At 47.9% G+C, this 137949-nt stretch overlaps 7 protein-coding genes and 1 long non-coding RNA gene across 18 annotated transcripts in view; 5 read left to right on the plus strand and 3 right to left on the minus strand.

The window, feature by feature from the left end:
- Positions 1-231: 231 nt before the first annotated feature.
- Positions 232-34296, minus strand: LOC103528285 (excitatory amino acid transporter 4-like). Of its 8 annotated transcripts, XM_030466445.1 has the most exons (15): positions 34193-34296; positions 29029-29120; positions 25255-25437; positions 18914-19023; positions 15995-16243; positions 15049-15186; positions 14139-14343; positions 13286-13328; positions 12393-12721; positions 9930-10163; positions 8747-8941; positions 8264-8398; positions 4850-4953; positions 2509-2536; positions 238-1883 (listed from the first exon to the last, which is right to left on the minus strand). In XM_030466445.1, exons 5-14 carry the CDS (start codon positions 16206-16208, stop codon positions 2532-2534), a joined length of 1602 nt encoding a protein of 533 aa, XP_030322305.1. In that variant the 5' UTR covers positions 16209-16243; positions 18914-19023; positions 25255-25437; positions 29029-29120; positions 34193-34296; the 3' UTR covers positions 238-1883; positions 2509-2531. The 8 variants fall into 8 exon arrangements, with proteins under 8 accessions (XP_030322304.1, XP_030322305.1, XP_030322299.1 ...); XM_030466444.1 differs by lacking the exon at positions 2509-2536 and having other exon boundaries at positions 232-1883; XM_030466439.1 differs by lacking the exons at positions 238-1883; positions 2509-2536 and adding an exon at positions 20375-20470 and having other exon boundaries at positions 4519-4953; positions 25255-25370.
- Positions 24321-27594, plus strand: LOC115599833. Its single transcript, XR_003988635.1, has 3 exons — positions 24321-24503; positions 26296-26411; positions 27434-27594. It is a non-coding gene; the product is annotated as an uncharacterized LOC115599833 (long non-coding RNA).
- Positions 34297-44642: 10346 nt separating the features above from the next.
- Positions 44643-87726, plus strand: RANBP3 (RAN binding protein 3). Of its 3 annotated transcripts, none has more exons than XM_030466358.1 (17): positions 44643-44726; positions 56613-56668; positions 66240-66276; positions 66361-66447; positions 69908-69979; positions 71103-71168; positions 72541-72633; positions 73614-73723; positions 76325-76444; positions 77078-77181; positions 78230-78308; positions 79117-79219; positions 79891-80015; positions 80660-80780; positions 81333-81475; positions 83372-83555; positions 84405-87726. In XM_030466358.1, the coding sequence occupies exons 1-17, from the start codon at positions 44705-44707 to the stop codon at positions 84446-84448; spliced, it is 1566 nt and encodes a 521-aa protein (XP_030322218.1). In that variant the 5' UTR covers positions 44643-44704; the 3' UTR covers positions 84449-87726. The 3 variants fall into 3 exon arrangements, with proteins under 3 accessions (XP_030322218.1, XP_030322221.1, XP_030322219.1); XM_030466361.1 differs by having other exon boundaries at positions 44664-44726; positions 79906-80015; XM_030466359.1 differs by having other exon boundaries at positions 44664-44726; positions 73614-73715; positions 76323-76444.
- Positions 87727-91210: 3484 nt separating this feature from the next.
- On the plus strand, positions 91211-94850 carry NDUFA11 (NADH:ubiquinone oxidoreductase subunit A11). Its single transcript, XM_030466365.1, has 4 exons — positions 91211-91386; positions 91478-91570; positions 93652-93774; positions 94638-94850. Exons 1-4 carry the CDS (start codon positions 91236-91238, stop codon positions 94748-94750), a joined length of 480 nt encoding a protein of 159 aa, XP_030322225.1. The 5' UTR covers positions 91211-91235; the 3' UTR covers positions 94751-94850.
- A 1809-nt stretch (positions 94851-96659) lies between these two features.
- KLHL33 (kelch like family member 33) lies at positions 96660-101886 on the plus strand. Of its 2 annotated transcripts, XM_030466356.1 has the most exons (6): positions 96660-96758; positions 96863-96980; positions 97494-98021; positions 98204-99137; positions 100300-100470; positions 101018-101886. In XM_030466356.1, exons 2-6 carry the CDS (start codon positions 96926-96928, stop codon positions 101592-101594), a joined length of 2265 nt encoding a protein of 754 aa, XP_030322216.1. In that variant the 5' UTR covers positions 96660-96758; positions 96863-96925; the 3' UTR covers positions 101595-101886. The 2 variants fall into 2 exon arrangements, with proteins under 2 accessions (XP_030322216.1, XP_008491806.2); XM_008493584.2 differs by lacking the exon at positions 96660-96758 and having other exon boundaries at positions 96960-97041.
- Positions 101887-104710: 2824 nt separating this feature from the next.
- GP1BA (glycoprotein Ib platelet subunit alpha) lies at positions 104711-108287 on the minus strand. The gene is made up of 2 exons (XM_008493558.2): positions 108158-108287; positions 104711-107227 (listed from the first exon to the last, which is right to left on the minus strand). The coding sequence occupies exon 2, from the start codon at positions 107222-107224 to the stop codon at positions 105068-105070; it is 2157 nt and encodes a 718-aa protein (XP_008491780.2). The 5' UTR covers positions 107225-107227; positions 108158-108287; the 3' UTR covers positions 104711-105067.
- Positions 108288-109189: 902 nt separating this feature from the next.
- LOC115599828 (thaicobrin-like) lies at positions 109190-113671 on the plus strand. The gene is made up of 3 exons (XM_030466363.1): positions 109190-109427; positions 109534-109632; positions 110421-113671. The coding sequence occupies exons 2-3, from the start codon at positions 109575-109577 to the stop codon at positions 110939-110941; spliced, it is 579 nt and encodes a 192-aa protein (XP_030322223.1). The 5' UTR covers positions 109190-109427; positions 109534-109574; the 3' UTR covers positions 110942-113671.
- A 276-nt stretch (positions 113672-113947) lies between these two features.
- MARCHF2 (membrane associated ring-CH-type finger 2) overlaps positions 113948-137949 on the minus strand; it is a 28582-nt gene continuing 4580 nt past the window's right edge. The window contains exons 2-5 of the mRNA XM_030466362.1: positions 133107-133311; positions 128813-129008; positions 117761-117970; positions 113948-114789 (exon numbers count right to left, since the gene is read on the minus strand). Coding sequence (XP_030322222.1) covers positions 114631-114789; positions 117761-117970; positions 128813-129008; positions 133107-133282 — 741 coding nt within the window. The 5' untranslated portion in view covers positions 133283-133311 and the 3' untranslated portion in view covers positions 113948-114630. The remainder of the gene's footprint in view (positions 114790-117760; positions 117971-128812; positions 129009-133106; positions 133312-137949) is intronic.

Below are 137949 nucleotides of genomic sequence, written 5' to 3' on the forward strand. Positions count from 1 at the left end.
GGAAGTAATCCTCCTGCAGCTTTGTCAGTTTATGGACCTGCAAAAGACAGCATTAAAGAAAAAAAAAAAAGCTTTAGGGAAAGGACTTGTAAAAATCTTGAGTAACATTTGGCTCCTGACATAGGCACGTGGAGAGAAGGAAGTGTGATGCTGGAAGTAATGGCCATAACTTTGTAAGGTCATGGTCCTGAGGAGGAATCCTAGAGAAAAAACATCATGGAAAAGCATCGTGGAAAAAATTCCCTTTATTTTTCAAATATGCAAACTATCTTTATTAACACTGAAACTCACAACATGAAGAAAAAGCCCTCAGGAATTAACAGAGTCAGAATGCTCTAAACACACTGTACAGCATGGTTCCCACGTCCCTCTTTCTTCCTCAGGCAGAGCAAAAGGAGGACACACACTTTCAGGGCAGTTTTTGCAGAGCTAGCTCCTTAAACAATGTACATGTATCACATACACATGGCCTGTCATCTGAAAGTTCAAATTCTTCAGGGATTTTCTCAAAATGAATTTTGAATGTCCTAATCCATGTATGCATGAATTGATATAGCTCTGTTTCATCCCAAGTGTTGCCCATCTAATCATTAGGAATAAATCTGTTTGCAAAGAGAAGAAACTCAGGAAGTTTCTGCAAGTAGAAGCAGCAGTACTGCAGTAAAAGATTGCACAAACTCTCAGTAACATTAATTGATATTTCAGTTAACCCAGTCTGAGAGGCTGAGTTAGTACAAGGTCAGCATTGGGTTTGGAAGGAGTACAAACACTTTGGTATCCTTGGCTGAGCTCTTAAATCCTACTTCTTTGCCAAATTGGATGCTGTGGGGATGTGGATCCTTGAGATATGTGCAAGAAAGTGAAAGATAAAGTGGAGAATTTTCTGTATGCATGGAGAAGCTCCTGTTTTGTCACTGGTAGGGACCAAACAAAACCAGCATGCACTGAGCTCCCTCCTGCTCCACCTTGCTTTGGAAGACTCATTGCTGGAATGAAGTAAAAAAGCCTCTATTTTTTAAAGGATGGGATTATCTGGGCATCAAAATGAAGTATGCAGCTATACAGAGAGTTTAGTATTGCCTTTAGGAACAAAAAAACCCCAGCTCTGGATATATTTGTGTTTGTGGGCATGTGCCCCTTTCATAATGAGGTGCAGAGGTGTGTGTATATATGTAAATATATGCAAATCAATGTCAATTCTTTACTCTTCAGGTCCTGTAAACAGATAGATAATCCCAATCATTAACTGGTTCACCATGTGGGCAAACACCAGAGCTAAAACCTATCAGCTGAATTCTGAAATTTCCCAGGGGAGGCTGGTTTGCAGGATTTGAAAACGAGGCCTCTGCTTGTTTGTGCTCCATTAATCCTGTCTTGAAAGCAGAAAAATCACAAATGGCAATGCTTGGAGGGCATGACTGTGTGGGAACATGGGAGGGTTGGGTTAGATGATCCCTTCCAACCCCAAACTTTCTCTGATTCTGTGATTCTATGATGGCAATGGAGTGTGGAGAGCCCCTCTCGTGGTATTTTTACATGTCTGCTAACAGCAACTGCAAACAGGTTACACTCCTGCTGAATTTTATGGAAGTACCATCAGGATCCTTCCAGATAGCTTTAAAAATGATTGGGTTGGAAGGTCCCTTTGCAGTATCTCTAAACCAGGAAGCACGTGCATATATTATAAAGCCAGAAGGGACCCTTTTTATCATCAAGTTTGACTCTCTGTACAACCCAGGCCATGGGACTTCCCCAAATTGATTCCCATTTGAGTCCAGTCCAACATCATTTTCTTCCAGTTCATCCATCAGTTTGCCCTTTATGTACAGGAAGTCTCTTCAGGATTTAAACTCAATGCTTTCTTGAGAAGTTGGACAAATAGTCTGAAAAAAAACAAACAAAGAAAAAGAAGATACAGTTATACAGTTCAGTGAGACAAATAATACAATTTCTCTACTTAGGTAGCAATAACCAAGTGAACAAACACAGGGCAGGCTGCAGTTCTGCTTAAAATGCTGTGGGAATTACCAGGTATTATCACTGGAGTCAATGCTATCATGCTGTTGTGAAAAAATAAAGCACTTTATTAGATCTCATAAGCAGCTCTGTTCTTTATGAAGGTTCAGCCTCATGGCAGCTGAGCTGGGTTCATGACAAGCTGGTGCTGTTCTAGCCCACCCCAGATACAAGCTAATGCAGTGGATCTTCAAACTCTTGGATTAAGATCCAGCCTTTAGATACAGACATCTTATCAAAGTAAGAGTCTGACCCCACTAAGATTTAAGATAAGCTGAACAGATTTATGTTTGTGTATCAGGGACAGTTCTCCTGATCAGCTGGTGCACAGCATGCAGTTAAAGGATGGTAACTTGAGTCTAAGGTCAAAATCTTAATGTAGATGAAATATTCTTTAGTTGTATTGTGTCCAATTTTAGTTACTCCACTCTTAAGGAAGATGTGGAACAGGGAGGAGAAAGTCCAGAGGAGAGGAAGGTGAATGGTTATTACCTGTGAGGTTATACTGGGTCTGTTTAGTCTAGAAAGGAGAAGAGCAGACATTATAATAATATGCATACAAGATTAAAAAAAAAAACAACTGCTGCAAAGAGGAGGATGGTCATTTGTTATCCTGCTCACTTGCCCTCTGCTAGAGCATCTCTCTTGTCAGAATAAGTAAAATCTGCCTCCTAATGTCAGGAAGCAGCCTGGGGCCAACTACTGCTAACTGGAGCTACAATACACTTCTGTTCACCTTGCTGTGTTAGCCACTTCCATGTGAAAGAGATGCATTTATCCATTTATCTCAGATTCCCAACAATCATGCAGCCCATAAGAGTAGAATCCTCTGCCTACAGGATGTGGAATGTGGCAGCACCAATATATAATCCTGCAATTCCTTGAAGGACCTAAAAGAGCCTCAGGACCTGGCTTTGGACATCTCAAGCAATGTCTTTTTGGCAGCTTTCTGAGTCTTGGGGAGCTGCCCATGAGCAGCTTGTGGTTGTGGTTGGCAAAGCTGACTCCAGGCAATGCCTTGGAGTTCTTCCTTCCAGAGATCCACTTAGGAGCACCTCTGAATGCATGGATGGGGCTTCTGAAGGAAAAGGATCAATGTGGACAGGCAGGGCAGAGGGGTTCAAGTGATCTCCTGGCTTTGGAGTACTGAGCAGACCTCAAGTTGAAGCTGCCCAGTTGAAAGAGTTCAGCTGTACAAGAGGAGGCAGTGTCTGAGCTTCACCATTTCTAAAGCAGGACAGCTACACCACAGTGGCCTCAAAACTGTGTCCTTCCCATCTTCTTGGTTGTAGCTACACATCCATTTTCTAGATGTTCACAGCCCTGGATATTATGGAGCAAGCCCTGCTGGTCCTGTTCACTGGAGTGGGAGAGAAGGGCTCTGTTCCTGGCCATGCCAGGGAAGGGGGGGAGACCATCAAGGAAGCAGATCCCTGCTTCTTGGTTGAGCCTCTGGGAGCTTTTGGATGTTGTGTGGGCTTCTGCCCAAGTGTGTTAAACAGAAGCTGAGCTCCAGTTGGTAGGAACTGAGACATTAATCCTTTATTTCTAAGTTTCAGGTCTGACCAGCTTGTACAAGAGCTGGGAAGTGATTGGGTGCTGCCTAGAAAAGATAAGGAGCTGTAGGAAGACAGAGATTTTGAATGTCATTTATTTAATGACATTCTGGAGCAATGGGACTGAAGGGAAGTAACTTCTGAAAACAGAAAAAGATGAGCAAAGGTACAGTTTTCTTTGGAATCTTAAGTTAAGGGTGAAACTCTTTTCTGAGCAAATCTGGGGTAGAAGGGAGTCATTGCTGGCATGGAGGGGGCACCCAAGCTGCTCAGGTAGGCAAGCTGGTTGTAGACTTTGTATTTCCCCTCTGATTTCCCAACCAGGAGACAGCTTGTTGGTGAGAAATGCAGTTAACTGGGTTTTGGCAGAGCTTGGCTGAGGGAAGAGCTGTCTCAGAGGCTGCAGGATGGATATAATCAATCCTTTGTTTGCTGTTTTCCCAATCCTTTAGCAGCTTTCACTAACCAAAAGCCTATTGAACACTTCCTGTGCTACCAGCCAGCACACCCTGCTCTCTGGGGGTCCCAAATTCCTGCTTTCCTCCAGTATCCATAGGCAGAAGGGCTGCCAGAGGAGGTATGAACAGAGATTCATCACCTGCAGATCTGGGCAAACACCAGGACTCAGAGCAAGGAGCACACTTTGCTTTCCAGAAACACTCTTGCCAGAGAAAAGCTGACCAGGAGTGCTGGAGCTTTCCAGAGATCTCCAGCTGGCCAAAGATAAAAGCTGCACATGGTTGGGGAAGCTTCCATACTTCACTGACCAAGGGAAAGCTTTGCAGCTGGATCCTGGAGGAGGCATCATGGCAACATCTGGGGGCCAGTCCAGTGGTGGTGGTGATGTCCTCAGCCTGCTTTGCCACTTAACTGGGATTATACTCGAGCTTAGAAAGGAAGGAGCTCGTTCATAAAGTCTTCCCTACTCAGGTCTAACTCTTGGACCCCGTAAGAATGACTAAATCAGGCTTTTTGTGGAATAAAACTTGCTTTGCAGTTTAATTTTCTCCTCTTTAATGCCAGTCAGAAAGAGACGGGGCAGAAAAGGATCAGGGAAAAATGGACGTGGCAAAGGGGGAGAAAAGTGTGGATCTTGGAGAGTGGGTCTTTCTGTGTCCTCCACTATGGACTCTTTCAAGTCTTGGGTTTTGACAGCATTAATCTGCACTCTGCTGCCCAAGTTCACAGTGCTGTCTCTCTCCTGGGCTGCCTGTGGGTCTCGTTCTGTGGGCAAACCGGGTGGGAGAGCTGCTCTTTCTCCTCTATCCCAGAATTACCAAGTTCGCAGTCCTGTGCATCCAGCTCGTGCCTGGAGAGGTGCTCCACAATTCCAGCCCCCAGGGAATCTCCCAGGACATTGGTGGTCGTTCTGAGGCGGTCCCTGAAAGGCAGAGAAAAAAAAATGAAATGCAGCTTCTTAGTAAGAGCTAAGGGTGTGGGGACTGTTTCAAGAAACATCTTCATATATTTCGTGTCACTGGAATAAATGACTCTTAACACTGACAAGAAAATTATTCCCACTGAGGTTTCCCTGACTGGAAGCCCTGAGTGTGTCTTCACATTCATCCCTGGTCCACTGCATTCTGTTTCTCACTGAAAAGTTTTGGACTTGCCACAAAACGAGGGAAACATTATTGTGGTTTCCTTTCCAGAGGGCTGCTAAGGTCTCAGCTGAGCCTCCCCACCTCTGTTACTCTTGAGTTGCATTTTGTTTTACAAAAAGTGCTGAAATTCTGATGCAAGCCTATGTCTCAGTGCTGCTGTGGGGATGGGTTTCCTCAGCTCAGAGAGTGTGCAGTAAAACAAAGCACCAGATTGTGCAAAATGGCAAATCCAAACCACCCTTTGCAATGAGATGTTCTCCACAATGACAACTCCAAGAGCTGAAACTATCACCATCCCAGCATCCCATCATATCCCTCAGTGATAACAACAAGTAAGACTTTTGGTCCCTGATTGAAACCAGGAGCAGTGGAGGTGTTGGGCAAGACTCAGCTGGCAGCATGGCTGTGAGCAGCCTTGGACTGCTTGGGCTACAAACCAGCAATACAAGGTATAGAAGAACAGAGGAAACACTGAGCATGCATCCCTGAGCCAGGAGTTTGTTGTCTTTGAGAAGACTGGGAGAGCAAGGACTGTGCACAAATGTGTTCTTCTTAAGAACTCAAGTTCTTAAGAGCACTGCTGGGAATTCACTTGTCCCAAGGTTTAAAAGGCAAAACCCAACGTAGCTGACTTGCTGCCCTCACCTGAAAACTCCTCAACCTTGCCCAGCCCAACCTCACCCCTCTGGCTGTGTTTGGTAGAGCAGAACCATCACTCTGCAGCATGAATTCATTCATTATGGCACAACCTCCCCATCCCCTGCTGCTCTGGGGAGAGTTTCTGAGTGACCTTTAAGATAAAGCAAATTATGGACATTCTGCTTAGTGCTCAGGCTGAGCTGCAAATCACCTCTGATGGGCACTGAAGTGCATGGGCAGAGAGGGCAGTGAGGAAGAAGAGCTCCCAGCACCCACCAAGATGGATACTGGTATGGAGGAATGCCACAGCCTTGCACTGGCATCAGGAGCATCTCTGACTATGGATGTGTGAGATGGGAGGAGGTTGATGTGCAGCCTGGTGACCCAGCTCCAAGATGAAGTGATGGAGCCAGTGAGGTTAAGAAACACCAGGGAGAATGAGAGGGAAATTGATTACTGTCACCAAATGGTCTCTCCAAAACCAGAACAGGAGGGATCTCTCAAGGGATCTCTCAGGGGATTCTCTCATAAGCAAGCCCCCAGCCCTCCCATAGTAGCCCACAGGAGGAGGGGCAATAGGAACAGCTCACTGCTCCCCTCCCCAAAAAAAAACAGAGCAAGAGTGTTCCTCTAAGAAGTGCAGCACCTGCAGTGCCCTTGCAGAACAGGGCTGGGGTTCTGCAGGAGGATCTGGTTGCGAGCAAGATCCAGGGCTCACAAAAGCCAAAAGCATCACCAAGGCCAACTCTCCTGAGGACAGCCACCAAAACTGACACTGAAAAGACAACTCAAAGGGTTGCTGTAGGAGGTGAGTGCCTGCAGAGGGGAGTGGGGGTGATGCAGGAAGATATGGAGACCAAACCCAGCAAACAGAGAGCTCTGCTCTCACCCTGGTGCCCAGCTAAAGGGTATTGGGGGCAAACTGTCCACCCTTGGGAGTCCTTCAGACTGCTACCCACTCCTGGTCCTTCAGGTGGGTAGTGAGGACATAAGGACGAGAGGTGCACAATCAATTAAGAGACCTCAGGGCCTTAGGGCAAGTGGTGAAGGGATCAGGAGCTCAAGTTGTGTTCTCCTCCATCCTTCTGACATCAGTGATGGATGAAGGAACACACAGGGAGAGCCAAAAGGTCAATTCCTGGCTCAAAGATTGGTGCTGTGGACAGGGCTTTGGGTTCTAGGATCAAGGCTTGGTGTGAGAGGCACCAGAGCCACGAGCAAATAATGGGATTTGTCTTAGAGGGGCAAATGGATTCTGGGGCAGGAATTGGCAGGGCTCCCTGATAGGGCTTTAAACTTGATTTGAAGGGGGAAGGGGTGAATAATCTGGTGCTTGCCTGTAACAAAAAGTGGGGCAGTACAGCAGGGGCAGAGGGATGGAGTGCTACAGAAAGGGCTCTCTATTTGTTGCCCACAGGCAAGCCAGGGAGGATGCACTGAGACACCCCAAAGGAATGAGGGGGGAGTCACCTAGAAGGTGACACAGCCACCCCAGCTGAAGTGGCTCTGGGCAAATGCACACAGCTTGGGCAACAAAGAGGATGAATTAAGGGCCACTGTGCTGCTGGAAAGCTATGGCAGAGTGGCTGTTACTGAAACTTGGTGGGATGATTCCTGTGACTGGAATGTAGGGATAGAGGGGTTCAAGCTCTTTAGGACAGGCAGGGGAGGAGGGGAGGAGGTGTTGCTCTCTACATCAGTGACCAACTGATGGAGCTGCACCTGGGGAAGGAGGATGAACTGATTGAGTGATAGAGGTTAAGATTAAAGAGAAGAAGGGAGACTGATTTACACCAGGGGTCTGCTACAGCCCCTGACCAGCAGAGCCAAGCAGATAGAAGAGGCTCTGTGTTCACAGGCCCTGGTCCTTGGGGGTGATTTCAACCACCCTGACATCTGCTAGAGGAACACACATCAAGGCATCAGCAATCCAGGATGTTCCTGTAACCCATGGATAACTTCCTCCTCCAAATGGTAGAGGAATCAACAAGAAAAGGTGCTATGCTGGACCTTGTTCTCTCCAACAGGGAAGGGCTGGTGACCAACGTGGGGCTCAGGGACAACCTTGCCTTCAGTGATCACAAAGCACTTGAATTTAAGATCCTCAGGGCATCCAGGAAGATTTATTCCAAGCTTACAACCCTGGATTTTAGGCATGCAGACTTTAATTGCTTCAGGGATCTGCTGACCAAAGTACTGTGGGACAAAGTCCCAGAGGGAAGAGGGGCCCAGGACAGCTGCTCAGTATTCAAGGATCACCTTTCCTGTGTCCAGGAGCAAAGTATATTGACAAAGAGGAAGGCAGGACAGGATGCTGGGAGAGCTGCCTGTGTGTTTTAAGCATCATTATACAGGTTCCCAGGGACTGCTTGGAGCTGAGATGTTGGGAGAACAGACAAACTAAGCAGGGAGCAGGGAGCATTGCATGCTGCCATGCAGAGGACTTACAGAAACCAGTCCACAGCAATGATCAGGGTGATGTCTTCAGTTGGCAGCCCCACAGATGTCAGCACTATGACCATGGTCACCAGCCCTGCCTGGGGGATCCCTGCAGCTCCAATGCTGGCTGCCGTGGCAGTGATGCTGGAGGGAAGAGGGAAGCAGAGCTGTGAGCAAAGGGAAGGAAGAGGCAGACACGTTTACAAAAATGTCAGGAAACAGCTCAAATTCATGGTCTATAAAACAGCTTGGCAGGCAGCAGGATGGTGACACACGAGACATCAACACATCCCAACCAGCCTGCAGCTCCAGCTAAGGGACAGCCCAGACCTGGAGCTGTAAAGATGTGGTACCCAAATCATATGTGCTCCTACACCTGGAGGTGTGGCACACCCTTCTCTTCCATACTTCCTTTTCCTCATTGTATCTTCTGAGCACCTCAGAAAAGCCAACAAACCCCAAGCCCTTCCTGTAACTCTTTGCAAAAATCACCTTATTGTGATGATCTGCCCGAAGTCGAGTTCGTAGTTGTTGACCTGTGCAATGAAGATGGCTGCCAGGGCCTCATAGAGGGCAGTGCCATCCATGTTAATTGTAGCTCCCACGGGCAGAACAAACCTCGTGATACGTCTGTCCACACCATTGTTTTCTTCCAGGCACCTGAAGGTGATGGGCAGAGTTGCTGAGCTGAAAGAGATGTACAAAACAACGTGAATTGGGTACATGCTGACTTGAGAAGAGAGACTAAACCTCTGCCTGCTTTATGACCTTACCCACCTGCTTTTTCACCCTGCCATGTGAGCCAGAGGCCAGAAGCTGCTAGGAGAAAGGACAGTCTAAGCAAGGCTTCCTCTGATAGGGTGCACGTTGCAGCTGCACGTTCAGACAGGGCTTTCCTCAGGGGGCTGGGACAGGGGCTGTGTAGCCCTGAGGCTGATGATGCTGGTGTAACATCAAGAGAAGGTGATGCTGGAGGATTCAGGCTACACAGGACAAAGCCTGAAGACCAAAACTCCTTTTCCAGCTACTAAAAAAACCCTTTCTCACCCCCTCAGTGGACAAGACAAGAACAACTGACCCCTGGGTGAGAATCTATCTTGCAGTGAAAGCAGAGACTTGCTTCTCAAAGAGAACATGAGCAGGAAAAATGCAACGTGTTTAAGTGTGGGAATGCACATGGGAGAGACTGACGTGCTTGCCTGGAAATGAACACAGCAGGAAACATGGCACTGAGTGAAACAACAGCTAAACCTACAATCCCTTGCTGTGTCACTGACCAGGGGGTGTCCCTGCCTTGGCCCAGTCCTCCTCTGAGTTGGATGCCAGCCTGGGACATGGAAATGTGCAAATGTGTGTGAGTGCACGTGTGTGCCATGGATGTCCTGGGAAATAATGCCATTCAGAGGAAATTCTGATATTTGTCCTCAGCTCAGCTCCAAGGAGAGTCACCCCCACGTTTGGTAAGGGAGATGATGGGTTGTGCACTGCTGATTAGAGGTGGCCACATGATTAGGGACTGGGATTCCCCACACAGGAGTGGGAATCATTCTGCTCTTAAATGAGCTCAGCTGGACCCGTGCTGGTGCCAGAACTTGGGAGATCACAGTGCTGCACTGAGAAGCAGCCCCAGAATTGCCACACCAGCCCCAACCCTGCCCCTCTGCAGCCATCATACCTTGAGGAGGTGCCCAGGGCTGTGATGAGTGCCTGCAGCAGCCCTGCAATGAACACCCAGGGGTTTCTGTGGGTGACGATGAAGTAGAGCAGTGGCAGGATGCAGAGAGCATGGATGAGGAGTCCAACAATGACAGTGAGTGTGTACATCCCCAGCTGGCCTCCCATGACTGCCAGGTCATCCATCTCCAGGATTTTGCCAGCAATTAAAAACATGATCCCAACGGGAGCGTACCTGTGGCAGAAACACAAGGCCGATGCTCAGAACTCACACCCAGATTTTCACCCATGCCTTAATGCAAATCCCCAGTCAGGCAGCACAGCAGAAGTGCTCCCTGAGCCTAATCATTGGATGCTGCTGCTGCTTTCTCTCCTGGAAACCTGGAAAGAGCTGGGACTCCTTCACCATCTGGTCAAACCCCATCACTTCCTGGCACTGCCAGGGACCCCCTCACTGTTGTGTGCACAGCTTGGGCACTGCTGGAGGTTTCCTTCTCCTTCTGGGTTCTCTACATGTTCCCACAACACTCCTTGTAGAAGTGAGAGGGGAGGTTGTGTAGAGGGGTGTTCAGAGTCCCTTTCCTAACAGACCTTGGGCTGATCCATTTTTTTTACTGACAGGCACAGGGAAGAGAAGCAGGGAATTGGGGACTAAAAGCAGCAGTCTCCTCCAGAACCCAAGGCTCTGGGTTCTCAGCCTTGCTGTCTTCAGATGTTCATATTTCAGGAATAGGAACATACAGGGAATGGGTGTCTGGTGTAGCAAGGACTTGGCACACCAAGCCCTGTGAAAGCAGCCATGGCTTTCATAAAAACCTATTTTGGGGGTACTCTTCTTTCCATTTCTTTTTTTTATTTTTTTTCCCCTCCGTCACAACGCATCCCATGAGCAGCAGTGAGGCTCCACAGAAAGGAAGCCAGAACACAGACAAGGAGAACATCATGGGCACCAAACTCAACATGGACAAATAACTAGACCAAAGAAACTCCCAGCTCCATTGCCACACCTCTTAGGGTTTGGCTTCTCCAGCTCAAGAGCTCACATGCAATCCATGCACAAGGCTCACAGGTCCACATGCCAAATTCCAACCTGGCCTGGGAGGTTTGGAAAAGTTTCAGGAAAGGATTTCACAAATATTTCATTTCCTCTGTCCTCCCTCTTAGAAGACAACTCTTGGCTGCAGCCACTGTCCTTATCTCCCCAGGAAAAACAAGCTCCTGGGAGATGCTCTGCAACCTGTGGCTTCAGGAAGGAGAGTTGGGCTGCAGCTGACAGCCCTGCCTCCTTTTCCAGGATTTTGTAAGCCAGGAACCTGGCAGTTTGCTGAGTGTAACCCATGCTGCACATCTCCACCTGCCTGCCTTTGCTGTAAGGGGACCTGGAGAAGGGATGCTGAAGGCTCCTTGGAATTGTCTGTGGGAGCAGTGTGCAGGTCTGCTGGTTCCACTGTCCTTGTCCTCTCCTTTCTGTGCCCTTGGGAAACTCCTCTCTTTTTTGGAAGGCCCAAAGTTTTGGTTTATCCATGGGGGGTGATATCCAGAGGGGCTGGGGCTCCCCTGTGCTATGCTAGGAGCTCAGGGTAGTTTTTTCCCTTTGTGTCTTTCTTTGGGAGGCTTCTCCCCCTGCAACCAGGATGTTGCTCTGAGATAAAAGACTGTGACTAGAAGACCAGGAAATGGGAGCTGGAGTGATCTAAAATGGGTGTCTGGCTGACAAATCCTCTTCTTGTCAGACATTTTCATATATTCTGCCAGATTCACATCTCTCCTGCCTTGCAGTACCTACCACAAACTTCTGTTTAGAACTAGAGCCTTCAGACCTTTACCTAGATGGGTAAAGAGCTTAAAATAACAAGATTGGGTAAAATCTTGGTTTTTTTTACAAGGGCTGCCTTGCAGAGAAGACTTGTCCCAGCAATGCCTTGCTTATTGGGCAGCCCTACCCAGCAAGCAGCTGAGCTCGAGAGGAGTCAGGATCTGGGAGACCTCAGATTGAAGGGTGGTAACTTTGGAGTTGCCCAACTCAGGACTCAGAGCTAATGCACACAGGTGCCACCCTGAGAAGCAGGGAAGGAGCAACAGCTCAGTGTGGTTTGTGGCCAAGTCAGACTTGGCTGAACACAGCTGGAAGGAAAGCTTTTGGTGGGAAAGCCTCACACCCTACCCCTCTTGGTAAGGCTAAGAGATCTTCCACTCCAGCTCTCTGGTCTTCCAAGGATGTTTCCAGCAGCCTCAAGGAAAGCAAGTCCTGGTGTACCTGATATTTCTAAGGTAAAAAAAACAAAAAACAAAAAAACAGGAAATGAAATGTGAACACACATCCCGACTTTTCCCTCCAGCCTGACGGAGAGCTGTGCCCAGCTGCTTTCCCTGTGCGTGTCATCCTCAAAGCTACCCCACTCCTCATCAGGTCAGTGGAAACTGCACCTGGAGACCTCCTGCTCCAAATGGCCGTGCTCCTCACCAGATGATAATGGCCACCAGCCTCATGATGGCTTCGTTGAGGCAGTTAAAGAACTCCCGCAGGGCCCGTCCCTTCTTCTTCATGCCGCCGATCACCAAACCGAAGCACATGGAGAACACTACCAGCCCCAGAGCGTTCACCCCACTGGCTGAGCCCGGGATGGGAATGACTTCTTCAAAGGTCAGCACCTCGGAGATGGTCCCCAGGGCCTGGGTGACGTTCTCCAGGATGCCCGTGGAGTTCTCAGGCAGGGGGATCTGAGTGGCTGTCACGTTGCTGCTGTGGGTGACGGTTCTGGTGAAGACCCTGGTGCCGTACTGGGTCTTGTACTGGAAAGAGAGAGATGCTCAGATGGACTCCCTGGCTCAGGGACTCAGGACAACGTGCTAGGCTCTCACATCCCTTCCCAAGGAAAGGAGAGTACTGCGAGGTACCACGCTGACCTGCATGGGAAGCTTGCTTTGCCTGCTCTCCTTAGCTTGGTCCTTTTATCAAAAAGTTCACGGAGTGGAAGGTCACAAGAGACCATCTCACATCCCAGGACTGAAGTACTCTGTGCTCTGCTAACACATGGTGCTGCTTTCAAGGGCACTAATACTGCAGATGAGAAAAATCCTTGCAGCAGCTTCTGCTCTCCCTTCCCTGCCAGTCAAAGGCTGCTGAGATCACACAAACCCTGACTCTCAGGGTGGGATGGGACAGAGACCATTAGACCTTAAAAAGCTTGTCTGGGGGCTGCTGTAACACAGACTGATATCTGCAGTGCCTCCTGGAGCACTCAGACTTGGGGAAGGATAAAGCAATCATTGTGCCATCCCTCAGAGAATCGGGTGGGACCAGGGTCTAAGGGGGCAAAGGGAGCTGAGAGGCTGGGGGGGATTTGGATTTCCTACCTGTTTGAAGCAGGCTTCTACCAGGTTGGGTGGGAACATATTCCTGCAGTAGATAAAACAAGGAAAGAGTTATTTGTTTGCAGAAGCCTGGGCTTCCTGGCCAGCCCCTCTGTCCTGGAGCAGTGTCTCAGGTCACAGCAGCTCAGGCTACAGAGCAGACAGGCCCCATCTGAATGACAGGAGAGGGGAGCGTGCAGAGCTGGAGCCAGACACCTTCCTGCCTCTTTTCAGAATCCTGCTGGATCTTTCCAGCCTCCAGAAGGTTATTTTTTCAGATATGTGGAAAAAGACTACATGCACAGGGATGTGGGTCCATTGTAAAAGCATAATGAGATCCAACTGAACTTTAGAACAATACCATTTTACAAGCTGGAATACACTCTTTTGCCACAGCCTCATCTCTCAGCTGTCATTTAAGCTCTCTGTTCTCTTGTCCCTCAGAACCATAGCTTCATATCCCATGAGCTGCTAGAGCTTTGCAATTCCCTGTGTCAGGTGACAGCAAGGAAGGGAGAGCCCAGTACCTTGGGAACCACTTTGCCAGTTTCCTTGGGTAGGTAAAGATGGATATTTGATGTAGCCTTCTCTGGGGGGATTTCTGAAGGACGTGCTGTCATTTTTAGGTTTTATTATTTGTTCTGGTGAGCACTCCTTGGCTCCTTGCATTAATACCTCCAACATAACTCAATCTCAGAGTGGCAAAGCCAATTAGACTCTAAGTAGTCAGCTGGGCAAGACTCAGCCCTAAAACTCTTTCCCTAAAAGTGTCTGCCTACAGCTATGACACTTCAGAAAGACATTTTGTGGAGGAATAACCTCACTGATATGATGTGTAACCACCTTGCTCACCTACCTCACCAGGTCCATGAAAGCATCTGTGGTCTGCACCTGCTCAATTCTGCCTTCTCGGTGAAGTTTGTCCTTGGATCCTTTTCCTGGGTGGATGATGATCACCATGAGGATGCCAATGAAGACTGCTATGATGGTGGTCACTGTGTAGTAGATGACAGCCCTCATCCCCATCTTCCCTGAGGCTCTGCCATCCAGTGAGGCCATTCCTGGGGAGTCATACAGACAAGGTGAGAAGGTCAATTGCCTTAGAGGGAAGGGGGCACATGCATGAACTGGGCAGGGATCTGGAGTCTCCATGAAGCAAAGCATACAAGGGGCAAACTTGGAGCTCTGAGGTGATGCTGATATGGGAGAATGTGGCTTGTGGTTATAAAGTACCAGGGGGTTTAGGCTGCTTTTGGGAATATAGCAATTTTCTCCTAAAGCTCTCAGAAAGGAAATAATCCCCTCCTGGTACATCCCTAGTGGTGGGATGCTTCAACAAGCAGAAAGCTTTGCAGTCCTTTCTGCTGCCTGAAAGCTTGGTTGTCTTCTACCAGGACCTGGATCACCACCTCTCCAGCTGGTGATCAACTCCACCTCATTGAGCTGACAGAAATTAACCTTCCCTAGGCTGGAGCAAACCTTAAGCTGACTCGGGTGACAAACTCGTGGACATTTGAGGTTAGATGGGATAGTGCTGAAGTGCTGGGCATTGGAAACCCTCCCTTGTATCTTACCTCATTCTCAGAAAGCACAAAGCCTTCTGCTGCTCTTCCCAGTGCTGAGCCAGCAGGGCTATGGGTGTGCATCACTACCTTCAGCCAAGCTCAGCCAAGCACCTCCAGCTTGGTCACAGGGGGAACTCCAACACCAGCTAAGGTCTTAGCTGGTTATTGCCTTGGCTGAAAGCAGCAGAAAGCACTTCTCACCTGTAATCAGGGAGGAGACAATGAGAGGAAGGACCAACATCTGGAGCATACGCATGAGGAGCTCCCCAGGGAAGGAGAAGTACTTGATCTGGCGATAGGTCAGCTGGTAGGGCCGGAGGGAAAAGGCCAGGATGATCCCTGTGGATCAGCAAGAGATGAGAATGGAAATGGGACAGTGCAATCCAGTGGTGTGTCCCTCAGTTCTGCACCATGGCTTTTCTCTCTCTCATCTCCTTTCAGCTCCTCCTCTCCCCAGAGGAGCAAATGCTCTTTCTTTTCTAAAAGGCTGTGATCCAGTTTTTACTGCAGGCTCTTTCTCCCTCTGACATATTTATATGCACAGCACCTCGTGCTTAATCCTCAGGTCTCCTTCTTGCTCTGTCTGCTGCTCCTCTGGGGTCTGTTCCCAGGAAGTTCATGAGCACAAAAATTCTGTGACCAGAGATATCATCTCCCAGCTTAACAGAGCTGTGACTACACAGTCCCCAGACTTTGCCCACCCACCTCCTAAGGTTGAGTTCAGCCAGTGAATGCGAGATCAAAAGCTAGGGACACTCTAGGACAGCCCTTTGCATCAGTTCTCCCTTCTGGTACTGTCAGAACAAAACCACAGCATAAATTGTGCACCTGTAGCTGCAAAAGCCTCTCAACAAACCTGGATGATTTTATAGGTTTGGAAGAGCTGGATCATCAAACCCTTTCTGTTATAGTCTGTCCCTAAGCTGCAGCCAGAAAAGATTGGCAAGGATTCCCTCCCACACTCCCTCTGCAGGGTCTGTTGTCCTTACACACAAAGGAACTTTTCCTCCAGGTAACATTTTACTCCCAGCCCATCAGTTTTCTCTCCCCGGCGACCGCCGCAAATCGCTGCCAGAAAAGAAAATCTTTGTAGAACAAACAAACTTCACCCCAGCTTTATAAACGGTGCCCGGCGTTGCCACCATACCTAGCAAGACTGCAGAGATGGTGAAGAGGACAAAAGCATTTCTCCTGAAGAAGCTCTTGGTGCCAGCAGCAGTGATGCTGTGCATCCTCTTCTTGGCTCGTGCCGCCCGTCTCTGCAGGGATTGCCGCAGGCGCTGGACACGGCCCTCGCCGTGGAGCCTCTTGGCTGCATCCTCGTTCAGGAAGAGGCTGTTGACATGGCTCTGCTCCCCCATGGCTGTTCAGTCCCCAGGGCACAGCTCTGCCAAAGCTGGGGGAGCACGGGAGGAAAGCGTAAGCTGCGGCATCCATCTCCTTCCCTTCGTTTTTAGGTCGTTTCCCTGGGGCCCTGGGCAGGTTGGTTTGGAGGCAACTAATCAGCTCCTCTGCAAGGAGCAGATCCTGGGTAAAGGCACCTAAAGGGCTGCCAGGGTCATCAGGACCACTCAAGTGTGTCTGGAGAAGCTCTGTAGCACGGAACCTGCACTGAAGAGTGGCTTGTGGTGGCCTGGGCAGCCAGAAAGGGCTCCACAGCAGCCCAGTCTTGTCTTGGAAGTTCTGTCAGTTTGGGCAGGTAAGAGGTTTTATCACCTGGCAATAAAACCAATTAATGTCCACAAACTGTTCACAGAATCACAGAATGTTGAGAATGGAAGAGATTTCCAAGCTCAAACAGTCCAACCTGTCACCAACACCATAACCAGCTACTAACCCATGGCCCTAAGGACCCGGTCCAAACACCTTTTGAATGCCTCCAGGGATGGTGACTCCACCACTGTCCTGGGCCATTCCAATGCCTGACAACCCCCTCAGTGACAAAACATTTCCTGACATCAGCCTAACCCTCCCCTGGCACAGCTTCCATCCCTTCCCTCAGCCCCTAAACAAGGACCAGAGCTAATGTTCCAAAATGTTCCAAACCAGACCAAGCAGCACTGGCTGCTTCTGCAGAAAGGCACAGAACCCCTTTGCCTTCTGGGGAGCCTGAGGATAATGTTTTACTGCTTTTCCTCTGAAGCCCAACAGGACTTTCAAGTCATCTCTCTTGTCAAATTCCACTTGGTGAGGTTAACCTGCTCTCCTGTCTTTACAAATACTGAGATCAAACCTATTCCAAAGAGGTAAATCTAGGACCAGTTCTGCTCCATTACCTACTGGCTAGAAAGCCTGGAGCAGTCTCTTGTTCTCTAGCTGGTTTTTTTCCCCTCTTATTCCCAGATTACCCATCACAACTGGGATTACATTGCCTATGAACTCACACTGGGTGTCTGCCACATGGATAAATGACTGTGATGAACTGAAGGCATTGCCCTGGAGAGGAACTGCTTTGTGACACAAGATTGCAAAGCTGTTTCCAACAGACAGATGGAGCAAAACCCACATTCTGCTGGAAGATTTGTTTGCACAGATGCCTTCCTGAGGTTCAGAGTAGTGGAGACACCTGAGGTGGCCCAGCCAAGTCCTGCTGAGCCCTCCCAACCTTTGGCTGCAGGAACCTTGTAGTGCTCCTGCTGTCACCCAAGCTTTTGGGTTAGCAGACAGCATCCTGTGGGTTTTGATTCACTGATTCCAGCTTGATCACACATTCACCTCCTTATTACACCACCCTGCTTTTATCTCTTTCTGGAGTCAATGCACATCAGGCTGGGTGAAAACTTTGCCTGTCTGCTTCCTTTCCACTCTCAGAACTCCTACTGTTCACAGCTACGCATGAGAGAAAAAAGATGTGAACTACATATCCCTTCAGATCGTTGAGTTTGTGCTTCCTGAATTCCTCCACAAGTTAAGGAACTCTGAATTCAATCCCCTGAAAAACAGACCTGAAAATAGTGCCTGAAAACAGACCTCTATCATTTATTTAGCAGTCTCCTAGACAGAACTGGACAAACAAAACTATTGATTGCCAGGTTCCAATGAGCCAGGAATTTCACATATAATGTATCCTCCTGTCTTGCCAGCTAATGGCATCACTGGCCCTAGAAGGAAGAGGACACCTCTTAGGCCTCATCCTTCTTCACCACAGACTCACTGAGTAATCCCTTTTGTGGTCCATCTTCTTTTGTCTGCAGGATTTCCAGAAGTCTGTCCTAGAGCCTACTGCTCTTCTGGTAAGAAAAGTGATTGTGTCCACTGCTAGTGGCTGGAGGGATAGAGTAGGATAGGATAGAATAGAATAGAATAGAATAGAATAGAATAGGACTTGCAGTTGGAGAGGCCCTACAGTGCTCATCTAGTCCAGCTGCCTGACCACTTCTAGACACTCTCCAGGAGCATTGTGTCCTTTTGATGTTGGGGACTCCAGAACTGGACACAGGACTCCAGGTGGGGTCTGACAAGAGCAGAGCAGAGGGGGGGAATCCCCTCCCTCAACTCCTGTCTGTGCTGCTGCTGATGCAGCCCAGGACCTGGGTGGATTTCTGGGCTGCAAACACACACTGAGGGCTCATGTTGAGCTCCTGCTCCCCCATCACCCCTTCTTCTCAGGGCTGCCCTCCATCCTTTCTCCTCCCAAGCTGTATCCATGCATGGGATTGCCTCTGTTTGGATGCAGAACCTTGCACTTGGGAAGGGAAGGCTGTGGGAATCCTCCCTGAGGAGGAAGGAATGGCAGAAAGGAGCAGAGGTGGACTGACCCTAAACCCCCACTGCCCATCCCCCTGTGCCACTGGGAGAGGGGATGAAGGTCTCAGGAACAAAGGAATTTGGGTTGGGTTGTTAAGCTCTGGGTTTTTTCTATTTTCTCTTTGCCCCATTTTGATTTAACAAGTGATAACTTGATTTTTTCCCCAAGGACAGTCTATTTTGCTCATGCCCAGAAGTACTGAGTGAAACCCTAAGTCCTTTCTTGACTCAGCAGGTTTTAGGTGGATTTCCTCCTCCTCACCATCCCGAGGAGAGAGAGGAGGGAGCTTTATTCCCAGCTAAACTAGGAGATACTCACAGCTCTGTGGGTCCCTGGATCTTCCTTTGTGCCCTTTTTGTAGACTGGGATAACTCTGTCTCACCTCCTCCCAGCAGGGATGCAGAGCAGGGACCAACCAGAGCAACCACCTAGAAAAGCAGAACCATCAAGGAAAGGTTCATCTCCCCAAAACTCTGTTTATTCCTCCCCAAACACTGACTCCTTATCAACCAACCCAGCACACCTTGGCCAGGTGAGGAGCTTCCTTACACCTCAGCAGCACCTCAGTGAGGTGAAAACAGTCACAGAGGTGGCTTTGAGATCCCCCATCATGGCCAGACCATGGTGACCTGAGGAGATCTGTGTTCAAACCACAGAATCCTGGAATGATTTGTGCTTGGAAAAGACCTTTAGGACTGTCAAGTCCAAGTGCTAACCCAGCACTACCAAGTTCCCCACCACCCCATGCACCTCATCTCCCTCAGCACCATCCCCACAGCTTTTAAATCCTTCCAGGGGTGGGGATCCCACCACTGCCCTGGGCAGCCTGGGCCAGGGCCTGACAAACCCTTTCAGGGAAGAAATTTTTCCTAAAATCCAATTGAAACCTCCCCTGGCACAACTTCAAGCCATTTCCTCTTGTTCTATGACTTGGGAGAAGAGGTCAACACCCCCTTTGCTCCAACCTTTTTTTTTGGTAGTTGAGAGGAAGAAGGTGAAGGTCTCCCCTCAGCCTCCACTGCTCCAGACCAAACACCCCCAATTCCCTCTGTCCCTCCTTGTGCTCCAGACCCTTTCCCAGCTCTGGGTCAGTGACCTTCCCTGGACAGACAGAATCACAGGATGTTTAGGATGGAAGAGACCTCCAAGCTCATCCAGTCCAACCTTTGACCAACACCATAATCAGCTACTCAAATTCCAGCATCCAAGCCAGGATCACAGAAACATGGACTCACCTGTCCTCTGAATTTGCCTTTCTTGGAGTTGGACCACACAGCAACAGCACCAGTTCCCAGTCAGGGAGGTGGGAGCAGAACCCACGTGTAGAAAGGGACTCACCTGCTTTTTTTTGGGTTTTTTTTTCCTCCAGATGTCTCCCCAACCACGTGCACCACAAAATGTACTTTTGTGCACACCAAAGGAAAGTTATCTTTTGATAAGGGAAAGTTCAGGATTTGTCACTGGATCCCATGTTCCATCAGATGCTTGGGAGCCTCCTCCTTAGCACACAGAAGGAACTGAGCAGAACTTGCTCCCGTGGTGTCCCCACCCTCTTGCTGACTTGCTCCCTTTCTCCATCTGCATATTTTGCAACACAGCATCCCCCTCCACAGCACATTCCCTCTGCATCACTGGCCTGAAATCGTGTAAATATTCTGTATTGCATCAGCTGGAAGTTCTCAGAGTGCTGTGGCAAATCATCAAAAACCTCTTGCAGATGAACAGCCTGGCTCTGGCTTTGCTTTCCCTTCCTGTGAGGAAGAAGGTGGCTTTGCTCACCTCCTTGTGAAGGTTCTATTCAGGACTGTTTCTCCAGGATCCACTCTGCCAGAAGCACTGATATATGAGACAGCATTTTTGGAGGTAACTTCAGGGCTAGAACCAGGAAACACAGGGTATTTTGCAATAAATTTTAGTGTTGCAAAACTAATGCCTAGTTCCTGGCAATGAGGTTTCTCATAAACAGTGGAATTTTGACTGGTTTAGAGACACCAGACAGATGATGGTGAAAGTAAAAAAACTGGCTTTTGCACTATATTTTTTTGTCCTGCTCTTTGCAGATTTTTTGTGGTTATTTTCCCTTCTACACAAGGAGATTTCCAGTATGGGGCTTGGAGGGTGATGGTGCTTAAGAACCTCCAAAGATTTAGAAACCAGGAAAGGTCTGAATCAAGTCAGACACTTCTGTTTCAACTTGTGAACCCCTCCTCTTTATGCCTTGTCTCTGCTAAAGCAACCAACATCAGGAAGGCTGAAACCACCCAGCGTGCAGCACCTTCCCCTGAGCATGTTTTAAAGACAGAAAGTAAGAAAATCCTAGCAGAAGGGAAAGAGGAGGGAGCCCCTTCCTCCTCAGCAGGAGGGAGTTGGGCTCAGGGTGGCAGCACCAGGGCACATTTCCATCCCCTTGTCACAGATTTCCTCTTTTTAGCCCCCATGTGCACCCTTGAATTCCACTTGGTCACACAAAGGATGTGGGCAATGTCAGGATGTGTCCTTCCATTTTCTCAGGTTTATGACACAGGGATGCAAATATGCACATTTATATATATATATAAGTATATATACATAAATATATAGAAATATATATGCCCACAACCTACTGACTGGTTTTTTTCCAAGTTTATCCAACAGGGTCCTTCCTGTCCCTCTGTATTGGTGATGAGATGAGCAGAGGGGCTGAGCTCTGCTCTGGGTCCATCCTCCTGGATCTCATTCCCTGAACCATGGAAAACTCAGCAGCTCCAAGCTTAGAAACTGAGAGTAAAATACTACACACAGCAGAGAAACTTCTTGAAATACCATCTTGGATCTATCTTTTGACTCCAGACTCCTAAGAGACTCACAGCCCCAGGCAGCCCTGGACCTCTCCCAGAAAAAAGGTCAAAGTGTTAAAATGGGGAAAGAGAGAGCAGTGAAGAAAATCTTCAAATCTGTCTGATTGAAGAAAAAAAAAACCCCACATCAACAGAACTTCAGTGTCAGATCAAACAGATTTTTAAAAAATCTTTTGGCCAGGATCCTGTAGGAAAGGTTTTTCCAGGCAGGATGAACTGGAAGATCCCTTTATGATCACTTATGGGAACACAAAACCCAAGTGAATAGAATTTCATGGCTATTTTTGTAAATAAATTTCAGTTGTGAGGCTCAGCTTCAGGGTGCAGAATTATTCATCTGCTCACGAGTGACCTGGGAGGTGAACTGCTGAGTGAAAAAGTGAAAAGCAGGAAAGGCAGGAAGAGTTTCTCCTCATTGCACACTCTAGTGACTCAAAAAGATATTGGAAATGTCACGTGGAAGTACAGGCTGGCAAAAAAAACCAAACAGTGGCAGCAATTATTATGGAAGAAATGAGGAGACAGGAAAGGAAAAGGTTTTATAATGACCTAAAAACATGGAGCAAATTCCCATCTCAGAGGATGAGTGGCAGCCCCAGGCCTGGGGACTACCTGGCTACAGCCTTGCTGGCCTTGGCTCCTATTCCCTCTGGGAGCTGGGAGCCCAAACTGCTCCCTGCAGAAGATTTTGGGTTGGTTTTGTCCAGGTGATGGTCAAGCTCAGACTGAGCTGAGTGAAGAGGAAATGCACAGGGCTGCTCTGGATGGGTGAGCTGAAACTCAGCTCCTGCAGAGCACTGACAGCACTGCTGCACCCAGGACATCACCCCTGAGACCCCAGAACTCTCAGCTGGGACCAGAACTGGGGTCCAGGAGCTGTCAGTGCCAGTGTGGAGGAGGGAAGGGACCTTTCAGCTCTGGTGATGCCACACCTGGGGTGCTCTGCCCAGTGCTGGGCTCCTGAGTACAGGAGAGATGTGGACACAGTAAAAAGAGTCTAAAAAAGGGCTACAAAAATGATGAAGGGCCTGAAGTTTCTCTGGTGAAGGGACTGAAGCATCTCCCATGAGGAAAGGCTGAGGGAGCTGGGATTATTCAGCCTGGAGAGAAGGTTCAGGTGGATCTTATCCATGTACACCTGGAGGAAAGGTGTAAAGAAGACAGCACCAGGTCCTTCTAGGGATGCCCAGGCCCAGATGAGAGGTGGTGGCCACAAAATGAAGTATCAGGAAATTCCTTTCAAGCATCAGGAAAGGCTTTTGAACTGTCAGGCAGAGCAAACATTGGAGCAGGGTGCAGCTTTGAGCCATTCCCAGGCATCCTGTCCCTGGATCCCAGCTCCAGGGTGCCCCGAGAGATTGTGGGGTCACCATCCTTGGAGATATTAAAAAACAGCTGAGTGGACATGGTCCTGAGCAGCCATTTCTGGCTGACTCTGCTTTGAGAAGGGGGGGAGGGTTGGACCCACTACAGGTCCCTGCCAACATCAACCATGCTGTGATCCATCCCTCTGCCTCCCCCTGATGTGCTGTGGGATGAAGCTTCCCAGGGCAGCACTGACACCATCCCTGGCAGTGTCCTGGAGCTGATTTACATGGATAATTAGTACAGACCCATGGTCTGGTTTCCCACTTTTCCCTCACCCTCTAATCCCTGCCCAGGAGTCTTGCAGCACACTGAAAGATAACCCAGAAAATGCAACTCCATGGAAATGGCCAAGTGCTGTTACTGGACAGACTGGACACCAGGGAAGCCTCTGCCAGGCCAGTGGATCCACTGGGAGATTTTCCTCTGGGACATGGAAGGTCCTGACCATTGGCATGGTGGGGGGGGGTTGAGGAAAGTCAACAAAAAGTTCAATTGAAGACTTTATCTGCTTTCTTGCCCTGCTTTCTTTGTTCTCCCATGAGGCAGAGCATCTTTGTGCCCTCCTCCCTCTGCCTAGGGACTGCACAGTGCCAGGGCTGATGTGTCCAAGAGATGTCAGCCAACTGTCCCATAACCAACCCTAAGGAAGGCAAAAAAAGAAGAAAAAAAAAAAAAAAGGGTGGGGTGGCCAACCCAGCAGAGGGTTCAGCTGGGACAAAGCCAGGGGTGACCACTCAGACTGAAGGGATGGGGGACAGGGACTGAAAGGCTTGTCCCACTATTGCTAAAGTCTGCAGAGGAGAGGACACAAGGGGTTAATCTAATTAGTCAGGTTTGCTCCTGGGACTGCCTGAAATCAGCCAAATTAGAAATGCCCAGCAGTCTCTCCCAGCTTAACCAACCCCAAGGGACTGGGAGAGGAGTGGCCCTGCTGTCCCCAGGCACCCATCTCAGTACAGTGTGTACTGTCACAGCCCAGGGACAAGGGAAAAGGGTGTCAGAGTCAGGCATCCCCTCCTCTTCCCTCTGCTCATGCAACTCTGTCTGAAAGCCAGCCAAAGGCTGTGAAATAATCAGCCCTTTGGAGCCCACTGCTCCTCTTGTCTCCAAGGAAACTCTGCTGGAATGTTCAACATCAAACCCAGCAAGATTTCCAAAGGGGGGAAATCTCCACAGGTAGCAAGGGGGAGAAGAGGGAGGAATCTACAGGAGGAGAGAGGCTGAGGAGAGCTTTGCACAAACCACACAGAGATGGGGGGGAAGGCAAAGGGTGACAGAAAGCTGGGCTGGGCTCCTAAGGTGCACGGACACCTGGGGAGGAGACAGAACTGAAACTGCTCTTCCTTGCACAGGGAGAAGGCTCAGTGCTTGCAAGGAAGGGATGTGCAGGGCTGTCAGGACTGTGCTGCCTTCTGGGCTCTGCTCAGTGGCCCCACAATTGGAGCTGGCAGCCCCACTTCTGAGCACAGCAGCAGCACTGGAGCTACAGCCCCTCTACTCTAGAGCTACAGACCCCCAACTCTGGAGCTACAACCCCTCTACTCTGGAGCTACAGCCCCACTTCTGAGCAGATCAGCAACACTCTGCAGCTACAGCCCCCCAACTCTGCAGCTACAGCCCCTCCACTCTGGAACTACAGCCCCACCACTCAGCAGCTCAGTGCCTGTGCTCAGGAACACTGATCCCAGATGCTGCACTGCTTGGTGAGTTTTTTCAGTCCCCAGGACCAGGAGAGGGAGGGTTCACAGCCCCCCTGGCTGGAGGCATCCTCACCCCTCATGCTGTTGGATCCTTCCCAGCCTGACCCATTACTTGCCCTTGGGAAGGGCACCACAAGCTGGAAGCAATGCAGCCAGGGTGCCTGTGCTGAAAATTTCCATGCAGAAGCCCAACTGGGGAGAACTCAGCCATATTTGTGTTGCTATAGCAGCCCCTGGCAGGGCTTTCTGCTCACTGAAGGGCTATGGCAGCTCCATTTCCCATTTGCTGTCTGGCACCCAGCTCCCCCCCACCCAAATCCTCCCTCCGACACCAGACCCTGGAGGAGAGAGGATGTGCCCAGGGTCCCAGCACTGCCCCATCTCACTAAAGGGAGAGCATTCTGCAGCAGGCAGGAATTTCATCCCAGCCGAGCTCTACGATGCCAAAAGTGAAGCTATCTGGGGCCTAAGTCCAACTCTGGGAGGAAAAGTGTGACTGTCCTTGTTGCTCCCAATCTGTGTGAAGGTCCCTGTGCTAAGGCTGCCCCTCTCTTAGCTGCCCCCCAGGTATTCCACAGCATCCAGTCCCACTTTTCAAGCACTCCCCTCTGGGCAGTCCTACAGCTCCTTAGGAGAAATCCCTGCTGCTCCCTCATGCATCACCCAAGGAGCCCTCCTGCCACCCATCCTCCTGTCCCTTGGACCTCCCATCTCCCTCACCCATGCATCCAGATTTGCTGACAAAACCACTCACCTGGGAGAAGTTCTGGTTGTCAAGCAGGAAGAGCTGTGGGGTTTGGTTTCTTTTTTTTTTTTTTTTCTTCTTCTTGGGGGATTATTCGGAGTTGTTGGGTTCTTGAATTCTTTCAGCTGGAAGGCAGGATGCAGGGGTTTCTCCTTAGGTAGAGAGTTAGCAGAGAGCTCTGAGCAGAACCTCCTGAGAGAGGGAAGGAAGGCTGAGATATGCTCAGGATACATGGCAGCAGGGGGTGGGGGAGTGGCACGGAGGAGGAGACTGAAAACATTTTTGAGGACTGCAGGAGAGCAGAGGACAGAAAGCACCTGGCCCCCCCGTGCTGTCTGTGTGGATTTAACACCACCACTGGTTTCACACTTTCTTCTGCCTCCTCACACAAACTGCAAAAGGAGGTAGCAGCACCAGAGAGCATAGCAAGCTGCTAAAGGGGAGCAGATACCATCCTCATCCTCACCTCACCCTTCAGCCTCTTCCTTCCCTGCATCCAAGCATCCATCCAGGATCCATCCAGGACACTGAGCGGCTCCTTCCCCGCTCCACCTGCCCAAGCAGGACCTTAGAGATCCAACCACACTGCTGAGCTTCAGCCAGCCCAGCCCCAGGGAATGGCCCTGTCCATGCCTCACCCCAATTCCTGTCATTTCCCACTGGTGGATGAGGGAATTCTCAAGGAATCAGGAATCAACTCATTGAGTATGTGAAGGAAATTCCTTAGCAATACAGTCTGTCAGGGAGCCAGACTCTGCTTTCAAGGCAGTGGGCAAAACTTCCACTGTCTTTACTCACTGATTTCTTAAATACTGATTCCTGCTGTAATTTCTTTGATGGAATTCTCACATTTCCCAATTTCCATCCATGCCCAGCCCCAGGTTGGGGCTCTGAGCACCACACAACCAGTCCTGGCCTTGAAATGCTGCAGAGTGAAGAACCATGGCCAAAACCCAAGCCCCAGCAGCAAGGTTACAACAGGACTTGTGTTCCCATTCCTCCCAGACACACGGATCACAGGAATAATCCCTGGAATAATCTTCTCCCCAGTTCAGGTGGCACCAGGGCAGGAGCTTTGCTGCATTCTCCAGCTTCAGCATCCCAGCAGAGATGAGTTGTGGCTACAGCTAAAACTTCCCACTGAGTTTGAACTCATCCAGCAAGAGGTAAATCAAAAAGTGTCAGGGACAGAGTCCTAGAAATGAAATCCTCCCAAGCCCTGCGTCCCCAGCAGGCTCTGGCTGAGCAGAGCCAGGAGCAGCTCCCAACACCAAATGGTTTTTGTGGGCATTAATCACAGAATCATGGTTGATTTCCTTGAGGTTGGAAAAGACCTCTCATATCATCAGCTCCAACCATAAATCAGGGCTGGGATCAGAGGGAGCTTTGCTGGACAGGCCATGTGGAGCCCAGACTTTGATTAACTCTGTCATTCTACAGCTTAAAACTTGCTCTGTCTGCCAAAACCAGCCTGGACGATCACCTAACCCCAACCCTAACCCCAACCCTAACCCCAACCCTAACCCTAACCCCTTGCTGCATCCTAACAAATTTTTGGTCTACAAATGCCTCGTTTGCTCCCATGTAAATACAGGAAATAGCAATTATCTTCCTATTGAAGGAACTCCAATCAGGTGCAAGGTCCTGCAAGTGGAAGCTGGGGACTGGAAACCCAAACCCTGCAGCCCTGTACCCTGCAAAGCTTCAGCCAGCAAAGCACATATGGGAGTGGGATTCACAAGGAGATGATTTTATTTGAAAATTAATGTCTCTGGTTATGGAGAACAGACTCCAGTGCTCTGCCTGCACCATGCACCCAAACCACTCCTGAGAAATGGTGCTGAGAGCCCCTGCAGGCACAGAGGGAGCAGGAGATGGGCAGTGACATCCTCACCAGGGCTGAGCTCTGCTCCTGCTGCTGCTTCCCAGTCCCAGGGAAGGCAACTCTGGCTCCTGTGCCTTAGCCAGCAGCTTTTCCTACAGAAGGGTCTGGGCTTCCCTGTTCCCTGCTGGAGGCTCAGGTGTCCTGCAGCTCTCTTGGCCTTGGACAGGAGCATTTCTGACCCCACCAGGGAGGGGCAGAGCTCAGCCACCCCTCCAGCACTGAGCCATCCTCCCCGCATCTCTCTCAGGGGGGAATGATTGCTAACAGTGAATAATTGTGTTTTTCTGCTTCCTCTGCCCACAGTTCAGCTTTGCTCCTAGAATCTGGACTCAGCCCTCCTCAGTTTTTCAATCCCCAGGTGAATTCTTCACCTTTTTTTTAGCCATGAAAGCAGAGTGACCAACGCCTCGAACACTCCTCCTGCAGCTTTGCCCATGTTTGGTTTTGAGTTGAACCTCTGGCAATTTCCAGACACCTTTGAGCTCTTAAATATTAAATGGAGGAGGTGAAGAGCTCTGCTCCCTCCGAAAGGAGGTGCCTGATGCCCTGCAGGGTGGAGGAATCCTTGGGGACCAAACCCAAACTCTTCTTCTGTCCAGGAGAGCCACATTGCACAGAGACCATGGGATGCTGTAACTTACCAACAATGGGTAAAAGGGACACTCACAATGTCACTCTTGTGAGAGGCAATGTGACAACTGTGCCTCCTGTCACTCAGTCACCTTACCAAGAGTCTTCTTGCACAGCCATTTGAAGATAAAGGATTGTTGGAAACCAGCCTGGAACAGCTTTCCCAAGTCAGCTCCCTGGTTGAGTTTTCTCTCCAAAGTATAAAATAATTTATACCAATCTCACAAGTAGACTTAAAATGTTAAATAGGGAGAGGGCAGTTTGTTTTGCACTCAATCCCCCTGTTAAAAATGCCCTCTGCCCAGCTTGGAAAGACAGAGACAAGTGAAGTTCTGGCCCAGATTTTCACAGGGAGGTCTGCAGGTCCAGCAGGCTTTTCTTTTTTAAGAAAGACATTGGTTATCTATTAGAGCTTTTTAAAAAGCAAAACTCATAATGTTGATTCACAATGTAATGATAAAGAAAAAAGCCACATGGGAACCTCTGCTAGCAAATTCAGTTTGCTACACCCAACCCGGACGAGGCATTGAGGCTGTAGAAACACCCAAACAGATGACTGTGTCCACCATCCCAGGGTGTCACTGTCTTTCCATCCACACTTGGTGCATTTAGCTTTTCTCAAAAGATAAAAGAGGGCTCAGTTTGAAGCGAGAAAAATCCTTCCCCTAAAGTTTTGAGCATGTTTGGAGGGTGCTCAGCCCCATCCCCTGGAGATGAGGATGGTTGGGAGGATGCATGTGAACCATCCTTACCTGGACCTGTCACAGGACCATGGATGTTTCCTGGGCAAAAAGCCACTGGGATATTCCCAGTTGCTAATTGTTGTGGGGAAAGAGGTGATTTTCTGTGGTGTTAAGCAATCCTTCCAGCCTTTCTTCCCTGGATTGTGCAATATTTGTGGTCTTGTTCTCCTTGTTACAGTAACCTTAATTTGAGGGGTTGGATTCATTTTCTATCCTGCACTGTTCACTTGGCCCAGGGAGCAGAGTCCAATTACCCAGATGTGACTTTCATTCCAAGTTAGTGGAGTTTCTGCAAATGAACCTCCTTGTGTTTCACAGAGCTGCTCAAATCATGGAATTTCCTTCCTATGGGAAATGCCAATATTTGAGCATTTTTTTTGCCCTATTTTGGAACAAGAAGTCAACATCTCAACATCTCAAATTCAGGAAAATTCAGAAATGGAGGAGAGAAATGTTTTGGTTCCTGCTCCCACCTGAGCTGGGACAGGGATTCATGTGAGTGCCTCTCATCATCATTTTTTTTACCTCCTTGGATAGACTGCAGCTCCCTGGTGCTCTGCAGAGTCCTCCTGTAGCTGAGCTGCCAAGAAATGCCAAGGAGAAGAGGGCCAGGAGGGCTACAAGAGAAAGAAAATGTCATGAGTTCCCCCTGACAGCACCTGCCAGGACATCTTGCTTGGAGTTTCTGATGGGACAATGGAACAGAGAAAGTGATTAAAAAAATGGTACAACTGATAACAAAAATTATTCCCCTGATTTTTTGACTGGGTAATTTCAACTGATGAGTGAGGCAAAGCTTGGTGAGCTCCTGAAGTTTCTGGTGTTCACAAGTGCCCTTCTTTTCTCCTTGGTTCTGCTGAGAGTGTCTGTGATTGACACGTTTCAGCTATTTTGAATCCCAGCTCCTGCTCCCTCCTGCTCCCAGGTGCACAGGGAAGTTGAGCTGCACACTTCTAGAGGGAGTTCTGCTTTGGGAAGCTGGGTGATTTTTTTGTACCTTATTTTATTATTATACCTTACTTCATTTATTTATTATTATTATACCTTACTTTATTATTCTTTTTTTTTTTTTCTAGAAATCTCCATACATCTCTAGATAGGCCCAGCCCTTGCAAACTGCAGATGCCCAAGGTGGTTGCTCTGGTGATGCTCAAGGACTTAAAAACTCCATCTGCCAAACTGCTCAACAAACCTCTTTGACACCTTCACTGGAGAATGAATCCCCTGCTCCCTCCCTGAATGGTTGCCTGGTGGAAACTCAGATGTGTGGAGCCACCCAGCTTTTCCTCCCTGCCCTCATCCAGCTCTGGACTCGTCCTTCCAGCCCCATGCTGGCACTGCATACAAACTCCCTAGCAGTTGTTCTGCCTCAGGTATTTGAAAAAGCTTTGGTTTAGTTTTCACACCATCAACAAATTCCTCCTGAAGACCTTTTCCAGGCCTGTGTTACTGTATTGGTACATTTAACTCTGCTTATTTTATATCTTCCCATGCTTGGGAATGCAGCTTTGCCCCATGGTTTGTGCCCCATGCTTTGTGCCCCATGGGGCACTGCTTTTTTAATTTATTTTCTTCCACTGCCTCTCTTGCTGCACATCCCAAGCAGTTTCCCTGCTCCTCGTGTTCCCAGGTTTCCCAGCCTTCTCCCTGCTCACAGTCACAGTTTTTCTGTCCACAGTTTCAGCTAAAAGCCACCAGCTGCCTGGTTGTATATTTGTCTGTGCCCTTTGTTAAGCTGGCTGGAGAGCCATCCCCCTGCTCCTGCAGCTCATTAGTCAGAAAAAGCAAAATACCAGAACTGTCTCCTCTGTGCTCTGCTGGCATTTAAGCTGATGGCCAAGTCTTTCCACATGCTGGGAGCTGCAGTTCTGTCCCACTCACTCAGAAGTTCTGGCAGCTGAATTCCAGATGTGCTGCACTACAACCTCACAGGTAATTCACAGCAGGTAGAAGCCTTTCTCAGAGCCCCTCTTCTTCTACCAGCTGTAGCTCTAGGAAATGCATCCTGCCAGCAGGAGGGAGGGCACACTGCCAGGGATTGCCCTTACAAATAGATTTTTTCTTATTGAAACTCTCACACCCAAACTCATTCCATGAGAATCTTTCACAAGACAGATGTGCTCTGCCACTGCTGCCTTGGGGAGTGGGAGAAGCCAGGGTAGGTGCAATGGTTGGACCCTTCCCTCTCCTTTTCTCCACACTTTTATTTCTGCAAACCTCTCTATGCCAAGGAAGAGACAATTCAGCCTGGCAGGTTTGCTGGGAGCCTGCAACAGGATGAAGTGAATGGGATCAGTTCTTATCCCTCCATCTCCTGCCTTGCTGGATCTCACTCCATTCCTTCTGAGTGATGCTTTCCAAACAGTGAGGGTCAGATTGGAGCTGTTTTCTTCTATGGTCCTTTGCCTTTGCTGAGGATGTCCACCTTTACAGAGTTGTTCTCTCTTTCCTGATGCTCTTCCCCAGCTCTCAGCTGCCAGAGGGTGCTGGGGAGGGGGGGAACCCACCTAATAAGGGGTGAGGACTCAGGAAACACAGGTTATTGGGTTGGAAGTCATCTCTGGCTTAAGTGAGGTTAGGAGGGGGAAATTTATATTCTTCAGCATCAGGGTGGAGGCATTTCACAGGAGAGCCATGGCAGCAAGATGGCCAAAGCTGAAAGAGCAGCTGGTGGGGTAAATGCAGGGTACACTGTGTTGTTTAATAGCAATTTTTATGTGGCCAAGCAATACATAACTAATAAACAAGATTTCTTGGCAGCAGCAACAGCCCTCTGGACACTGGTGGACACAGTTACCGTTTGTTCTGAACACACTTTGTGTGGATGAGCCACAGAACCTTCATGTACACCCTGATCCAAATTAATAACCTGGAATGTCTGAACTGGCAATTAATTACTTCAGAGAAAGGGTTTGGGTGGCTTTCCAGCAGCAGAATGCAGCTTTCTTTTTGGCATCCTGCTGCAGTGCATTGTGCAAACTGGAGAAAGTCAAGAAGCCTCAGTGCTGGTTCCAGCAGCTCAGTCTGGTACCAGTGTGGGCTGAGTCTGCCTTCTCTGAGCTGGGAAAACAGGATGGAGATGCTTTACTTTGCTGCTCTGATGGTATATTTGTCCAAATTTAACTTGGCCCATTTGCTTTGGCATTCTCTGCATGGTATTGCTGCTGGGTTTGTGCTCTTCTCCACCAGCTCCTAACACTGTATCTGTGTATATGTATTACAAGGACAAAAGGGACCAGCTGTGATCATCTAGTCTGACCTCCTTTTCCAGGACAGGAATAGCCCTGTGTTAATTAATTTTCTTTTAAGTAGAATATACTATTTAGAAAAAAAAAAAAAAAATCTGAACCTGCATTACTCTCTTCTGGTGGGGATGAATTCACCACAATTCCAGGCAAATTATATAAGCCTGGCTCTACCTGACCCTGGAAATTATGCTTGATATTTAGCAAGAAGCAGTCAGGTGCTGTTCTAGAGGAGCCAAACTGAACTTATTGATGCTCATGGTAAACACTGCAACACCAGAGGCTGCAGCTGAACCAATGTGGAAATGCAGCCATGCAGCCAGAACCCGCAGAGCCAGAGGATAAAGTGCAAATGAGAGCTGGAAAAGCTTAATCAAGGTGGATGATACTGGTGCAGTCACTGGGACAGCAGCAGCACCTCCAAGTTTCTTCCAGATGGCCCCTGGAATCACTGCTGCCCTCAGTGCAGATTCATGGGGTTCCTCCTCTTCTCCCAAGTGAGGTCTTGGACCACAGAGTTGTGCTGACTTCTGGGGTCTGATTTTGCAATTTGCTTTCCATTGGGAGTCTATCTGGTTATTCACTGGCTTTCTGGAATGAGAAGAATTCCAAACTACAGGACTTCAGAGGAGGCACAGTTCTAGAGGAAATCAACACCAACCCTTGGCTTTCCCTCAGTGAATTCCAGAATCCCCTAAAACCATCTGCTCTCAGCCACTCCTCGTGAACTCTGTCTTTCATTCTTTCAACTTCTCTCTCAGAAAAGGATGCTCTACCTCTCCTCTTGAGAGAATTTATTTCACTCTTTTTATAAAACCTTTTTGTTATGTTTCTTAATTTTGACAAAACCTATGTTTCACCTTGGGGTACAGCCTTGCCATAAGATCCTCAAATGAAGTACTCAAAGATCCTGTCCCAGGAGGAATCTTCACACAATGGGAAGCATCTCCTGGAAGCTGTATCAGAAAGACACAAAAAGCACCTTCTCTGAAGGAGATAATCACTCTGCAGGTGACAATAAATCCATCTCTTTGCCTTTCTAGGCAGAGCTTGTCCAGTCTGGTGACTCTTTTATAGGTGTGAGGAGATGAATGCAGTGTTAAATCAATAAACCATCTTAGAGCTGAATGAGCTGCAGCAGCTTTTCTCCTCCTGTTGTATCTTTGATCACTTTGAAGCATTTCCAATACTTCTCCAGAGCTGCTGTCTCAGTGATAATTTGGTCTCATTTGGGTCTGCTGGGCACTCTTCACCCATCCAAACTCCACAGATTTGATGCCTGGGTCTCCCTGGCCCAGCCAGGCAGGGGATGAGCCCAGTTCTGATCTGGGTGAACCCAGTTCTGAGCTGTGATTCAGGACAGGGCTGAGCTGGGTGTCCCCTGCCACCCCCCAGCATCGCCAGGCACCCCCCAGCACCCTTCTGCCTCTAACCCAGCATCCTTGCCAAGCCCCCAGGCTGGGATTTTTCCCTCCATCCTCTCTCATGGATCAACCCGAGGGGTGAAGCTGTGGCCCCGTGTGCCCCTGGGTGTCAGGCTGAGCTTGGGCAAGCACCAGGGGCCAAGATCTTGCCCCGAGGAGCCCGAAGTGGTGCTGGGCTCGCAGGCTGTCAACAGAGGCAACAAAAAAACCTCTCTCTCAGCTCATTACAGAAACTGAGCCAAAGGGCAGGCACGTTCCCAGCTTATCAGGCCACCTCCTCTGTGAGCTCTCTGATCTACTTTTCCAGCGATTGTTCCTGACCTAGGAGAAGCCCCTGAGAAATCTCCGAGTTGAGTGCCTGCAGCTCCGCGGGCATCCGCGGGCAGGGAGCCGGCAGCGAGGCACATGCGGGCTGAGAAACCAGCTGGAAAATTCCACTCCTTTTGCTCGCACCACTCCATGCTGAAGTGCCTGGGAAGAAAACCTTGCCAGCGGGGTGTTTATCAGCTCCCCGGGCTCCTGCTGCTCTTTTTTGCTCCCATGATCTGTGCCACGTTTGCCAGGATACCTGCGGTATCTGCTGTGCTAAGAACTCTGGAATCGTGTTCTTGCTCCTTTGCTCTGCTTTGGAATATTTTGGTTTAGCAGTGGCACAAAGGGTGAGGCTGCAGAATGGGGATCCCAACAGAACTGACCAAGCACAAGAAACCGATTCCCCTGATGCTTTCCCAGCTTGTGCTCAGCTCTGCCCAGCCCCAGCTCAGCTCAGCACCTCCTAACTTGTGGAAAAGTCCAACAACTTCCAGCAGTTTCTTCCTCCTTAAAGACTGGATCAAAGTGTGAATGATCAAGTCACGCTAAGAAATCCCACCCTGTCACCACCGCAGGAATCCCGGCAGCCTGAGGATCTCCAAGGTTTTCCGTGCTCCCAGCTCTGGGTCTGCCTCATTTCCACACACACTTTCCCCCCCCCCCCCTTCCCCTTTCTTTCCACTTTCCCACCCTCCCACCCGCTCTTACCTTCTGAATTTGCAGCTGTGCTCACTGCAGGTTTGTTTAATCCCTGCTGGGAGGTGGGAAAAGCCTGCGAGTGGCAGGGCAGAAAGCCTGGTGGCACAATGTCACTCAGGTCACCAGCTAACCCGACACTAACCAATGGGGAAAAATCCCGAGGGAATTTAGGCAGCTGGAAATCCTGGAAACTCGGCTTCACACCCCATGGACTCCCTGCTGGTTTCCTTACGGGAGCGTGCAATTAAATCATACGGAAACCGCTGGATTTAAGCAGCAAATCAAGAAATTAACACGATTTAGGTTTTTTTTTTTCCTGCCGCGGTCTCGCTTGCTCATGGCCACAAGGGACCCGGCTGCCTCCGATGGTGGGAGGCACAGGGAAAGGGAGAGGAAGCACCGAGGGATCCGAGGCACCAAACGTCCCCCCTGGAGCAATAAAGTACCCAGGACACTGGGAAGAAAGGGAGCGAGGAGCAGGCAAGAGGATTCCAATGAGGAATTTCATAACAAGGTTATTTAAAAAGGCTTCAGGTCCGTGCTAGGCTGCCCCTCAGACACGGCTTTAGGTCCATGTAGCAGTTGGAGCCACGGGTTTAAAACATTGCCTAAAAAAAAAAAAAAAGGATGGGGGAGGTCTGGCAGCACTTCCCAGGTCAGCTAATATGAAATCCAGTAGCGGAAGAGGGACTGAAATCTAATTTTGCCCAGTCTAACCAACTTTTCCTGGGATCTAGCAGAACCATGGCTTCTTGGGTCCTGGTTTAAATGCCTGTCTTGCACAGAGTGGTAGAAAAACTGAATGAGTGACACAGTGAGTATCCTGCCTCTGCTTCCATGAAGCCCAAGAGCAAAGCTGCTTCTCAAAGGTCAGAACTCTATGAGGTTGTGTTCACAAAACCCAGATGTGTGTAAGCTTTGTGAGAACAAATGATCCTAGAGATATCCCATACCCTCAGCACCTATTCCTGTGACAACGAGAAATGACACAAAACCTCTGAAAACCCAGAAATAACAAAGCCTATTTCCTGGTCTCTGCAAATCCCTCAGCACATTTAATGCTTCCCTGGATCAGAAGTCCTGCCCACAACTGGGATCTCCTCTATGAATAACCATGCAAAATTGAGTAGCTCTCTGAGCATTACCTTCCCAGGCTTCTCACCTTCAAGCTTTAGACCTGGAGTAAAGGCTGTGGAGGGCTTGGGATGCAGGGTGAGCCCAGGGCTGCTCAGGAACCATCCTGTTTGAACACCAGGATCTGCAAAGCCCCAGCTGCAGAGTGAAGCCAGGCCCCCAGCTCTTGAAGATGGAAAAGAAATCCTTTGGAGAGGAGCAGGCAGCCACCAGCATCACATCCACAACTTGTGCCTCACTTTTTGTGCCTGTGACTTCTTGAGGCTCCTCTGCCAGGGGCTGGGCTGGGAGCCAGGGCTGTGACAAGCTGTGGGGCTCTCTCTTATCTCCTGGCAGGGCTCAGCCCCACTCTCCCTGCTGGGAGATGCTGGGGAATGGTGGCTGATGACTGGAGCAGAAAGGAGCCAGCAGGTCTGAAGTCAGGACTTGGAATGGTGAGAGCTGAGAGAGGGACTGAGCCTGGCCTGGGCTAAAACTGAGAGCAAGTGATAATAATGCTGTCTGCTATGAATAAGGAAACATTTGCAAAGTCAAAACACAGGAGGCCCTTCTCAGTTGACACAATCATGCACTGGGGGCCCTGGGAAAGATTTGTCCTGAGCCCTGAACACTCCTAGAGTTGTGACTTGCAGCAGTGGGACAGTGGTGGTGCTGTGCTTCCCCCCAGGCTGCCTGCCAGAAGCACAGTGCCCTGCTCAGAATGGCCAAGGGACCAAATCCTTACCCTGAGCTGGAGGCAGAGCTGACCACAGAGTCCATCCTGGAGAGGTCCCCAGCCATGTGCCTTTCCCTGTGAGCCTCATCCTCTGCTTGCTGCAGAATTTTCTCTGACAACTCAAGTCTAGGAAGGTGCCTCTTAGAATAAAAACCTGGAAATCACATAATCAGTGGTTTTCCAAGGAAGCATTCTCACTGCCCAGTCACAAAATCATCGTGGCAAAAGTCATGGTGGCTGATGAACCCAAGAAGTGGCATCCTTAGGGACAGACACTGATTGTGAGATTCATCAGCACCAGAATCCAAAGCTGTCGTTTCCTCCTTAATATTCCTAAAGTTTTGAATGTCTTTATTTCTAATTTCCCCAATTATTTTTTATTATCTTTTTTTCAGTGCTTGGTTTTGAAGCCAAGTCAGGCCTCAGCTGCTCTTGTTACAGGAAAAATGTTCCAGACTGTGAGAGAATCTTTAAAACCATCAGAGTTAAAGAAGACTGAAGAGACCAAAGGCATTGACTGTATTGCAGGTGCATCTGCAAACTCCCTGGAAGAGCCACACTCCTGCTCTGCAGCCTTTGCAGACCTGAGCCCATGCAATCTACACCTCCAGAATTACAGCTTTTCCTCTCTGGGCTTGTGCAACACTTCTGGACTTAGTTGGGCTGAAACCCAACAGCACAGGGTACCAGAGCAGGATCCATGTGGGGATGCTAAACAGAGAGGCAAGATCACAGTTAATTGTATGAGAATAGTTAGACCCAAAGAAGTAAAAAATTTCAGTAAGAAACTGTGAAAAGCCAAGTGCTTGCTTCCCCATCTAGTGGTTATGTTCAGCAGGAAGAATCCTTCAATAAAAAGCAGCTCCTGGGTTCTGGTGTCTGGGATCCAACCCCCCAAATTTGCTCTTACAGTTTTTTACATCTTGACCCTTTTCATCTGGACAGGCAGTCAAGTCACAGCTGCCCACATCCTCTTCTCCTGGCACAGCTCATTTCAGGCAGTCGTTCAAGAATGAAAGAGATGAAATAGATCACAGAATCATAGGAAGCTAGAGGTAGGGCAGGACAATCTGTACTTCAGCTTGCTGCTTGACTCAAACCTGGCTCCCAAGTCATGTCAGGCTACTCAGACTAATTTGATCCAAATGTGAAACCACCCAACTAGTCCATATGCCAGTACTGCCCCCCCACTTTGGGCAAGAACTCCAAGAAAAAATAGTTCTAGGGAAAAAATGCACTTCAGTCCTGTCAGAGAAGGGGTGTAAAACTCCTTTTTTTCTTGTATACTGTTCTGGCTGCAGAGGAAATGCTGGTTGCTCTTAGGCTGTGCCAAACACAGGCCCTAAATGCCAGGGTCTCCCAGCAAGGCAGGAAGGTGAAGGAATTTCTAAGCCTTTTAGCTTAGCCCCTGAATAGCTGGAATTACTGAAAGCCTTGCTCACACTTTCAGGCTCCAGTATCCTGGGGATCCCACACAGAGCCCTGGGGACCACCCCAGCATTGAGGCAGGGTTGGAGTGAGCCTGGAGTGTCAAAGCTCAGCAGCAGAATTCATGGTTCAAGTGAGTTGGAGATGTGCCCTGCAGACTATGGACCCTTCTAAGGCATTTATTTATTTACAGCTGTGAGGGGGCTTTGCAGCATTTTGCTGGAAGTGAGCCACAACTTGGAGTGCCCCAGCTTGCTTCCTCTGAGACAAAACAACAGCTTCACTCTGGGAAGGGTCTTCCAAGGTCCCCACTGTGGCATTTTTAGGAAAGTGCCAACAGGTCCTGTGTTTGAGCAAGCAACACCTGGCCCTCTGCTCTCAGGGCTGAGGAAGCCTTTTTATCCCAGAGCATCACCTGGTGGGTGCTGGTGATTGCACCCAGCCACAGCCAACCCCTAAGCCAGGGCTGGCTGAGCAGGCTGTGCCAGCAGAAATCATGGAAATCCTGGAGTTTCCCTCAGCTGGGCTTTTTAGAGTCATAGAATCATCATAAGATCATCATGGTTGGAAGGAGCTTCAAGAGCATCAAGTCCAGCAGTCAGTCCTACACCACCTTCACCTCTAAATCATCTCATGAAGTGCCACATCTCCCTGGTTTTTTAATACCTCCAGGGATGGGGACTCTACCATGTCCCTGGGCAACATGTTCCAATGCTTCACCAATGTTCCAATGCTTTCAGTGAAGAAATTTTTCTTTATATCTCATCTGAACACTCCCCACCCATCCCCATGCAGCTTGAACCCTTTACCTTGTCTTGCTTGTTACATGAAAAGCCAGGAACAAAACCTCATTCCCCTTCATGGAGGTGACAGGCTGCCCCATGCTGGTATAGGAGCTGCAGGGGAATTCCCTGGAATACAGTCCTGGAAATGGTGAGTAAGCTCCAGAATATTCCATTATTTGTAGAAGCCAGGTTAGTTTCTGCAGTGAGTTGACCACATGGAGCTTCCCTCATGAACCAGTCCACTACTATTGATCCTTCCATGGTAGCAGGGATTTTACCTTGTAGATTTTCCCACTGATATCCTTGTGAATCTTTGCAGATGACAATATTAGAAGGGGATGAACCTAATAACTTCCTAAAAGCCTTCTGAAGCTATCCCAGCTGCCACAGACCTGTAGGTGTGTTGGGTTCCTCACATGGGTTTCCTCAAGCCTGTGTGGAGATGCCCTTTTTCCTTCCAGCTGGAGAAAGACGAATGGTTTTCTGTCCTCAGAGAAAAACCTACAGCTCAGTTCTCCCTAAATGGGAAATAAATTTCTCATAAGAAATCACCTGCTGAGTTAGAATGAGAACCTCTGAAAACAGTTCTGGTAACCAACATCTCTGTTGTCTTCAAGACCTTCACAGAAACTTCTGTGGAGCTGCAGGTTTCAGCACTGCCTTCACATCCCACCTGCCTTGAAATCAAACCAACAAATGTGTTTGCTTTATTGTTGTATTTTCCAGTGAGCAAATGTTTGCAAATCTGTGGTTTGACAGCAGTTCACTAACCCAGTGTCACTAACACAGCACTTTCTAGCTGAGGGTCCTGATGCCACGGGAGACATCAGGAGCCACAAGAGGGGTCAGGATTGTAACAAAACATCCCCCTGAAGTGGGCCTAGAAGACAAAGAGAAAAATCTGGCAGCTGCAAAAGCACGTCAGAGAATCACTGAACCATTTTTGTTGGAAAAGACCCCTAAGATCATTGAGTCCAACTTCTTTGCCAACACTTCCGAGTCCCTCAGCACCACATCTCCTTGGCTTTTCAACACCTCCCAGGAAGGTGACACCCCCACTGCTCTGGACAGCCTGTTCCAGCTCTTGACCACTCTTTCAGTAAAAAATAGTTCCTAGTATCCAACCTAAGCCTCCCCTAGCACTACTACAGGTAATTTCTTCTTTGTTCTATTGCCTATTACTTCAAAGAGACCAACCCCCACCTCACCACACCCTGCTTTCAGCCACCAGCTTCTTGAGGAGAATGCTCTGAGAGCATTCCTGTTGACTTTGGTCAACTGAGTTTGGCATAAACCCACTGCTGATGGAAAAGAAATCCTTACCCTTCACAAGGTTGTGTGTCCCTGCCATCTCTCAGGACATAAGGAATGAGACCACTGGAAATAACCCCACACATGAAAAAAAATAGATTTTCAGTTGGATTAATTCCAACAGAACCCAACTTGCAGAGTCCTGGATCTGCTTCCCAGTGAGTAATGGTCACTGTGTCACCGAAAGTTATAGAGGTGCTGGAAAAAGGGACCTCTGGAGGCCCTGGGTACAGCTTTCTGCTTGACCAGCACGGTGTGAACAAGGGTACAGGCAGAGTGATACAACTGGAAATGAGATTGTGATTACCTCGGGTGCTGCCATCACTGGAACCTCTGTTTCTTTTCCTGCTGAATGCTTGGATTAAAATGCCAAGCAAGGATGTTACTATCATGCTATGGAACACCACACTTTGTAAAACCTCCAAGCTCATCCAACTTCCATATTCCCACAAGCAGAAAGCCTTCAAGCAGTGTGGGTTGGGGGCTTTTTTTGGGTTTTGGGGTTTTTCTTTCAGCCACGGAAAAATATTTAATTTGTCAAAGTCAGAGTGACTTTTAGGCCATGTCCCTTTAGAAATGCTGACCTAACAATAGTACTAATCAGAAAGTATGGCATTTATAGTATCTTAATGGCATGCACCCAAAATAGATCCTAGTTATATCAGCAAGTTGACAAGCTCACAGGGTACGGGTAACTCTTGTAATTAATTTCTAAAAGTCACAGGAACTGTAAAGTTGGTGGGGTGGAGTTTACTTTTTTCCTGAAACCATAAAGTGCCAGAATCACATTTATACTGGTATTATTATATACTGACTTGCAGGTAAATTCAATCAGAATCTGGCCTTCAAACTCTGTTAGGATAAAACTGTTCATTTTCCTCTTTTATGTTAATGATGCTGGAGAGTCATGGACTCTAATTAGAACTTGAATAGAAAGCACACTGTGACCTGCTGGCTCTTAAGGTCTATTCAGTGCAACTTTCTGAGGTACATTCTTCCTAAATCACTTCCCTTAACTGGGTCACACCCCCTTCCGTGTGTTCATTAGAGAAGCCCAGGACAGGAATTCCTATAATTAAAGTTGCCCAACATTTCCATCAGAAAAGCATGTTCAGTTTCTCAGAGGTTTAACAGGCTGTAATGCTCTGAAGTGAAATGTTCCATAATGGAGATCTGTATGAGAATAAGGGCTTAAATTCAAAAGGTAATTATTGGTTTTTAGATGCTCACAGAATGGGTAATTACTCTTACACCTTGTAACTGTCATGTGTGGCTCAGTTTGTAGGACAGGAACTTCATGAAAATGGGAGCTAAGTCAGCCACCTGGTAGATCCCCCCAAAATGATGGTTCTCTTGTGATTAGTGACACACTAATTAGTGACACACTAATGTTTTCAGCTTCATTCCTGCACTAGAGGTGATTTGGTTCTCCAGGGAAGAGGAACAGGCAAGGTCCAGACCCACACATGGCCTTAGGCTGCCACTGGGACACCAAGATGCCAGCAGCAGTGCCAGCTGCCAGTGGACATGAAATGAGAAGAACAGATCTCAGGAGGCTGCTGAAAGTCTAAAGAAGAGGATAAAATCACCTTTAAGTGAGGTGAGATAAAATAAAAAATGCTGCAGCCTAATCACCAGAGTTTCAGTAGTTGCCTGGGGCTGATTCTGCTTGACCAGGGTTGTTCTCACTCACTGGGACATCAGGTGCCCAAAGATGTCACCTAAGGGCCATTTGCCACCTGCTGGCTCCTTGCTCTCTGCTCTGCCCACATTCCAGGACCTGCACTGGTGGGATGTAATCTCAGACCACCCACCCTCCTCTTCTTTTAGCTGCTTGTTGGATGTTTTCCTGGCTGTTGTCAAGAGCTGCATCTGGAGTCTGAAAGGTTGGGTTTGGTGTCTGAGTGCAGCTGTGGCTTTACCCATCAGGATGGAATTCTTGGATTTTTCTCTTCAGGGAGAAGAGTTCTTCACTGAAGAGTTAACTGCCCAACCTCCCTTTTTAGCCTCCTTACAGATATTATGCATCAGACTTTGCATTCAAATACTCTGCACTAAACACAGAATAATGAATTAATATTAATTAGCATTAATTTCTAATTTCCTTGAATGCTTTTCTCTTCCATGTCCCTTTTCTTTTAAGTCTTGGATCCTCTCCAGAATTTAGATGCTTAATTCCCATGGAAGTCAATGAGTTCAGCAGATCTGGGACTTTTTCTAGACAAACAACAGTTTTCCCCATGTCTTCCCCATTTCTTAGCTTCAGAAAGGAGAGGTTCCTGCTCAGCCCAAGCCCAGAGAATCCTGGAGCCTTTCTGTGTGTCTTCCAGGTATCTGGCCACTGGCCACTGTCATAAGAGACAGTGTTTTTACACACAAAAAATGTTTTTACAAATACATTAACAACAAAAAGAGAGCCAGGAAGGCTCATGGATGCAGGGGGGGACATTGCCAGCAAAGAGGACAAGGCTGAGCCTTCTTTTCCTTAGTCTTTAATAGTCAGACCAGTTATCCTGAGGATATTCAGCCCCCTGAGCTGGAAAACTGAGCAGGATGAACCCCCCCATAGCCCAGGAGGAAGCAGCTTATGACCTGCTATGGCTCCTGGACACTGCCAAGATTCTGGGGCTGGATGGGATCCACCTGGGAGTATGGAGGGAGCTGCTGGAGGAGCCCAGCCCACTCCCCATCATTTATCACCAGTTCCAGGATATGTCCCAGTAGGCTGCACACTTGCCAATGTGACACCCATCTGCAGGAAGGACTGAAAGGAGAATCTAAAGAATTCCAGACCTGTCAGCCTGAGCTCAGAACCAGGGAAAGCTATGGAGCAGTTCATCTGGAATGTGCTCCCCTGGCACAGGGAGGACAACCAGGGGATCAGACCCAGCCAGGAGTTCATGAAGGACAGGTCTGGCTTGAGCAACTTGGGTTACTTCTACGATGAGGTGACCTCCCTCATGGATGTGGGAAAAGCTGTGGATGTTATCTAGCTGGACCATTATTCACTGGGAAGCAGACCCAGGACTCTGCAAGTTGGGTTCTGTTGGAATTAATCCGACTAAAAATCTGTTTTTTTTTTCATGTGTGGGGTTATTTCCAGTGGTCTCATTCCTTATGTCCTGAGAGATGGCAGGGACACACAGCCTTGTGAAGGGTAAGGATTCCTTTTACATCAGCAGTGGGTTTATGCCAAACTCAGTTGACCAAAGTCAACAGGAATGTTCTCAGAGCATTCTCCTTGGGAAGCTGGTGGCTGATGGCTTAGACAGGTGGACTCTTCACTGGGTAAAAACCTGTCTGGAAAGCCAGGCCCAGAGATTTGTGGCCAAGGGAATTCAGTCCAGTTGGTTGTTGCTCACCAGGGGTGATCCCAAGGGGATTCATCCAGTTGGTTGTTGGTCACCAGGGGTGATCCCAAGGGAATTCATCCAGTTGGTTGTTGGTCACCAGGGGTAATCCCAAGGGAATTCATCCAGTTGGTTGTTGGTCACCAGGGGTGTTCCCAAGGGGATTCATCCAGTTGGTTGTTGGTCACCAGTGGTGTTCCCCAGGGCTCCGTTTTGAGGCTGCTCTGGTTCAATCTCTTTCTCCATGATCTGGATGAGGGGATCGAGTGCATTTCAGTCACTTGGCAGATGGCACCAAGCTGGGTGGCTGCTCCAGGGTAGTAAAGGCTCTGCAGGGGGATCCATGGGCTGAGACCAATTGTAGGAGGTTCAGCAAGGCCAAGGGCTGGGTCCTACACTTGGGTGACAACAACCCCACACAATGCTCCAGGCTTGTGGCTGGAAAGTGCCCCGCCTGGCAGAAAAAGCTCTGTGGGTGTTTGGTTGAGAGTGTCTGAGCATGAGGCAGAGTGTGCCCAGGTGGCCAAGAGGCCACCAGCATCCTGGCTGGAATCAGCCCTGGTGTGGGCAGCAGGAGCAGGGCAGGGATCATCCCCCTCAAAACCCTCAAATCCTGGGGTCAGTTCTGGGCCCCTCAGGACAAGAAGGACATTGAGGGGCTGGAGACTGTCCAGAGAAGGGAATGGAGCTGGGGAAGGGTCTGGAGCAGAAGTCTGCCCAGGAGCAGCTGAGGGCCCTGGGGGTGTTGATCCTGGAGCAGGGAACCAGAGTCATGGAGAGCTGGGACCAACAGCCCCAAGTCTGCCAGGTGCTGGTGCTGGGGCCACAGGGCTGGAGGTGTCCAGAGAAGGGGAAGAAAGCTGAGGAAAGGGCTGGAGCACAAATCCTGTGAGGAGCTGAGGGGCTGGGGGTGTTTGGGAGGGGAGAGGAGACCTCATCCCTCTCTCCAACTGCATCAGGGGAGGTTGGAGCCAGGAGGGAAATGGCCTCTGCTCCTGAGGGATGGGATGGGAGCTGAGGGAAGGGATGGAAGCTGTGCCAGGGGAGGGTTAGGCTGATGTTAGGAAATGTTTTGTCACTGAGGGGGTTGTCAGGCATTGGAATGGCCCAGGACAGTGGTGGAGTCACCATCCCTGGAGGCATTTAAAAGGTGTTTGGACCGGGTCCTTAGGGCCATGGCTTAGTAGTTGGTTATGGTGTTGGTGACAGGTTGGACTGTTTGAGCTTGGAAGTCTCTTCCATTCTCAACATTCTGTGATTCTGTGAACAGTTTGTGGACATTAATTGGTTTTATTGCCAGGTGATAAAACCTCTTACCTGCCCAAACTGACAGAACTTCCAAGACAAGACTGGGCTGCTGTGGAGCCCTTTCTGGCTGCCCAGGCCACCACAAGCCACTCTTCAGTGCAGGTTCCGTGCTACAGAGCTTCTCCAGACACACCAGAGTGGTCCTGGTGACCCTGGCAGCCCTTTAGGTGCCTTTGCCCAGGATCTGCTCCTTGCAGCGGTTGCACTGATGAGCCCGAACCTCCCTTCCATCCTCAACATTCTGAGATTCCCTAACTGTGAACTGAATTCCCCTCCCTGACTCCCAGCGCGGGTCAGGACCCGATCCTCCCCTCCCCTCCCCTCCCCAGCCCTTCCCTCCGCTCCCGCGGTCCCGCGGAACTCCCGCCCCGCGCACGCGCCCCAGCTCCCGCCGCGGCGTTAAAACCCGCGCAGGCGCCGCGCGCAGCGTTCCGCGGGGTGGGAGCCGTCCGGCCGCGCGATGCATTGTGGGCGCGATTGAGGAAGTAAAATGGCGGACCTAGCGAACGAAGGTAGGCGGGAGCTGGCTGCGCGCAGCCGGACCGGCACCGGTACCGGGCTACCTACTCACCCACCCTTCCCTCCGCCGCCGCCCGCCCCGAGCCCGGCCCCGCAATCCGCTCTCGGCCGCTCTCCCGCTGCGGGGCCGCCCTTGGGAGCGCCGCCTCCGTGCGGCCTCTCCGTGCCCCGGCACCTCTGGGACGAGCGGCCGGACAAAGGAGCTCCCGGTCCGGCCCGGTCCGGCCCGCCCGCCGGGCTCCCCCGCTGCCCTTTCCCCTCAATCCCTGCGGGGAAGCCGCCGGGGCCCCGGTGCCTCCCGCGGGCGGTGGCTCCGAGCTGCCCCGGCGCGGAACGGGCCCGCCGGTGCTGGAGCTGGGCCCGGAGCGCTGCGGTTCTGTCCCGGGCCGTATCAGAGCCGCTTCCTCTCCCTTCTTGTGCTGCTGCTTCCTGGGGTCATGGTCTGCAACTTTAGGGCTGGTTTAAATCTTTCCTTAATTTCCACGCGTGTTAATCCTTCCCGTCCTTAAGGCAGTAACAGAGGTGGTGTGGTAAGGCTAGGGGAGGTGTGATAACATACAGGTTATTTTTAAGCTGAAAACTTTGAAGTAAAGAAATGATGCTCTCGTTCTTTTCCGGAGAGGTTAGGAAAGCAGGGGCTGCAGTCCTGTAGGGTTCGGGTGTTCTGCTCCCAGGGTGAGTGACAGGGAGCAGCAACAGCTTCCCTTTGGGAATGAGTTTCCCTTTGGGAATTGACTTCCCTCCGAGCCTCCAGGGAGCCCCCAGCCTGCTCTGTTCCTTCTCAGCTGATGAAAGAGGGATGGAAATGTCTGAAGGAATCAAATGAAAGCGTGTGAGGCCCCTTCTCTCAAAACTGTTTCTTCTGTATGAGGGGCCAGTCACAGTTCTGATATTAACATTAAACAGCAGGAAGCAAGGATCTGTTGGAGCTTTAGAAGGTGAAGTCTGCAAACAGCTAAGCACCTGATGGCCCTGAAGTTGTCTGACAGAGGCAGGGATGCTGCACGTCTCAGGCTGTTGACTCTGAAACTCAGAATGAGCTCTTAGTGCCCGAAGAGGCCCCTGTGAGTGATCTCAAGGATAGCAGCAAAGATTGAAGTATGTAATGACTGTTTGTATGAAATCTAATGACAGGATGGAAATACTGTCATTCTAATTACCTTGTAATAGATTTTTGATGGTTTGTTGTGTTCTTTTAGAACCAGAAGGTTGGGAATGTTTATTTTTAGTACAAGCCCTTCAGTTTACCTGCCCATTCTAGTAGGAAACTGCAAGCTCAGTGCTGAATTCCAAGTTACTGATATTTATTACAAATCTTGATGCTGACCTGTCTTGTGCTTCTGCCCCTGCCTCTACATTTCTGCAGAATTATGTAGACTCTCTGAGGGGCAGGGAAAAGTCTGATGCAGTCATTTTTTTTCATCCAGTCTTCCTTTTTCTCTTCAGACCCTTACCTGGCTCCAGTGATTTCCCTCTCCTGGTAGTCTCTGCAGTTTGTTCTTGCATATCTTCCCAGAGCTGTCATCTTCATCCTTTGCTATTCTGTTTCTTGCAATCAGGATGTGATTTAGTCTTTCATAAGATAAAACAAGATCACCTTGCTTCCAGTTTATTGTCTGTTCTGCTCATTCTTCCATCATTAGGTGCACTGCCTGATATTAAGTGTTCTTTCCTTCCATTCCATTTTTGAGGCATCAGTTCTTTGTGTACCAGTGCACATACCATGGACTTTCAGGAACTGACATCCTAATGCTGAAAATCTGTGGATTCCATTGTCTTTTCACTTGTCTCTGACATGGCAGTGATGTCCTCAGGTGGCTTTGATTATTTTCTCCTCATTGCAGTCTGGTACATTCAGGTATTTTCATTCAGATGTATGAACTGACTGGCTTGGTTCTGATAATACTTTGATTTTCTGCTTCCTATCAGTCTTCTCTTGTTTGAAGTACTGGCTAGCTCAGTGTTGGTGTTCACAAACCAGGCATGGCTAAAACAGAGCTCTTGGATATTCTTTAATCTTGATTGATCTGTACAACTCTGCTGCCTCACTCATCCTTTGGTGTGAAGTGAGAAGCTCAAAGGTGACACAAGCACCTAGAAAGAGGTTTCAGTCCTTCTCACAGAGGGTTTTTGTGTAGTGTGTTTGACCAATAGCTTTTCTTGTCTCTTCATGCAGGTGAAACTCAGTGAGACTCTTCCCCACTTGATTCCTGCAACAAACCTTACTCTGGCCTTGAAAAAGGTTCTGTTCTGTGTCCTTCCACCCTCCTGATTCAAAGCTCCTTTAACCCATGGCTTTTACCTTTGTTTCAGTTCATTCATTGGTTTTTCCTTTTCCAACAATAAATTTGTTACCTTTACCTTCTAGATCCTGACCTGTCTCTCAAGTGTGTCTTAAACCCCCCCTGAGGTGTCACTGCTGCCCCCAGGTACCCAGCAACCAATGTCCTTTAAGCCTTCAGGCTGCTTTAATCTTTCTGGGATGCAATTTTTCAAGGCTTCAAGCATTTCCTCTTAATATTCTTGTGACTACTTCATTTTCTTCATTCTAACTGTTCCTGGAATTTTTGCCACTCACTTGTCTTTCCTTTTTCTCTAGTGAGCTGGTGAAACTGTAAAGCTGCCTCTCTGTAGTGGTTTGGTGACAAGCTGTATGGTGACAGAAGAAAGTTGTTGGATTAAGGGGGTTCTCTACTGCAGAGAAGAATGCAGAAGGGTGACGTGGTCCAAGAGTCACTTTTCAAAGTTATACTTTGAACTTTCTTAGAAATAGGTCCAGATCTTGACATTGCCCCTCACCAGGAGAGGAGATGTGCTGGGAAGTGTGGAGCTAATGAAGAGGAAGAGAGAGTAACTTCTGCATGAAGTTTGGTCAAAATTGGCAAAAATTTAGTGACATTGTGATAGAGGCCTTGGGACTGGCATTGTGAGAAGTCTGATATCAAAACCCAGGATTTAGGAATGGTTGGCACTATTGCTGTTGTTACTATTGCATAAAATCACCATATTCTGAATGGTATTAGAATTCTTCTCTGAAATCTTTGATGTGATGCTCTTTGGTGTTCTGACTGGGTCACATCTAAAGCTGATAACTTCATTCCAGTGAAGTATTGTGGAGAACAAGACAACTTCTCATCAGGCATAGATTTGCATAAACCTGAATGCTTTTCTCATTAACTTGCTCTTAATAGACAAACAAATGTGTGGCTGTGTATTAGCTTGCTGCTGAAGCCACTCTTGAGACAATGGGCTCTTCTTGTCCTGAAAATGAATTCTTTATCACCTTTCAGCCACCAAAAAAGTACAATTTTTTTCTCAGAGCTAAAACTTGATGGCTTTCTTCACACTTCCCTTTCAGGAGAAAAGGAAAAAACCTGGCAAACCCTCTCCTTAGACACCACTCCATGCTCTGTGAAATTGCTTAGCATGAGTTCCTGATGATGGGTCCTGGAAACACAAAAGTTCTGGGCTTTAAATATGGTGTATGGAATTTTTGTCTTCAATCTGTAAAAGGCATTCTGCTTTCCTGTGCTAGCTGTGGAAGTTCTGTCTGGAAGTAGCCTCCTTACTCATGTCCTGGGAATCACAGACTGGCAGGGGTTGGAAGGGACTGGAGATCACCTTGTCCAACCCTCCTGCTAGAGCAGCATCACCTGGGGTAGATCCAGGAGCCTGTCCAGGTGGGGTTTGAATGTCTCCAGAGATAGAGACCCCACAACTCTCTGGGCAGCCTGGGCCAGGGCTCTGTTACAGTAAAGAAGTTTTTCTTTATGTTTAGCTTGAAACCCTTGTCTTCCAGTTTGTGGCCGTTGCCCCTTGCCCTGTCACTGAATGCCACAGAGAAGAGTCTGGTCCTGCCCTCCTGACACCTCCTCTTTAGATACTTCTAAGCATTGATGAGATCCCCCTTCAGTCTTCCTCCTCAGGAGACAAAAAAATGAAGGGTTTGAGGGTGAACAAGAACATGGGATGTTTTCTTCATAAAAAGCAGTTTATCAGAGTCTTGAAAATGGGACAGAAGTATCTTTTTTCCTGATGTCAGTTATATTCACCACAACATCACTTGGTCCAGTCGTGTTTCTTGTGCTTTCTGATGTGCAGTGTGATTGGACTTTGCTTGTGGGCTCTTTTTTAGAGATGAGATGCTGGTGTGGAGTCTGTTTGTAGCTGTTGGAAAAAAGGAGAGTCTTGATTTGTTATTGACACCTTTGGAATTTTATAATACTACAAAGTGCCTGAATCTCTCAATATATTTGGGGTTTAGGGTGATTATTCTGCACTTTAGAACTTAAATGATATTGAGGTGAAAAAAAATTTTGCAAATAAGCATAACTAAAGTTAACTTTGAACTGAAATTTTTCTTGACCTTCAGACAAACCTTTTTCAGGAGAGAAATTCAACCTAACCTTCTCCTTTTTAACACTTTCATTGTTCATAATTACTTTTTCTCCCAGGTGCTGTATTATAATGGATTAAAATCAGAGCAGTTGTCCTCAACTGGTGTTGCTCTTGGTGCTGAAGATTGCTTCTGCAGGCCCAAGAAAGGACTTGCTTCTCTGGGATTTTCTTAGTGTGGTGTTTATTTTTTTCTGCCTAGGTTTCCATGCAGTCAGGCACTAGTGCAGTGATAATTCTGGAGTAAATTGAAAATTAAATGTTTCAAACAGTTCTTAGCTTTGAAATGAAGTCACTTGCCTACAGTCAGTCCAGTAAGGATCTGAGAGTTGTTCTCATTCCATGGGGTCTTCTGAAGTCTAAAGATTAATTTGAGTAACCAAGGTAGATGGTGAGCTGGGTTGTGGGGTTTATGAGAGGAGGCTCAAGGAATTGGGCTTGGGCAGTGAAGGTTTTCCTGGGGCACATTTGGAGCTTTCCATGATCTAGGGGATTATTAAATGAGCTCATCACAGTGGTGTGTGTTGGAGGATGAAAGCCACAAAGTAGAACAAGAGGTTCAGACTCAGCATACAGAAAATATTTATTTTCTTCCTGTTTTTTTCTTTGTCTGGGTGTTTGTCCATAAGGACACTGGGCAGTAGGATACCCTGGGAGGCTGCTTAACCTCCATCTTTTGAAAGTTAAGCCCAGACTGGGCAACCTGATTAACCTGAGCTGACTTTATAGCTGACCATCCTTGGAGCAGGATGTTGGACTGGAGACCTCCCCTGGTCCTTTCCAGCCTGGATTATCCTGGACTCTTAAGATACAGACACCCAGCGGGCTCAGTGGCAAGGGAGAAGAATGCTCCTTGGCTTTTGTGACTGCTTTGCCATAGCATTTACTCTCTGTCTGGTAACTATATCAGAAAAACACCTCTGCAATATAGCAGGTTAGGTTTTCCTCCCATTATGTGCAGTTTTTACTGTGTCTTTTCACTTATGTGGCCTTCAAGTGTGGGTTCAAAAGGAGCATGATCCATACACTCAAAACAATTGTTGGGTTTTTCAGTAATGGGTTATTTCTTACTGCAGTGAAGATGTAAAACTCTACTGCAGAAATCACTTTTGTGGCCACTGGAGATGCCACCAGCTGCTGGGGTTGGTTGTGAATGGGTGGGGAAGGAAAACAATTCCAGATTTTGTCTGGTTGCAGGAGCCATGGTTGACATCAGAGTTGGGTCCACTTACCTGAGTTAAAGATCTCACAGTGGGACTTGGTGATGTCCCTGCCTAAGCCATTGAAACAGTATTTTAGTTTCTGTGTTGTGGTTTCCAAGGCTTGCAGACCAAGCTGGGGAGGTATAATAATAATAATAATAATCCATTCCTTTTTCTGACAGCACACAGGGCATATATTGGTAGTTAATGACTTGACAGTGGAAGATGCTAAAGGACTGTAGCCTCTGGAAGCCAACTCTTGAGTTTTTTGTAACTCCTGATGCAGTTTGAAATGTCTGAAACTTTACAATAAACTACAGGAAAAAAGTTCTGTGGATTCCATTACTTTTCAGGCTGGTCTGACAGCCTCCCACCATTCAGGAGAAACAAAGTGGTTTGTGTATATTCCAAACCTTCAGATGGGGACCTGGTGTCTCTAGGACACTGATCACTGGAGGTCTTTCCTTCTGACATTCCTGGGCTTTCTCAGAACACCTAAACTGAGGCTAGAAAAGACATTGTTTCTGCATCTCCAGCTCCTTGTTTTGCTGTGTTTCTCTCTGCTTGTCTGGAGAAGAACCAAGTCTGTCCCACAGTCTTTAAGGACTATGTGCTGTGTCTGTTAATCTGTTAGGTGAAGGTGATCTCCTGTTTTCTTACATATATTGTACCTGAAGTTTGAAGGTTCCTTCTTTTATCCTGCTTTATTATATCTTTGACTTGACAGTTCCATGGATCAGGCAGATCCATTTTACTCTTGATTGTCCTTCAGCCACCATGGTAGAACAGAAGCATCCTCATGAGAACATCCCTGTCCACCTCTGATGTTGGCTAAGTACAAACAGCAGTTTCATTCTTGTGGAATAGCACTTAATGAGCTGCTATGTTCCCCATGTAAGGAAAAAAAGAACTACCTAACATAAGCATTTTTCTTCTATAAGAATATAGCCAGTTGTGGTTCTTCAGGTGATAGGAAAACATGGTTTGTGTAAGTGCTTTTTAGGTAAAACATTAAATAGAAGAGTGCTCTTTATCTAGTACATGAGTGCACTCAAAAAAACCACATAACTAGGAATTGGAATTGAAAGCTGAAGCCAGACAGTTGGAATGGTAAAATTGGCAGGGAAGGTTTTTTTACCATGGGAAATACCAGGTGATCAAGGGCAAGAACACTTTGCTTTTGATGTCTTGGATGAAAATATTCCCCAAAACAATAAGGCTCAGGCAAGTAACCAGTGTTTAATGAAGGTGGACAGATCAGACACTAATCTAGTGATCCCTTCTTGTCTTGGGCTAAAATAAGGGAAATATTTCCAGCTTTGTGGTCTGACTGCAGACTTCCAAAAGGGGCTGGTGTTCCCCCTAAAGATTGTTCCTAAGTCAGCACTGGTGCAGCTGGGAGTCCTGGTGCCCTGATTGGTCTCACAGCCAGCAGAATGGTGTCATTCCCAGACTGGGAGTACAGGAGGACTGTGTTCCTTCAGTGGATAAAACCTCTCAGATATTGCAGAAGTCTCTTATCTTTTCCACCTTGACTAACAGGGTTGGTCATGGTTTGTGTTCTGTCGTCTTTTCCCAGTCTCATTTGCTGTAGCAGGACACAATATTGGATTTTTACACTGTTTCCTTCTTTGGTTTTTTTCATCCACTTTTTGTTTTTTGTTTTTTTTTTCCTATGACCTTTCTGTTGTTCTGACATCCCTGCTTCGAGCACTCAATTTGCCACAACCAGACTCCATCCCTTATTTTGTCCTGGTCCTGCCCCATCAACTTTCCATCTTCACTGTAGATTTCTTCCATCTATCCTATGCCTCCTCTGCACTTTAGTGTTGGATCTGCTTTTTATAGTGTGTTCTTCCTTCTCTCTCAATACTTCAGTCCTTTACTATTGCCCTAACAAACCAGCAGGGATTTTCTGCTTGGGCCAAATCTGTGGGATTTGGTTCAGGAGTCACTTGTATGTTGTGCATTACAGAGTCACTTTTGGGCAGAGCTCCAAAAGGGAATCATAGAATTGGCTGGGTTGGAAGGGACCTCAGAGATCATCAAGTCCAACCCTTGAACCACCGTTGCGGTTGCTAGACCATGGCACTCAGTGCCACATCCAGGCTCTTTGGAAATATCTCCAGACACGGAGAATCCACTACTTCCCTGGGCAGCCCATTCCAATGCCTGATCACCCTCTCCAGAAAGAAATTCTTTCTCATCTCCAACCTAAACCTCCCCTGGCACAACTTGAGACCCTGCCCTCTTGTCTTGCTGAGAGTTGCCTGGGAAAAGAGCCCAACCCCCGCCTGGCTCCAACCTCCTTTCAGGGAGTTGCAGAGAGTGATGAGGTCTCCCCTGAGCCTCCTCTTCTCCAGCCTCAACACCCCCAGCTCCCTCAGCCCTTCCTCACAGGAATTCTGTTGGATCCCTTCACAGCCTCCTTGCTCTTCTCTGGACCTGCTCCAGCACCTTAATCTCCTTCCTGAGCTGGGGGGCCCAGAACTGGACACAGGACTCAAGCTGTGGCCTCCCCAGAGCTGAGCACAGGGGCAGAATCCCTTCCCTGGACCTGCTGGCCACGCTGTTCCTGAGCCAGCCCAGGATGCCATTGGCCTTCTTGGCCACCTGGGCACACTGCTGGCTCATGTTCAGCTTCCTGGCAATCCAGACTCCCAGGTCCCTTTTTGCCACTCTGTGCCCAGCTTGGAGCTCCCCATGGGGTTGTTGTGGCCAAAGTGCAGGACCCGGCACTTGGAATGTTAAACCTCATCCCATTGGGATCAGCCCAACTCTCCAGTCTGTCCAGGTCCCTCTGCAGAGCCCTCCTGCCTTCCAGTTGATCCACACTCCCCCCAGCTTAGTGTCATCTGCGAATTTGCTGATGATGGACTCAATCTCCTCATCTAAATCATCAATGAAGATATTGAACAGCACTGGGCCCAACACTGATCCCTGGGGGACACCACAGCCGCCATTTTGATGCAGCCCCGTTCAGCACCACTCTCTGGGCCTGGCCCTCCAGCCAGTTCCTAACCCAGCACAGGGTGCTCCTGTCCAAGCTGCAAGAAGAACACCAATACAGCATTTTAGTGACTGGTTTGGCAGTCTGGGATAAAAGTACTTTGGAATGCATGTTATTTGTGGCTGTAATCAAAATGAAAACCAAACAGGATTCAAAGAAATGAACATCATTTGGAAGTAAAGGGTTAAAAGCTTGGACCTTGCACAAGTGGAGCCTCCTGCAGGAGGATTGTACTGGGGCTGAGGCGTTCAAAAGAGATCCCTGGCTTGTTCAGCACTGGGGTTTGAGTCAGAGCACTTTGTTGAGGATCTTTTTTACTAGATTATTTTTCATTTTTGAAATAGATGACATTACTTTCATGAACAGGGATTTTTAGGATTCAGCAATATTTGATGGCTAGAAGGACTTGGAAATTAAAGAGGGGGAAAGAGCTGGCAGAATGCTGTAGCAAGGAGCTTTATTTCATTATTATTTATTATTATTAATTTCATTATTACCTTTTGTAGAGCAAGTTATGCCAGTCTTGCAAAAAACTGGTCTGGCAGTGGTTTTGCTGGGTTATCCCTCTGAATTAAACCCACAGAAGAGTGGAAAGAGGCTTTTCCACCCTCACAAATAAACACATGGAGTTCTTGGAATAATTTCCAGAATTTTGATGTGTGTCAGGTAAAACTTCCCCTTTGCAGGTAAACGGATGGAAGAGCAGTTTCCAAATGAAGAATCTCTCCCTTTTCCCTGTATTCTGACCTAAGCTTTACAGATTCTGCATCTCATTTATGGGGAGTTTTGTGATAGCTTTTTTTTTTCTTAGATGCAAAGTAATTCTTGATAGCTTTCTATTGCTTTTCTACGGGAGCCTTTCAAGTTGTGAAAGTTTTAAAAAGAATTCATTTTATGTCTAGACTGGTTTGTCAGATTGAATAATTGGTGGAACTTTTGGGTATCAGTTTGTTAAACGTAGCAGAGCTCACTTTGGTTTATTCCCTCTATTTTTTTTTCTTTCTTTTATTTTTTTTCTTCTTTTTTTCTTTTTTCTTCTTTTTTTTCTTTTTTCTTCTTTCTTTTTCTTTTTTCTTCTTTCTTTTTCTTCTTTCTTTTTCTTCTTTCTTTTTCTTCTTTCTTTTTCTTCTTTCTTTTTCTTCTTTCTTTTTCTTCTTTCTTTTTCTTCTTTCTTTTTCTTCTTTCTTTTTCTTCTTTCTTTTTCTTCTTTCTTTTTCTTCTTTCTTTTTCTTCTTTCTTTTTCTTCTTTCTTTTTCTTCTTTCTTTTTCTTCTTTCTTTTTCTTCTTTCTTTTTTCTTCTTTCTTTTTCTTCTTTCTTTTTCTTCTTTCTTTTTCTTCTTTCTTTTTCTTCTTTCTTTTTTCTTCTCTTCTTTCTTTTTCTTCTTTCTTTTCTTCTTTCTTTTTCTTCTTTCTTTTTCCTTCTCTTTTTTCCTTCTCTTTTTTCCTTCTCTTTTTTCCTTCTCTTTTTTCCTTCTCTTTTTTCCTTCTCTTTTTTCCTTCTCTTTTTTCCTTCTCTTTTTCCTTCTCTTTTTTCCTTCTCTTTTTTCCTTCTCTTTTTCCTTCTCTTTTTCCTTCTCTTTTTTCCTTCTCTTTTTTCCTTCTCTTTTTTCCTTCTCTTTTTTTCCTTCTCTTTTTTCCTTCTCTTTTTTCCTTCTCTTTTTTCCTTCTCTTTTTTCCTTCTCTTTCTTCCTTCTCTTTCTTCCTTCTCTTTCTTCCTTCTCTTTCTTCCTTCTCTTTCTTCCTTCTCTTTCTTCCTTCTCTTTCTTCCTTCTCTTTCTTCCTTCTCTTTCTTCCTTCTCTTTCTTCCTTCTCTTTCTTCCTTCTCTTTCTTCCTTCTCTTCTTCCTTCTCTTTCTTCCTTCTCTTTCTTCCTTCTCTTTCTTCCTTCTCTTTCTTCCTTCTCTTTCTTCCTTCTCTTTCTTCCTTCTCTTTCTTCCTTCTCTTTCTTCCTTCTCTTTCTTCCTTCTCTTCTTCCTTCTCTTTCTTCCTTCTCTTTCTTCCTTCTCTTTCTTCCTTCTCTTTCTTCCTTCTCTTTCTTCCTTCTCTTTCTTCCTTCTCTTTCTTCCTTCTCTTTCTTCCTTCTCTTTCTTCCTTCTCTTTCTTCCTTCTCTTTCTTCCTTCTCTTTCTTCCTTCTCTTTCTTCCTTCTCTTCTTCCTTCTCTTTCTTCCTTCTCTTTCTTCCTTCTCTTTCTTCCTTCTCTTTCTTCCTTCTCTTTCTTCCTTCTCTTTCTTCCTTCTCTTTCTTCCTTCTCTTTCTTCCTTCTCTTTCTTCCTTCTCTTTCTTCCTTCTCTTTCTTCCTTCTCTTTCTTCCTTCTCTTTCTTCCTTCTCTTTCTTCCTTCTCTTTCTTCCTTCTCTTTCTTCCTTCTCTTTCTTCCTTCTCTTTCTTCCTTCTCTTTCTTCCTTCTCTTTCTTCCTTCTCTTTCTTCCTTCTCTTTTCTTCCTTCTCTTTCTTCCTTCTCTTTCTTCCTTCTCTTTCTTCCTTCTCTTTCTTCCTTCTCTTTCTTCCTTCTCTTTCTTCCTTCTCTTTCTTCCTTCTCTTCTTCCTTCTCTTTTTTCTTTTTCCCTTCTTGCCATTAAGGACATTGAGGTTGTTTTGAGCTCATGAAGGACAACAGAAAATAAATGCTCAGTCTTGAAATGTATTCTTATTCTTGAAGCCTAAATGCTGATGTGCTTGTTTAGCAAATAGTGTTCACTAATACTTGAACTGGAATGTCAAGTAGAAAGCAGATGTGCTCTTACATATGCAGGAAAGGACTGATCCCTCTGTTAATAATATGCATGGAATGTTTGGTTTAAATTGGAGGCCCATGGATGTTGAAGATTTGGGACCTTTTTAGAAGTTTCAGTGACAGTGAAATAAAAGTATAATGGAGTGTCAGAATTAAGTGACCTTTAAGGAAGGGGTTTGTGGGTGTCTGCAGCAAAACTTCTTTGTTTTGTGTGCAAGGAAAGGTTTTGTCTACAGAACTTGTGTGTTCAAAATGAAACTCCTGCAGCTAAGGGCCAGCTCCAGTCTGCCTGGGTCTGCTTTGAAATAAAGAGATCTGGAGGGAAAAGACCCAACAGCTTTCAGGTAGCAGCTGCATTATTCCTAAATGACTTTTCTTCCTTCTGACTGAGCCTTACATGGTACCAGGAACCAGTGGGAACAATTTGTGTAACTCATCTAACTGGTTTAGGGATGGATTGTTGGTAAAAGCAGCATAGACCATAACATTTTCATGATGAATATAGTTGGAAAAAACCCCAATGATTTTTCTTTTTACAGAAAAACCTGCCATTGCTCCACCTGTCTTTGTATTTCAGAAGGATAAAGCACAGAAGGTAAGGAGATACCAATATTGGTTTTGCTTGTTTTGTTCTGACCCATTCCTTGGGGAGCAGCATTTCTGTGTTGTGCTGGATCACAGAAATTCCCAGGGCAATGGGCATAGGGGGAAGAGTTGCTGGAGGGCTAAGAGGGGGAAGATGTGTGATAGTGGCATGAAATGGGTGGCTCTTCAGACAGAACATGGGCCAAATCATGGATATTTTATCTTCAGAGCTGTATCTCAAACAGGTGCTGACAGTTGCATTGAGAAAACTAGATTAATTTTTTTTTTTTTTGCTTGTAATGAAGGCAAAACAGAGCAAACCATGGTCTAGAATTTTCTTTTTACCTCTGTCTATCTCTGTGTCCACATCTTTGGTCAGCAAGCTGTTCAGTGTCTGATTACCTTAGAGAATGGTGATCCTGTTCCTGTCCCCTGCTTTGGGTCTGGGGTAGCTGGGAAGGAGCTGGGGTCAGTGGGAGCTCCTGGATGGTGTTGGTGGCTGAGGTTGTGCTGAAGCAAGAGCCTGGAACAACTCATCTTGTGCTTGCAGGAAGAGTAGAGCTCAGGAGACAAATGAAGGGAGGAGGAGGACCTTCCATACAGTGGAAATTGGTATTAAACTGAAATAGCTGTCCTGGAGAAGCCTTGTGATGGGGGTGTTTGCATTCCTTTTCACTTTGACAGGGACACATTCAAATGTTACAGCTGAGTGCTGGAGTAGAGTTTTCCATACTTTCCCCCCCCAAACAGTAAGCCTTCCAATTTCTTATATTGTAGAAATGTTTTTACTAAAGGAAATGAATAAGGATCTCAGTATTTTGTGCTATTTAAGTCTTCCTGATTAATAATACAAGCTGTTAATGTTTGGAAGAAATAAATCAGGATAAGCCTTGTTTCAGCTAAAGCTGGTGGGACCTGAGCTGTTCTTCTGTACACAATTCACTTTCTGTTGAATCACTGGCTTGTTACATTATCTGTGCAGACAGAAAATGGTCTCTAATGTTTGAACAGAAATACAGAACACAGCTTGGATGTACAGATAACAGCTTTTCTTTGGGTTAGAGCAAGTACCAGTCCTGAGTTTTCTCCCAGGTTTAGCAGGCATATTCCTCAGCAGGAGGCTGAACTCTGTTGTCAGCTTGGAAAGGATTTAAATCTGCTGCTCTTCTTCTGTTATTAGATAATTAAATATATCTTAGAGTAACTACTTTTGAGAGATTCCTTCCAATTACATTTTTTTTCACAGTGACTTTTTAGATGTGCTTTGGGATGACAGGAGTGCTGGTGTTTGTGCTGTCACTTGGAATCATCTTTTCCTTCAAGGAAATAGCTCCCAGTCACCTGCTGTTGCCTGCACTGTTCCTCAGATCCCTTCTGAGTTGCTCCATGGTGGGTTTGCTCCCCACGTGGTGTCCTCTAACCTGGGGGTGAGTTTGGGAGCAGCAGCAATGCCCAACCAGGGTAGAGTGATCCTGTCCTGTGTCCTTTCTTTGGCCTGGTCCTTCAGGGCTCAGCTGGCAGCTCTTGTGCTTTCAAGCTCCTTCTTGTAGCATCACACACGTGCACACCCCTTGTCACCCCCATCCTTGCACACACTGTGCCTGCCTTCAGCATTGGGCTGCAGGAGAGGTGTGGCTCAAGAAAACATCTGTAAAAAATCATAAAGGCTTCATGTGTCTTGGAGCTGGGCTTCCAGGGAGAGGGATCTGTGCTTTAGGGCTTCCCAGGTAGCTCTGAGGATGCTGAGGGCTCTGGTGATGCTCTGCCAGGGCAGAGGGAAAGGTTTAACTGGGAAAGGCTGTTTGGGACAGGGCTGGGGTCAGCCAAGTGTCTGGAAGGCAAAGGGGTTAGAAATGAGTTGGGGGGTTGACCTAAAGCCCCAGTGGTGGTGGTGATGCTCAAGGGAGGCAGCATGGGTGGGGGTTGGTCCTTGAAACAGAATTCCTGGAGTCTGCCAGTGCCATCTGTCCCTGGATTTCCCAGTAATGTATCTGAGAACAACCAGAAATGCTGATGTTAAACTGTAATGTGCAGAGCTGCATCATTTTCTTAAAAAGGGGAAGAGGGGCATTTAATAATGATTTTAGTGGCTTATATTGTGTCTGAGGCTGGAGAAAAAGAGTGAGAGAGGCATCAGTGCTGTGCTTGCTGTTTTATTAAAGGGGCAATGCCTGCTTGTTGCTTGTGGGTTTGGTTGTGTTGATACAACAGTAATAGAGTCAGAATTTGGTGCTGTCACCCAGTACATGCTGTATAGATCAGAACCTGGTGTTCAGGCCAGCTGAGTGTCCCTTTAATCCACTTAAATCAAGAAACTGATGAGTTACACAGTGGTTGAAGCCTTTCACTGTATTTTTGGAAAGACAATGAGCTGAGTTAACTCTAATACTGTTTCCAAAGAAGGTGTCTGGGTAACTGCATTGCCTGCCACAAAAGATTATTAAATTTAAGAAGGAAAATCTATTAACAGAGGAATTTTTCCTAGAGCAACATTCTGAAGAAAATGCAAATTTAACTTCAAAGTAGTTGACAAGCAGCACACTGCTAAAGTACCTTATTTCTTTATGATAGAATTACTTTAGCAAAATGTCTTTCCAGTTAAATTGACTTTCTTCTGTAAGCACAGTGCTCATGGAGGCTTTTCAGAGTCAGCACAGCAGTCTGAGAGCTGAGAGGGAGGAGAAGGCATTGAACTGTGTATTCAGTCCATGATGATGGTTTAGATGTTTGCTCATCCCCATCAAGCAGGAATTATTTTGTCTGTGGGCATTCCCAGTCTTGGGGCTGAGCTGAAATTGCTCAGTGGCTTTTCTGGAGCTAACTCTATTATTAACATTTCTTTTTCTAGAAATCTGTGTGTTTGTAGAGTGTGAAACATCTGTTTGACCAGTAGAATTCAGAAAACACTCAGCATGTCCCAGCACAAATGCATACTGGACTGGAAAGTAATTTTTTAACTGGCTGTTCCAGCTCAGTAATAAACAGAACCTGGAGTTTGTCCTGTTGATTTAGAGGTGACAGGGATGCTTGGTGTTCAGAATGATGCCTCTTAATTTTACTTTCCATAAGGAGATTAGGGTTATTTTCATTTGCAATCAAAAAGAGAGGTCTGGTCTGGCTGTTAGGATTTTCATTTTAGCTGTCAGTTCATGGGGGATGTAAAGCTGACTTCCCACATGTCTTAAGGGACTCCCCATTTTCATTTTCATCTCCTTAACTCTTTAAGAACTACTTTCACTATGTTGGGAATACAGTTCTTGCAAATGAGTGATAGCAACCAAATATTTTTCTTCTTTATCCACTGCTCTTAATGCTTCTGACAAGCTGAGGTCCCAGCACTGGCTCTAGGCTGGAAAATTGGATCAGCTGAGCAAGACTCAGCTGTTAAGATCTGAAAGCAACATCAAGTCCTGAGCTCACGGTGTTAAGCACAGAATATTTCTGTTACTCCATGGTTTATCCTGATAATGAGTTGTTAGTAACAGTTTCATCTTAAAAGCAGGAAGTTTTGAAAAGAAAAACTACTCAGCATGCCCAGGCTTCCCTGGCAATATCAAATATATTTTGACTATTTTGAGATTTAATGACAATTAGTTCTTGACAGATTTAGAACTTCACTGAGCTGAAATGGACCTGCTGATAAAATTGTACCCACTGCTGGCTTTTAATAATGGTTTGTGTTTGAGGCCAGGACCAGGATACACCTGAACAGAGCTGGGCCCTTACCATTTAAAAGCTGCTCTTTATTTTTGAGGTTTCTCTCTACTGTTTTGCATAGACCTGGGTTATGGGGAGCATTTTTAATCTCTCTTCATCCTCCTGAATGCTGAGAACAAGGCAAGGTTCTGTGGGTGACATCTTCACCTGGCTGCTTGGTTCTCCAGGTGCTTCCCAAGAGGAGGTTTGGCCCAAAGGTCCAAGCTGGGAGGGTGGCCTTGGGCTGCACATCATCTGTGTTAGCCAAAGGACTGTAATTTACTTTTTATCACAATGCAGTTGTTCAGAATAAAAGCCTTTCACTTTTTTCCTTCTTCAGAGGTGTGCAGGATATGGCAATGCTTCATTTTTGTTCTTCATTTGCTGACCTGCAACACAAAATGATCTGAAGAAATGTAAAGAGATTGTGGCAGAATTCCCCTCAAATCCCAGTAGTGGGCATGAGCATCCTGTCACCTCCTCCTTGCAACAGATGGGCAAACTTTAACATTGATAAAGGAAAATATTGGTATTGCTTTCAGATAATTCACTGTCACATGAATTAGAGTTGTGTCTTAGGTGAATGGTATCCCAATGAATGCTGGATAATAATGTTACTGCTGTTTTTGCAGAAGCTGGAGCTGTCTTCCCTTAGGTACAACCTGTAGAGGAAATGACAACTGAAAAAGAAGGTAGAATCAAAGGCTTGTGCAGCATTGATCAGGCTTGAGCAAGAGCAGAGTGGTTCATCTTAGAGCAGTGGTTTGAAGGTTCTGGTCAGGTGCTCAATTCAATGTCAAAGTTCCCATAAAGTTCCCAAAGTTTCTTCCCATAAAAGGGAAGAAAAACTAAATTAAGTAAAGCCATACAGGTGGAGTGTGGCCCAAGGTAGATGGGACACCAGGTGGTGAATTTTGGGATAGGCCTTTGGGTTCCCAGCCAGTGGGGAAACAAGGGAGGGTTGAACAAGGGGAGAACTTGGTTGGGACTAGGGAATAAAAAGGGATTTTCAGTGCACACAGGGTGTGCCTACTCTGTGGATCACTCTCTCTTCCAAGTAAAATGGGTTTCAGTGAGGAGTCTGAGCCTATGTTACTGGAAGCATCAGCATTTCTCACATCTTATTAATTAAGTCTAGGAGTAAAATCAAGGATCTTCAGGCACTAAGGGAAGGAGTTGTTAGAGCCCCACAACCCCATGGCTGGCAGGATGCTCTTCTGCTGGGGACAGATTTTTAGCTAACTTGCTAAAAAGTGCATTTGCTCCAGCTAATTTATAATTTTATATATATAATCTTATATATATAATTTTTTTTGAGGGAAGGCAAACTCAGCAGCATCCATTTCCTGGTTTGTGTGTATTTTGGTTGTAAAAACAGTGGAAAAGGATGAGCAGATCCTCTCCCTGTTACCTTGAGGTGGAGCAGCTCACTCTGTGTTTGGCTTTTTGATCTCTATCACCAGTCTCCTCTAAGCCATTGTTCCAGTGAGTAAAATGAAATTTGGGACTTCCTAGTGAGTGTAATTACAGAAAACATATCAAATATCAATTTTTAGGGTGTAAACTGTGTTTTAAGGATAAATATTCTTCTAAAGGAGTGAGAATGTGGATACCTATGAGAGATTCTCTTCCAGCAGTTAGAACAGGATTGTTTATTCCCTCTGGGCCATAATGCTACAGCTCCACAAAGTGGGCAATTAATGCTGTGTTTCCACTGCACACAAACAGGGCTTTGCCTTGCCAACATGGGTTTTACTCACCAGGTGAAAAGCAGCAAGAAAGATGCTAAAGCAGAACTCTAAGTGTTTTTGGAGGAAAAAAAAAAAAACCAAAAACCAAACCAAAGCAACCAATACCTTGAGGCAGGAAAACCTCTCAGTGCTGTGAAGATTTTCCCTGTTGTTAATTTCAGATTTTTCTACTGGTCATGGAGTAAAGTATTTTTCCAAAAGTTAGATGACTGCATGACTATTACCATACAGCCTCTCAGAGCCATTTTAAAAGGGTTTCTCATCTTTCTGGTTGGCAGACCCTGTTTTCTTGGTGCCAGGTGAGTGTCAGTGCTCATTGTGACCACACACTAGGTGTGTCTTTGCTAGGTCCTTGCCTGCTCCACACAACCCCTGCACCCTTTCTTGCATTTGTTTGGTTTGGTTTTGTTCAGGAATGGGCTGTGTCAGGTAAACCCAGTGCCAAATGGATTGTCATCACAAGGTACCAACACCTCTAGGTTAAGCACCTTTTGCTGTCCAAGCTGTTGCTTGCTGCAGCAGTTTTTCAATTTGTTTTCTAAGTATTAATACTTTAAATCTGGTCAAGATAATCATAGACTTCTATATCTCCAAATTGCCAGTGTTACTAGAGCTGTCCAGAACTTATTATTAACCAGACTTCCAGGAAAAAACTGCAGCAAGTGGTCATTAGCTTAGACTTGTTCTTAAAGAGCAGAAAATCCTCACTCAGATAACCCAGGGCTGAGAGATTTAAGAAGCAGAAATGTTGTTGTGCTGGAATCCCTGCCTGTACCCAGGAATTCTCTGGGCACCCTGGAACATGACTGCAGTCACTGGAAACTGCTGGGGCATTCTTCAAATCATCCTGGTTTCTTAGAGCAAAACTGTCTCTTACATTTAAATACCCAGAAGGTTGAGGAGTCTGCAGAGTGATTGCTCTGCTTTGCCAGAGCAAAATGGAATTTTCCCTGGACTTTGGGAAGACAGATGGATCAAGAGTGGTTCTGAAGAAGACACACTGGGTTTCTTGTGTACTCAGTGGTGTTTGGCCATGTGTAGGCTGCTGGGATCTGTGCTGAGACATCCCCATGGTGTGTCCTGGCTTCCTGCAGCAGCAGGGAGCATCTCTGGCCAGCAGGACCCCATTGTTTAAGAGGTTCTGGAACAGCTTTTAAGCTGAAATGGGCTCATGCAAACTACATGAAGTTTGACAAGGCCAAGTGCAAGGTTCTGTACCCAAACAGAGGCAATCCCATGCATGGATACAGCTTGGGAGGAGAAAGGATGGAGGGCAGCCCTGAGAAGAAGGACTTGGGGGTGGTGGGGGAGCAGGAGCTCAACCTGAGCCCTCAGTGTGTGTTTGCAGCCCAGAAATCCAACCAGGCCCTGGGCTGCATCAGCAGCAGCACAGACAGGAGTTGAGGGAGGGGATTCCCCCCCTCTGCTCTGCTCTTGTCAGACCCCACCTGGAGTCCTGTGCCCAGTTCTGGAGTCCCCAACATCAGGACACAGAGCTCCTGGAAGGTGTCCAGAGGAGCCACTGAAATGCTGGGAGGGCTGAGCAGCTCCCTGGGAAGCCAGGCTGAGGGATTGGGGTTGTTCAGCTGCCAGGGGAGCTCAGAGCAACCTCCAATATCTGAAAGGTCTACAAGAAAGCTGGGGGAGGGCTTTGGACATGGGGGTACAGGGAAAGGACAAGGGAAATGATTGAAAATTTGAAGAGGGGAAGTTAGTTTGGACATGAGGAAGAAATTCTTTGCTGTGAGGGTGCTGAGCCCCTGGCCCAGGTTTCCCCAGGAAGCTGTGGCTGCCCCATCCCTGGAAATGTCTCAGCCCAGGCTGGATGGGGCTTGGAGCAACCTGGTTTAGTGGGAGGTGTCCCTGACCATGGCAGGGGGGTTGGAACTTGGATGATTTTTGAGGTCCCTTCCAACCCAAAGCATTCTATTATTCTATATAAGATTTTTTGCATCTTAAATATATTTTCCAAATGTAAACATACAGGTGTGCTCATACAGACTTCACCTAATTACATCCTGAAGTTTTAAAGTTTAGCTGAAATTTCCCTTCCCCTTCCCCATTTCTGCTCATTTTTGGGAATAAACAGAAGCTGAAAAATTTGAATTTTGTGTTCTTCTCTGTTGGTTTATTTTAACAACTGTGTGTGGAGGTAATGGGTGTTAACAATCAATTCTCAGTCATTTGAAAAAACAAAGTCAAGCCTGAGTATCTTATATGCTCAGGCAGGAGTTTCAGTTCTGAGATGGACATAAATGAGTTTCTTTGACCTGTCTGATTTGGGATCACTTTAAGGGGTTATGACTATTTTTATCTCTTGCATTGCTTTCATTTTCTGAAACTCTTGGATCAGGAAGCATGGAAATAATTTGGAGGAAGAAATATACTTGGCTCTCAGTGGCTCACAGTGACAATGATCTGGAGAATTTGAAGCTTGTGCTGGACAGGTTTGGGTTTTTTTGTGCCTGGTCCTCAAGCACTGGGAATATGGGATGTGGCAGTAACAGCTTCAGAAGTGTTTGAAGTTCAGGGAGAAATCACTTGTTGGTATTTAAGGATTTTTGCACATAGAGATCTGCAGTTCCATTCATGCAATTTTTTCTACCAAGTGGTTTTCTTTTGCTTTCAGGATTTTTGCTTAAAGTTGGAACAAGGTTCTGGTGTATGTGACAACACTTGCTGTGTAAAACAGGATTTTTTTTCTGACTTGAGATCCTGTGATCTTGTGATTGCTGAAACACATGACAATGTGGTTTTCCACTGAAGCCTTTTCAGGAACTAGAAAAGCAGTTTCTTGGTGTTGTCCCTTGTATGTTACCCAGGGTCATGACCCTAGGCCCATCTTCCAGCAGTGTGGAGAACTTGATGAGCATCAAAGACAGAATTGCTGTGATTGGGCTGATGATGTGGGGAGGGGGTTTATGTGTTCCAGAACTATCAATAGCTTTACATTCCCTGGGCTAAATGCTTCCAAATTACTTCCCTAGGTGCTAGTGAGACTTCTCAGCTGATGGAACACAAAGCAGAAAAGCCCTCACACTGAATTCCATGGAGAGAACTCAGTGTAAGGGGGTTTGTATCAGCACTGTGTAAAACAGAGAGCACAGGAGGGTCCAGATTCCCAACACACAGTGCTAAGCAGAATTGTTTGTGCTTTCTGCTCCCTTTTTGCCCAAGGGATGTGTCCTGTGCAGCCTGACCTCTCCTGGTGTGTGTTGCCCTGTTCATCTCCCTCCTCTCCATGCTCAGGTGGAGCAGGAGCAGCTCTGGGACTGCTGGGCTGTCCCTGAGGTTTTGGGGTTCCCCAAGCCAGCCAAGCTCTGAAGTGAGGAGGGGATGAAAGGGTGGTGGTGTTGGCCCAGTTTGTCAAGGTTTGCTCATGAGATGAAGGTACTGATGCTGCCCTGGTCACCTTCCATAGTAAAAAAAAGTCCATCCTGGGGTTATGTTCTGCAGAAAGAAGGGAATTGGTTGAGGATCTGGCAGAACAAGGAGAGAAACCTCTGGTGATGCTGAGGAAAGATGTGGGACCTTTGCTCAAAGCCTTCTGAATATATATATAGAATATATATAGAATATATATAATAGTTTTAAGGGTGCCATGGTTCCTGCCTTGTTCCTGACCCTGAGGAAGATGCTAGGAGAGCAATCAGTGGTAATTCCTATCAAACCATCATACAGAGTATGCTTGGAAAGCCATCCCTCCAACACTGTCCTTTTGTTTGTCAGTTACATTAATTAGGAAAAGGCATTTGGAATGAACTAATGGGAATGCTCATGATGAGCTTGGAGCTTCTGTGGTATTCTTAAAATGAAACCAAATCTGCAAATTCTCTGTTTCAGATTTTCAGTATATGGGAAGGTGTTGTAATAATTGTTGTGTGGTTTCTAGGGATGTGAGTGCCTGGATGTGGATTTTCATGTATCTTATTTATAAATGAAATACTTTCAATTAATTTTATATAATAGTTTTTGGGTGAGATGCAATATGCCTACATGTTAGTCATAAAAATAATGCTTTGTCTTGAGTATCATTAAGAGTAAAGAAAACAAATCTCCAAACTGATGATGAAAATGTTCTGATTGAAATGTTTGGTATGTGACTCTTGTTTTATTGCTGTCATCTGCTTTCAGAGATCAGCAGATGGATCAAGTCCAGAAGATGGAGATGGTAAGAGACTTGATGATAAGATGAAACCCCACCAATGTGTCTCAGCAGGATTTTGTGCATTTTCTCTAATGCTTTTTTCTGCAGAGTCTGATCGAGAGGATGGGAGCTACTGTCCACCTGTAAAGCGTGAGAGAACTTCATCCTTAACTCAGTTCCCTCCTTCTCAGTCAGGTAAATGGTGCTACAATATTATGGATGAGAGGTGGATTTCCTTCTTAGCCTTTTTTTTTATTTTCCCTCACTCACATCAGCATTCTTACTGTCTGCAGTGCTTGGGCTTAAGGCCACAGCACCCACCTACACCTGAGTGTTTCTGCAGTCAGGTAGAAAGTTCAGTGAAGCCCTAAGGAGGTGAAGTGCTGCTTAAAATATTTTTTATCTGTGAATTTAGGTATATTTGGAGTTTCAGCATTAAATCTTATGCTGTTAATTTGAAGGATTTAGCAGAAATCTGGTTGATTCATTGGGATCAGGTCAATTAACAAATTTAAGTCAGTGCTATGTTTTTTTTAATTACCCTCCTGCAAATCTTCCACATCTCAGGGTGTGCTTGAGTTACTTTAGTCCTTTCCTTTTTCCCACTCCTTTTAAAGAGGAGAAAATTCATTGAATTTTAGCAATGTTCTCACCTGGCAAGTTCAAGAGGGAATGGGCACTGCCTGTTCATGTACAGTCAAGGCAGCAAAATCACTCCAAAGGCCAGGCAGAAATTGTAATTCACATATTTGGGAATGGTCATATTTGAGATTTATGTTCCCCCACAGGATTGGTCTTTAAAATTTATGCTTCCTCTCTCTACAGGCAGTGGGAGGTTTTTAGCTTTGGTTGAGGATTTAGCTGAGATGTCAGTGTTTGGAGCAGGTGTGGAGAATTTGCCATTTAGTTGAAATAAAGGAGATGAGAAAAACATGAAGGAAAGAAGAGTAAAAAAATCCACCTGTAATATACAGCACATTTGGGAATCATGACTAAAAGCTTCTGCTTGTAAATTAAATATAAATTAAAAGCAGTTATTCTGCTTTTAATTTTAAAGATATAAGTGACTATGGAATTTAAAATGTAGTGACTCATTTTATGGGCACAGTGCTCTCATTTTACCAGTCAGGAAGGGTCCCTTTGCCTTATGATCCAGATTTGTGGATCAGCTCAGTGGGTTTCAAGGTGCAATCCTGTTAACTGAGTTAATTACAGTTTAGGGGCCCAGAGTTGCTGCTGTCTGCTTGCCACTCACTCTTAGTAACTAAAAGAATAATAACCAACAATAATCAGGTTTTTTTTCCTGTAGCTGTTCTGTTAGGATAAACAGTGGGTACAGCCTGTTAGGAGCTTCCTTATTTACTTATTGGACCTTATTTTGCTGCTTTCCCTGGTCTGTGATGCCTTGATCTTTTGAGTCCTTAAAATCACAGATTTTGCTTAATGTTAAGAAGTGGAAGAAAAGAGTTAATTTGGTTCTTTCATGGTTAAATACTCTATGTTTGAGGGACTCTGTCTGCTTGGCTAATGGATTTTGACTGGATATGCTCATTTCTTCCCTGTTTGACTCCCTTGTTCTCTTCTGATGTCAGTGACAACTTGGGTTGGAATTGCAGCTTCCATAAAGGCTTCTCTGAATATTGCTGACAGGATTGGATGGCCTTGGTTTACAGAAAATCTTTCACTTTCCAAACCTCTCAAATTTTTAATGGGTTTGTTTTCTGTTAAAAGTAAGGAAAATTTATTTATATGAAACCTCCACGTTTAACCTTAAAACAGGCCATAATAAAAAGAGAGAGGATGGGTGTCACGGTTTAACACTGGCCCGGCAATTAAACCGAATAACAGACGCTCTCTTTAATCTCTCTCTCCCCTCGATGAAGAAAGGAGAGAGAATAAGGGAGAGAGACTTATGAGTTGGAAACTAAACTACACAACTTTAATGAAACAGTAATGGTAAATAGGGAAAAATTTACTAAATATATACAAATATACAGGAAAATGGATACCACATTCCTCCCCCCTTTCCCCCAATAACTCTCACGTCACCACCGAGGCTATAGGGCAGCCCTGGGAAAGTCCAGGCTGGACTCCTGGAGTCGGCAGCAGTCGGGAACCGGAGGCAGGAACACACAGATATGGGCTGGCACGGATTAGGACCACAGGCAGACAAACGGACAGGATCCTTCCAGGATGCCGGGGAGGAAGGGAAGCAGGAAAAAAATCAGGCTCGGCCCACGTGATGCCTCAAATTTATACTGAGTGTGACGTATATGGGATGGAATACTCTGTTTGGTCAATTCTGGCATCTATCTTGTCTGATCCTCCCTAAAGGAGGGCTCTGGTGGGACCTCTGTATCCTCCTAGACGGCAGAGCTGATCAGTGTCCTTGGCCTGCATACCAGTCTCTAGCAGTAACTATAAACATCAAGTGTTATCAATCCTAAAGGCACACACACTGCATGAGAAACTTGCTGTTAATTTCAGAGAGACTACTTACAAGGGACTTAGCTAAAAGCAAAAGTACAGAAACAGAAAACCACCTTTATCCTGGTCCAAACCAGGACAATGGGATTAAAGGGAAGAAGGAAATATGAAAAAAAAATAATCTGGAATTTGAATGCAAAAGGCATCTTTTAGTGTAAGTGTGTTGAGAGAGGAGGTTGCTTTTTCTTTTTATCATACTTTTCATCATGATTTTCTGTTGGACACAAGAAGTCACAACCTTCTATTGCTGCCCTGGGCTTCTTGATGCCTCCACCCCCATCCTGCTCATCACATCTCAGTCTGCACTTTCTCATTCTCCTTCTCATCTCTCACCAAAGGAACTTCAGCTCCAGAAGCCCAAACTCCTCAGTACTTGCACCTCCAGGTCCCAGCAAAGGGTGGAAAAGAAGCTGTCCTTAGGGTATTCCTAGCAAACATTTGGTTTTTTGCTCTTTTGTTGACTCTGCAGACACCTGCTGTCTGCCCAGCCCTTTCTGCAGAGTTTTTGTCCTTGCAGGAAACTTCAAACAGAAGTTTTCTGCCTCTTAGTGCAAACTGAGCTCCTTTCTTCAGCCTTTTGGGGTGCCCAGGTGTCAGTTTCCCCTTTTTGAGCAAGCATCACACCCCCTCCTTTCTGCCCTTTCTGCCTTTTGAAATGGGCCACATTTTGTAATGATATTATGGTCTACTGGCATTTTTAATTTGTAGTTCAGATCCAATTCAGACTGGGGATCCTGGGTTATCTTCCCTCCAGAAAAAGAAAATAAATTGCTCTTTCTTGTTTTGGGAGGGGGATTTTATGGCCAATGATGTTGAGTTTTGTGTCTGGAATGTTAAGCTTAGAAGAAAGAAAAACCTAAAGTAAAATAAAAAACCAAAAAAGCCAAACAAAACCCCAAAACACATGATTATAAAAACCATTCTCAATCTGCAGCCTTGCTATGTCTGGGAACAGAATTTATAATTAAAAACAATCACAGAATTGTTTCACTTGGAAAAGACCTTTAAGCTCATCCAGTCCAACCATTAACCTAATTCTACTCAGTCCATCTCTGAAACCCCTCCAGCTGATTCCAGTGCTCAATAAACCTTTGAGGTTTCTTCTAATTTCCCACTTAACCCTCCCGTGGCACAACAATTCTTTATTTTTCTTTCTCCTTGCTGGCAGTAACAAAGAACAACGTTTTTATGCCATCAAGCTTCTGTGAACCCTCTACAGGCAATTCTGACTCAGAACCAGGTGAGCTCCCTCATTTTCCTGCCTTTTCTTGGCAAATTGGGGTCAGTCTGTCACAACCCAGAGTACTCTGATGCTTCAGAAGATCCTGTCTGGGAGAGAAACATGGAAGAGGTGATGGTTGTGAGCTTAGAGCTGTTCTCTTGCTCACTTCATTGCTCAGTTTCAGGCTTGCTGGAGGTAATAAAAATAACAAAACCCTAAATTCTTCAATGGTTTGGAAGTGGTGGTGGAGGACTGCACTAGGACTCTATGCCCAGGGCTTGACCTCGAGATAAAACTTGAAGGAAATTTTCATTTATGGGTTTTGGATACTGTTTTGTTATTGGTTTGGGTTTTTTTTAATATTGCAAATTAAATCAGCCTCAACTTGTGGGCTCAGCACTGTCCTGCAGTGTGGGTGTGGGGGTATTGTCACCTTAATAAATGAGAATAAAGAAGTAAAGTAAGATGGGGAGGTGCTGAGTTCTCTTATTCTGAGCACAGCCATTATGGGCAGAAAGAGGAATGTTTTATAATTACAACTTGGAAGTTCTTAAAAACTCATTTTGTATTAGCTGTGGATTCATGAATATTTTTTTTTTCAATTTTGGTATTTTATCTAAAAGCATTAATTGTAGTGCATAGCAAAGGAATCTTTTTACCTTCATTTACCTTCATGCTATAAAATCATAGGGTAAAAGCTAATGGAATTACTAGAAACTAATATTGGGCAATGAAGTTTAACTTAATTTAGGGTAATTAGCTGCTGGGAGCAGTGATACTTCAATGATTCTCACTTAAACCCTATTAAGCCTCTATTAAGTCCCTTATAGAAGGAACTCCATTTCTCTTGTGAAAATAATCTGGTTCATATTTGTCTTGAAAAAAAATCTGATTTTTTTTCTTGCAGCAGCTGTGTTTCTGCTGTAAGGATCACTGTAAATCCAGACTTTTCTTTTGGAAAAAGGGAGTTTGTTATTTGAAAGACTCCTTATGAGTTTGGTTATTTATGAAACTTTTGCCTTGTTACATTGAGGAAAGCCTGAAGAGTTTTGACTGGATGAATGTATGTAGTGTTCTGCAGTTATGTCCTTGGAGTCTTCTAATTTTGAATTTTTTTGTCATTTTCAAATTTTGCTTCCAGAGGAGAAGAGCAGTGGATTCAGGCTGAAGCCACCAATACTTATCCATGGCCAGGCACCAAGTGCAGGTGAGTGGATTCAGGCTGAAGCCACCAATACTTATCCATGGCCAGGCACCAAGTGCAGGTGAGCTCAGAGGTTTCTGCAGCAAAAAAAGCAAACCAAGTGGGTTTTTTAGGAGTTTCCTCAAAGCTGCAATGCTAAAGGTTGCAATACATGTATTTATGCAGGAAAAAAAATAAAAAGTCTTCTCCAGAATGGTTCATGTCCTCATCCACTGTCTGGTGGGCACAGACACATCTCAGTTCTGGGTTGGAGCAGTCATGGATGGATCTCCCAGTTGTCCCTCCATGAACTCAATTCCTTTGGCAGCAAAGAGGGATAAATGGGGATGCTCCAGGGATTCCTGAATGGATTCCAACCATTACTGGGCACTCAGTTCCTCCTCTCCCTGGTTTGATGGTGGTGGGGATGTTGGGTCCCTGATTCTACTTTGGCTTTTACTGAGCTGCTTCTTGGTGATGCAGACCCAGCCTGTATGGGAAAGAGAGAAGTGTAACAAGTTCTGAGGAGGTTGAGAGGGAAAAAACTCAAAATATTTTGGGTAATGAAAATACCATTAAAAACCAAAAAATAATTTGGTAATGGAAGTTAATTCTTGCATATATATATATATATATATATATATGGAAAATGTTTATTTCATTTGCAGGAAGAGTAGTACATTTTAAACAAGATTTCTTAATAATAATAAACCTTAGGATTATTTCTGAAATGAAACTGGTTCCCTAACATTCAGCTGAGTTGCTAGGAGTAATTTCTGTTGCACATTTTATTGGATCAAGTTCATCTTTGTTTTCTTCAGTGAAGAAAACTGAACCTTCTGGAATTGTTCTAACCTTCTAGAGTGGATGTTAAGATGGTTTTTATTTAACAAGTCATTTAAGGTCAGCTGGTTTTTTGAATTAGAACAGAATGAGAGTTGTAGTGCCACGTGTTTTACTACAGCAAACCAAAGAGGCAAGGTTAGTTCAGAAATGCAAAAGGTTAAATGAAACAGCAGGGAAGATGATTCCAGTATTGAGACATTTGGCTGTGTGAAGAGCAAGATAAAATCATTTATCTGTATCTGGAAATAACTGCACTGGAAGGAGAAAAGTCTTGGAATTGAATAATATGTCTGTGATTGCTTCTGTACTGTTAATTTATTTTCTTTGAGGCATTGTCATAAACCCCTATAAGGCAGAAATTATATTTTCAAGTGGCTTCTACACCTCAGAATCTGTCTTTGAGGCTTGAGGAACAGGACAGAAGGAGTTGGAAGCTTTTTTAATGTGTTTCCCATTGTATATTCTGTTGAAAACAGAGGGAAGGTTGGAGGAAGCTGAGTTTTCCAACTCTAAGGGTTGACAGCTCTTGAAAACCCCTCTGTCCTTTCAGGTCTCCCAAGCCAGAAGCCCAAGGAGCAGCAACGCAGCGTCCTACGTCCTGCAGTCCTACAGGCACCACAGCCCAAAGCTTTCTCCCAGATGGGTAAATAATGTTTTTCCTCTCTAGAATCCTCTGGAAGGAGAAGAAAAAAAATACAGAATCTGTTTAGTGTAGTAGTTTGGTTTTACTCAGCATCCCCCTTTTGTTTTTCTAGATTTCTCCTTCCAGAAAAGCAACAACTTAAATGTGAGGTGTGTCTGTTCATAAGTTACAGAAGGGATGAGTGGAGCCTTCAGTTTCTGTGTAGGATGACTGTGACATTGCCAGGCCTCCAGTTTTGGTGTGGTCCATGCCTGCTTTTTGGAGAAAAAGAACTTTAAAGGGTGTGATTTGGCCATCTCAAGTGACAGCATTGACCATGGCTTAATAAGCTACTGCTGATCAGTTGAACAGTAGTGGCAGACTTCAGGTAGCTGCACAGTGATGTAAAATGCCTAAATCACTGGCCTTGAGGACCATTTTGGAGTTGAGACTTTGGGATACACTTTTAATTCTTACTTTGGTCATGTATATTATGTGTATTCTGATATTGTTATGGAATATTGATATATCTAGGAGAAATAGGTGTGACTGAAGACTGAGTCTGACACAGAACTAGATGTTTCTAGCTTGATTTCTTGGCATGCCTCTTGGCCCAAAATGGATTCTGCAGTGGACTTGATATTGGGGTGCAAATTTTCACAAGAAGGGTGTCCAAAGAAGAGCTCAGCTGCTGCAAGCAGGATTTGATTGGAGCAGGGTGGTTGCTTGAAGAGTATAAATTAAAGACCCTGCAGCATTTGTATAGTTTCAGGGACTTGATACTGACTTGGTTTTCTGCATTTGGAATTTTGATTCTGCTAAGAATTGCTGAAGCAGTTCTCAGGTCTCTTGCAATACCCAGTGGAACTTTGTAGTTTGCACTGCAGTGTTTCATGGACTTAGCAAGAAAGCAGCATGGAATTTGCCATTGAAAACTTAGTGCTTTTAGGACAATCTAAATATCTGAAGAATTTATATGGTTTTCTCATTCCTTACTGCAGTTCTTAGCAGTGGCACCAATGGTGTAAATATCCTGCCAGATTCTGCAACCACATCAGAGTCACTAAGTAATGCAACACTGAAAAGTTCTGACTGTGAAGACAAGTCACAGGTGAGTTGCAGAAGGAGTGGAAGGACATTCCAGGTGACAAACTTGAACAAGTATTCTCTGAACAGTGTTTGTTCAGTTATGTGAATGCACTTTAACCAGTTACAGCCCTCTTAGCTACCCCTGTGATGATTGTACACTTCAGTTGTAGTGATAGTATGGTGTATTTATCTTTAACTGAAGAAATGTAAGACAGATTTACTGGATCCAGAGTTCAGGATGGGTTTTCATACCTGTTTCCCCCTCACAAAATAGAATTTGTTCAGTTCTGCTTTTCTCTCATTGTCTCCTTTAGTCCATCTGGCTTTGTTTCTGTCTTGCTGTCAAATCATTGCTGCAGTGATGCCACTGGTACCCTGGGCACAGAATTCCTCTCTTTGGGTGTCTTGGAGCCAGTGGACTGAAGTCAGAACACTGCTTTTTCATCTGTGTGAAGAAACACATCTTCCTCCTGCAGGTTCATCTCTTATTCTGTGTGCAGGGAGTGGGTCAGGAAAGCAGAGAATTGTCTTACTAGAGGAGGGGAGCAAATCATTTCCTCCAGTGGTTGTCCCCAGCTCTTTTCAGGCCAGAGATAAGGAAATGTTTACTGAGGTGCTTTTCTTGTCTGGAAAGGCTTTCATTTTGAGCTGAGCAAACTGAGCACTTTGCCCATGTTCAGGCTTCCTTTTCAGACTGCTTAGCAAAAAGCAATCCCCTCCCCATGGTGATGACCTCCACTGGCAGTGTCTGGGTTTTTAACAACTGAATGTGTAATAGTGTTGGGAAATGTGAGGGGCTGAAAAGCTTCAGGTAGTGGAAAAGGCATCCAAGTGCATTTAAAAGTTGTTTATTTGGTATCTTGAAAAGGAAGTAATGAAATAGTTCCTACCCTGTTCTCAGCAAAGTGAGTTCTGTCCCTTCCTTCCTGCAGACATTGAGCTCCCTGTTGGCATCTTAAGATGTGTTGGCTGAGAGCATGAGGAGGATGTTTGTGGATTTGAGGGTGTGTGGATTTTGGATGGCTTCTTAGGTTTCTTTTTGTGTTTGTTTGTTAGCAGTGTTAGAGAGTGCCTTGCTTTATTTATGCAACTCTGAGCACGGGTAAGTAGTGGTGTTAACAATGGAAGAATATACATCAGTTTAGTTGAAATTCAAGTCTCAGTTTTGAAATCTGGATATCTAAGCAGAAAGACTTCAAATGTGAAAGGCTTTTTAAGGGTTAGTGAAAGACTCCTGCCAGAGTTAAGTAGCAGGAAGTTCATTGCATGGCTCAGTATGAAGCCTCTGTGCTCCATGCTTGTTGCCTGTGTGTATGTATTAGGGAGATGCTCTGGACATTTTTAACACACATTAACACTCATTTAACATTGACTTTTTTAACTGAAGTCCAGAAAAACTGACCTGGGAAGCAATTTTCTGATAGAAGAAAGCTCTTATGTCTAGATGTGAAGGGTTACTGTAAGCTAAAATTAAATGATTTAAAGCTTCATGTCTGAATATTTGCAGTTTTACCAAGGAAAGTGATGGGATATTCCTCATGGCCTGGATTGCCCAAATGCTTGAAGCTTTCTAGCACAGCTCCAAAAAATTGGAGTTTAAAAGTGGTTGTGTTAAATGCAGGAGTCTCTCTGCAGAATGTTAGAATGCTCAGGAAGAGTCAGTGGTTACTTCTGGAGTTAGAAGCTTCACATTAGGAATTGTTTGTGCAAATCTGTGTCCTAGGTTTGAGGTTCTCCAGGAAGCTTTCTTGTAAGGACAAGAGGGGGAGTGTTTTGCTGTGACCTGGGAGCCTCCTCTGCCCTTGTTTGAGCAGGTGTAAGTTGTGTGGTCTTATTTACCTGGCAGAAAAGATGATTTTATTTTTTTTTCTCTGAGGTCTTTCTTGTCCTTACACCAGGTAGCAGTGTGGGAATATTCTCTACCTTCTTGCTGTCTGTTTGTCTTGAAAAATCCCCAGGAAAATGCAGGAGCCCTTAACAACACAGCCCTTAGCTGAGTACCAGCTGCAGCCTTCTTCCTCTTCAGCCTCCCTCGAGCAGTGGAAGGGTTTGGGGGCTGAAGGGATTCAGATGTGCAGGAAAAAGCTTGCTGGGCAGCTTCCAAGCCTGCCATACATCCAGCCTGGGCTTTTTTTGGCAGCAAGATGATACTGAACCTTATTCTACCTGTTAAGGAGATCCTTGGTTAAAGGTTTTTCCTTCTGCTCAACAGAATGTTTCTTGACCATTTCTGCACCATTCACTGCTGGAGGACTATTCCTCCCAGGCAATGCTGACCCATTTCTGGGTCCAGACCAGCAGAAAAAAGGATGTCTTTGAAATGCCAGAATTAGAATCTGAAGGCAGATGATACAGGTTGGTTATGCATGCTTTGAGCATGACTTGGGCCAAGTGATGGTTGGAGATCTCCTTGAACCTTAACTCTTCTGTCATTAGTTGAAAAAAAGATGCTTTAGCCAACAAGAGAGGATTTTTTTTTTGACATGCAAAGTTTGGCTTGTATCTCTGGAGATGTTGCTGCCTTGTCATTGTGAATGACTGTGGGATTTGCCATGTCAGAATGTGGTTTTTCTTTAAAGAAACTCAGTTGCCAAAGCTAAAGTTTTCAATTTCTTTTCTTTAGGCAGGAGAATGTCAGAAAAAAGTCTCCAACAATACTTCAGATGATGACAGCTCTGAGAAGGCAGAACTAAATGCACAGCAAGCCTTTGTATTTGGGCAAAACTTAAGAGATAGAGTTAAGGTAAAGGTGTTTGTTATCCTGACTGTGAGTTGATGAATTTCCATAAGGATAATCAAACAGTGGAACAGATGATGTTGCATTGAGCATTATATTCTGCTTATGAAGAACTTTGAAGCCACTGTATGCAGGGTTAAAACCTCATTTACATATATGCAAATTTAGTAGCTTGGAACACAGTTCTGTTGGCTGTTTAGTAAAACTGGTTTTCCAGCCATTAAAAAAGACTGGTTAGTTGAATAAGAAGCTTTTCCAAAAATAAGCACACCTATTGGAATCATAGGTAATCTCTAAACTCAGTGCATTTTAATGCTTGCTTTTACATTTTTGGGTCAGAATGAAAATGGGGTCCATAAGAAGTTAAAATGTGTTACAGTAAAGGTGAGAACAGAAAAATAGGGCAGCCTGGGTTCAAACCTGTGCATGAAGTAATGGAATAAGATTTTTTGTACCTCCTGTTGAAGGCAGGTTTGTGCAGGTTTCCTAGCATAGCAAAAGGAAGTGTAATCCAGGGATATAGCCTGTGTTGGCTTGTTGTAGAAAGTGTCTGGGGACAGAACTTTGTCTTGGGAAAGAACAGACTGAAAATGTAGTGTTCAGTAGTTAAAACTGTCAATATAAATCCTCTTTTTATAGCTGGGAGATGAAAGTGATGAAACTGCTGATGTGCAGAATGCTGACCTTCCTGCATCAGATGTACCTTCTGCAACAAATTACTTTCTACAATACATCAGTTCCAGGTGAGACACCAGGGAAACGTGTGGGACAGGTTTTATTATTCTATGTTAAGAGTTATTTGTGATTCTGCTCTTCAGGGGCTTATCCTGGGTCAGTAGAAACCCAGGCTTCTGAAGGTGTCCAACTTCAGGTCTGGGGGAATCCTCAATCATCTGGGCAAGGGACTGGGTCCTCAGCAAAGCCTCTCTATAAAACTAACAAGATGAGAGAGAAGTCTTCTCATGAATGATTAGAAACAGTCAGGAAATAAATTGGAGTTTTCAGGAGACTCCTGTAGAGATCTCTGCTGGATTTGTCGTGCAATATGGATCACATAGGAGATGGATAAAAGGAAGAATATTTTTAAGTAGTTATTTCTTCATTCTGATAAGATTTTTGAGCACTATAGAGAGCCTGTATGAATAAACAGGAACCTAACTGTGGGAGGTCTTTGAGAGAATTTTGAATTAGGCACTGGCATCAGAAGAAATTTAATGTAGGTGTGCAGAAAGTGGGGCAGCCAGGAGGCAAGTGTGCTAAATCTATGTACAGTGATGAAATCTGAACTGAAAGCCTTCACTTAAGGCTAAGATGTGAAAATGTTAGCTCAGTAGCTGTCAGAAAAATCATGCAGTGTTACAGTGTAAAAGACAAAACAATTTTTCACTGAACAGAGCTGTGAATTCAGGTAATAACTAGAAAAGCACAGGGGAGAAAATCCTCCTGAGAGCAATAGAGCAACATCTCTGCTCCTGGCAGAGCCTGCTTAAGCAGTAAGCCTTCAGTTAGCACTCAGCATTACTTAATATCTAGTTGGAGATCTAAAGGAAGAATTTACAACAACAAAATCATTTCCCATCATTCTGAGAGAATTCTCATTCTGTAAACCCAGTGTGTTCTCTTGTGTAGTAAGTTATATCCATTTTTGCTTATGTTTTTCTGTCAGCCAGGGCTTAATTTTCAAAGCCAGTGCCAGCCACTCACTTTTTGAGGAATTTTATCAGTAGATGATGAACAGGTATTTTCCTGACTTACAGAATCTGTTTTGGGGGTTGTTTTTGTTTTTTTCAGTGTAGAGAACTCCACAAACAGTGCAGAGGCATCTAGCAACAAATTTGTTTTTGGACAGAACATGAGTGAGCGAGTCCTAGTGAGTATCCATGGTGTGTGAAATGGGCTTGTGTGAGGAGCTTGCATGATGGGCTCTCACTGAGGAGTTCTGAGGACCTTTCATTGGACTTGTCACTGGGGCAGTTTTCATTCAGTAGTTCCCCTTGTAGGTAACTTAGCTGAGTGTTTATCATGAGCTGTTTCTCCAGGATTTCCTTGCCACCAGGAAGTAAGTTTCAGTCTTCTCTGCAGTGCATGTGGTTCCCAAGACCAAGCACTTTATGGCCCAGCTTGCTGCTTTAAATGATTTATTCAGGATAATTATTTAGAGTGTTTTATGTTTCCTGTCCTCCAAATTGAGAAGTTCAGTTAGTGACTCTCCCAGTGATGGGATTTCAAGTCCAGCAGTAAGGCAACTGCCTCAGTGCTGAGTCATGATTCCAAAAAGTTTATTGTGTCCCAGCCTAAGGAATGAGTTCCAGCTTTGCTGGTACAACAGAAACTGTTTAATGCTGTGCACTCAGAGCTGTCTGAGCAAGGAGTTCAGTCAAGTATGCCTTGAGTTGAGCTGGTGCTCAAATTGGTTTGCTTGGTTGCACATAACCTCAAAATAAAGGTTGAAATTTTGTTTTGGTTCAGGGGAGAGTAATTTGGTTTTCAGGTCCCACTCCTTGGCTGGGATAGTAGCATAGATTTTACTGTGAAAGTTTGTCAGCTGTGGGATTCTTCTTTTGCTGTATTGTTTATAAGCACTGGGGCTTCCCTTAGTACTTGATGACTGATCTGCTTCTGCAGAATTTGTGTATTCTTGCTTTCTTTTGTTTACCTCACTGTTCTTTTTGTGATAGAGTCCACCAAAATCAAATGAAGGTAATACAGAGAATAATAAGGAGAATGCTGCTACAGAGTCTGGGTCTGAATCATCTTCTCAGGAAGCCACACCAGAGAAAGGTGAATAGCAAAATAGAAGAGGGGTAGTTAATCCTTCTTGAAGTAATTTTCAAGAAGCCATTACTTTATAAAACCTTTCAATGTTCCCTTTACTGTCTCCTGTAACCAAAGATGCAGACTGGGGGAGGGAGGTGATGTGTTGGATGCTATAGAATGAAGGTAAATTAAGAAACTAACAGAGCAGATACTTGGACCTACAGAGTGCAGAAGAACTGTGGCAGACTGTTTCTTAACAATTCATTGTACTTCCAGTGGCTGAATGTCTGAGTGAAATGTCTCTTGTGTTGAGTCAGTGCCCTGAATGTGTTGCTTGAACCAAGAACTGTTTGCTGGATTCTAGACTTCTGTGACTCTTCAGATGGACAAGAGTTTTCTGGGAATTATGGAAGTTCCAGCAAATATTGGAAGCCTGAATAAAAGCAAACAATGAAGTGCTTGTGTAGGCACAACTGGAAAGCTGGTGGCAGTATCAGACAGCATTTTTCTGTCTCTTGTTTTTTCTTGTGCTTTTAAAACAAGTCTTAAAAGTCAAAGCTTTAACTTTTGAACTCCAGTCCTGATTCTGTGTTCTCTTACTGTCCATTCTCTAAATGGTGGTATACTTGGGAGTTGTTTATAAATCTGCCATAATGATATGCTGATCATTCTCAAACTTTGAAAATGTTGTTCAGCTAATAATATTTCAGAGTCACTGGCAGAGTCTGCAGCAGCCTATACTAAAGCAACAGCAAGGAAATGTTTATTAGCAAAGGTGGAAGTGATAACTGGAGAGGAAGCTGAAAGTAATGTGTTGCAGGTAAGAAAGGGGCAAAGTTGAGGAACTTTTCAGTTTATGGGGGTTCAAATGGGTGTCTGGTCAGTGCACCAGACTCAGCCATCCTCTATTTCTAGGGTACTTTCTTGTCTTAAAATGCAGTCTTTGGATATTTATTATCAGATCCTTATTTTGCTTCTTAATATCCTCTTGTTGGAGTAAATTTTAGTGTTTGGGCCAAATCTTTCCTGAATACATCACATAAAAGGTTGTATGTTCTACAAAACAATTATTTGAAGAAAATTTAAATGAACTATATATTCTAAGTTGTTTCAATATTCAATGAGTGAAGATTTTTTCTATAAAAAGCTCAGAATTCACTAATATGCCAGCAGTTCACATTCTTGCATAGCAGAACCCATAAAAGGGTGCTCAGGAGTTTGTCTTGAGGTGTTCAGTTGAATTAGTGGAACATTTGGTCACTGCTTAAAGACTGCTGGTGATCATTTTCATTTGTTTAACACTGCAGTTACTCATTAACTTATGTGAATTAATTAATGTGAATATCAACTTCATTATGTCCTTAGGACAGGACAGCTGTAGCTACAACAGCTGTAGGTGATGGAATATGAAATCTAGAGGTTGATTGCAGTAATTTTATGCTATAAAGAAATCTTCTGTTGCAGATTCAGTGCAAGCTGTTTGTATTTGATAAAAATGCTCAGTCTTGGGTGGAAAGAGGTCGAGGACTCCTGAGACTCAATGACATGGCCTCAACAGAGGATGGAACATTACAGTCTCGACTGGGTAAGAGGAAGCAGGGGAAGGGGGAGGTACTGGGTGGCATCTTCTGCTGCCATTACACACATCAGCATCCACTCTAGGTTGTGTCTTAGCTCTTGGGCTTCTTCTCTTGCTTCAGTTGGTGCCCATTTCCTCCTCTTTTCATACCCTCCTGTTGTAGCAAATGTTCCAGGTACTGTTTTCCCCCTTGAAAGCAAGCTGTGTTTAACAGCTACAGAGTGTTTGGCTAGAAGTTGGTGGTAATATCAATATTATGAGCAGGGCTGGTTGGTTTTGGACAGGGTTCTTGTAGCAGTAGGCTGAGGTTATGAGCTCAGACCCAACCACTGGACTTGGATGTATTAACACAAGACTAAATATCTGATAATCTTGAATTGCCTGCATTCCTTTGATTATCAGTTGTGACAAGATACCCATTTTAGAGGCTTTCCCTCTATATTCTTCCCCTTGATGTTCTTTAGAAGGAGTTTTAAACATAATAAAAAAGCATCTGGGCTGTTTTGTGTTTCCTGTTGTGCCTTTTCCATCTTAACTGATCTTGTGTGTTGGCTGCAGTGATGAGGACTCAGGGGAGCCTCAGGTTAATCCTGAACACCAAACTCTGGGCTCAGATGCAGATTGATAAAGCCAGTGAGAAGAGTATCCGGATCACTGCCATGGACACAGAGGACCAGGGAGTTAAAGTTTTTCTTATATCAGTGAGTACTGGTTTTGTTGTTTAAATCTTCCTTCTAAAATTGCTGCTTGTGGTTGAGGCAACACTTTTTTTCTTTTTTTTTTACTTTTTTTGGCACTCTACTTCCTTCCAGCCACTTCTTCCCAAAGGCAGAGGGGTTGCCTGTCTGAAAAGCCTGAGGAATTCATAAAATCATAGAATGTCAGGTTGGAAGGGACCTCAAGGAGCATCTGGTCCAACCCTTCTAATATTCCTGTTTATATGAGATTCCTCAGCACCCTGTTGAGCTGAGACTCAAAACTTTCCAAACTGGGAGAATCCACCACTTCCCCTGGGAGACCATTCCCATGTCTGACTGTCCTCAAAGTGCAAACACAATGAAGAAGAAATTCTACATAAAAGGCCACTCTAGGAAGCCAGATTGTCCAAAGCATTGACCATGGAGTTCTGGGATCTGTTCCATGCCTCCTTAGACTAACTGTAGTGTCAGGTTAATGCAAATCATTTTTTACTATCCAGGGAAATAGGCATTTCCTAGATTAACCAAAATTAGATCTGCCAGAACTGTCAGTGTCTGTCTGGAGTGTGGGTGTCTGTAGAGCTGCTAAGTGAGATACTAACTGTGTGCCAGGAACAGTGTTAGTAGTTAAGCTTAACACATTTTAACTTGGATTTTCTTTTATTACAGAGAATTCCAAGCAGTAGCAGGACAGTGAAAGGGACTTCTGTGCTTGCTGAATGGAGAAACAATACTCACAGCTAGATTAGTACTAAAACACAGGGGAGGCTGTGGTGCAGTCAGCAAGAAAAGCCATTTTTCAATGTCTGTTAAGAGCATTTAGAGGTTTTTAGAGGCCTGGACCCATTCTTTTGACTTACACTGGTCCTACACAAGGGGTTGCTAAAGAATTCTCTATTTCCATGGTTCAGAAATTAAAATTTTTCATCAACTGAATATCTGTTGATGAAGAAAAAGCAGTGAAATGAATGGATAACTTTTTGTCAGCATTTTTCTAGGTTTGAAAAGTTTTTACTCTCATGAGGTAATTCACTCTTGATTCTGGTATTGAGAAAAAGTGCCTTGGATGGAATAAATTATTCACTACAGCTTTTAGGGGTGAGAGATGGAAGTGACAGATGGGGAGGATGGAAATGAATTGATATGAGTGAATCTGAAGTGGAATCATTCCCTTAGAGCTGACTTGGGGTAATGGTAGTGGTAGTTAATGAGGACTTAATTACAGTGAAGACAGTTTCATAGTATTCAAAGGGATTTCCTTTTTAAATTATGTCCACTAAGTGTTTAGTTTGATAGGCCAAAATAGTGAGGCTTTTAAGGCATGAAGTGGCCACTAACCTTTGAGAATAAAGAAGATTTGTACAGATTGTCACAAACACTTCCCCTGAAACCAGCATGAGAATGTGAAAAAGAAAATTTTGAGATAATCCCCAGGTCCATTCTGTTTTCTCATGTCATGTGTTGAAATTTCCTGTCAGTGCATTATGAAACAATTAACAATTACAATTAACATTTGTTAATTATCAATTGCAGTTGAGTGAGAAGCTTGGAAGAACCTGTGCAAGGGAAACTTTTTAATTCAGATACTTTTAGCATAAGCTTTTGGGAAGTGTCAGGAAAGCTGTGTGACTCCTGGGTGAAGAAGGTTATAGAAGTCACCTGGTGCTGGTTTTCTTAGCCAGAGAAAGTTGAAGCAAAGGGAAATATTCTGTTTCCATCAGTTTCTTCTGTTTAGCATCTGGCTTTGTATGGCCCAATCCATCCTGAGCTAGCCTGAAAACCCCTGTGTGAGAAAACAGAAAAGCAGACTGTGAAACTTGGTGTGAGTGCTGGGCATTGCAGCAGCTCTGCTTGATTCTGTTAAATTCCTTGCCCCTTTTTCTTCTTTTGTGATTTTAGGCCAGCTCTAAGGACACAGGGCAGTTGTTTGCTGCATTGCACCACAGGATCCTGGCCTTGAGGAGTCGAGTGGAACAGGAGCAGGAAGTCAAGGATGCAGCACCCGAGCCCGAGGTGACACAATCCAACGAGGAGGACAGTGATGATGATGATGTCATTGCACCTTCAGGATCAGCTGGAAGTGGTAAGCAAGGAAAACAACAAGGTCTCAGGTTTCCATCAATGTTTCTGTGTTGTTCTTTAAGGCAGACTGTTCCCTCTAATTGCACATCACAGATTTACTTGGGGCCTCTTGCCTCTCACGAGTTGTTGTCAAGGCTCATTGCAGAAATTGCCTTTTTAATGCAACTGGTTCTTGCTACTTCTCCAAACTGGTGAAATGGCACCTGTGCTGCTTCCATCTGAGTTACATGTCACTGTTGGTGTCCTGTGCTTCAGTTAATTCTAGGCTTATTTACCCAATTTTTAGGGGTTATGAGTCTCATTTTGGCCTTCAGCCTGACCAAGGCTGGCACTTCAAACCTGAGATGAGTGTCAGGCAGGATGCAGGCTGACCATTGAGTAGTAAAGTGCTGTTTGGAAAGAAGGCTTAAAAAGTGGCATGGAAACAGTGTTATTAATTTTCTTGCACATGTGGAGACTGTGTAATTTTTACAATGAAGCCTTCCTTCTCTACTCATGACTTGGGAGTTATCTGTGCTTTGCTTAGAACATCCCACCTTTGACAGACCAGCCTTCCATCCTGATTCACTGCAGGGAAAAAGAAGGAATGGATCTGAACAAGAGCAGTGGGTGGACTGAACAGGCTGGAAATGGAGCTTTTGGGCTTTCCAAACCAGATCAGTCAGGAACATAAAATTCTGCAGTGAGTTTGGAGAATATGTAAGGGGGTGTATGTGTAACTGTACAGCTCTCATCTGTCACTGAAATCCTAAATCTGAGGCTTCTCTGGGTGTCTCAGGGCAGGTCTATTATTGTAAGGCAAGAAACAAAAGACATTTCTTATGACAAAGAACTATTTTGTTTGTTTCAGGTCCTAATGATGAAGGTGATGGGCAGAATGTTGGCAGCACATAGCAGATGTGAGCCTGTCTGCTTGCAAGGCTGCTATGAACACCATCTTGCAGGCATCTCTGGATACTCCAGGCCAGCTATAATTTCAGGCAGTGTTGAAGGCTCCAGGACTTAAGAACTGTGCATCCGTGTTCTGTTTGTTTGGTTTTTTTGGTCTGGATCAGTAGATTCCACACAAAAAAAAAAAAAGCAGACTTGGAAACTACCTGAATGTGGTTTGGGACGTGAAAGCTCATCATATTGATGAGCCAAAAAAAAAAAAAAAAACCCTGAAAAAACAACAACAAAAAAACCCCCAACCCCAAACATTTCCCCTCATCCTTGTAATTGAAATGGCACATTACAACTTGTCACAGCTTTTCATTGGGACCTTTTGACTGTTTCTTCAGTAGTTCATTTCTTGCAGGCCTCCAAGATAGAACTTTCTGCCATGGTTCCAACTCGAATTCCGCTTCCATAACCCCTGCTCCCCCTCCTGAGTTCTGCTGCCTGCAGGGAATCAGTGTCCTCTCCAGTTCCTACGCTCACTGACTGCCCTTCTGGGTTCATTCTCTTTTGGTTTTGTTCTTTTTTTTTGGACTGCAGATGGGGCAGATGATGTTTTTACCTTTTAATCCCAATGTAGGTTGTGGACACCGTTGTTCCCTGTCTCTAGTGGGTTTGTAAACAGAGAGAAACAAAACATTGTGGTTCACCAGAAAAGCTTTTTTTAATGCAGTAATAAGAGACTTCAAAGTCCCCAGGATGTTTTGCTAACTCCTTTCCTTTCTTCCCATTTTAATTATTTTTATTTGGGGATTTATATTGTGGTGAAACTTTTTTTATTTTAGTTTTTTTTTTCAAGAAGATGCTCGTGTGTTGAAAAAGTGAAACTATTGTTTTGTACTGTTCTTTTCTGTTACTATTTAAGGGAGAGCTAAGCCACTATATATGATAGATGTTGCATACAGTTTTTCTTAGAAAATTCTGGTTCTGTGGCTACAGTGAAGCATAGGAGGCATACAGGTTACACCTTCAGAAAAGCTGATGAGGAAACAGCCCTTTGAAGAATAAAATGGGCTCATGTAATGAGCTCCATCAGCCATGAAAAATCTGTAAAATAAAGCAGCTCTCATTTAATGGCTTGATTCAACAAGCCATTTAAGCACTTGCCTGACTACATGTAGCTACATGTGAATAATCTTCCTGAAGTCAATGCAACTATTCATGCTTAAAATTGAGTACATTTTAAAAAAAACCTTGCTGAAATTCACAACCTTAAATAGAAAATTAACTTCTAACCCTTGCTGTCCCTGTTCTGTTTCCTGAAGTCTTGCAGCATGAAGAAAAAGGTAACATTGCCAGCTTTGAATAGTTTGGGCAGAAGGATATTGTATTCTGTTCCACCAAAATAAAAGCAAGAATGTGTTTTCCTGTGTGTAATTCTGAAGTTCCCCTCCTGTAACCAGATGTCACTTTTTGCTTGGGATGTTTTCCAACCATTTGGGCCTTTTGTGTAAAAACTGAGTTTTGTTATTAAAACCTACAGTATATTCTTGTCCAGCAAAGGTGGAATTTGGTAGTCACCAAGAACAGTACCCAAGTCACCTTACCTATGGATTCCCCAAACTGTTCTGTTTCCTTTATAAATCCTTTACTAGCAGATAGTCTCTCAATTCTTTGCTCTTTCTCCTGTCAGGTAAGGAGACCTAAGATGCACCATTTAAAAGCAAGCTAAAGGGGAAGGAGCATTTCATGGAGCAGGAATTGAAAAGTAAAATCCAAGCTGTAGCACAAAGCAACTCTGACATCATTCAAACAGCAAAACATTCCTCATTGCCTCTGCTCTACTGAAACTGCTTTTCTTCACTGGCTCAGCCATGCTCAGAGGTACCTCCTGGCTCTTTAACCACTGCTGGAGACTGAAGCTGGTGGGGCGGGGAGGGCTTTGCTTTTCCCCAGAGCCCTCAGAGGAACATCTTGGTTTGCTTTTCCACAGAGTAAAAAGGGCTGATGCTGAGTGGTGCCACTGCTTTGGTGATTTCTCTGGGTTGTCTGCTCATGACCTTTCTGCATTTTGGTTTGGTTTTTTTCAACCCTGCACAGAGCAGAAGCAGAACATGTTTCCTGATGGCCATCCACAAAATTCTTTCTTTGTTACAGGCTCTGGGGAACTTCTGCATTTTCAAATAAACAGTCTGCATTTTGGGTTTGTTTTTTTTTACACTGAGATATTCAACCTTAAACTACTCTTTTCAAACAGCCTTGCAGCCAAAAGCTACTTGTTGTCAGCATAAAAAAAATGAATGAAGTGTCTTGCTCAGCAGGGCCTTCTTGTGGAGAAGCAGATGTTATTTCCTGGTCTCAAACTCCATCTGGTCTCCCTTGGGGTGCTTTACCTAAAATGAGATGGAAGGTGCATGAAGATTGAGGAGAATGGAATAAGCATGCTTGTTTTGATGGGCTTAGTGGTGAGAAACTCATCTACAGCATTCTAAAAAAAAAATCTGGCAATTATTTCATGAGAGAAATTTTATTTCAGCTGGAAGCTTTACATGTGTTTAGAGTGAAGAGGAAAATATTAGTGGGGACCACCAGAAGAACTGGCCAGAGACTGAGTTCAGGCCTTCCCCAAGATGTGTCAAGCCAAAGCAGAACTCTTATTATTTCACTCTCTGCTTTAAGCATTAATAAAATAGAGGCAAACCCAGATAATGTCCCTGTGTTTTGAAAGACTTGTGTAAGACTGTGACATCCAAGTGTATCTGGACATTAAAACTTTTTAGCAGGAAACAAGCAAACAAGACACCCCCAGCCCTCACTCTGAGCTGTGCTGTGGCTGTTGGGAGGTTGTTGGTGTTCAGGTTCCTGCCTGCACCACCTCTGCTCTTAGGGTTGTTGTTGGTGTCTGGATGTTGTTCTCAATTACTGTGTGACTTGTCTGGCTGCTGACTGATGTGGACATAACTTTTCAAGTTTTCCAGGAAAAAAAAAACCAAAACACAACTGAAGAGTTGAGCACATCTGATAGGGAAAATGTTGCAAGAATGGTTGTGTTAGTAAAAGCAGAAGTAAACCTCTTATCCATAAAATTAAAAATAAAATTCTATCCAGAGGTAATACAAGCATTAAGGTAAGAAAATGTGCAGTTGCAACATCTTTCTGTAGTCCCAGTTTGTGTTGCACTGCTTCAGAGAAAACAGGGCAGGGAAAGATCCAAATCAACTCATCCCCAGCAGACCTCCCATGAAACCAGGGAAGGCAGATGTCCAAAGTGTCCAAAGTGCTAGAAGCCTGCAGGAATAAAAGAAAAAACCAACTTTGTAATGACTCTCCCCTTGTCCCCAGTCACTGAGGTGTCAGTTCCATTGCTTAGGTATTGCTGCCATTAAATGACTGTTCTGATGTGTCCCATTCTGCAGTTGCCCAGCCTCTTGTCCTCCCAGTGAGTGTAGAAAATGGTTTATTTCCTTTCTAGAAACATGTTACATATTTGAAAATTTACCATGTTTCCCGTAATCTCTAGTTTTAGGAATTCCAGTTATGATAATTGCCATAATTTGTCATGCAAGATTTCATTAAACTGACTTTTCACTGTGTGCTTTTCTGCTCTTGTTCTTTGGTCTTTCTGTGCATCAATGACTCCATGAGGTGGGTGACAGATAAATTCAGATAAAATGTGGTGCTAAGAGAAAAAGGCTGAACAAGATTCTTTGGGTCAATCTTCATTCCTGCCTCCCAGGTTATGGTGCAGGAGTCTTGCAAAGAAATGCTTGAAGATGCTTTACAGAAAGTAAGGCTCTCAGTTAAAGATAATACTCAGAGTTGCCTTTTCACTGCCTCCTTTGCATCTTTAAGGATGTAAAGCTGAAGTGTCAGCAAGCACCCTGGTAGTTCTGTTGCCTCTGAAAAGCCTTTTCTAAGGATATCTGTGAACAGAAGAGGAGGGGTGTATTTTAAATGAGCTGTACCTGGTTGAATTCTGGTCCCATTCCTCCAGCTTCTCATGAAACCCAATAAAAGCAAAGTTGTGATGTTGGTGTGATTGGTTTCCTCCTGTTGAAAAGCTCAGGAGGTGTCCCAAGTCCCCAGCTGGGGAATGGGGGCTGTAACCCCCCTGCACACCCGAGGGATGCTTTTAATCCTGATCCCTGGAAAGCAGCTCCTGAGTTGTAGGGTTATCTGGGAGACAAGATACAACTCCTGTTCTGGAGAGTTATTGGGGTGAGTTCAGAAGCAGATGGGGCACTTGAATAATCAAGGAGCTCCCCAAAGAGGAAGAGGAGAGGGAAATAACTTCAAATGTGACTTGCTGGTGGGTGCTTCTGCCCTTATTTCTGACAATTTCAGCTGTAGAAGGAAAAAGTAGCTCAGTGGGGTGGCAAGTGACTCCCCACAGTGGAACAGTTTGGGGTACTAATGGTGTCTGCATTCCATGTGGGTTTATAGCCACTGACTACAGTTAATCATAAAATATTTGGAGTCATTTTTTAAGAGTGATATTATTTATCTAGATAAGTTACATCTTATTTTCGTGGTTCTCTTATGAGCACTCAGGGCCTGGGAAGCCTCTTGCAGCATTCAGAATCTTGAGGCCAGGGTTCTGAAAAACAAACCCCAGCAGCAGTGTGCCCTGAGGTTCATGTCTGAGCTTGTGCAGGGCTGCAGGAGCAGAGGTGAGAAGTCCTGGAGAGGCTTTGTCCCTGCTGGGACAAACCTGAGAAGAGGAGTCCTTGTCCCACCTCACTTGGCAGTCTGGGGAAGGAGAAGGGTGAGTGCAGAGCACATAAAACCCAATCAGGACAAATTGCTTTTCAGAGCAGCTCCTCATCCCTGAAGGGTGTGTGGTCTTATTCCATGCAAGTCTTGGTGATTTCTAGATTTCTTCATCTAGACTGGGGAAAGAGCTGTTTCCCACCCCGCAGCTGTGGGATTTCCAGTCCTGTCTGTAATAGTCACAGAGCTGTGTGTGAGATGTGCTTGGAAAGGATTTAGCAGGGGGAATAACCCTGACCTGGAAACCACTTTTTTATCAGCTGCCAGTGGGTGCTTGATAGTTGCATTGATAAGAAACCCCCCAGTTATGGGGCCCAGGGGAAGCAGGACACTGCCCCTGGGGTTAATCCCCTCCAGCCCATCCCAAATCCTGACCCAGCTCTGCAGGGAGGATGCAGCCAGCCCAGATCCCATGGGACAGAGCCAGGCACTGGGTCTCAGATCCGGCCAAGCTCCAATCCCAGGCTCTGCCTCAATCTCTGCTCCCCAGGAAGAGTGATTCCAAGTGCTGGGAAGAGAGGGATCCTTCTCAGGGTAACCTGGGTGAGAGGAGCCAGCATGGAACTCCAGCTGGGAGCAGCTCCTGGATTGGGAAAGAGGGGTGAGAGGGCTCCGGAGAAATCCACAAATAAATGTTTAATAAGCTTTTCACATGAAGGAGGAGTAGAGGTGAGAGAAGCTCAGTAAGATCTCAGTAAGACAAGAGGCCATGGGATTCAGCTCTGCCAGGGGAGGTCTAGGTTGGATATTGGGAAAAAATTCTTTCCAGAGGGTGTGATCAGGCATTGGAATGGGCTGCCCAGGGAAGGGGTGGATTCTCCATCCCTGGAGGTTTTTAAGAAGAGACTGAACGTGGCACTGAGTGCCATGGGCTGGGAACCACGGGGGGAGTGGATCAAGGGTTGGATTTGCTGATCCCAGAGCTCCTTTCCAACCTGGATAATTCTGGGATTCCAGGAAAGCTTGAGCCAGGTGTCAGTCGAGTTGCAGGTGTTCCCCACTCAGCTGCTGGGGTTCCTGCAGTGGTGGGGAGAACAGGGCTGCAAGAGCTTGGTTGGTAGGGTTGTGAGTGAAGAAACACGAGTGAGTTGGGGAATGTTTTTATCAGCAGAACAACTGGAAAAATAAATACATCTCCTTCACCAATGGAATAAATACATCCTTCACCAGTGGAACCTAAGTGTGTCAAAACATCTTTATTTCAGAAGGAAAAAATGGAGCTATCAGTGTAACGTTGCAGGGACAGCCAGAGAAGAGAGTTAATGAAAATGCACAGGAATCCAAGTGCTCCCTGGTTACAGCTCCAACCCCTACACACAAAACCTCCCAAACATCAAATAACCAGAGCTGCCAGAAGTGGACAAATTTCAAGTTTAGATGAAGAGCTGCATCATCTGGAGGTGTCCAGAGAAGGAGAAGGAAGGTCAGGAAGGGCCTGGAGCACAAATCCTGCGAGGAGCTGAGGGGCTGGGGGTGTTTGGGAGGGGAGAGGAGACCTCATCCCTCTCTCCAACTGCATCAGGGGAGGTTGGAGCCAGGAGGGAAACGGCCTCTGCTCCTGAGGGATGGGATGGGAGCTGAGGGAAGGGATGGAAGCTGTGCCAGGGGAGGGTTAGGCTGATGTCAGGAAATGTTTTGTCACTGAGGGGGTTGTCAGGCATTGGAATGGCCCAGGACAGTGGTGGAGTCACCATCCCTGGAGGCATTTAAAAGGCGTTTGGGCCGGGTCCTTAGGGCCATGGTTTAGTAGCTGGTTATGGTGTTGGTGACAGGCTGGAGTGATGATCTCCGAGGTCTCTCCCAACCTGAACATTCTGTGGTTCCGTGATCACCTGCACACAACTTCAACCCACGCAACACAAACACCTCCCTAAGGTCTGACTGCCACAGCCCCGGCCCCCTCAGTGCCAGCAGCAGACACCGGGATGATGTTCCTGGGCTGGGACAGGGCCGTTCCCAAGCACCAGCGTTGCTTTCAGCACCGGTTCCGCTCAGCAGAACCGAACCCCCCCCAGGTGGTACCGGCGGCACCAAGATGGCGGCGGGGCGGGGCCTGGCTCTCGCGAGAGGGAGGCGGATCCGCGGGCAGTGCCCTTGCGGTGCCATGGCTGGGTACTGGGACGGGCCCGAGGGAGAGGACTGTCCGCGAAGGACGTGGCTGACCACGCGTGTGGGAGCCGCCGCGGGTGGGGGCCGGAGAGATCCGTGAGGACCCGGGGGGATGGGGGTGAGGGCGGTGAGCAGCGGGGCTGAGGCGGCTTTCTGCCTGTCTTGCAGGGCTGGTCGGCGCGGCCTATCGCATCATCCTGCTCCAGCCCAACTCCGCCGTCACCGCCTTGCAGATGGCAGCCTCGGACAGCATCACCATGGGTAAGGACGGGACCAGACAACGGGGGGTCCCCGGGGGTCCCTGAGAGTCCCCGAGGTCTCTGAGGGTCGGGGGCAGCCCCCGCGCTGGGGCTGTGCCCGTGTCCGTGTCGGTCGCGTCTCCTCCTCCGCTCCCCTCAAAGGCCGAGAGCGTCCGTGAGGGAACAAAAAGAGTTGATTTAGGAGAAATAAGTGCAAAGCGGTTTCTTCCGCTCCGGTTTGACACAGGAGTTGCTCAGAGGGGAGCGGGGTTTGCGTTCTCTGCTGGGTGTGCAACAGGAGTTGTGCAGAGGAGCTGGTGCCGTGTCAGCTGGGGCTGGGGTCAGTCTGGGACAGTCTCTGCCTCCCATCTTCTGCATTTCAAGACTTATTCTTTATTTGAAATGTCGGTAATGCGTTCTTTGCAATCTAAAGTAAAAGGTGCTGTTTTCAGTATTTGCAGAGCAGCCGCTTTATGGACAGCATGAAGTGGCAGTAAACGTTTTTTTACTTCATATATTTAGGCGTTGCTCTTAATAAATCATGCCTGCTCAAGAGCAAGTACAATGGTTTTGATGACAACTTTTTCCCCTCCATCATGCTGTATAGCCAGGAAGAAACCTTGAATTCCCTGTGTTTTGCAAGAAGTGGGCACTGAAGGGAGAAGCAGGGACCTGAGGGGCTGTTCAGCTGCAGGTGCAGATCCTCAAGGCTGTGGCTCCCCCAGCCCCTTGGCAAGGACACAGTTTTCTTCTCACCAAACTCATTTTGGTTTTCAGTGTAATTGAGTGGCTTATGTTGCCTTTTTCTCTCCCTGTGCAGCAGTGCTCTGACATGGCAGCTGCTTCACAAGCAGGCAGGATCTGCATTGCTCTAAAAGAGGACCTGTAATCTCCTGGAATGAGTTGATCCATTACAGGTCATTATAACGGAGCAGACAGTGTAACAAAAGATCATTTCAATAAATTATAATTCCAAACCAGCCTATGGAATCCTCTCACCAGTTCTCACACATTAGGAAGAGCTTATCCTGCCCACTGCTAAGGGGACAGAACCTGAAGCTGTGTATTACCTACAGACTTCTTGTTTCAAGGCAGGGAAGTTGGGACACAGTCCTTGGTCCATGGGTTTTGTTTCTTCAGTGCTCTCTTCAGTTGATTTTAGGATCAACATAATTTCATTTTCTGCTGACAGACTTCAGAGCTTTGGAACATGACCTTGTGGTTCACTGGTTTATCATAGAGACTGAGAAATTTTATCCTGGGCATTTCTGTTGCTCCTGAGGAGGAATTGGAATCTGCAGATGGTGCCTGATGGCCAGTTTCACATTTTATGATGAAGAACCTGTATTGCAGAAGACCTTTTAGTGAATTTGCTTGACTCAGCTGTTTGCCAAGCTTTTCCCTTGTGTACATGTAGGGTCTGATGGGATCAGGTGTGTAACTCAGTGGACAAGATAATGTTGCTTTGCAATTTATTAATTAATCAATTAATACAACCATTTTACAAATTGAAAATCAGTTTACCAATAAGAAGAATTTACAAATTCAGTCCACTTTTCTACTGACCAAAAATCTTCGCATGCCCTGGAGAGGCAAAGGACTAAAACACCAGGACAAGCTGACCTGGAGGAGAGCAAAGCCACCTGAGCTTCTCTCCCTGAATCTCTGGGAGGCTCACAGGGCCTCCTGAGCTGAGTTTCAGCAGAGCCTGGACAAAGCTCTGGGGGAGATGTGCTGCAGGAAAACCACCTTCTCCTCCCCCAGGCTGTGCAGGGGCTGCCCTATTGCCTCATTTAGAGTTCTTACTAATTTGAGCTAATTAACCCAGCTGGATGGCACAGGGTGGCTGCAGGGCAGGGCTGGGCTGGAGGAGGTACCAGAAGGAATCCAAGGGGACTTGGCTACTTATGAGTCTCACCATAGTGGCCAGGACACGATGTCCCTGGGGTAACCCAGAGCAGATCTTGCTTCCTTTTCCTCTTTTCTCTCAGAGGAGCTGCTGTACAGCAAACGTTGTTCCTGCCTTTCAGAAATGTACTTTGTGTATATGTAATTCTCAGTTCTTGGAGGGATTTTGGTTTGATTTTCTACTCTTGTTTACAGCTACACTAGGAGCTGTCTTTGGGGCAACAACTTGCCTCAGTGCCCAAATCCAAGAGAAACCAGATGATCCCTTGAACTATTTCATAGGAGGCTGTGCAACAGGAGCTGTCTTAGGTGCAAGAGGTAAGTGCTGGTAATATCTGTAATTAAATGAGCCCTCTTTGGTTTTAGAGTCCTTTTTATTAGGGAAACATGTAAAATAATCTTGATGTCAGGCATGTATGGTGAAGATTCATCTCAAAATGTGAATTCCATTTCATGGCAGTTTCATTGATGCTCCATTGTACAATAAATACTGCTGCAGAAGGACACCAGGGCTAAGGCTGAGCTGATTTACAGAATGAAAACAGTGCTGACTCAGTACTGCCAGCTATAACTTAAATTTACAGGGCATGAAAAAGAATTGTGGAATTCCATGTTTGCTTGGCAACAAATGTGATTTATTTTACATGGGCAGTACAGTGTGACACCTCCCTTCCTGACAGCTTCTTGCCCTCTGGGGGCTGCTGTATCTTGCTGCACTTACTCCTGGGGTGTCTCAACAGTTCCTGCAGATACTTAACACAGCTCTGTTTTCTTCAGGTGTTTTCTGCAGGCATTTTCAGACTCTGTGTTAAAGATGTGAGGGATTTATTTATTTTGAGTTCTAATTGTGAAACAGAATTTGTCTGCTTTTCCTAGTTGCTGAGCTGGTGAGAGTTGGAAGCAGAGACTGCTATTTTTCTCACTGAAATAAGCAACTCAAGATTGTGTAAGATGATGGGGTGGTGGATTATAGAAACTGAAATTCCCATCTGTAAGCAGGAGAAAACTTAGTTTTTAAAAAAGTCACACTTCTGATTTCTCCTGGGGAACAACATTGGTTTTTGTTCCCCATCAGATGGCCAAAGGACTCCCCAGGGGTCAGGGAAATGTTGCAGAGTTTGCCAAGATCTTCTGTTTAGTACTTGTGCCCTAATAGATCCTTTCTGCTCTGTGTTTTCCAGCTCGCAGTTACATGACTGGCACCACTGCATGTTTGGGGTTTGGAATTACTGCTGCTCTGATGAAGATAGGTAACCAGGAGGGCTGGAGGCTGGCAGGACCTCCCAAACTCTGAATGTCTCCTTTCCTCCCTGCCAGCTGCCTGCTGAATGCTCTGTGTGGTAAAATCTTGTGTAATAAAGATACTGTCAGCTCAGCAGCTGACAGAAAATTTGGCCATTGTCTGGCTGGTCAGTGGTGGGGCTGAGATGAGCAGTGTTGGAAGGGAAGCTTTGATCTGCTCCTCCTGCTGAGGTGTCTTTTTCATGCAGAAGTCACTTTCCCTCCTTGGCTCTGTTGCACAGGGAGGCATCTGGGGAACAATCACTGGGTTTAGGCTGGACTTGTAGGAGTTTTTTTGTGGTTTGGAGTGTGGCTTGCAAGATTTTTTGCCAAGGACTGGGGTTGCACTGCACTGAGACTATCAGTCAGTGTTTGGAGTCAAAACTTCTGAAGAGGCTCCTGGCTCTAGAAAAATGGAGAATCATAGAATAATTTGGGTTGGAAGGGACCTCTAAAGCTCATCCAGCCCAACCCCCCTGCAGTAAACAGGGACCCCCTCAACTAGATCAGGGTGCTCAGAGCCTTCTCAAGTCTCACCTTGAATATCTTCAGGGATGAGGCCTCAACCACCTCCCTGGGCACCCTGTGCCATGGTTCCACTGCCCTGATGCTAAAGAACTTTCTCCTGACATCCAGGCTAAATCTACTCTTCTTCAATTTAAAACCATTGTCCCTTGTCCTGTCACTCCAGGCCCTTGCAGACAGTCCCTCTCCAGCCTCCTTCAGATACTGGAAGGTCACTTCCAGGTCTCCCCAGAACCTGCTTTTCTACAGGCTGAAAACTTGTTAAGAGGATGAGGAACTGGGAGAGGGAAGAACGTAGAGGTTGCCCACAAAAAGGTGTTTGGGAGCCCATGGACTTCCTTTGGTAAGGATTTAAGGAAGTCTAGAGGCCAAAGCTTCAGAATTGGGTTAGAATTGGGGACCAGCTGAGGTAGGAAAGGGTCCCTGGAGATGTTCCTGCTCAAGACTGGAGCTGGTTGTTGCTCAGGGCTGTGTCCAGGTGAATCTTTGTGCAAACTGAAGAGTGTTCAGCAAAGCCACCAAGAAGGTGTAGGGGGCTGAGGAAAGTCAAAAGCTGATGGAAAGCCTGATGGAAAGGAGGTCAAAGGCAGATATAATACTGTTTCTTCACAGTTTGGTGGTTGCAGAAAAGGTCAGCTCAGGAGCATGATAAAGGATGAGAAATAATAGGCACAAGCTGCATAAAGGGGAATTGTAACTAGGTAAAAGAAAAGAAAACGTCACAGTTGCAGTAAAAATGTGCTGAAAAATGGACTTGGAGCATCTGTGAAATCATCTTTGGGGCTGCAGAATTCAATCAGAGAGGTGGGAATAGGAGGGTGCAAGGACAGAACATTTGGGGTGGGAATGCAGGTTAATAGAGGCAGAAGTGTGGGCACTGAGGGAAGCAAGGATGTGGGACACTGATCAGAGGGAGGTGTGAGAGGAGTGGACTGGAGCCTGGGGGGCCCAAGCAGAGGAAGGGACAGAGTGGCCCTGCGGGGACACATGGTCACAGCCCTGGCAGGCTGTGCTGCTCCCTGTGGGCAGGGGGTGTCCCAGGGGACACAGGATGGTCCTGGGGCTCTGTCCCCATGTACTCCCTGGCACCAAGGACCCCTGGCAGGGGGTTGTTTATCTCCCACCCAGGACTTTCTAGGTGGCCGTGTTTCACCCTGGAATCTGGACGTGAGGGAGCTCTGCTGGTCCAGAAACCCTCACTAGGACCTGCCCGGGGTGACCCTGGGCTCACAGCACCAGTGGCTTCCAGGTCCCTGTCCTCAGGGAATCCAGCTGGGCCCTGGGGCTTGGACCTCCCTCTGCCTCAGCCTCTCCCAGCTCCCTGCCACAGCCACGTGTCCTGCCGGGGCTATAATTACCCGGGCACATTCCTGGGGGGTCACAGGAGCTTCCCGAGCAGCAGCAGGCGGTAAGGGGGGGACGAGACGGGACGGGGCAGGCAGCACATGCCACACCGGGACACGCAGCAGCTCATGCAAGGACACGGTGCGAATGCGGTGAACGACGCCTGAGGTGCCACGCGTGGCAGGGACAGGTGTGACAGCAGGTGGCACATCGCGGGGGTGACCGGGGCGTGACACGGCGTGCTTGTGCCCCACAGTGTGACACAGAGTGCCAGGTGAGGAGCGGCACACCCTGAGAGAGGTGCAGGAGGGCACACAGCATGCAACTCGCCCTGCAATGCGTCCCGACAGGCGACAAGCAGCGCTGCGCGACAGGTGACAGGCAGTGGCTGCCACGCCACGAAAGGGTGGCACAGATGGTTTCACTGCGGAGCAGGTTGGGGACCAGCAGCTCTGCTGTTACTGGAGCATCAGTGGTTGGGGAAGTGGCTGGGGAAGGGCTTGGTGGCTTCTGCTCTAGGGCAGAGGGTTTTAATTGGGACGTGGGATTCAGCTACGGGGCTGTAGCTGTGGGTCAGTAACTCCATCCCTAGGGTTCAGAAATGGGGCAGCTGAGGGACATCAGCCTCAGATGTGGGGCAGGGGCCCCTTGGTCTCGACTGTGGGGCTGAGGTTTTACCCAAGGGACATTAAATTCAGCTATGGGGCAGCAGCAGTTCCCGGTGGCCTGAGCTGTGGGGTAGAGGCTTTGGTGATGGATCCCGTGGCTTTAATGGTGGGGCAGGGTGGGGTGCAGGATGCCATGTCCCTGGCCAGGACTCCTGTCACAAGCCAGAGGCTCTGGCTCTGTGGCTGGCACCCTTACCCGTGCTCTACGTGTCCCCCCAGGCAAGATGTGGGTTGCGGAGGGGCCGGTTCCAGCCCAGTGGCACCTCCAGGACAAGGCCCACGCCAAACACTTCCTGTCCATGGCTGAACAGCTCCGGGCTGCGGGACACCTCGTGGATGTGGCCGTGGGCCCAGAGGGTGATGTGGCCCATGCTGTGGTCCTGGCATCTATCAGCTCCTTCTTTGTTCGCTTTCTGGAGGGCCGGCGCAGGGAGCTGTGCCAGGGCCCCCCTGCCCGCGTCCCCCTGCCAGCCGGGGTGACACTGCGGGGCTGGAGGGCAGTGCTGGCCTTTGCCTATGGGGGGACTGTGCCCCACAGCCGGGAAAAGGAGGTGGAGGAGGCAGCCCGGGCCCTGGGGGTCGCCCGGATGGTGGGTGCCCGTGCCCTACGGCTTCGTAGTGACCCCCAGGAGGGGGGTCCTGAGCCCCTGGAGGAGCAGTGGAAGACACTGAAAGCCATGGAGCAGCTCCACACCCGCGGCCTGGGCTGCGACCTTCGGCTCCAGGCAGAGAATGAAGTGATCCCAGGTGAGCCAGAGTCCCTGAGTGGGGATGGGGAGGGGAACGGGGTATGCTGGGACAGCCAGGTCCCCTGGCAGGGATGCTGGGGGCTGAGCGGGGCTTTGAGGGGGCCAGGACATGGGTTCCGAGTGGTCTGTGTGGTGCAAGGAACCCAGCACTGCCCCCACCACTCTTCTCCTTCCTGCTAGTCCAGCGTCTGGCCCTGAGCTGCTCCTGTGACTTCTTCCGAGCTCTCTTCACCTGCCCCATGCGGGAGGCCACCCATGACCCCTCTGCCCCCCTGGCCACGGGGCTGTCCCCAGCAGAGCTGCGCCTCCTGCTCTCCTTCGCCTACACGGGGGCTGTGGCAGGGCCATGGTCTGCAGTCCTGGAGGCAGCAGAGACCTCCCTGCGCTACCAGGCCTGGGGGCTGCTCACCCTCTGCCTGGACGTCTTCACCCGTGACCTGAGCCCAGAAACTGGCCTGGATGTCCTGGCTTTTGCTCTGGCTTACGGGCTGGCCCAGGTGGGTCGCGTAGCAGAGGACTACATCTTGGCCACCTTCCCCAGCGTGGTGGCCACCCCGGCCTTCCTGGATCTTCCTGTACAACTTCTCATCCGCCTCCTCCGCTCTGACGGTCTCAACGTCCTCTACGAACTGGAGACCTTGGAAGCAGCATCTCGTTGGCTCATGGCCAATGGAGATGTTGAAAAAGACCTGGCCAGGGAAGTCCTGTCCTCTGTTCGCTTTGCCCTCATGTCTGGCCTGGAGCTGAAGAAAGTCCCATCAGTGACTGCGGGGGTAGCTGACCCAAAGATCCTCCACGAGCTGATCATGGAGAGTTTAGCCCCCATGGCCCAGCTGCCATGCCGAGTGCGTTCCTTGCAGGAGGTGGTGGTGGTTTGTGGTGGTGACAAAGTGACAGCCAACCTGGCTGCCAGGAAGCCCAGCAGACACCTCTGGTTTGCCCACCGCTACCTCAGTGCTGTGGGGCTGGTGAAGCAGGTGGAGTGGAGGCCCCTGGGGCACCTTCCCGATGGGCCACGTTTCCGCCATGCTGTAGCTGTCGTGGGCAACATCCTCTACGTCCTAGGTGGAAAGCGCTACTATGGGGTCCATGACACCCTGGCCAGTGTCTACAGGTGAGAGCTACAGAGGACCTAGAGGTGCCATTTGTCACCAGGAGATTTGGGGATCTGACAAAATGTTGGCAGAGCTGTCCCATGGAGCCAAGGCTTTATGGGACTGCAGTTGGTCAAGTGGAACCTAAGGCTTTCTGGTAGTGTCTGACTGTAGGACTGGGAGGTTCCATCCCACTCTGGGATGTCACAGGCTTTTTGGGGGTAGGACAGGGAGGCTCCTATCTGGAGGTGCCTCACGGCATCGTGGGTTTGGTGTTGCCCAGAAGGAGGCAGGAAGGGGTGATGGTATGGATGCCACCAAGTGACAACACTGCCGCCTGTACACTGCTATCTGGCCACCAGACATGGTTACACCACTGACTCTGGGACACTGAGATGCTGGGACAAGTGTTACCTGGATCAGCAGATGCTGCTTGTTCAGCACCGTGAGCAGACCCTTAGGGAGCAGCAGCTCTGCTCACAGGGATCTGAGTTTTGCAAGGAAACGGGATGTTTTCTAAAAGTGATGTTAAACAAATGCAATTAAAAATGCCTCAAAACACAGGGTTTTATTAAAAGCGATGTTCAGGACTGTGACCTGAAGTGAGCTGTTTGTAATACATTTCACTGTCACCTTTATCCCAGTGTGAATTTTTCATTCCTTACGTTTCACTGAATTGCCTTCATCTCATGGCTTATTTTTTTTCTCATGTTTGAGAGACTTTTATATAATTGTGAGATAACTGAGAACAGGTGCAGAGCAAAGTGGAGACTTCTGCTGTGGAGAGCAGTGAAGGTGTCACATTAATTGGCTCTCAGGTGTCCCAAGGGATGTGATGCCCACTTGGATATAAGGAGTTTCCTTGCAAATCCAGGCTCCACAAGGAGAACTCTCTGCTCCTCAAGACTCTGCTGAGTGATCACCATCTGCTGACTGCTGGGCAGCTGTCCTGCTGGAGAGGGGGCAGTGCAGGAGTCTCCAGTTCTGGTGGTGATTTGGTTGCATCGGGCAGTTGGTGGTGGGCAGTTGTCCTACCCAGGAAGGAGGGGACATTCCCATGCAAGGGGACAGCGTGGTCCCAAAGTGTGATGGTTATAGGTGGGTCGTTGCTTCAGCAGCTCCAATCTCACCTCATTCCATTGCAGGTTGTAGCTTCTTGTCCCCTTTACCTCCCAATCCCAGGTATCAGCCTATGGAGGACTCCTGGGAGCACTTGGCCAGCATGACCTGTGGGCGCAGTTACTTTGCTGCTGTGGCTCTTGGAGATTTCATCTATGCCCTGGGGGGCAGCTCGGGGGAGCTCTACTGCACAGACACTGTGGAGTGCTACGACCTGGCCAACGACACCTGGAGGTGAGACAGCTCCACATGGGCACCTGCTTCCCTCTGGCCCAGCAGCCTCTTGCATTGGCCACTGATGGGCTTTGGGTCACGGAGCCAGTGTAGAATGGGTCTACAGTGGCCTTTAGGAGATGTCTGCTGGGTGTGGAGCAACCTTATCCCTTGGGGGTCATTGGGTGTTGGGCAGTGGTGCCTACTGGGTGCTGAATGAGTTTTTGAGCCAATAGAATTCTCTGAGGGCCTGTTGGCCATCAGCCAACGAGAGGAATCATTTCAGCATCTTCCAGCTATGTCTGTTGGGTGCTCTGTTGGGTGCTGGCTGAAGTCTCAGTTGAGGAAGTCCATTGTGGGTTGACCAATGGTGTCTTTGGGGGTCCACAGGGTGTTGAAGAGCCATGTTCCTTCAGCATCCATTCTGTGTTACCTGATGCTGCCCACTGGGGCTCCTTGGGTGGCACTGCCAGCTGGGTGGCTCAGAGGGGGACTCCTGGGCAGGCAGTCACCAGAGCACAACCCCTCCTTAACCTGCCCATCACCCTCTCCTTCTCTCCTTGCCCAGGAGGTGCCAGCGCCTGCCGATGGCTCTGTGTGGGCACGCAGCCTGTGCCCTGGATGGTGCCATCTATGTGTCGGGGGGGTGTGATGAGGCCTATCAGTGCCAGGCATCCTTGCTGCGTTACACCCCAGGGGCACCTGCCAAGCTCTTGGCCCCCATGAATGGCCAACGAGCGGGCCACGTCATGGAGGAGGCAGGTGGCCAGCTCTATGTGGCTGGGGGGTTGTGCCAGCGGGTCGGACAGACTGGCTACAAGGACCAGCTGGCCTTTGAGGTCTACAGCCCCAAGATGGACATCTGGGTCCTTCTCAGCCCCCTGCCCCGTGCCCATGTGGTTGGGGGTGCAGCTGTGCTGGGGGGGGAACTGCTGGTACTGGGAGGGTACAGCCACGAGACCTACAGGGACACCCACTTGATCCATGCCTACCAGCCCGGCACCCGGCGCTGGATCACCCGGGGCACCTTGCCCCATGCCTACACTGACCTCCAGGTCTGTGTCCTCACTGTGCCCTCTGCTTTGCGTGACCCCAACTGCCTTGGGGACCCCCGGAGTTCACCTGACACCCCCAATAATACTTAGGGGGTAGTTCTTAGTTCTGCAGCCCATACTGGGATCCACAGGTAGCATCCACGGGCACCTCTGTGGGATGGCCTTGCCTCCAGCTCCCTCCTCCAGAAAAGGCTCTTCCCATGATTTCCAGGAACCCACCTGCCCCTGGTTTATGTATCCGAGGCTGTGGGGACCTCGTGGGACATACAGACCACGCACACTGCCACCCTGCACTCCCCTGTCCTGAGCCCTTCACTGAGAGCTGGGTGCCCACAAGTCCCCACTCACATTTAGGTTAAATAAAAGTGGCTCCTCAACTGCCCATCTGGGTCTTGTCTTTTCTGCTGGGGAACCCAGGTGCTTCTCACAAGGAGCAGGAGAGCAGGAGAGCAACAGTCTGAGTGTCCTGGGTGGGTTGTGGTGGGGATCAGGATGGTCTGGATTCCCCCTGGGGAGCAGTGGGCAGAGGGCACTGGGGTTCTGGGTTCACTGGGTTTGTGTGTGTGTCCTGGGATTGAGAACCATCTTGGGGTGCATGGGGGATCCTGAGGGAACAGGTGGTGCCAGGCATTTGGGGTAGATGGCAGGATAGATGGGGGGCACTGGAGGGTTCTAGGGGCTATGAGGTTCCTAAGTGGCTTCCTGAAGTCACTTGGAGTCCTTGTGTCAAGGCAGGAGAGGAGCCTTGGGAGGACTTGGAAGCAGAGGTGGAGGTGATGGGGATTCTGAGAGACATTGGGGAACCAGTGGAATCTTTGGGGAGGGTCCTGAGATATGTGGGGGAGGGGTGTTGCAGGTTCTCACAGCTCTCCAAAACAGTATTATAGATGCAGTCTTGTGAGCACTGAGCAGAGCAGGGTGATGACATCCCTTGGGCTACTGGTGTCACAAATGAGTGATCTGGATTGCTTGAAGAGCCACTGTCAGAGGTATCAGCAAAAGCAATTCTAATACAATGATGTAAAATGCAACCTCATAAACTCTGATGGCAAGGGACACTCTATTCTTCCGTGGCACAATCATCTCAACAGTGATTGAAAACTACAAAGACCCAAAGATCAGAATTACCAAAAATCAGCTAACAAGATGAAATCAAAGTCACCATGCTACAAAGTCATACATGATATTGGCTGTTTCCCAAAATTCAGCTTTGGAAAAGCTCTCCCTGCCTCGAGGAACAACCTTGAGAAGTGTCCCAGAGGCAGGGGAGGTCACCACCATGCTGCCTCCCTGCCTAACAGGGGGACCTCAAAGGGGCCTCACTTAGGGGACATATTTATGGAACAAAGTGGTTGGCTCACAGACGAGTTATGTGATGGGAAAGGTATGTGTGGGACTCTTGGCACCCACAAATCTTTGTTCCCTCACAAAGGAGCCTGGGAAAAGCCACCCACTGGTCACCTGTTAATGGCATTTTGGGTCTTCCAAGCTCACAGGAGTTGGTGCTCAGTGTGATTCTGTTCCTCTGTGGGTTTTCAGAGGAGATATTGAAAAAAGAGGAGTTCTTGGCTCAGTTATGGTTCAGACCTCTACCTCCTTGGGACCTTGTACCAACCTACTGCTGCTTTGGCTGAGTGCCTCTGTTACAAGTGGCTGTGCTCCTGTTAACCCAGCTCAGGCTTCTCTTGCTCTCTTTGCTGCCAGCATGCACTGCTGGATCTTGTTCACCTTGCTGTCAACCAAGACACACAGGTTCTTTTCCATAGCTCTGCTCTGCTCAACCAGCTGTGGTTGTCCTCCCAAGGTACAGGACTTTGCATTTGCCCTTTTTGACTTTCATCAGGTTTCTGTCACCCTCTTTCTCCAGAGTGGATGTGTTCTCTGGATGGTGGCCTTGTTGGAAGCACATGATCTGATCACTCCCAGCCTGGTGACATGTGCCAACCCACTTAAAAATACACTGTCCAAGGGTCAGGATCCAGACCAGTGCTGTTTAACATCTTTGTCAGCAGCATGGACAGTGGAATGGAAAACACGCTCAGCAAGCTTGCTGATGACACCAAACTGTGTGGTGAACTCAGCAGGCTGGAGGGAAGGGATGGGATTCAGAGGGACCTGGACAGGCTGGAGAAGTTGACTTCTGAACTGCAGGAAGTTCAGCAAGGCCAAGTGCAAGGTTCTGTACCCAAACAGGCAATCCCATACAGCTTGGGAGGAGAAAGGATGGAGGGCAGCCCTGAGAAGAAGGACTTGGGGGTGGTGGGGGAGCAGGAGCTAAACCTGAGCCCTCAGTGTGTGTTTGCAGCCCAGAAATCCAACCAGGTCCTGGGCTGTATCAGCAGCAGCACAGACAGGAGTTGAGGGAGGGGATTCCCCCCCTCTGCTCTGCTCTTGTCAGACCCCACCTGGAGTCCTGTGTCCAGTTCTGGAGTCCCCAACATCAGAAGGACACAGAGCTCCTGGAAGGTGTCCAGAGGAGCCACTGAAATGCTGGGAAGCCAGGCTGAGGGATTGGGGTTGTTCAGCCTGGAGCAGAGGAGGCTCCCAGGTCAGAGGACAGGGGGTCAGAGGACAGAACCAACACACAGACAAATGTTTGCAAATGAAATGCTTGTCCCCAGGTTCATTCCTCACATGAGTGTGACTTGCAGACACCCCAGCTGACCAAGCCTTCTGTCACTCTGCTGCTCCACAGGCTGATATCTTTGGGATAGTTAGAAATGGAACAGCATTTGACTCCAAAAGTGATTCCCATGCTCTCATCCTTTTGTGCACCAGTGATGGGCTCATGTTTGACCCTCGCCAGTGACAACTTCTCTCTCCTTCTTACACCTCCCGTAATGTCAGAGTGACTTCTGCACAGGTGAAGAAGCCCCTGGGCATTTTGTCTTGGTGTGATACTTCAGAAGTCACATCCATTGCCTGTTGAAGCCTCCTGTCCTCCTCCCCCATTCCCAGCCATCCCATGGTGGCTCATGCTGAAGCATCAACATTTATTGCTCCTGAAGTTCTCAGGTGGCAATGGGACATGCCGTGGGATGCTTTTCCTACATGATTCAATCCCACTGTGGGAATCCTCTCATTTGGGGCAAAAGACAGGAAGCTGGACTCTCTGTCTTCAACGTTCCATGTACTGAAGACAATTTTGTCATACTCTGCAAGGACTACAGGAGGTCCAAGGAAATGAAACTATCACCCGATGGAGATTCAGCCAAAGATATTATTTATTCTGTGATGAACAGCTTGGCACTGAGTTGAAAGCACAGTGCATCTCTGTGTGCATCATTTGAAGAGAAGCAGTTGGGACACAGTGCAAGGTAAGCTCTGATTCCCACGCACACCCTAAATCCAAGCAGTGCCAGCCCCAAACTGTCACTGTCACTAGGAAACCTTCTGCCCCCAAAAAGTATCCAAGTGATTGTTTCAGACGTAGAAACCTTAGGGTGTGTGAGAGTAAAACTAGGGGAAGGTGCTGGATGACTTCCCCCTGGGCAAGCAAATATTTCCCCTGTGAAAGGGGAAGCAGAGAGCTTCCATCTCTTCCTCTGAAGGCACAGAAGCCTTTACAAAGTGTTGCCAGCATATTTCACCCTGACATCACCAATGGCCTCGACACCCCTGTCCAGGCTGTATGCAGAAGGGGCCCTCAGGGAGCTGAGGTCAGGGACCAGCAGCTTCTTGGAGAAAGACTGGAACGAAGCATTTGGATTATTATGGTGAACCCACAGCTCCTTTGTGGTGCAGAAGGAGGAATTTGCAGGAGGATGGCGCTGTATCTCCAGGTCTTTAATAGTGCAGTAAATGACCTCAGGGTACAGCTCTACTTCCTTGATGGTGCAGAACCTGGGGCGCTGAAGGGGGATTTGGAAGCTGCTGAGTTGCACTGAGGGCTTCTCTGCTGACTCCTTCCTCTTCAGCAGTGGGTACTGCACCTCCTGGGTCTGCAGGGACTTGTGCCAGGAGGACCTTCCCACCAGACACATCCACACCAGCCAGCCTGCTAGTGCCATCACGATCAGGACCAGCAGAACCAGGGAGCCCAGGTAGAGCACCCAGTGCAACAGGCAGCAATGCCTCAGCACCCACTGACCCCACTGTGGACCATTCCCACCCACCTGGAAGCGCAGCAGTGGCAGGGACAGTCCTGGGGTGGAGCAGGGGCAGAGGGGGAGAGGTGCAGGCGGAGGGGAAGGTGGTGGCTGGGAGAAGTGAGGTGAATCCAGGGGAGCTGGCTCTGTTGGGGCATGTGTGGAAAGCACGGAGGTGGGGACCATTGGTGAGGTGGATATCAGAGGAGGAGATGAAGATCTAACACTGGGAGAGGCCTCCAGCATGGCAGTAGAAGGAGCTGCTGTGGAGCTGGTGGAAAAGGCTCCAGTGGACACCATGAGGGTGGTATGGGTGCTGGTGGTGCTGATGGCACGGGCGGTTTTGGGGTGGCTGCTCATGGGGGGAGGTGTGGTGATGATAGTGGTGGGCAGGGAAGTGGTGGAGGTGAGGGTGGTGGATCTGTGGGGGGTGCTTGCAGGAGCAGCAGTGATAATGGGGGTAGTGGGAGATATCTGAGTGGGTGGGATGGTGGGAATGGCTGGAGCAGGAGTGGGGGTGCTGGGAGCTCTGCTGCTTGCAGGAATTGCAAGAGAAGTGCTGGAGGCAAGGGTGGAGCTACCAGGGCTGCTGAGAGGAGGTCTTGTGGTAGCCAGGGGAGGCCACGTAACAGCATGGTGCACAGTAGTGTGCTCTTTGGGGGTGGTTGGATGTGTGGAGAGGAAGGTGATGACGGGAGGTTTCTCCATAGCTTCCTCCCCCTGATCATAATCGTACTCTTCATCCTCGTCTGTGTCCCCCACGTTGCCGCAATTGGGCTTGAATTTGATAATGGGCCTGTGCCGGTGCTCAGGGGGGCTGTGGCACAGCACTTTCTCAGGGGCAACCTCCACCTTGGTCTTCTCCAGGCCCCGCTCCGGCTGGTAGACGCTGTCGGAGTTCCGCTGGATCCAGCTCCTCAGGTAGCGGAGGTCACAGTCGCAGTTCCAGGGATTCTCCGTGAGGAAGACGTAGGCAAAGAAATGGCCCTCGGGGAAGAAGTCGGTGGGCAGGGTCTGCAGGAGGTTCCCTGAGAGCCAGAGGGTCTCCAGCTTTTGCAGATCCTGCAGCAGCTCCCTGGGGAGCTCCTCCAGGAGGTTGTCCGAGAGGTCCAAGTCCTTGAGTTCCCTCAGCCCCGCGAAGACGTCCTGAGGCAGCCTCCTCAGGCGGTTCCCTCGCAGGTCCAGGTCCTGCAGCCCTGACACCGCCCGAAAAGCTCCTGGGGCCAAGGTTGCCAAATTGTTGTGGGCCACGGAGAGGCGGGTGAGCTGCGGCAGCCCCCGCAGGGTGGGCAGGGAGCCCAGGACGTTGTGGGAGAGGAGCAGCTCCTTCAGAGAGGGCAGCCGGGCCCCCGTTTGCAGATCCGCCATCCCGTTGTCAGACAGATCCAGGTCCTGCAGCTGGGTGAGGGAGAGGAAGGAGGCTGTGGAGAGGGAGGTGAGGCGGTTGGCGCTGAGCAGCAGAATCCCTGTGTCCGTAGGCAGGTCCAGGGGCACGGAGCTGAGCCCCTGCCCCGTGCAGTTCACCTCCAGCAGGTCCTTGATCTTGTTCATCTCTGAGGGGCAGGGCTGGGCACGAGTGGCTGAGGGCAGCAGGACCGGGAGGATGAGGAGGAGCAGGGCAGGGACCTGCATAGCCTGGAGGGGAGACCCAAGAGGTGTGGGCATGGGCAGGCACCCCCACACACATCCCCTTTCCTTCTGCATGAGCACCATTCACAACAGAGCTGGCATCCCCCTGCCAGACTCTCTGGGAGCCCTCTGAGCCCCACAGCTCCTTCCTGGGAGGATAGAGGAGGGAGATGAGCCCCACATCCATCACCAGCACACATCTCCTCATCTCATCCTTGGAGGGCAGCAGGCTCAACAAGGAGACATCATCACTGCCCTTGTGCCCACCCCATCCTCTTCAATGGGAGACAGAACCTGATTCACTTTGAGGGGGCATTGCTGCCCTCACCACTGCAGCAGCAGAGGCTCCGTGGTGTCCCTGCACACCCACACCCAACCCCGACACGCTGGGGGCTGGAAGTGCCTCCCTCAATAACCGCTTCCCAGCTGAGCCCCCTGGTTTGAGGCAGGAGTGGGAACCACGTGAAAAGAGCTTCCCGTGCACAGTGTCTGACCCCCAGACAGACACTGCTCCCCAGGACCCACCAGGGACCCCCCAGCACTGGCTCTTTAGCCACTTCAGTCCCTCCGAGGGTGCTGCCCAGGTATTTCTCAGCAGACACAGCTGGGGAAAGGCAGCTGCAGCTTCCTGAGAAGCCAAACCCAACTCCTGACCCTCAGCACAGCCCTTGGGACCGTCCCCTTGGGACACCTCTCCTGGGAAAAGGCTTAGCTGGAGACCAGCTCCATAATTCCTGGCTTCTGTGCAATGAAGGAGGGAAGCAGCACCCAGGAGAAGCCATTCCCCCCCTGCCCCCCAAGCTACACCTTTTTACATCCCAGGAAAAAGGTCCCTTCCTCTGCCTCCAGGCAGCTCTTTCTCCATGCACTCTGGGCATCTATCCTTGAGGCTCCTCAACCCCAGGACACCAGTGAGAAGCAGTTTCTGCACATTACCTCAGCTCCTTGTCTCTGCTGTAGGAAAGGGCTCCTTTCTTTCTGGCTTGCCAGCAAAAATGTGGATGGCTCTTCCAGAGAGCTGAGAGGCAGCTTTAACGTCTGTGGGAGAAGCCACAGTGCAGACCAGGGAAGGAGATAGAGGCAGAGGAAGTTTTGCAGTTCCTCCTGCTGTCCCAAACTGTCCCCATGTCCCTGGCCAGGAGGTCACTGCAGAGCATTTGGACTGCAAGGCTGGAGGGTCATCCAGAAGCTGAAAGAGATGTTACAGAGGAGGGGAGATACTGGAGTTCTGGTTTTCCATTTTGAGGATTGGGGAGGGTCAACTATGGCCAGCAGCTAAAACGCCACCCCTCACTCTTTGTAATCCAGAGAGACCCAGATCCACCTGGGAGTCTGGATGGCAGGGAGGAGAGGGCAGTTTGGGGCTGTGAGAGTTTAGAAGTGCCCCCTGCCCTCCTGCCCCCCTGCCTGGATGCCTTCCTCTGGTTTAGCCTCAATCTCCCCCTTCCTTTTCACACCTTCTCTAGAGACTCCCAGAGCCCATCCTCCTCCATCCACTGCCTTCACCCCCCAGCACTATCTCCCCTGAGCTGAAGCCTTCCTGGCCCAGGACACAGCACCATGGGGATGCTGGGGAGGCCCTGCCACGTGTCCTCTCGTTTCACACTTTTAAGTCATCAGACAGGACAAGGTCACAGTGGGCAGTGTCTGGATCCAGAACCACCTTCCCTGCAGGAGTGCTGGAGTCAACACATCAAGGGCTTTGCTGGGGCTGCAGAAGGAAGCAGCAGCACCCGTAAGGACAAAAACCTGTGGTGGCAGAGAGGTGGCAGAGACCCCCAGAAGATGGCCACAGCTCTCTGGCTGGTGTCCCTAAGGGCCACATGATGCTGCAGGAAGATCCAGCCTGTGCCAGCAGTGCAGAAGGCTCTTATCACCCACCCACAGCTGGCAGGAGGGAGGGAAGATGCAAACAAGCTCAGGGCACAACAGAAACTCCCAAATTCAAGTGTCAGATGAGGTCTCACATCCACCAGCAGCTCCAGGGCATGGGAAGCAGTCAGCAAAGGGAGGGGAGGTGGAAGCTCCAGAGGGTTGGTTCCCAGGGACAGAAGGTGCTGGATTCCCAGCTCTGCTCTGCAGGCCACCCAGCACCCTGCTCCCCAGGACAGGTTGGAAATGCTGCATGAGCTGAGTTCAGCCAAGAGCTGAGGAGGAGGCTGGGGGAGTGGAGAGCAGCACCCAAAACCTCTCCTGGTGTCAGCCTGTATGTGGTGCTGGGGCTAAAGAGTGCTGGGACTTCTCCATCATTCCTTTTGCTCCCTTCTCATCTTTAGGGAGTCTCTGAGGCGTGTCATTTCCACTTCCAACAGGGAATCCTGCCTCCCTTCTTGTGGATTTTCTGCAGACCAAGATGGAGAGAGAAGAGATGGAGATCTTGGCCAATGAAGTAGAGGAGATAAATGGAACAGGTGAGTTTTTAGAAGGGAAGAGGGGGGGGAACTGTCCTGTGTGGAAGTGAAAACCACATCCTGCTTCTGCTGCAGGAGAGCTGTTCAGGGACAAAGCACCTGGGGGTTGTCCAGCTTGGGCTTGCCATGGGTTTGAGAATTTGAATTCCTTGTACTGTAGAACCACCACCAAAGACACCTGAGCTGCCATCCTTGGCTCCCTCCATTGCCCACGGAAAGAAGCAGGTCCTGAGGTGATGTCCATCAGTCTGTGGTTGATGCCCAGATGTCCCCATTTCACTCTCAGCACTGGAGACACCCAGGCTCAGGTCCCAGTGTCTGCACAGGAGGGGTGCACCCATCCATCCAGATGCACCCTCAGGATCAGGAGAAGGTTGGGATGAGGGCAGTTCAGCACCATGGACTCACAGAACTGTTTTGGTTGGAAAAGCCCTTTCAGATCATCGGGTCCAACCCTTCCCCCACCCCTGCCCAGGCCACCCCCACCCCATGTCCCTCATCCCCACATCTCCAGGGCTCTGAAGCCCCTCCAGGGATGATGGGGACTCCAGCCCTGCCCTGGGCAGCCTGGGCCAGGCCCTGACAACCCATTTGGTGAAGAAATTGTTCCTAATATCAAATCTAAAATAACCAGAGTGTTTCAGACAGTTTTCTTCCCCCACACTGGAAGTCTCTGGGCAAGAGAAAGGAAATGAATCCCCCTTTCCATTCTCTTCCTGGGACAGACGAAGCCCCGCTGGACCTCTGGGGCTGCCTGTCCTGAGCATCTTCTCCTCCTCTGTCCCCAGGTAATGTCACCCTGGACCCAGACACTGCCAACCCCTTCCTGATCCTGGCTGGTGACCAGAGAGGGGTACGACGGGGGGAGGAGTGGATGTCACTGCCCAACAACCCCCAGCGCTTCGATGTGGAGCCGTGTGTGCTGGGACTCCAGGCATTCACTGCAGGGAGACACTGCTGGGAGGTGGAGGTGGAAGAGGCAGGGGACTGGTGGGCTCTGGGGGTGGCCCAGGAGTCTGTCAGAAGGAAGGGGAGCCTTAGTTTTACCCCCCAGGAGGGAATTTGGGCTGTGGGGCAGTGGTTTGGACAATATTATGCTTTCACCGATCCCGACTGGACACCCCTGTACCCCGCGTGCCTCCCCAGGGTTATCCAGATCCACCTGGACTTCACAGAGAAGAAAGTGGTGTTTGCTGATGCTGAAAGCAAAGCTCAGATCTTTGGGTTCTGCCTGGCTCCCTGTCCCAGCCAGGCCCTGCACCCCTGGCTCTGGGTGGGGATGGGCTCCTGGCTCAGGCTGTGCCCGTGACATGGAGGGAGCAGGGGTGGCACAGGGGGGCTGGAGAGGTGAAAACCATCAGCTTGGGGTTTGGTGCTGGGAACTGGGAGGGTTTGTGCATCCTGCTGGCTTGATCCTCACCTGGTTCCTCTGGCCAGCAGGTGAGAGGACTGGCAGGGCATGGAGATGGATGGCACCAAAGAGCCTTCTGCATCCCCTCCCACCCAGAGCTGGGACTGCAGAGGGCACCGAGCTTTGGGGCATGGAGGGGCTTAGTGCCAGGGTGTCCCAGGGCAGAGACGTGGTATAGAGTGTCAGGGCTGAGCTGCTCTGTACAAAGCCATGAAAATACCTCAGGCTCAAACTCTTTAAATGGTGCTGGAGCTTTTTTCAGTTAAGCTTAACTATTATGTTTGGAAAAAAAACCCAAACACAGCTGGATGCTGGAGCTCAAGATAATATTTATCTCCTCCACACATCCAATGCCTCTTCTTGAGTTATTTCCAGCTCTTGCTGATGTGAGATGTGCATTGAGCACGTTTCTTACTGCAGAGCCATGGACAGGGAGCCAGAAACTGAGAGGTGTCTGGAGGCCCCAGGTGAGCCAAACCCCACAGATCTGTTCCCATCAAGATCTCCTTGTCCTCACACAGACCAGACCAGTTCAGGTGGCAGGAACCTACAAAGACCACGGAGTGCAGCTGCCTGAGCACTTCAGGGCTGCCCAAAAGTTAAAGCTTGTTATTAAAGGCATTGCCCAAATGTCTCTTAGCCCCTGACAGGCTGGGGGCACTGAGGACCTCTCAAGGAAAGCTGTGCCAGTGTCTGAGCACCCTCTCAGTACAGCAATGCTGTTGGAGCTCCTCATCACCCCAGGGAAAAGGGGCTGATGGTGCCTGGGTCCCTTCCTTGGATGAGAGCACGGGCTCCAGCTCAGCCCAGTATCTCCCAGCACAGCCCAGCATCTCCCAGCACAGCCCAGCATCTCCCAGCACCCTGCAGCCAAGGGCTGGGCAGGCAGCAGGGCAGACCCTGGTCCCAGGATCCTCTGGAATTGCTGCAGGCAGCCTCACCCCCACCCTCTGAAGAGGTCAGAAAGATGCTCGTGGCCCAAACATCACCTCCTTTGGCCACACCTGGGCCCACAGCACCCTGGGACCCAGCACACAGAGCTTGCCTGGGCTCCTCTGGCCTCCCATCTCCTCCAGTAAAAATACAACAGCCCAAAGTTTCTCTCACTTTTATTTACATGATTGCACAGCCCGTTTCCCCAGGACACTGGAACGTGGTGGGTCAGACCCTGATTTCCCACATCCACCAACTGAACATCTCCTCTGGGGAGGAGAAGACTCAAAGGGTCCCTTTTGGGGCACATGCAACAACTCCAATTATTGGCAACTCTGGTCAAGACAACGAAGATGAGAGTGAGGCCACGGCCACACAGCAGCACAGGGCCAGGTCCCAGCTGCCCCCAGGCAGGGCCTTTTGGCTTTCACAGTTGCATAATTGGATCAAGAGTGGATTTAAAACCCGAGCACTGGTTCCACCAGGTCCTTCTCAGGGGAGGGCACATCCTTTGCAACCTGCCAGAACTGGATGTGTCACACGACCAAGGTTCTGGGAAGCAGCTGAGGCTGAGAAGGTTCAACTAAACTCCCAAATTTTCCTTCACTGGTGACAGGGGGTTTGCTGGGGAGGGGCTGAGGGCTGGGGGACCCAGGACAAGGCACAGAGCAGTGGCACAGCTCTGCCTGCCAAGGGCTGGGGGTGTGGAAGGAGCTTCATGGCTGGCGTGGAGCAGGACATGCAGGGACCACAACTCCAGCTGGGCTGAAGAGTCCCCTCTGCACCACAACCCCCCAGGAGCACCAGGGGCTAAGTCTCCCCTGCAAGAGAGGGAAAAGGGAATGAGGCCGTGGATCCATGGCAGAAGGGAAGAGACAAGCAGGGGGGCTGGCAGAGAGGTGAGCTGAGCAGATTCACCTCCTGATCAAAGGAGATCCCCATGCTCAAACCCAGCTCAGCCCAGCCCACAGGAGCCCACAGCTGGGCAGAGGCAGCTCCAGATGTGCTGGAAAGTCACTGAGGAGCACAAGAACCCTGGGACAGGAGATGAAGGACTTGGCTTCAGGCATTGCTGCTCACCCCACCAGCAACTTCCAGCCTACAGCCAGGACCAGGGGACACACAAGGAAGAAGCATCCTGGGATGCAGCGAGGGAGAGGGACATGCACATGGTGCTTTGAATGCAAGAAATTTCAGCTCTCAACCTACATGGGACTGATCCACTCGGATACAACAAAGGAGCAGAGAGACCACGACTCACTGGAAGGACACAGGGACCTTGGAGCCTCCTTCACCACTGTGGGACTGAGAGCCAAGGCTCATGCCAAGCAGCTGCACACACATCCCTGGAGCACCTGGCAGGGCTGCAGGGAGAAAAGGACTAAATTCAGAGCCAGCGTCAGACTGGGCACTCCAAGAGAGGATTTTGTTAGCTGGATGTGCTGAAGGATGCAGGAGCAACACCAGCCCCCCAGGAGAAGGGATGCAGAGCCAATTTGGGGGGGGTTTCACTAGAAGACAGGGAGCAGGCAGGCAGCACTCTCGGGGTGAACCAAATCCCAGCAGCTCCTCCAGCTCCTGCTGGGGAATGTGCAAATAAGGCGCAGAGACAGCCCAGACCTCCTGCATCTTGCCAAGAGGCTGCAGAGCACAGCCTGTCCCAGGAGGGATGTGTGTGACCAACAGAGAGGTCCAGCCTCCAGATGGTGAAAGGATATCAGCAAACTGAGAGTCCAGGAAAGCTCCTTTCTGAGTATTTTAAAAGCAAAAGGCAACGGTGGGTTCAGCTCCTAGCTCTTCCTACCCCAAGATCCTCCCTCTAGCTTTGCCAGACATAGCAAGAGTTGAGTGCATCTGAGTCCTGGGGATGAGCCAGGATCTGCAAGGGAAACATTTTGTGAGATCACGTCTGCACAGGAAAAGGTTTCTCTCCTTTTGAAACTTCTTTTGAAATTCTTAAAATTACAGTACTTTACAATACAAAATGTCTCCATTCAGTATTATGTCATTTTACTCCTTTTGGGATTATAATTATTAAAAACACACCATTTTCTAGAAAGGACAGGAACACCACAAAAAAGAGTAACGGGAAAGGCTGCTGCAGTATTATCAAAACCAACTTAGTGCAAAGGAGAAGGGGACTTTGAAGAATGGTCAATGAAAAGTGTTCTTTATATGCTCACTTGGAGAAAAGGCATAGATTTAACCTCTGAATGAGATCAGGCTGCCAGCTTCTATACTGAAGCTTAGAACATCAACACAAAAGGACTGAAACACAATATGCATGGCCATTAAAAAATAATATTATATATAGATATATATATATATATGGAGATATTTTCCACGTATAGGATTTAGTTATAGCAAAGCGTCCCTGCAGACAGGCGCCTTCTGCCCTCTGGCCTCTGGCTCTTTTGGGCTGTTTCACATGATGGATGTTGATCCTCTGTCCTTTTCCCATCGTATGGAGCAGGTGCTGACCACTGGATGTTGATCCTCTGTCCTTTTCCCATCTTATGGAGCAGTGGTGACCACTGAGTCCCTCAGGGTGGCACCTTCACAGTCGCTGCATTTCCCACCCACCCAGGGCTGTCCAGGTCCCCTCGGCTTCTGCCAGCCCCTTGTGCCCCGGGGCAGGGTGGCTTGGGGAGAGTTCAAACAGTGGTTTCATCCGCAGTCTTCTTCATCAGTTTGGCTGAGAGGAGGGAGTGGGGCAGGGGGTGAGGGCTCCGTGAGGTCGGGAGCATCAGACGGACTTTCTGGTTGGTCCTTCTCCACTCTGAGTAGAGCTGGCAGTGGTAGCGGAAGGAGACCTGGGGAGTAAGAATGGATCAGGTTGGTTCCCAACCCCCTGCACAACTGCTGGAGTCCAGAGAAGGCCAGAGAGATGCTCACTCAGCATCCTCTGTGTGCTCTGCTCACCTTCTCTGTACCTCGAGCCCCCCAAGGAGACAGCACTGAGGTTGGGACCCCCCGTGTCCCCTGTCCTTGGTGAGGGTGAAGGTAACACCAGGCAGGACCAAAGGGACAGAGGTTGTCAAACCAGGACAGAGTTTGCCCAGCTGGGTTGGGGCTCAGGCCAGTGAGATGTGGTGGGGAAGAACCAGAACTCAGCCCTTCAGCTACAGCCTGAACCCAGGGATGCTCAACAGGACCAACCCTGAGTGCCTGAACCCAACCAGCTTCTTCCCAGCTCACAGCTCCTGGTGGATCTTCCCTGCCCTCTGCAAAAGCCTCCTCGGTTTCAGGACTCATTTTTTGTGGCTTTGTCGACTTTGAGGATTCAGAAGAGGATGCCAAGGCTGGAGGGGGCCTGACCCAGAGGCAGGGGCTGGACCTGCAGTTTCCGAGCAAAACTGCAAGAGGGAGCTTTGAGCTGAGCTACCCGGACAGGCTGAGCCCTTTGCTGGCTCCTAACATCCCTGGAGAAGTTTTTTTCACAGCTCCTGTTCAATTCCTTAGCTTTGAAATTAAACTCTTGTAGAATTTCACATGGATGGAATAAACCCAGCACGTTATTTCCCTCCTATTTATTGTCATATTGTGGGCAGGAAAATGAAATAGTAAAGCCAGGCAGGCACTCATCAAACCCAAGATTTCACACTTTAAGTACAGGAAACATTTAGCTGGCAAGCAGGAGGTACCTGAAAGCACATCTGCCCAGGAAAGAGTCAGTATTCCTGTTACTTTTGGATAGGTTTCAGACACCTGCTATGAGAAATGGAGCTGTGCCACAGCACTGGGGGAACTGAACTTACTGAGCTGTGTATTCCCCTTTTTGCTGTTGTGGGAGTGTTGTAGAGGGAATCAAGTTGGGTGCTGATAACCCCAGACACCTTGCAGTCTTCAGAGACAGCAGGGGAATGGGGGGCTAAGGGTGCAAATCCCAAGGAAAGCTCCTGCTCCACAGGGAGCTGCAATCCCAACCCTGGTGACAGCCAGGTGACACCCATGGGTGACACAGCCCCTGAATACAGTGAACGTGAACAAAAGGGCTTCAATTCATGTCCTTCTCAATGAAATGTGGAGCACATTCACAGAACTGAATCTATGTTAGACAAGGTTCATTATTTCACAAATCAAACCCCCTCAAAAAACAAAACAAAACAAAACAACCAAACACCAAAAAACCCACAACATTTTTCCACTTCCTCCAGAATCCCAGCTTGTCCAGGTCAGACCTGGGACAAAGAAAAGAGCAACACTTCCTCTTAAGGCTTCCAATTTTAGTTTGGCTTTCTACAGAAATGAACCTTGTGCTGCCTGTGCCTGCACCAGGGGAGTTTTGGAGTTTTTCCTCAGCAGCTCCCTGCATTCAGCACCCATCAGGCACCCTCATAGCAGGGTAAAGGCTGCAGCACCCACTCACCCTCTCCTGGCACCTGTGGGAGGTGTGGGAGACCTGCCAGGAATCTCCTGACCCCAGGGAAAGGTGTTCCTGGGAGAGACCAGGGTACAAGGTGACAGGGAATGGGCTCTGGCATTTCTCCTGCCAGCTTTTTGGTTTTTTACTGCCTCCCAGCAAGCAGCTGGAAAAGGAAATCAAGAGGGCACGAGCACACCCAGGGTTTTACAGGCTGAGGGAGTTGGGGGTGTTCAGCCTGGAGAAAAAAAAAAGGATCCAGAGAGACCTTGGAGCACCTTCCAGTGCCTGATGGGCTCCAGGAAACCTTGGGAGGGACTTTGGACAAGGGCCTGGAGAGATGGGATGAGGGGGAAGGGTTTCATGCTGAAAAACAGGAGATGGAGATGAGATTTGAGGAAGAAATTCTCTGCTGTGAGGGTGCTGAGCCCCTGGGTGCCCCCAGAAGCTGTGGCTGCCCCATCCCTGGCAGTGTTGAAGGTTGGATGGGGCTTGGAGCACCCTGGGCTGTGGGAGGGATCCCTGCTCATCCAGAGGGGTTGGAACAAGATAAGCTTTAAGGTCCCTTCCTATCCCAACCAGCCTGGGATTCTGTGATCCTAAAGGAAATCCCAGCTTTGACTCAGGGCTCAAATGCAGAAGACCACCACAAAAGAGAAGTCAGGTCTCCCCAGAGCCAGAGTGGTTCTTGCACCCACCCTGCTGTGCTACTGACAGCACAGGAATTTTTTGAGTTATGGGCTGCGGAGATGCCCAACAACCCATCTGCACCTCTCTTGGGCAGCACAAAGCATGGAGGGACACGAGGGCAGATTATTTAGGGGTTGAGTACTTTCCAGATTTTATTTTTTCCCTAAACCACCTGGGTTTCAAGTTCATATTTCTTCTTGAAAACAGGAACAGGCACAAGTGCCTGCCCCCAGCACCAGACCTCCCCAGGTCCAGGACAGCCCAGGAAACAAGGCTCCCATCTCCATCTGGAAAGCAGATGAGCAGAAAGTGAAAGAATGATAGAACCATCATGATTGGAAAGGACCTTCAAGATCAAGTCCAACCACCAGGCATTCAGCAGAACCTTTTCTTTCACTCTATTCCATCTATTTAAAAAATTAAGGCTGGCAAACACTATGATCTTTTGAAAACTCTTCATGGCCCTAACTTAAAAACTTGGCAAGTGTTCCCTTAGCTTTGGCCTCATGTAAACTGCAGTTGTCTCATGGTTTCTCATTCTCAGCAAGAACAACTCATTCTCCCAACAACTTCAGCAGCTTGATTATTTGAAGACAATTAAATGGACGTTCAAGACAAAGAGCCCCAGGTTTTCTCCTGAGGGGCATCAGAAGTGCTGGCTGCACCAAGAGGGAGCAACCCAGCCCTTGGAGCTCCTTTTGAAGGGAAAGAAGAGCCTGGGCAGCACTTACCAGTGTCCAGAGGACATAGATTGTGAAAAGTGCAATAGTGAGTGCTATGAGTCCGATGGCCTCGAGCCGACTGTTGAACTGCAAATGGTCCTGGGCTCCCCTCAGACACAGCCACCCCGAGATGGCAGCCAGAGGGGTGATGAACAGGAAACACACCATGTCACAGAAAAGGGTCCTCTTCTCATTCCGGGGACCAGGATCCTTCAGCCACTGCAGGGAGGGAGGGAGCAAAGGGATTAGCAGAGCAGAACAGCACTGGGATGCTCTGTCCTGCTCTCTGCAGGCTCCACCTGCACTGAACTCATATAAACCCTGACAAAAATATAGCTAGAGAGCATCACGTGGGATTTTAACAACCAACAAGGGAAAGGGAAGAGAGAACTGAGGAATATATACAGGTGATGCAGTAGGAAATCCTGGAGCTGGCTGGGCTCTTCAGGGCAGCAGCAAGGAGCAGGCAGAGGGAGGTTGGTTCAGTAAAATCTGTTTTAGGAAAGGTCTGGCAGGATTGAGCTTCAATAGAAACACACCCAGAATGCTGGAGCTGGGGGGAACCATAATGGCAGCTGCCCCAAATCCAGCCCTCTGGTTCCTTCTAGAGAGTTGTGGAATTTTACTTCTGATTTTTAAAAAAAATCTGAAATGTCCACGTCCCCCCTAAGGATCTGTGCAAGATCTGCAGCAGAGGGGACAACAGAGTCCTCAGGGAATGCTGACCCCTGCAACCAGGACTGGCACTGAGATGATGATGACAGAGAGGGAAAAAAGTGTTAACACTTCAGCAGCTAAGAAACCAAGACTGGAGGGAAAAAGAAAACAAAGGAAGGCACAAAGAAAATGAGGAACTAGCAGGAAGCTTTGCACCTGAACAGACAAAGCAGGAGAGCAGCCAAGAGGCCACAGTGCTGGGCTGGCCCTGGCAGAGGAAGGTAATACAAACCCATTTTTTTTCTTTTTACAGAACACCCTGAGCCCAAACCTTCATTTTTCTCACAAGAAAGCTTTAGACAGTTTCTAAAGAGAAAGCAGCACGACTGTCAGGTGAGGAGGGACCCCGAGCTGCGTGGGTAAAGATCCCCCCTTGCTCTCTGTCAGAGCTCAGTGGATCCCACAGGATCCCCACAGGATCCCACAGGATCCCCACTGATGAGGAAGGGACAAGGGAGCATCACACAGCTCCTGACCACTCCACCTCATGACTGCAAAATCCCAAACACCTTTTCACTGCAGGGCTCACTCCCTGGTTATGGGATGAGAGACCTGCCAGGACCTGGACAGAGCTGATTCTGGTGTTTTCCTTCCCATTTCCAGGATTTTGGCTGTGCAGGCAGCACAGTGGAAGTTGCTGCACTTTCCTCTGTGTTACCAAGAGGCTTTGGAAATGTTTCTCCTTTTCAGCTCTCAGGATCAGTGGGTTGCAGACCCTGGCAGCTTTCCCTCAAAAGCCAGTCCCAAAATGTTCACATATTTTTTTGAGTCCCAACTTGCTTCCAGTGTGGGTTCATTTCATACACTTGACTCTGACAACAGCAATTGTTCTAGTTTTTCTGGGATTAGGGTATTTTCAGCCTTTTCTCTCCTTTTCTAGAATAGCAAGGAGTTCCTACCAACACCCAGAGTTGTTACAGCACATTGGTAATGGGAGTTGTGTGTCCTGGGCTGCCAGATCCTTCCTGCTTTCCTGCATGAGGATGAGTGGGTTCATTTAAAAAAAAAAAAAAGAAGAAGAAAGGAAGAAAAGGAGAAAAGGAGAAAAGGAGAAAAGAAGAAAAGAAGAAAAGAAGAAAAGAAGAAAAGAGAAAAGAAGAAAAGAAGAAAGAAGAAAAGAAGAAAAAGAAAGGAAGGAGAAAGAAGGAGAAAAGAAGGAGAAAAGAAGGAGAAAAGAAGGAGAAAAGAAGGAGAAAAGAAGGAGAAAAGAAGGAGAAAAGAAGGAGAAAAGAAGGAGAAAAGAAGGAGAAAAGAAGGAGAAAAGAAGGAGAAAAGAAGGAGAAAAGAAGGAGAAAAGAAGGAGAAAAGAAGGAGAAAAGAAGGAGAAAAGAAGGAGAAAAGGAGAAAAGGAGAAAAGGAGAAAGAAAAAGAGAAAAAGAGAAAAAGAGAAAAAAAGAAGAAAAAAAGGAAAAAAAGAAAGAAAGAAGAAAAGAAAAAAAGGAAAAAGAAAAAAAGGAAAAGGCCCAAACAAAGGGAATATCCCTGAAGCAGCCAGGGCCAGGCTTCTGGCAGACCTGGAGGAGCAATGTGCCCACTTTTCAACAGGCAGCATGAAAAGGGAGCTGAGAACTCTGCAGAGAGTGGGGAACCACTGCTTAAACAGCAGGTACAGAAGGGGTGGTGGCAGCTTTGCAGAAAAGTGAATGAGGCCATGCCAGGTAACTTGGGTTCCCAGCTGGCCAAAAAGATAAGCAGGAAGCATTAGCCCAGAAGGCAGCACCCAAATGAGTGCAGATTTACCTCCAGAGAGCATAAAACCTGAGGCATGGACAGAGGGGTGAGGACAGGGGGGGGAAGCACAGACAACTTTTGTTGGCATGGCAAAGAAAAGGGGGAGATGGGGAATCCAAGCAAGGAAAAGCAGCATAATGGTCAGAGGAAGCTCTGCAGCCACTGAGATGGGACATGTGCTGGCCAAGGACAGAGAAGGAGCCTGGAGCCTGGCCAGGAATTTCACCTGGGAGGAGCAAGATGTTTTACCTGAACCATCTGAGTGACCCAACCAGAGCTCATGGAGCTAAAGAGCAACCTGGGAGCTAAAAAGCACAGGCAGAGTAATGCTCCTGCAACAACAGAGGACAAGTTAGAGGCATTTTAAAAGCCATTCCGAGCACAACCTGGTGGCCAGAGAGCCAGAAAGAAATCTCAGAGCAGCCACAACTGGGGGAGCTGGGAGGCAGAGCTGCAAAACATCCCTTGTGTGGCTCTGCAGGGATGAGCTGCTGGGGAAGGTAAGGACCACACAGAGCCCTAAGAGGAAAGGAGAGCAGGGAACAAGTCATCCACCCAGGAAAGCTGCTCCTGGCAGCTCCATGGATCAGAGCCCTGGCCATGTGCAAAGTCCCTGAGGGGAATCACATCCCTCCAGCAGCAATTCCAGAGCACCCCGACCCCTCCAGAGGAGATCTTGGGTCACTTTTGACCTTCATGGAATAAGAATCTCAGGCACAGCACTGCATTTTATCTTATTTCTGCTGTGTTTTATCTTATTCTATTTATATGCCTCGTGACCTTCGAAACTCCTTCTTCCTCCCTAAAATGGGAGCCAAAGATATCAAGGCATGAAGCAAATTAACTTCCTTTTGAAGTAGTTGATTTCCTTTGCCAATGTGCACTGAGACAGTAAAACTGCTGCACAGCAGCTCTCTGCTGGATACAGGATTTCAAATAAACCCTGCAAACAATCCAGAAAGTGGTCAGTTGAATTAAACAATTTTTGTAGGAAAAAAATCTTGGGAAAGCAACAAAAGCACAAGTTGGTTCTTCCAGGCCAAGCCCCAAACCAAGTGCTTCCCAGTGAAATCCCAGGGAAACTCAAGGGAAAGGGGTAGAGCTGGCTGTGGGGTTAGGAGTTGGGTCCCAAGACACCCTGCTGGAAATTAATTTCCTCTCTCTGCTTGTAGGAGAAGTTTACTCTGGGTACAACCCTGTTTCTTTGTCTTCCAGCAGGATCCTGAGGCTTTCCCAGATGCTTTTTATTTTTTTTCCCCTGGGCTCTGCAGGGCTGTGGAAGGGACTTTGTTTGTTGGACCCCAGGTGCCAAATATCTGATTCTTGCTGATGAAACCAAGAGGAGCCCCAGGTGACAGAAGGAAGAGAAGAGCATGCAGAAAAAGGCAGCAGGAGATCATGAGCTTCTCTGAAAGCCCAGAGAGGGAGTTCAAAGTGTAACAGAAGTAGATCCCAGGGGATCCCATCTACTCCATGTCTTGGAGCTGGGCTGCATTCTGTCCCTTGGCAGCAAGGGGAACAGACTGATGAGGTTCAGACTCAGCAGTGCTCAGCACCTTGCAGTCCTTCTGGGGGGTTAAAAATTGGTATTTCAGAATAATGGATCCCTACAGCTCACTGACCTGGTGCTGCAAAATGCACATGGCTCTGAGCTGGATGTCCCAGGGCCCATGGCATCCCCACACCAAGTGTCAGCAGCAGCACCAGCACCTCCAGTCCTGGGCTCAGTTCTGGACCCCTCAGGACAAGAAGGACTTTGAGGGGCTGGAGAGTGTCCAGAGAAGGGAACGGAGCTGGGGAAGGGTCTGGAGCAGAAGGAAAAGGTCTGGAGAAGTTGTGAGGAGCAGCTGAGGGCCCTGGGGGTGTTGATCCTAGAGCAGAGGAGGCTGAGGGGAGACCTTGTGGCTCTCTGCAACCCCCTGAGAGGAGGTTGGAGCCAGGGGGGGTCGGGCTCTGCTCCCAGGGAACAAGGGATGGGACAAGAGGAACTTTTGGCACAATCAAGTTGTGCCAGGGGAGGTTTAGGTTGGGGCTGGGGAAGAATTTCTCCCTGGAAAGGGTCTCAGGGCCTGGCCCAGGCTGCCCAGGGCAGGGCTGGAGTCCCCATCATCCCTGGAGGGGTTTCAGAGCCCTGGAGATGTGGTGCTGGAAGCCATGGGTTAGTGGTGGCTTTGGGGTAACCACTGGACTTAAAGGTCTTTTCTAAGCAAAATGATTTTGTGACTCTATAAAACATCTCATGTCCTTTTTGTCCACCAAGTAATCAGCCTGTGGCTGCTGAGCTGCCTGTTGAGTCTCCTTTAAGCCAGAAAGAAAGCCATGACCTTGCTTCCCAGCAGCATTCTTAGCCCTGCCCAGCCACTGATGAACATGTCAGACCAATAAATGGAGCTAGAGAAGAGGAATCATCACATCCCTTCTCTGGCTGTCCACCAAAATCTCCTTGCAGGCCACCAAGCTCCACAGGCAGCCCAGGAGGATTCTCCTCTTTCCTTTACCACAGTAGAGGGAATGTTTTCCAACAAAGTACCCAGAGTTCAGGAACCTGAGATCCAGAAACAGCCCAAACTCTGCAAGCAGAAAGGTTGAAAGCTACGGAGCAAAGCTGCCCCTCCTCATCCTCCTTTCCTCACTGTCCTTCACCTGCTCTTGATGCTCCACAACCCCAACCAAGCTGAATCCCCCCTTGCCTGGGTATTGGAGCCTTCCTGATGCACTCCTGATGGATCCAGCTCCTGGGAAGCACAGGACACTGGGCTGATCCATGGAAAAAAAGACCTGGAGGAGCATTAGGAATGATGGAGAGGAGAGGAACTGCCCCGAGCAGCACTGGAGGCCATCAGGAGACTTTCCTACCCCACGAGGAGGAGCTTCTGGGGTTGGTGTCACCATGGGGAATGAGGTGGGCTGCACCCCAGGGAAACCCCCCTGGTATCAGGTCCTTGAGGTCCTCAGGGCACAGCCAGGGCTGCTCCAAGTGGTGAAGATGGTCATGTAGGGAAGAGAAGAGTGCAGGGAGGAAATATTGCCAGTTTTGTCCCCAAAGTGACCGTTCCAGGTTTGCAAAGCAGCACCAGGGACTGCCTGGAGAAACACCCCAGAGGGTCTCTGGTGGGACTTGAGAGAAACATCTCCAGAGAGCAAATTCAAGGAAAGATAACAAGAAAAAGATGAGGAAAAAGGATCAGGACTCAGCTGGAGCAGGGAGGGGTTTGTTCCAGCTGATAAGAGTCTAACATGGACTTGTACTGGGAAAGGAGAGACCCAAGCTGGGAAAGCACAAGTGAGTGGTGCAGGGAACTCAGCAGAAGAGTTACAGGAAAGCAGAGAAAAAAACAGTCTGTCTGCAAGGAAGATAAGGCTGGAGGAAGGGTGGGGGAGAGATTTACGTCATCCCAGTTCCCTGAACTGGAGAGGGGAGGGAGGGGGGGGCAGCAGTGGCTGCACCGGGTGCTGTGCCCAGAGGCAAAATTTGCTTTCCTAATAACATGAGCAAAAGAAATAAAAATATTCCTACTGCTTCCTGCAAACCTGGTCCTGGAGACATCCCAGCAGCACCTCCCACAGTTACAGTGGGACCAGAGAGCAGTGAGGTGGAGACTGAGCCATGGGAGGTTTCCCCCACTCCAGCCCAGCAAACAGCTCTGAGAATCTGAACCACACTTTGCTGCAAGTGAGAGTTGTGTTTGGAAGTTGGACTTGCCTTATGAAACAAGCCATCAAAAAAAAAAAACAACCCAAATTAACCCACTGACCTGTATAAAATATCAAGCTTCCATGAACCAAATGTATTAACAGGGAGAAAAAAGCATTTTTAAAATCAAAACTGCATAATAAACCACAAAGAAAAGCAGTAGGAACAAAAAAACTGCTTTGCTACCCTTGGAAGCAGCTGTTTTGCAGAGGTTTAGGGACAGGCAGATATTAGTAAAGTTGCTACTTTTTACCATGTTTAAAAACACATTTGGGGAAAGCACCAATACCAAGGATGCTGGAACAGAATTTTCTTAGAGCTCCACCACGACAGAAATATGTGAGGACAGAAATATGGGAACAAAGGGTCTGGCTAAACTATTCCAGGGCTGCTGATTCACCAGAGAAATCTTCTTTGGAATCAGTGAGCTCTGCTTTAGCAGAAGTATTAAATGCTTAGAGAAGCACTATGAACAAGTCATGTGTAATGCTCATCAGCTTTTACCACCAGGATCTGTTGGCTTTTGACATCCTGGTAATTTTAGCAACGTCAGAGCCTTGGCCTCAGCACCAGAAATTCCAGCCCAATCTCAGAGTTGAGTCCTCTAACCCCTGGGTTCCTCTCCCTGGGATTAACACGACGTGTGGACAAAAATACATCCTTCCTCTTGACCATGAGCTGACATTTTGTTGGGATTCAGCAGCTGCTCTGACACCTGCCCAAGAGACCCTGGCTGCCTGGCACAGATCCACAGGGATTGCCCAACACCAGGACCATGCCTGATGGGAAACCCCAAAGAAGATGGGAAAGCAAAGCTGAGTTGCAGCAGGGCCTGGAACAGGAGTCTCTGGAAGTGGAGGTGATGTTTTTCTTGAGCCTGTTTAGAAAAACTCAGAGGAGGGGAAATTAATTAGAGGTTAAAATGAGAATATTTTACAAGCAGTTAATAAATGGGAAAGATAAATGAGAGGGGGCAGTGCCATGGCAAAATACACAAAACCAGGTGGCCATGGCAAGGAAATATTTTTGCTGGTGACCTGGGAAAGCCAAGAGGGCAAAGGGGCAGCAGTGGGCTCAGGTCCATGTCTGCCCCATGCTCCCACATCCCTGTGGAGCAGCCAGGGAGAAGAGCACTGCTAAGGGAACACAGGCAAAGCATCCATCCCTCTGGATAATGCCACATCCAGCACAATCCCAGAGGTCTCAACCCATCCAGTTCTGCCTGAAATTCCTGGAGGAAAAAGCACCTTCAGCAGGGAGAGCACTTTGTAAGAGAAAACAGGTTGGTGATGGATTTAGGCAGAGGCTAAAGAGAGGAGATGATGTAGAAGAGAGAACACTGAGGGATATTCAGAGCTGTGCAATCACCTTGGTTCTTCTAGAGGCAGAAAAAAGGCAGGCAAGGTGACCAGCCTAATTTAGGTTTCTAAGGATGCAGAAATTAATTGATTACAAGAGGCATTTCCTTCCCTCCATTGACTCCAAAGAACCAGGTTTGGCTGAGGCACATTTAGGGTGTAAGAAGTCAGGGCAAATAAACTCAAACCTGGCTGAAGAACTGTGTGAACATCTACTTGGGAAAAAAAAACCAAAACCAAAAGCAAGCATCCAGCCAGAAGCTTCATTTCCAAAGGCTGTGCTCCATCTTCCACAGTGCTCTGCATAGCAAAGACACAGATGTTGATCTGAACCCTAGGCAGTAATTCTGCCTTTTCTGTACTTACTGTTATTAGGATGAAGAAGAAACTCCCTGTTCCAGGAAAGGTGTTTGCACTGCAACTTAGGGTTTGAACATTCCACCCCAGTATCAACTGCTGAAGCCTTTCAGGTAACACATAAAACTACTTTAAAAACCTGCCCTCACTCAGCCCCTCTGTCTCACAGCCCAACAGAAGCTTTTTGTGGGTTTGGGGGTTTTTCTGTTTGCTTTTTTTTCAGCTTGCAACCAATTTCTTGGTTAACAAACTGAGAGACCATGGCCAGCCCATGGCTACCAGAGCTGGCTCTGGGCTCAGATAAGTTCCTCACTCCTGGTTCAGAGATCAGGCACACTGGGCAGAGAGTTCCCTATTTTTACATTGAACAGACCATGACATAAATAAGTGGCTGCTTAAAGAAAACAAAAAAACCCAGTTCTATTAACAATTCTCTTTAATCCATGCTGAATGAGGTTGCTGTCTTCTAAAGAAGGCTGCAAAATTTAATTACTGTGTGTTCAGTATCAAAGCCAAGTACCCCAAAGAAGCCCAGGATGAAATGAATCATTTTGCCTCCTGAACAGGGCTACAAGAACACACAGAGGGCATCTGTCCCCTGTCCCTGGACAGTGACAACACAGAGACCACACTGCAACACATATATAACACTGGACTGAAGAGAAAAATTCTGAAGGAATAACAGATATATAACACAGAACTGAAGGAAAAAACTCAGGAAATTCTGGTTGGGGCACTTCCTGACTTGCAAGAACTTTCTGCAGCTCCAACAGAAGGATTTCAGCTCAGCCATGCAGCTTCCCCACAGCCCTTGCCAGGATGTCCCCGCCAGCCCCCAGCCACCTCTCAGCCTCTCTCTAAGCACCCAGAAACAGAAATGTTTTTTTTTCTGGGGCTGATGCCCATTGCCATGGAGATCAGAAGTGCTGAGCAGTGACTACAAACAGCTCAACCCCTGCCCAGGCTGGAGCAGGAGGATGCAGCAAACAGCAAGTGAGGACCAAGAGCAGCAGGTGGCATGTCACCAAATTCTCTTGTGGGCTTCACGGTGGCCAAGTGACAGCAGAGCAGGGCTGGGATAACTGGAGAGCTTTTCACACCTGAGACAGACACTTTATCATCTGCCACAAGGCTCCCACACCACATCACTCCCAGTCTGAGTCCCCATCCCACTCATTTTTGGTTTGACCTCCCAGTTTTATTTGGTGGATGGTGAACCTTTATCTGAACAGCATCCCCACACCAGCATCACCCCTCTGAAAGTTCCAAAACACTCCCCAGCCCCTCCTCCACATAACAAAATAGCAGAGGATTTCTCAGATGAGAAGGCTGAGGGAACAGGGTCATTTTTCAATGAATAAGCAGCCTCTTTCCCCAGCCCTCTTCTCAGAAACAGATAAACCATTTGGGGATGACACTTTCTAAAAGTATTTGGTGAAGAGTTTTGACCCAATCTGGTGTGGGGGACAAGATGACACCAGGCTGCAGACAGAGGTATTAATAGAAAGTGCTAGCAAGCTGGGGAAGCTGTTATCAGCTCCTTCAGAAGGGCTCTGCAATAAGGCAGAGCCTCTGCTAAGAGCTGACAGACTCTGAAAGTGGCCAAGTCCTGTAAGTTGGACTCCAAGTGCCCAAAATGCAAACATCCCATGGTGAAGCACACTCAGAGCCACTTCTTCTGCCAAGCACCCATTCTGCTGGTGCAGAAGCTCAGGGTGCTTGTAACAATGCCCAAGGAAAATGAGAACCTGAACTCCTGAATGCCTTTTCCCAGACTCCAGGCTAGGATGAGGGCATTTTACAGTGCAGTGGGAAGAGCACAACAAGACCAGGGAGTCTTTCCAGCCAGGTGAGGTATTTTGCTGTCCTGGGTGCCCAGTTCACAGTGCCCAACCCAAGCAGCTGAACCACCCTGCACCCAGGAATTTGGGATTTAGGAATTTAGGGATTTAGGGATGGGATTTAGGAAGCCAGGCTGCTCCTCGAGCTGGGGGAACAGTTTGCTGTCAGTGAACTGCAGGCAGGAGGATTGCTCTAGGGCTGGGTGATGCTGGGGAGTTGCCAGCAGGTGAATTTTCATCCAGTGCAACCTCCCAAGGCACTGCCAGCACTTTATTGCTGACTGTTCCCATGGCAGACACAGAAGGCACAGAACAAGGTGAATTATCCCCTTCCCATGTCTCCAGACATGAGAGGTAATAAATAATTCACATCCCAAAGCCACTGACAGCTGCCAGTAGCAGCTTGGGGGCTCTGCTCCTCTCTGAAAACCCCGTGGCATTTCTCCTGAGTTTCAGGCTCTCTGTTACAGCATTTTGTACTGCAGCTCACTCTTGATTTACTCATTCCTCTTTGGAGATGCACACTTCAATTCTGAGGTCAGAAGATGCCCTGGTCCAAGCTGCCCTTGTGTAAAAAGCTTCATTCCAGGCAGCTGCTAAAACCCTCAGGGGCCCCAGACTGCAATGTGAGCACAGCAGAGCACCTAAACAGAATGAAGAGAGCTCTGTGGGACAAAACCTAACCCCAAACCCAGCCAACAGCCCAACCAGAGCCTGGATTGTACCATCCAGCTCTTGGAGGCTGATGGACCCCATCAGGAACCCAGTCCCCTAGGGTCAATGCAAAGAGGAATATGAGGACAGGCTGAGCCATGTCCTGCTTCCTCCTTCAACCTGGGGGAACACAGGAGAGCTCCAGGGCTCCACAGCTCAGCAGGAAGGAGCAAGAGCCAAAGGCCTTGAAGCAAACATCAATATTAGTCAAAGGAGGAGGACAAGGCTTTTATGAGCAGACTCAGCAATGGCCACATCTCACTTTTCAGAGCAGAACATGAGAAGGGAGTCACACACATGAGAGCTGCACTAATGCAGTGCATGATGAGATGAAACTAACAGAAAAAACCCAGTATTTCCAAGAGCTTCACAGGCATTAAAGTGTATCTACACATGCAGTATTTTCTGTAGTTCTGTAGCATTGGGGAGGAGGAGGGGGACACTTAAACAGGTAAGAGCTGCCCCAAACATTGTAATTGCACTTTTGCCACTACATCACTTGGTCTGATAAGAGACTTGAGCTCTGTAACCAAACTGCTCTGAAGTACTGTGAGGAGGAGACAGCCAGACCCACAAAGACAAACGGGCAAACCAGTCATTTTCTGTCAAATGGTAAGGAAACAGAAGGGAAGCAGGAAGAAAGCAGTACCTCTGTCAAAGGCCTCGGTCTTCTCTCTACAACAAATTCTGTGTGGCAGAGCTCACAGTAACTTGTGTTGGAGGAGGATAACCATTTCTCCAGGCAGCTCTTGTGCACGGTGCCCAGGGTTCCTGTGCAGTCACAAGGGGAAAGCAATCCCTCCCCATTTCCACCTTCGTGACAGATTCGACAGATGGGGCCATCACTAAAGAGACAGAAAACAGAATGAAGTCACAATCAGAGCAGCAGAATGACAACAACCACAGCAGGGAACAGGGGCTCATCCCACCAAACCCTGGCAGGGCACACACCCAGCATGCTGGGCTAACTCTGACTCCCCAAAGCAGCAAGAAACCAGTCTCAGGGGAGCACAGAGGTGCCTTGAACATTTTAGGTCAGGAAGATCTTCAGGTTGTGTTGATGAATCATAGAATTGGCTGGGTTGGAAGGGACCGCAGAGACCATCAACTCCATCCCTTGAACCACTCCTGCTGCAGTTCCCAGCCCATGGCACTCAGTGCCACATCCAGGCTCTTTGGAAAGATCTCCAGACACGGAGAATCCACTACTTCCCTGGGCAGCCCATTCCAATGCCTGATCACCCTTTCCAGAAAGAAATTCTTTCTCATCTCCAACCTAAACCTCCCCTGGCACAACTTGAGACCCTGCCCTCTTGTCTTGCTGAGAGTTGCCTGGGAAAAGAGCCCAACCCCCCCCCTGGCTCCAACCTCCTTTCAGGGAGTTGGAGAGAGTGATGAGGTCTCCCCTGAGCCTCCTCTTCTCCAGCCTCAACACCCCCAGCTCCCTCAGCCCTTCCTCACAGGAATTCTGCTGGATCCCTTCACAGCCTCCTTGCTCTTCTCTGGACCTGCTCCAGCACCTCAATCTCCTTCCTGAGCTGAGGGGCCCAGAACTGGACACAGGACTCAAGCTGGGGCTGAGCACCACAATATCCAAGCAGAGCAGCCCAGCCAGCTGAGGGACAGCACTGGGGGTGTCCCAGTCTCCAGCTCTGCTCACAGTGGGCAGAGAGGCTGACACTGGAGCCAGAACCGACCCTGAAGTGCTGATGCAAACCCAGAAGCCCAAAGTGAACTGGATGGTCCATGGATGAGCCACCTGGAGCTACTCAAGAGGTATAGAATGTATCAGGTCACCTGTCCAGGATAGGTGATAGCTGATGTAGTTTGCCTGGACTGCATGAAAGCTGCAGTAGGGTCTCTGAAATAAAGATGTTCCTTTCTCACCCTCCCTCTCACACCCAAATCTTTGCAGCTGTGGATGGAAGACAATGTTTGGTGAGTGCAAAAATGGTTGGAAGGTGGGAAAGAAGTGGGATACCAGCAAGTGGCTCATTTTCATGGTCCAGAGTGGGTTGCCCTGCACTGGGCCTCTGCCCAGCATTTTATTCCTTAATGGTGAACACTGAATTGCTAAGAATGAACATCAGTGACAAGAACCATTTGAGGTTTCCCAGGGAGCCTAAGACATTCTTGTGAGGGGGCTGACAGATGTGACACAGGGCTTCTAGGAGATATTTGTATACCAACTGGGATGCCCTGGGACCTCAAATGGCACCAGATACCTGAGTTTAGGGAACTGGATGTTACTGGAAATGACTGCAGCCTAAAATAATGGTCACAGCTCAGTGTGTGGTGATGCAGATGAAAGAAATTGCCCAGGATTTACAAACATGTTTCATGGGTTGGGAGGAGGAGGGAATCTTGGGCATGGGCAAGGCAGCAGGGAACTAACACTGGGGAACCATGAGGAACAGAACAGAGTCACTGCAAAGGTCCCTGGTGTGAAAACCGGAGTTGTGGTCCCTGAAGCTCTAAAAGGAGCAAGAGGTGGAGGGAAGGGCAGTGCAGGTGATCAGAAGGGTGGATGTGGTTCTGTCTGAGCTTAGAACAAACACTTTGCAATCCTCAAAAGCAACAGAGCTCCTTCCATTGCTTTGCACGACCAGACCAAACAGAAAGCAAGAAATGGAAACAGCACAAGGAAAAGGAGGGTACTGGGGAAAAACGGTGGTGGGACATGAAAGGAAGAGAAGAGCCACCAAAAAGTGCATTAGCAGCTCACTAAAGGAGAAACAAGACTCCTCTCCTGCTGTACCACAGACCTCTGCCATTTTCAACTCAACATTTAGCAGGTTTCAGCCACATTGAGCTTTATAATCATATTTAGGGCTGTGAGGCTGTGTACACCCACTGGACCATCCCCTTCTCTCTAACAAGCATCACTGGTTTATCACTGAGCTTTATTCTCTCCTCCTTTTCAGGTGCCTTCTTTTTGCCATACTGCTCAGTTCTGTATCAGAACACCAAAATTACAGTCACACAGCTTAATGACAGGAACAGACAAAAAAAAACCCAAGACTCCAATGCTCTCACACATTTTTTCTTTCCTAAGAAAAGCATCTGCAAGCTATTTCAGCCCTTCTCTTCCTGTTTGAAAGGTTTTCTTTAATATAACCTTGGCTATCAATAAACAATCCAGAAGGAAAAAAAATTGCTGACAGTGCAAGAAAAAAGAAAAATTCTTATCAGACTCCATTTTCCTTCCTTCCCATCTGGAGGGGGAGGGAGCCAGGTCACACTCCCACACAATACACCCTCAAACACAGTTTTCCAGCAGAATGGAGAGACTGTAAAACCTTCCAGTACAGTCACACTGCTCTGGGCTTCACTTTGGTAACTGCTGGTGACAAGGAGGAGACTGAAACTCATCAGCACCAAAATGATTGAACTGGTGTCCCATGAACACACAAGGAATCTTGTTGGGGTTTTATTAACCTGTAATTCCTCAGGCAATATTTTTATCCCAGGTTTTAAGGGGTTGTACAACTTCTTGTCAGAGAGCAAGCTCAGTTCTTGCATTTTTATTGATGGGCTCCAGGTTTGCTAGATGCAGTGATTATGTTTTTCTCACTTCTCATCAAGCTTTCCTCCTCCATGTTTGCAGTCACCACTTTCACACCTCATCAACATTTGGCCAAATTCATTGAAAAAAGAAATAATAACAGCTGTTGAGGCAGGAATTGAACACAAAATGAGCCTGACTCACTGGCTGGACTGAACAGTGCTGCCAAGTGTCCTCTGCTTGGGGAGCTGCTCAAAGCACAGGATGAGAACTCACATAAGGAAGAGTTTGAGCAAGTGAAGCTGTCACAAGTCCCCTTGGGAGCTGGAGATTGCTGCAGGACAAGCACCTTCCCCTCCCTGGGGCTGCAAATCCACTCCACCAGCAGCACAATGCCCAGGCTACCACGGGCTCCCAGCTCCACCAGTGCCCAGCAAGGACTGGGCAGGGGCTGCCCCTGCTGTGGGATGGGGGAGATGAACCAACCAAGAGCACGTGATGGGCAGAGTTCCCACAAAGAAAAGGAGAGTTGGGATGATTCCAAGGGGATGAGGTTCAACACAACAACCCCATGGGGAGCTCCAGGCTGGGGACAGAGTGGCAGAAAGGGACCTGGGAGTCTGGATTGCCAGGAAGCTGAACAGGAGCCAGCAGTGTGCCCAGGTGGCCAAGAAGGCCAACGGCATCCTGGGCTGGCTCAGGAACAGCGTGGCCAGCAGGTCCAGGGAAGGGATTCTGCCCCTGTGCTCAGCCCTGGTGAGGCCACATCTTGAGTCCTGTGTCCAGTTCTGGGCCCCTCAGCTCAGGAAGGAGATTGAGGTGCTGGAGCAGGTCCAAAGGAGGCAACCAGGCTGGTGAAGGGACTTAAGCACATATCCTATGAAGAGAGGCTGAGGGAGCTGGGGGTGTTGAGGCTGGAGAAGAGGAGGCTCAGGGGAGACCTCATCGCTCTCCCCAACTCCCTGAAAGGAGGCTGGAGCCAGGGGGGGTCAAGCTCTGCTCCATCAGTCAGACAAGAGGCTTAAGCTCTGCCAGGGGAGGGTTAGGTTGGATATCAGGAAAAAATTCTTCACAGAGAGGGTGATCAGGCATTGGAATGGGCAGCCCAGGAAGGGGGTGGATTCTCCATCCCTGGAGGTTTTTAAGAAGAGACTGGATGTGGCACTGAGTGCCATGGGTTGGGAACCACGGGGGGAGTGGATCAAGGGTTGGAGTTGCTGATCCCAGAGCTCCTTTCCAACCCAGAAAGAGAACAGAAGCCTGGGAAGTGTCTGGATAACAGGGGCTCACACCCCACACATTCAGACACCCAAAACACTCACCCTGGGGGATGCCTGCCTCTACTCACCGAGTCACAAAAAAAAGAAGAGGGGGGAAAAAAGAAAAGCCAAAACACACAAAAAAGCCATCCCAAACCCATCCCCTGAAGCAGCCTCACCTCTGGGCACCCAGTGCCTTGATGACAGTGGAGAGGAGACGTCCATCCTTGGCAGTGACCTGGGTGATGTACTGCGGGCGCCCGATGTCTGAGTCCTCCACTGACTTGGAGAGGGCAGCACTGCCCGGGCAGTCACAGAGGGAGCCAGGGAGGTGACAGCAGTCCCCTGTAGTCATGGCAGCTCCAGGACCCTCTGCCCAGGGACCTGAGGGGACAGCACCTTGTGAGAGCCCAGCACCCCAGAGCCTCCTCACCCCCCTGCTCCAGGCACCCCAGAGACACAGCAGCCATGGGGCTCCCCAGCCCTCTGTCCCCTTTCAGAGGCTTTTGGAGGCTTCCTTACCATGAAACTAAGGATCCAAGTGTCCTATTTCCATAATTTAGCATCAGAATTGCAAATTTGCCTTTCATGGAGAGAATTCCTGGAACACACCCCCTAACCTGATGAAGCTTCTCAAACCTAACAAGAGGATGCAGAGATGGGGAAGGCAACCCCAAGCCCCAAGCCCTAAGCCCCATGGGCCAGGGACTTTCTGCCCTGAACACCTCTGTTCATACCCTCTGGAAAAGCTGCAAAGTTTTCCCTGAACACAGCACTTAAACCCCTTTGTGCAGCTCAGTTCAGGGAAGGTTCCTCTGTGTCCAGGTGGTTTCTGAGCCCTTTTCAAGCCTCTCCAACCAACCCCAAAAGCTTTTCCCAGCCCACCTTTGATTTTCCACTTTCAAACTTTTGTTAGACAAACATCCACACTTTCCTTTCTATATTCCATGTGGAATATCCCAACCAATATACAAATATCCCAGCAGTGAACATGCAAGTGTTAACCACAACCACTGATAACCCTTCCAGAGCTCCTTCCTTCCCCTTTTAACAGATGATCACAACTTTCCTAACAGCCACATGCAGCCAGCAAAGCCCAGCATCCCATTTTGAGCACCTCTGTGATTTACCCAGCAAAGAGAGCACAAGGAACAAGAAGAAAATGCAAAAAGTGGGGAGAAGATGCTGAAAACTCCAATGGGAGCAGCCAGGAGGTGGCTGGAGGAGCCACATGCAGACAGAGAGCTCTCTGCCATGTTCCTCCCTGGCAAGGCCATCCCAGCCCCTTGCAGACTCAGAAAAATCCCATTTTCTCCAGTTTCCTTTAGCCTGGTCCCTAAGAGGCAGCTGTGCAGAAATAAAGAGCTGGGGTTACAATTAGTCACAAGTTGAACGTAAGCCAAAAACATCCTACTGCTGGTAATGACCAAAATCCTTGTGTCTGTAAACAGGACTGCCTTATGTAAGGCATACACAGAAATCCCTGAGCACCAGGACTGCTGGGATCATCACTGGAATGGGGTCTCATCCTGGTGGCTGGATTTCAAGAGGGAAACAAACCCAAAGAAGTTTAAAGCCATAAAAGGCTCAAGTGCCTGAAGGAATTAAAAAACCAAAACAAACACAAAAAAAACCCCCCAAACCAAACAAAAATAACTCCAAGCCTCCTCTTTACTGAAGAAGAAATATGAAAATAATTAGGTTTGTTTAATTTAGGGGAGGACTTGGGGGAGGAATCTTCTATCTGCATCTCCTGGAGGCAGAAGCAGGCAAAGAGCCTTCACCATCCCATCCAAGGGAATGCTTTTTTGTTTCAGGATTTCTGTGCACACCAGGAGTCAGACATTCCCATGAAACTGCAGTTTCGTCAGGCTCAGCTAAGCCTAAATCAAACTAAAATAGCTAAAGAAAATATGGGCTTGTTCCTGGTTGGAGGCTTGGCCAGACTGCAGGAGAAGAAAACAAAAAATCCAGGATGAGAACAGGATTGTCAAAGCCTTGAAAACACTGATGGGAGTGAGCACAAGTGTTCCCTCATGGCTTGGGCATTCAAACAACCCTCACACAACCATGGGCTTCTTCAAGGACAGCTACTTTCCTGGTGAAAGTGTTCATAGGGAGAGAACATTTCACTGGTGCTTCCCCACCAGGTGCCAAACTTCGTGGCACACCCTCAAGTCACCAAATATTTTCTACTTTCCAGGAGAGAAGTTTCTAATCTGGTTCATAAAGCTGTAATCCTTCCTCTGCATCTGAACAAGACCAGGCTTGAGCTTCTGGGCAGGTCAATCCCCATCAAAACAAATGGGAACCTTTCCATCAACTTCAAAATCAGCATTGCCTTGACTCAGCTTCTCTCTCTCTCTCTCTCCATCTTTGCAAGGACCACACAGCCTTAGAGCCACTTCTCTTATTATAGCTTTTTCTTTAAAAAAAAAAAAAGGAGAGCAAGCTCTCCAACTTTAAGGAGCAAAAAAATAAGATGATAAATGCTACTGCAATGATTTAAGTCAGCTGTTTTGTAAGTTAGGGAGTTCTTTCAATTTAAAAAACCTCTGAATGAACCAGGCAGGAAAAGAAGATCCATGCTTTTAATAAAAAGGTCGAGTCCATTTGTTCAGCCAAAAACATTGTTTATTTTTAAGTCCAGGGGAAAAAGGTCCATTTTGTGTATTGGAATAAAACTGCCCTTGCTCCCTGTGTCCTGGGAGTATTTATCCTGTAAAAAGCAGCTCTTTGTACTCCACATCTGACAGATCTGACAGCCCAGGTCCTTGCTCAACTCCAGGCTGAAAGGGAACTGTCACCTTTCTGTCCCCCCAGAAATGGGGGGGTTTCTACACATTTGGTGTTTCCATCCCAGGGTGGAACCTCAAGTCACTGCTCTAACATCTGCCTCATGCCATTCAGCAAGTCCAAAGAAAAAGCAGCAAGATTGCTGTGGCTGCAGTGAGGAAGGAACTGGAATCCAAAGATAACATCTGCACTGCACTCCAGCTCCAATTTCAGACCCAGCTGAACATCAACCACAGTGTCAAGCCAAGCCAGTCCCTTCCCTGGCTCCCTGAAGGTTCAGCTCAGCAGCACAGAGCCCACCCAACCCCCAAATTACTGCAAAAACACCAAAAACTCGGAGGCAGAATCAAGACCCAAACAGCTGGTTCCAACCACACATTGTGTTTTTCCAGGCAGCTGTGATTTCTGAGCCTGTTCCTTGGGGATGCATTTCTTGTTCTTGTTAAAAAAAAAACAAAACAAGTCTCTGAGACATCTGGTTTATTATCAATATCCCCTCAGTGAGGAGCAAATAAAGCAGAAGTCTCTTCTCAGCAACATTTTGTAACCTCAGATCCAGCAGAGAAAGGCCCAAGTTTGTAGAGATTAACTGAAGAAAACCAAACCCTCTTTGTGGAAAGATGGCTCAGAAAAGCCAGTTCTGCACCAGGACTCCAAAACTCCAACACCTGAACCTTTCCTTGGGGAGCAGCTGGTGCAAACCATGGCAGCAAAACATCCCCCTTGGCAGTCTGCAGGCTTTGCAAGGAGCTCCCTGATCCAGGCTGGATCATCCAGAAGGCAGCAGGGTTTCAAAACTCCCTTAAAGGACTGAAGAGCTCAACGAACTGCAGAGATGGGGCTGGGCCATTGCTCTCCATCCAGAAGGAAAATGGAGGAACTAAAGGGTCCCTCCATCCAGAAGATACATCCAGAAGGAACAGGCAGGACATCAGGAACTAAAAGGTCCCTCCATCCTGAAGACACATCCAGAAGGAACAGGCAGGACATCAGGAACTAAAAGGTCCCTCCATCCAGAAGATACATCCAGAAGGAACAGGCAGGACATCAGGAACTAAAAGGTCCCTCCATCCTGAAGACACATCCAGAAGGAACAGGCAGGACATCAGGAACTAAAGGGTCCCCCAACTCCATTCTGCATACTCAGACTTTGCAATCTGATAATTTTTTTTCTACCAGCCAGGGAAACCATCATGGGGCAGATGAATCCCTTGATCAAAGCCACGGTCAAGGCACCAACAGGCAAGGCCAAGGCCACCTGAGCACAGCCAAGGGGAATTGTTGGATGCAGATCCTGGCTCCCCTGGGGGCTATTTCCATGCTGAGTATCCTCAGAACCATCTGGAGGCTTCCACAAGATCCAGGGCAAACTGGGATTAGAACCAGCTCCACCTTCTTCTCAGATTAGCTTCCCTGGAACACATCCACCAAGGAAAACCAGCACCTCCTGGCTCAGTCTGTTCCTCCCACTCAGGACCCCACTTCCCTGACTATTGGAACTGGCAGACTGTGTAGCAAACACAACCCACCCATTGGTACAGAAGTCCCTTTGCTGTTTTCTTTTGCACTCTTGGTTTGGTTGTGGGTTTGGTTGTTGTTGGGTTGGTTTTTTTTCATTCAGCAAAGCAAAACAAAACCAAAAAAACCCAAACCAAACCACACCAAAACACGAGGATTTTCCCGTAGCTGTAGCATGTACAGCACATCAATCAGTCAGTCCCTCAAAGGGCATCACTCCAAAGGATGTAAAACATCATTTCAGGACTGGGAATCCCTTGCCAGAAAGGACTTGCTTTCTCCTCAGTGTTCTCCCTGCTTTATAAAGCACCATTTACCCCGTTACACAAAGAATAATGATGCTCTGCTTGGAGAGAAACTGGAGCTGGAACAAAGTGCCTGCCTCCCACTTCTCAGAGCAGCTTGCTGATCTCTGAACAGATTTCCTTGGATCTGGAACGCAACTTCCCTGTTTGTATTTTCCAATCTTGCTATTTGACTGCACAAATCTCTTCAGGAGGCTCAGTTTTCCAAGAGCTTCCCAGCAAGGGCACCACCCCAGCCACTCATCTGCACCTGAAGAGCTCCAAAGGGGCAGCAACTCAGAGCATCTTCCTTCTCCATGGGCAGCCAAGAAGTGGGAAGAGCTGATCCCAGCTGATTTCACCCTGATCTCCCACTCCTCACCACTACAAATGCCTTCCTCAACCCTCAATGGAAACTTCACTA

The sequence above is a fragment of the Calypte anna genome, chromosome 28, assembly GCF_003957555.1.
Source record: "Calypte anna isolate BGI_N300 chromosome 28, bCalAnn1_v1.p, whole genome shotgun sequence".
Classification (NCBI taxonomy): domain Eukaryota; kingdom Metazoa; phylum Chordata; class Aves; order Apodiformes; family Trochilidae; genus Calypte; species Calypte anna.

Bases quoted from the DNA above. Each gene is read 5' to 3' on its own strand.
- LOC103528285 (XM_030466440.1), bottom strand. From the start codon at position 16,208: ATGGGGGAGCAGAGCCATGTCAACAGCCTCTTCCTGAACGAGGATGCA. The intron at 8,399-8,746 runs GTGATTTTTGCA...TCTTCCCTCCAG, and splicing joins GGGCAGATCATCACAATAAG to CATCACTGCCACGGCAGCCA. The intron at 4,954-8,263 runs GTAAGTCCTCTG...TCTGCCTTTCAG, and splicing joins ATTGCTGTGGACTGGTTTCT to GGACCGCCTCAGAACGACCA.
- RANBP3 (XM_030466358.1), top strand. From the start codon at position 44,705: ATGGCGGACCTAGCGAACGAAG. The intron at 69,980-71,102 runs GTGAGCTCCCTC...TTTTGCTTCCAG, and splicing joins CAATTCTGACTCAGAACCAG to AGGAGAAGAGCAGTGGATTC. The intron at 72,634-73,613 runs GTAAATAATGTT...TCCTTACTGCAG, and splicing joins CAAAGCTTTCTCCCAGATGG to TTCTTAGCAGTGGCACCAAT.
- NDUFA11 (XM_030466365.1), top strand. From the start codon at position 91,236: ATGGCGGCGGGGCGGGGCCTGGCTCTCGCGAGAGGGAGGCGGATCCGC. The intron at 91,571-93,651 runs GTAAGGACGGGA...TCTTGTTTACAG, and splicing joins CTCGGACAGCATCACCATGG to CTACACTAGGAGCTGTCTTT. The intron at 93,775-94,637 runs GTAAGTGCTGGT...TGTGTTTTCCAG, and splicing joins AGCTGTCTTAGGTGCAAGAG to CTCGCAGTTACATGACTGGC.
- KLHL33 (XM_030466356.1), top strand. From the start codon at position 96,926: ATGCAACTCGCCCTGCAATGCGTCCCGACAGGCGACAAGCAGCGCTGC. The intron at 96,981-97,493 runs GTGACAGGCAGT...GTGTCCCCCCAG, and splicing joins CAAGCAGCGCTGCGCGACAG to GCAAGATGTGGGTTGCGGAG. The intron at 98,022-98,203 runs GTGAGCCAGAGT...CCTTCCTGCTAG, and splicing joins AGAGAATGAAGTGATCCCAG to TCCAGCGTCTGGCCCTGAGC.
- GP1BA (XM_008493558.2), bottom strand. From the start codon at position 107,224: ATGCAGGTCCCTGCCCTGCTCCTCCTCATCCTCCCGGTCCTGCTGCCC.
- LOC115599828 (XM_030466363.1), top strand. From the start codon at position 109,575: ATGGAGAGAGAAGAGATGGAGATCTTGGCCAATGAAGTAGAGGAGATA. The intron at 109,633-110,420 runs GTGAGTTTTTAG...CTCTGTCCCCAG, and splicing joins AGAGGAGATAAATGGAACAG to GTAATGTCACCCTGGACCCA.